Source organism: Diabrotica undecimpunctata, chromosome 2 (genome assembly GCF_040954645.1).
Source record: "Diabrotica undecimpunctata isolate CICGRU chromosome 2, icDiaUnde3, whole genome shotgun sequence".
Lineage (NCBI taxonomy): Eukaryota > Metazoa > Arthropoda > Insecta > Coleoptera > Chrysomelidae > Diabrotica > Diabrotica undecimpunctata.
Genome location: NC_092804.1, coordinates 9,703,561 through 9,819,673, shown reverse-complemented (window position 1 = coordinate 9,819,673; position 116,113 = coordinate 9,703,561). Strand labels below are relative to the sequence as shown.

Sequence of the window (116,113 nt, the reverse complement as noted above, 5' to 3'; positions counted from 1 at the left end):
AAATGCACTTCCTACTTCACAACAATAATAAAGTGTGTATGTTAAGAAGTTTCAAACCAGATGACCTGATAAGAAACTATCTGCATGGGTGGCAATATATGGGCCCAAATATGGTCATGTATTATAAAAATACTATCAAAACCTGGAATATTCATAGTAAATTCTAGACTGTGGTAGTAAAAGCCTATGAAGTCATACATGTCTGCCTTATTTAATTTATTAAGTTGTCACAAATACTTTACAAAAATTAGAAATATTGTCAGAAAGTGGTTGAACAAAATTAATTTTTAAATATTAATCCAAACGATTTTTGATTTTGAAATTAATTAAAATCTGCATATGTCTTTTATGCCAAAACTGTAAATATTTCATTAAAAAAAAGGCAAAACTTAAAGCTCACTGTCCCAATTCAACAAAATCAAACAATATTTTTTATTTAGTGAACTCTCAGCATTTGGTATAATTTCCATGATTATTAAGTAAGTGCATCTTAGCTGATTTGAATTCCAAGTTAAGTCTGTCAGTATGCGTGTGTGGTTGGAAATATGACTGCGGATTACTAGATTGAGACTGTCAGTAATTTACTGTTACCTGCTGTGGCACTATTATGTTATAATAGCAGAAGCCTTAAAAATTCAAACCTTACAATTGTTGTATTCTTCATTCTTAAAATAAACTTTTCTTAGGCAACTGTTTATTTTGTCTTGTCTTAGGCAACAAATTGAGTAGATATTATTAGTAATAGACTGAAATTTCTTCGTAACTACTTTAAATAATTATAGGTATAAAAATATTTTAAAATAAAAAGTACCAATGTCTTGTTACATTATATTATTCCTATTTACAAAAATCCTACGTTCACAACATATCATACACATTTACTTATGCCCATGTCCATGGCCGTGGCCGTGATCACTAGGATTCATTTTATCATAAATAGCTGTTCCAACAATTGTGAGCAGAAAAGCTCCAACTCCAAGTTTAAATCCTCTAAACACCAGTGTATTTAATCTGCTGCTATGTGTTCCAAATTCCTTGGGATCGTATCTCCAAACTTCATTGCGAAGCCAAGGATCTTTTAGACCATGAGCAGCTAAGGCTCTTTCGGTAGCCAACAGTTCGGGTACATCTTTAACCTTATATATCTTGTAATCGGGTATTGTGTATGGGGCACCGTGACCATGTCCATGACCGTGTCCGTCGCCCCCCATACTCTAAAAAATAAAAAGTTAACCTAAAAATTGTTGCATAATCCTTGTATATTTTCTAGCATATTATTTAATTTTCAAAACCTACTTTATTAATATAAATTAATGCACTTACATGTATTTGTAGAAGAAAAATAAATGTTAATCAATAAAGAATATAATTTCAATTTTTACGTGATTTTGACAATCAGTACCCCTCAAATGTTTTTAATTTATCAAAAATTGATTATGTCTGTCAGTCTGTCACAAACAATAGGCAACACTCTTTACAATCGCTAGTTTTAACCATAGAAGTATTATTAATGTTAATAAGTATCAACGATGTAATATACTATAGCTAGTATATAATAATAATAGTATATGACATCGTTAGTTAATATATATTCTGTTGCCATACTTTATTATTTTATTATTCCTGCCCTTTTCTAAAAAATTAGAACACTTAATAATGTCACATACCTAATAAGAAACAAATGTTTTTTTTATGCTGTGCTTAATGTTAATATTATTTTAATTGTTTTCTGTAACTTTATTTGTTGAAAGCGAATATTAGCAAAGAAGTACATAATTCAAGAAAAATTGACTTAATATCCTTTCTTTCAGTTGCATACCCTGTATTTTATGCTTTCTAACCTGACTGACACTCTGCCACAGTTTAAAAAAGAAAATCCCTAGTCTCATTAATAAATAAATGTCGGTAGTATTCAGTAAATCTGTAATTTAAGTTTTTAAATAAATGAAATATAACGTTACCTATTAAAAACGAACAATATGGGAACAGAAATTTTATCCTTTGGAAATCTACAGCATGAACTAGAAGAAGCAAAAAACAGTTTAAAAGGAGTGGACGAAAGTATAAAAAGGTTAATTGGTAGAGATCCTTCACAATTACCTCCACGAAATGTTATGAAAAGACTTGGTGATGACAAAAGCCGAGCTGGTAATAAAACTCCTGTTAAATCACGGATGTTCACAGAAAACGAGGAGCCTCCTGCTAAAAGGAGAAATGCAATTTCTGTTTTTAATAGATTGTCAGATAAGGTTCCAGATGATGATAGTTCAACAAATAAACAACGGGGCTTAATAAGTAAAGTTATAGTGACGCCAAAGAAAGTGCCTAGTCGGGAACAAGCCCTTGAAGCACAAAACAAAGATGAAAAATTTAAAGCTAGGAATAAAAGAATGTTTGGAGCTTTATTGGGAACTCTTCAAAAGTTTCAACAGGAGGAAACAAAACTTAAACAAAGAGTAAGTACTTACTATCTGTGTGTAATTTTTTGTTACTCTGAATTTTCATTATCTTTTAGGAACAGAAACGTGCAGAGGTAGAGAAAAAAATTGAGGAACATGAAATAAAAGAGAAAGAAGAGGTAAGGAAGGAAAGACAAGAATTGTTTCTAAATCGAAAAAAGAAACAAGCTGAAATTAAATTAATAGAAATGAAAATGTTGAGGACAAAAGAATATACTATTTGGGAACAGAATCAGAAACCAAGCATGAACTTTATCAAAACCAAAGCCAAACCTCATATTTACTATTTACCTCGAAAAATGTCAGAGCGTACTAAGAAAATGCTTGAAGATAGTTCTAAAAAAGTTGAAGGTTAGTAGTTTGAGAAAACATTTAAACAATATCTAATAGCTGGCAACCAGGAAGCATAATCTACATACACATTCGTAAATATGATTGTATAGTACAGGAATTATTTTTATTTTTCTAAAAATCCCAATAGATTTATTCACCAACTACTACTTAAGATTTTGAAACTGTTTTCTTGTAGGATGTTAAGTTAAATATTGAACTGATTACAATCAATTGTGGTTTACTCCCTTATACAATATTATGACTCAAATCTGTTGAACATATTAGTCAGTTTTCAATTATATGCATATTAATCTGATCTTAATCCTTAACTGTATCTGGCCTATTATTTAGGCTCTTGTATTAATCATTTTTTACACAAATTTTAGCTAATTGTTGAACTCTAATGTTACATTTATCTGTAATAGCCCCACCCAAACCTTCAATGATTTTATATATAAAACAATACTATTACTCTGTCCACTGCTTCTATCTATGTATTATATTTCGTGTTACCTTAGATATTGTTAAATTTATGACAAGAGCCAGTGTGAAATTCCAAAATATTAGTATTATTTAAAGAGTTTCATTCTAAGAGTAAAATGACTGAGAACGTCAATTTTGGGACCTAAAAAAGATGCATAATCTTTGCCTCTCCTACCCCTGGGCTTTCCCCTCCTCGTAGGGGGAAAGCAAGAACATTGATTTACCAAGAATCTGTACACTATAGAAAAAAAAGTTTCAAACAAAAAATGTAGCTGAGATAATTTTAAATAAAAATGTTCATTAGCACTTTTGTGATAAATTTTATTGATCTCATGAAAATCATAAAAAATGGTAAAAATCATGCAACATTTATTTTTTTAACGCCTTTTTAGATACTGACTTAAGTTGTGACAAAAGTCAAAAATTTCATACGAAAGCTGTACTCTTCACCTTTAAAATGCATTTTGATTTTTGTCAATAGGACACTCTGATCAAAAGATATTGAATTATTACCATAGACTTAATTATACAAATTTTTTTCCGCACATAAAACATTTTGCTGGTTTTGCTTCAAGGGTTGTTTCCAACAGAACAGTTTATTCTACAGGAAAAGTGCAAATAAACATTTTTGTTCAAAATGATTTCAGTTACATTTACTGTTTGAAATATTTTTTTCTACCACTTACAGATTCTTGGTAAATTGCTGATTTCCACCTCTCCCCTTATGAGGAAAGTTTTAGTGGGAAGCCCAAAGGTATGAGTAGCAAATTTTTTACTTCTTTGGGGTCCCACAATTCACATTTTCAGCAAAATTCAGCTTGTTCTTAGGATTTTTAGAGTTCAGTGACATATTCTTCTCTGAATACTGAAGCACAGAATAGTAAACAATCAGAATGCCCACTCTGCTTGAAAAAATAAGTACGCACATCTCATTCACGCAGACGGAATCAGCCATGTTTTAGTCGGAACCAGTGCTGTTCAGTGACATTTTATCTGGTGTGCATAGACAAATTAACCTGGTTTAATTTATTTACGGCAACTACAGACATAATTATGCACTATTTTATTCGTACTTTTAGTTGAAGAATAGATTAAATTATTTCAAATGTACTAAATTATTAATCTCTAAAAATTTAAATTACAATTCTGTCGTAGCTTGTCACAAATTTCTCAATTCGAGTCTATGTTTCTGTCTAAAACATGCCGTTCACATGCTGACAAACTTCAAAGGCGGCATCTGAGAGTAGGCATTCTGATTGTTATTTATTCTGTGACTGAAGTATATACTAAATGGTTTATATTTTATACCAAATGTACAGGTTTTATACTAAATGCAGTACCTTAAGCTAGCTGAAATAGATTTTATTCTTTTTTGTAAGTTTATTAAATTCTATATATTTTTTTAGAAACGATTGAGAAGAAAAAGAAACAAGTAGCTGAAGAACTGGAACAAATGGAACTAAAAATGAAGAAAGGTTTCGATAAGTTTGGAGGCAAAAAAGAAGAAAAAGAAGACTTAGATCAGATGGAACAAGATCAGGAACATGAGATGGACGATCATGAAAATCAGCCTGAACAAGATCCACCTGAAGAACACCAAGATAGTGACCATAATGGCCACGTTGACGATATACCAGTAAGTAACTCTCCAGCTATCAACAAAGAAGAATCTGATGGACAAGTTGAGACTGAAGTAGCAAGTACAGAATTAAGTAATATTGCATTACCAGATGAAAATCACAGAGCACCCGAAGATCCACACACAGAGGAAAATGGAAATTATTCTTTTAACAATGTAGAATCTGATCAGCAAACATCCTTTCATTCAGGATATTATCAACCTGGAGTTGTACAGAATGACAATTTTCAGCCAGAGGGTGGTGAATGATCCTGAAACTTATTTAACATAGATTATAGTGTTATAATATTTTAAATAAAAACTCTTATTTTAATTCAATTGAATAAACATGCTCCACCCATCTTAGAAAATTTTAAATAAAGGAAATGTTTAATAATGCTGTTATACAGTATTCAAACAAACTAATGTACAATGTAAAATACAGTATATGTCAATGTAAAGTATCCTGGACACAAGAAGCTTTTGGATGGTACGAATAAAAATGGTTATATCAAAAAGTCAATACAATATAATTTCTTTTAAAATTTCAAGCATCATATATGTTCTTCAAGAAGTCTGAGCTTGTGTCATTCAAATAACTGGACAATTTTCAGTAAATCATTTGTGTTTTATCTTATAATTATCTAAATATGTTTTATATTTGTGACACAAAAACACAATTTGTAGATTTGCTTTATAAATCTGTTTAGAGATCCCATAAGGTTTTTCATATTCACTAGAATGTGTAACTTTTGAATGTCTAGGTTTAATTTGAGCCTTGGTTTTGGTATCTTTTGCTTTGGCATATATTGTAATTTATTAATCAAAAAGAAAAAATGTATCATCACTATATAATTTTTTGTATATATGCTGCATATTTCTTTAAATTTTTTGTAATAAGAATTAAACATAAATTATGTCAATCAAATCTTACATATTTTATTGAAGTGAAAACTTCTTTAGCGACGTTGTGCACTTTTTGGATGGGGAAGAAGTATTCATCATACAACAAATTTTTGCGACAGTCACTGCTACAGAAATTGGGCGCAAAGTAGCACAACTCGAGAATGGCTCGACAGATTGTGACATATGAGGTCTTGCTGGAAAGGGGAGAGGGTAAATAGTACAATGACGGAAAAATGGAGTAGGTGGTGCAGTAAATGAGAGGGGAGGGGATAACAATTATATTAAGATAGAAAAAACAAACAAGACAACTGCCAAAAGGCACTACACAGCATCTTCGTGCTTAATGAATGTATAGTTACATACTAGATATCAGATGTCACTGGAGTTGTTCCCAGATCAATACTCTGATAGAACTACCAGGACGGTTGGCCTTTACTCATTACCCAGTCCCCGTGGAGTTCCTACTAGATCAGTACTCTGGCGGAATTTCCAGGATGGTTGGTCTTTGGTCAATACCCAAAGACCCAGTGGAGTTTCCACCAGATCAGTACTCTGGCGGAACTGGATTCTCCCTTGCGGCGTACGTTGTTTTATACAGTTGCCGGTCTTCCATTTCCAGCGCTCATTGATGGTGGTGGGAGTGCGTAGGTACAGGGCGCAGGTAAGTCGGCGACGATGCACATCGTTACACATAGCCTGTATAATCCCAAATACATCCATTTCTGCAGCATCCTTTATTTACATTTATCCTCTGCATTACCCCTCATCGTGTCCCATTCCTTCTGCCACATTATAATCGATCTTCCTCTCATTGCCCCCATATACAGGTGCTACTCTCAAGATACTCATCCTAACTGTCGGGTGTCAGGTGAGGTGTCTTCTGTCCGATTTTGTTAGGACCGCTCTACCCCAGATCGGTACCGCGTAAAGGACAGTCCATAGCACCACAGCATGATAAACCCGCCTCTCGGATTGGGGTCCACCGATATTGGACATGATTCCTCCCAGCGCGCCAGATTTCTACTCAGTTGTACTAGTCACCGTCCATGTGCTCTTACCACTGTCCATTTTGACTCAGTCATACCTAATTATCTCACGCATATTTTTGATGTATATGCATGTTTTATTGATGATCGAAAAGCGTTTGACTGCGTTAATCATCAAAAGATGAACGAAATTCTGAGAACAACTGAAATTTACGAAGAAGACTTACGAATTATCTCAGAACTATATTGGTACCAAAGTCAACAATTGAAATAGAGCACGCAACATCCGAAGATATACCATTATTTTGACGACGTTTCGGAAAGGTCGCACTTGTCATTGTCAAGTCAGGTAGTAGCGCTTCTCGCTGATGCTTGAAGTTAACTGACTCTCCTGGTCGCTGCATTTACTTTTTATAGCCGCAAGGCTTCTTGTGATTGGTCCTGTCTGTGTGTAGGTAGGCGGGGTACTACTAGTCGGTCTTGTGGTCTGATGTATTTCAGAGACTTTTTCTTTAATACCGTTTTTCCGCGAAAATTTCAATATACACTCGCGATCATAAAATCCGGGTCACCTTGAAAATCACCGATATTTCATTTTTAACGAGCTTTATCGTAAATAATAATAACACAAATACAAACTAATGCATATTTCTGGGAATTGTTGTCGGCTTAGCGGTTTCCTTTGCAACAAAAAATTTCAATAGTGCCGATTTCGCGGGAAAGCGCACACTTCCCAATATGAGCCGTACCTGTAACTGCCGCTTGTTTTAAATGTCTCATTTGTGCTTCGACTTTCCGTTCAAATGCAACGAACAAACGTTTATTATTGCCACCATTAGTGTTTATTATTGTTTATTTTTTGCCAAAAATACCCTTGACTGTTGTTGAAACTGAACAAATTGTTGCGCTTGTGAAAGACGGTCACACTCAACGGCAAGTCGCAAGAACTGTTGGCGTAAGCCTTTCTACGGTTCAACGAGTGCTTCAACGCTTTCAGGAGAAGGGTTTGCCATCCAGACGACCTGGCTCTGGACGAAGAAGAATGACCACGGTACGAGATGACCGTTTTCTTGTGTTTCAGGCTTTACGAAACCGGACCTCAACTGCGATGATGCATCGAAATCGTTTACAGGAAGTACGAAATCGCAATGTTAGCGTTCCAACAGTCAGGAGAAGATTTCGTTCTTTTGGACTATCTTCTCGAGTAATGGCTACAGGACCGCCACTTCGCCTGGCGCATCGAGTTGCACGACTAGCTTTTGCTCGATAATACGCGCATTGATGAATTAACGATTGGAGCAAAGAGTTATTCTCAGATGAATCCCGTTTCTGCCTAACTGGATCCGATGGACGGGTAAGAGTTTGGAGGAGAACCGGTGAATGATTTTCACAAGCTTGCATTGCTCCAAGAATGCCATTTGGTGGAGGCTCGGTAATGGCTTGGGGAGGTGTATCTTCCGACTTCCGCACAGAATTACCCTTCATCGAAAAAGGGCCCTTAACTGCACGAAGGGACATTACGGAGATTCTGGAAGAACATGTTATGCATACCATGGCAAGGCTTGGAGAAAACTTCGTTTTTATGCAGAACAACGCGCGAACGCACGTTGCCACGATCAGTATGCAATACTTGGACGAGGTTGGAATTACGAGGTTACCCTGGCCAGCTAGGTCACCGGACCTGAATCCCATCTAACATATCTGGGACGATTTGAAAAAACGTATTCAACCCCTAACATCTCCTCCTAACAAAGGACATGAGCTTAAGGATCTGTTAGTGAGAGAGTGGAATAACATACTACACCACAACATGTAATCCGGAGATAAATTGAGAGAATGCCCCGTCGTCTGCAAGAGGTCATTAGAGCAAGTGGAGGCAATACACGATATTAGTCATTGAAATTTCACTGACATTTTACCACGTTCTGTATTTTCCATTTTTTTCGTATGCCTGTTTTATCAACAATTAGGTTTGTTTTCTGCTTTTTCAATAAAAACAATAAATAACCGTTTTTTTTTCTTTCAAAACAAACATTGATGACAAATATTCCAGAAACTTGAAATTTTCAAGGTGACCCGGATTTTATGATCGCGAGTGTATATATAATAAAATTAGACTTCGGATAGATCCTCGACAGCTTTCTGCAGCTCCCGCAATATTATCATTGTCTATTAATTAACTGTGCTGGGTACTCAGGGTGGACTATTCCCACCTTCATTCCGCTAGTTGCAGCTTTGTAATACATCTGCTCGGTTCGCGATCGTTTCTTTTGCGCACTCTTAGGGGTGCTTGTCTCTGACCTGATTTTTTCCTAAAAGTTTTGGTAAAAGAGGGCTTATACCAATCTTTCTTTTTCGGAGGTTTTATTTGTAGTACCTTTTTTAGAGCTTTCTCATAGGGTATTCCTGATTTCAGACGTCAATGTAACTGCTTCCGAGCCGCGCCACTTAGTCTCCTTCTTTCGACCTCTAGTTTATTGTGATACTTGAACATCCATTTTTTTTATTTTTTACTATTGGTTCCATAAGGTTCCCATGAGTAGCTGGGAAATAGATGTCCACTAGCTTAAGTAAGTAAGGGTTCTTACAACCGGAGGTCGCCTGGTATCCGGAGGGAACCGTTCGAGACCACTTGTATGGTTGTGCATTCTTCTGCACAGTATCTCACACTTTGGATTACTGGTTTTTAGTTAGGTGCAGGTTGTCTCCTGAGGATGTAGGTATAGTGGGAAGAAGGATGGATAAACTTTTTTGGTTGAATTTCCACCAGAACCATCTGGTACAACCAGATAGGAATGGGTAAACTGTTTGCTAACAAAGTGACTTTAGTGTAGCAGTTTTCTCACATAAACTTTTCTTATGCGAAGGTCCATTAGTTTCTTTATTGTTTTAGAAAGTTATTTTGTAAGAAAAGGTCCTGGAATTTTTATGATTTGTCAGCCATCAAATTTTTTTCCGAAACAGATTTTCCTGGCCTACTCCAAACAGGCTTTAAACAAATAAAAGGGGAAACATTCCATGATAGAACCAAAAAACAGACTGGGCCATAAGCCTCCTTTTCTGTTTTCCTTGGTAGTTTAGTTCTGAATTATTCAGAATAGATATTTGGGATTTTTACTCTTATATATGACTTTTGACATTGTTATCTTTACCAACTTTATCAGCTTAACAGGAATTCTGAAGTATTGCATTGCTTCATATTATTTTATCATATGCTGCTTTGAAATTTGGAAGGACTCGAGGCAATCTGGTCTACTGTTGACATGTCTGAATCCACTTTTCAGCCAGAATTTCTTCAAATTATGGGCTCAATGTGTATGGATTATGTTATATGATTGTTATATATTGTAATCAAGGCGGTTATCCCTCAGTAATTGTCACATTCAAGGTGATCAATTTTTGCGTTTTCTTTTACCATACTTTTACCTATAATTATGTGGATTTTGTTTCTCCTTCATATTTGCTTTTACTGTCACTACTAAATACTTACTGCATTGGTAATACCACACCACAAATTACTGCAGAAAAACGATAAACTTTAAAAAAAGGTTTTTATTTTAATCCAAACATAAAATAACCTAACAAAACATTTAAGTATGTTTTTGATTTGACAAATTATTCAAAATTGAATATTATTTTACAACAAATGCATAAAATCATTTTCTTATTTATTTATCCTATTTATAGTATATAAACTTACATAGTATAAAAATATTAGCACATTAAAGTAGATAATCTTTGAAACATCAAAACGGTAGTCACAAAATTCTTAATTACATCAAAAATTGCTCAAATCACACATTTTTGCTGTTTAATCATAGCATTTTTAGTTTCCTAGAATTTGAACTACTATAAACATGAAAGCAATAGTTTAATAGAGAATTAATAATAAACCCCATTGATTTTTCTCAATATTCTACAACACCATCTTCTCTGTAACATAACTAATATATTAAAAATAAGTAGAGGTCACTCTGCTGAGAGGTTCCAGCCGTTAGAAAAGGAGAAAATGTGCAAAGATAAACTAATAAAATATTCAAATGATTGTCTATGTACATGAAGAACACTCTACAACAATATATTGAAAATATAAGATCAAAATGGATACAATGACACCAATTCAATACTCCCTTCCATAATGATTATAGCAAATCAAGCATTTATAATTTTTCATAAAATTTTTTAAAATACCTATTATACCTATATACTAAAGGACTTGGATCTCTGATTTGATGTAACAAAGAGTACCTAAATCAATAACTACATAATAAGAACCTACTCATCTTGTTCCTTATTTTTCTTCTTTTTCTTTTTCTTCTTTGGACTCTCTTCACCCTCAACAGTTCCATTCAATTCTGAAGCTTGACTATCATCCAAAGAAATAGACTTCTTCTTTTTCTTCTTTTTAGGTTCCGATGAGTCAACACCATTAGCTTCTGCATCCTCAACTGTTTCATTTGCAGCTTCTGATTTCCTCTTTTTCTTTTTCTTCTTCTTCTCTGACTTCATTTGTGCTACTTGCTGCTCATACTCTTCTATAGCTTCTTTCATTACTTCGATGTTTTTCTTGGGAATATCGCCGCTTTCATAGAACTTTAGTCTATCTTCAACTTGCTGCCGAAGTTTTTCTCCAAACACTTGTGATGGCTGCTCTGAAAAGCAATCTATTCTAGATGCAATTGAGCATTTGTTTGCGAGGTACCTTGAAATGCGACCTTTGTTTTTGGTGCCAGCACGTCCTATGAATGTGGAGTGGAAGATCAAGCCATATTTGGGAGTATTTCCTAAAAAGAAAAAGCAGAATTAAAAAATGATAAGATTAATTATGTTAAAATTACGCTAACTTTCTTTCTTAGTTGATATTGTTGTTTAGTAGGATTATTAGTACTCATTAGTAATAAAACTGTAAAGGATAAGGTATATGAACATATTGGGAAGAGAGATGACATGAAACTTTAAAAACAACATATAAGGACATAGATTTTATAATGGATCAACTCCCTAGATACCCACCTTCAAAATAGTGTCTCTTTAAGGAACCCTAGCCAGGTAGATGGAGTATAGAAAAGAAGAGAAGAGAGCCTTCCTAACATTAATCTACACAAAATCTTAATGTTCCTGAAAGGCTTTCTTTAAGAATGTCCCAAGGTATAACAGACTAAACATCGAAAATAATAAAAATTTTAGGATTTTAACTCTTAAAACATAGTAATATACATAATAGAAGCAAATAGTTTAGTATTTCAGTTGTATTTTTCTACCTATCTTTCTCGCTTTGCAATCTTGGCCTCCATTGAGGGGAGGTCAACACTATGTATGGTCCATCTCCATAGATCTTTATCTCTAAAAAGGCAGCAGGCTTAAGACCTCAAAGAAGATCCCTAACCAGATTGATTTGACTAAATCAATTATACTTATGACACTTATTCAGTTTAGTTATATTCAGTATGTTTTAAAACATGATCTTACCTCTTGTTTTCAGTGCCCTAAATAAAGCCTTCTCAGCACCCAAAATCTGAACTGTAGAAGCTGGATACTTAGCAAGATTAGTAAGGGAACCAGCATGAGCAATCAACCTAGCACCAACTTGATCTCCAATTAGTGTTGCAAGATTTGGAGCTACATCCGACATCTTGGTCCTTAAATATTCTGCTAGCCGTTTTCTATAGTCTGACAAAGACACAACTCTAGTAGCAAACATTTCGATGTTCAATAAATCTATGTCACTTATGTCCATTCCCATACTAGATCTTGAAGCATCTAAGATGGCTTGAGCTTTACCAGAGTCCATTGTGAGTTCTTCTAGGCCTTCCAGAGATTCTTCTGAAAGAAGTTTCCTGTTCTTAATAAACTGGGCTAATCTTGCATATGTGTAGTTTTCTGGAACAATTTTCACCAACTCTGGGAAATGGTAGGAATACCATTCTCTAAAAATACAAGAATCATCAGAATATTTATTACATAAATATATACAAACCACCTACCTGATTCTCATGGAAAAGGTGTTAATATCCTTATCAAGTTGATCCAATAGGGCAATAGATTGAATAATCATATTATCTACTCTGTGGACATTAAACTTTATTTTAGCACGTGAGTATGAATGTCCCAAACCCAACTGAGCAACTCCTGAACTTTTTAAAGTAAAACCTTTTACTAAGTGATGAAAGTGTGCACGTATACCTAAAATAAAAGCAATATATCAATATAACCAGCGTAAAACAATTGATAAAAGCTAGAGGAACATTTTCAGCTTTTAAAAGTAATAACAATTAAAAAGGATCAAGAAAAACTAAAATAAACATAAAGAGTGACTAATTATGAATGATTTAGAGCTAATATTTAATAGTAATTCAATAATCTTCAATATAATATGTAAGATATCATAAATACATGTGTAAACAAAAAGAAAACATAGATCATTCCACACAATAAAAACCCTATGAAAAGTAACAAAATGATGAAAGATATAGGTGAGGATACAAGGAGCCAAGAATTAAAGGTGTAGATCAAAAACAGTGTTAGAGCTTTTTCAGATTAGAAGATATTTAATATACTCTACATAAATTTTCAAAGCTCACCTCTTACAACTTCTGGAACTACACCAATATGGCTACAATTAATACCCAAAGCTTCAGTAATGGCAGCAGATAGTTTTGGGTCACTCACGCCCAAAGTAACTTTGTCTTTTTTGCTTCCCTTGGGAATGGTTACATCTAAATATTGTTGTAGCTCTTCGGGAAGAATACCCTCGGAAACAGCGTTAACATTTTCCAACGCTGTTACAGCTGACCTAAATGGGCAAAATCCAACAAGTTTCACGATACTGTTAAATCGACTTATATCGTAGACTGCGGCTTCCAATTGCGGAAGCAACATTCCAATTTCTTCGAACTCTTCAACTTTGAAGACTCCATACCCCGCAGCATGTTCAAATAAAACATAAAGCTTCGGCTAAAAAAAAAGTTTGCCTTTAAAATGAATTCTTACATTGTGAACTAGTATAAGTTTAATAGTATTCACCGAACAAATAAGAAATATTTACCATTTTGTTTAGTTTCCCATTAATGTTTGGAAATAAAAAATCTTCCACACACGTGCAACACACAAAATAACCTCACAATTTCTGTGTTTCTATCTTCTCATTCTCATACATCAATTCCTGTCATCTGTCAAAACTTTCGTGGCAAACTCACGGATGGCATTAGACAAGGAAAGAGTATACAGCTCTGTCTGTGTTTAACTCATTGTCTTACCACCATAATTTGTTTCTATGCTGTGGGCTTATTTAAATCAGTTTTGTTTCTCAAAAATGAAAGTTTTGCTTTCTAAAGTATCCTTGTCTATTTAATTCACATTTAACGAATATAAAAAACTTTTATATTTCCGAGTAAACCAACGACGAAAAGTAAAATATCTTTATGAGTTTAGGTTTAGTAAACAAACTGTAAATAATTATTTAGACTTTCTCACGGGATACACGAGATCAACAGTTAAATAAATCATAAAGCAGTATTTTCTTATGAGTACTACCACATTATAATAAACAATAGAATGCCCACTCTACTTGAAGAAATAAGTACGCGCATCTCGTTCGCGCAGACGGAATCGGCCATGTTTTAGTCGGAAGCAGTGCTGTTTAGTGACATTTTATCTTGTGTGCATAGAAAAATTAACCAGGTTTAATTTATTTACGGCAACTATATAGACATAATATGCACTATTTTATTCGTACTTTTAGTTGAAGAATAGATTAAATTATTTCAAATGTACTAAATTATTAATCCCTAAAAATTTAAATTACAGTTCTGTCATAGCTTGACACAAATTTCTCAATTCGAGTCTATGTTTCCGTTTAAAATATGGCGATCGTGTGGTGAAAAAACTTCAAAGGCGGCATCTGAGAGTGGTCATTCTGATTGTTATTTATTCTGTGATACTACCGAGACTGTGACCCATCGAGCAAAAAGACAATGTCTTTTTGCTCGATGCTGTGACCATAGCTAAATTTAACCGAGTGGTAGTGTGCTATGACTGTGACCGAGATAAATCAGTGTCCTTGGTGTAAATGTCACAGACAAATAAAAACTTTATAAAACGTGTTGCATAATTTTTTAATTTTAACGTCACAATAATGAAGTAAGTCAGCTCGCCATTAAAACAAACAATGCGTTTTTTGAGACAAAAGTATTTTACAAAAATGAATATTAATTTTGTAAAAAGCAGAGGAATAATACTTTTGTAAGAATCAGTCGTTAATAGTTAATTTACATATATTTTTATTAACTAAACTTGGAACATCTTTATAGAAGCCTCCAGAATATAAATGAAAATGAAATGTTCAAAAGAAAAAGCATTTTGATAAAAATCAAAAAAATTTTGATCAGTAAACTTCAAATCCTACCTAATTTAAATAACTTTTGAAGTTATACTTCTATACGCGCGCTCCACGTTGGAAATTTGTATGGGAGTGAATCTGTGAAATCATTACATATGTAAGATAATGAGTAAAGCTGGATTTATAGTTTGACGGACTGTAGACGTAAACGCACTGCAGGCGTAACAAACGGACTGTAAATATTATTTAAATTTATAAATCGACGGAGTGGAATTTTTTCGCATGAGTAGAAACAGTGGCTAGAGTTGGTGACCATGATACTATAATATTCTTAGGTGTGTGTGAGTACACACTGATAGTAAATTCTGGTTTTCAAATATTGTTCTATTTTAGTGCTTTTCAAGATCCAACTCAGTTTTCCAAATCCTACCCACGCTAACCTTATTCTTCTGGTAATGTTGATTGGTATAGCTTTGGTTTTCGCATTTATTTGTATTTTCATTGTAGCTTTCTTGTAAATATTATGTATGAGCATTCTGTATCGAGAGTCTATCCTGCAGTAGTTCCTAGCTCTCTCTATTGCCCAAAGTTCTATGGAGTCGAATGACTTTTCATAATCAACGAAGTCAATGTATAATGTGATATTCATTGGCTTTCCCTATTAGCGTTCTGACTGTAAAAAGATGATCCCCTGTACTGTAACCCATTCGGAATCCTGCCTGCTCTACCGGTTGATAGCTATCGAGCTTCGACGTTACCCTATTAGTTATTACTCTCATAAACAGTTTGTACATTAGGGACAACAGGGAGATTGGCCTATAGTTCTTCAAATCTTCCCTGTCTCCTTTTTTGAAGAGAAGTATTGTCAAACTTTCATTACAATCATCTGGGACTTCTCTGTGAAGACATTCGTTGAAAAAATTTTCAATTCTTAATTTCACTCCCCTTCTTAAACATTTCTAAAAGTATCCCATCTGGGCTCGGAGCCTCATTGTTCTTTAGTTGTGCCGAACAGAAATATTCCTACTATTTGATAAATATATATAATTTCCATGTGCATGTAAAAATTTAGATTTGCTTATTAATCTTGGTAGGTCCTTATGTAAATTTGCTCCAGTCGCAATTGGATGCTTACAAGAAATTGTTAAAAGTATCGTTATAATCCGTCGTCAATTAGATTTAAATATATAACTAGCTATTCACAAAAGCAGGCGAAGTTGCTCCTGGAAAAATATTAGTTTGGTTCAATAAAAATTATTTGATATTTTCAACTAACAAACTTTTTAATATTAATTAATGTGACTTTTGCTACAAAATAAGCTTCCAAATTAGAGTAATGGCAAATTTAAATTTGATTTTACAGCTCCATCTTTCCTATGGAAATATACTTTAGACCACACGACGATATATTGAAATAATTTATTTATTTCATAAAACATATTCGGCACTAATCAAATAATAAATGATAGTCTAATAACGCTAAAAACAAATAAAATGAATTAAACAATAAATAAGTTTATAATTGTATTTATAGCACCCTTTGCAACACTCGTGCCTCTAGCGGCGATTGCTGAATTAGACGTTGAAAAGTAGGCACTAGGCACACAAACGATGCATTGCAAATGCACAATTTGAACATCGGACAATATTATTGGTTATTTGACATGCCCTTTAAGTATAGCTTTTTTGGAAAGCACTTTTCTTGCACATACTGCATAATATAGCTTTTAATACTGATTTATTGCAATAATCACACAGTAGAGTTGTATTGCACATGTTTAACCTCCAAAATCTTCTTCTCTTCTCCGGATAGAAGGGATTTTTAGGCTATAGGTTCACGAAATAAAACACCGCCTTAATAATACTCTTTTAACATTTATTGGAATTACTTAAAGATCAAAAACGGCCTAAAAATAACATTCAATATAAACTTAACGCCAACGCGGGCACAATTCATCACGCTATAAATATTAATACTAGATTCGTAAGTTAGTTTCATTTCATCGAGCGTATTATCTTGACAAGAAGAACAACTCAACGCTTCCAATTGCACGTGCGGTTTCAAACCGCCCAAAATTGCGTCCGAACTGTCAGCCTCGTTGTTAAACAACTTGCCCTTGAACCTGATATGGTCGGTGGGTTTTAATTTGAGTACGAAATCTTGGAAGTACTCGTTAACGACTAGAGTGAGCTCCGTGGCTTTGGCCCATATGCCTGAGTGCATCTTCAATGTAATTTCAAAGGTGTATTTGTTGTATTTCTGCAAGGTGCATTTATTTACAGAGCTTACGATGTCGTAGAATGCCAGGCAGTTGTCTCTGGCTATTTCTGGTACTCGATCGCAGTCCGATTTGTTTTCTTCGCCGTACATACAATAAAAATACTCGGAGAGACTTTTTGGCAATTTGTCGAATATACTCTTGTATCTATTTGATACTGACCTCAGTTTAATTTCACTGATGTAGCCATTCCACTGTATGGTGACACCTTCTAGATCAACACATTTTATTTGAGACAAGGCGATGTTTTCTTCTTGCCAAACCGGCTGATGACAAAACGTTTGGTATATCTCCCAGCTCATTACCTGTGACGACTTCTCCTCATCGTCGTAGTAGCTTATGTGTTCTTTCGAAGAATTTATTAGTATAAAGAACGCCAAAACCATCAGTACGATCTGTATTATAGCTGTATACTTCTTATATCTTGTCTGGGCACATATGTAGCATATCCCCAGTCCCAAAGTACTCAAAATAACAAATATACAAATAGTGTAAATAAAATTAGAAGTGATTATCCACTTCGTTAAAGCTGCTACCGGTAGAATAACGCTAGTAATGCCTACCAAAGGTAAGAATAGAACTGCGCCGACCAGAGCGAGAGTTCCTCTTAAGAAACCAAACATAGTGGCGCCTTGTGAACTGATGATGCAGATCTGCAACCAACTTAAAGTTACACAATGAGGTATCAGAGTCTTATAAGTGCCTCTCCAGTTTTGCTTGTGAGCTATCTTCAGGAATATGAGAGGTATGCAAGCATAAAGAATGAACCTGAAACTAATGCAGAACTCTATACCGTTTCCGATTATGTAACTGGGAAAAGTTGGGACATTTAGCTCTAGGAATCTCCAGCCCTGAGTTACAACTGGGTCTGTATCATAAGGATACTTCGCTAAGACGTTTATTGCAAAGCTGAACAACACTGACATATCAAACACCATTTTGGATCTTACTTTTGGCATGAAACCCAACAGTGTCATGAAAGTTAGCAGGAATGAAATTATAGTTAACTCAGATTGTAGAATCCACTGCTCAGAAATAAAAGAATAGACAAACAAATTCACTAGAAGGCTTACAAAAAACTGACCGTAAGGCTTCATGTTGTTTCTGATATACTGGTACTCGGTTTCACTGGCGTTCAAGTTACCGCCGGAGTAACAAATGAACAATCCAGACCACAATCGAAAATCAGTGAACTCTTTTTGGTTCTGCAACATTTGAAACGTCGTACAAACCATTACTGCGAACGAAATGTAATACAACAACATCGGTAAAATATACAAAACATTATCGGAACTAAAAAATACGTAAACTATCAATAACAGCAAAATTTGTAGTTCGGATTTGACTAGAGGACCTAAGAGCGGCCAAGTCTTCTGCCCTAGAAATTGAATCAATTTAAAATAGAGTATTTTTAAAACCAACAAAGGATGTAGTATGGACCTATGGACGTACGGAATATGGTCTAAAGCTTTTAGGTCCGGGTTGGACAAACTTAATATGCGATTGACCTCCGGTAACTGACCATGTGAGTAGTCGACAGCGGCTGCTAGTAGATGATCCTCGGTTAGTTTTTCGTTGGTACTATCCGATCTTTGCGACCAGTCTGTTTCTTCTTCAGATTCGCTACTGAACTCCTCATACTCGTTGGTTAATTTACCCAGTCCCCAATTATCTTCGTCTATGTCGTTAGTTTCTGTTGATTTTGAGCACGTTTCCCCACGATCGATAGCTAACATCTTCCTTTTCAATTGGTAGGACGTGATGTACTCTCCTCCATTTGACAGGCTGAAAATAATACAAAGTAAAATGTTTCTGCAAATTAATACGAATATCGAAATATGTAACATACACTGGTTATGTGAGTAAATACAGGGTCAAAAAGGTCATTTTCTCATGTAATCTTCGTAATAAAATCTAAAGTTCATTCCTGAGTCTTTTTCAGATCAAGTGACATTTGACTATTTTTCTACTAATTAGTCTCCTTGATCGTCCTCCCTCCTTTATAACAGAGTTTCAGTTCTTTATACCGTTCAAGCGTGACCTTAAAAAGTATCAGAAATTACTAGAATGAACCTTACATTTTCTTTAGAAATGTACAAGAAAAAATGACCTATTTTTTGATTCTGTAGGCACATGACCTATTTACTTATGTGTGGATTTTAAAAACAGTTTTTCAATATTATAAATTCTATGGATTAATGGAAGATGTTACCGTTTTTCAAGTTTTTACAAGAGTAGTGTGTGACATCAGATGTGAGGTAAATATAGTATGTGTGTTCTCTGTCATATATCTTTAAAACATGGAGAAAATTGAGAAACATTGGGGTTTTATCACATATACTGACCAGAAAAGGTTTAAAGAAGACTGAAAAATGAAAAAGAGACCAATTTGATTTCATTTAAATTATCTGGTGAGATTATTGAATTTAGCAAACTATGTCAATATATATTTAAATTTTAGGAAAATTTCCCTGAGGATAACATAAAAAACATAGTGCACTAGGACCATAACCTAGCCCCTAATCTATAACTATAACTAAATAACTAGTCTTTTATTAAGTATAAAAAAGTATTACCTTGCAAACATTTCTCTAGCAGCTTTTCGGGCCAATTTTTCATCCTGGGTCATATTGATACATGATTTTACATCCATGTAATTGTGCTCTGTAATGCCTTTCCCACTTTGAAGGCATGATTTTAGAAGATTAGTTGCTTCGATGTTGCCTTGTTTGGATGCTTTGATTAGCCAATAAACTCCCAGACAAGCATTTTCTTTTTTATCGGGTTCAACTTCTACAAATCATAAAGGTAGATTAGCAGTGAGCATAGTAGTTATATAAGAGTTTGTTAAAAAGTTTGTCCTTCCAGCAGTGGAAACATTATTCTAAACAGAAACATATAATTTAAATGAGATAATGTTGAATGGTTTGTAATGTTTTTAAATAAATAATTTAAGCAGTAGTACTGGAACTTTTTGAACAGCTCCAGTATATTATTTCATGTTTAATTCTGCATGTAATGATAATAGCTTGAAAATTAAACTAATATTCAAAATTTTTTTATAAATCATGTCCTCTGACCAAACAAATTTTTGTGGCAATCAGCAACATATTCTTACATTAAATTTATTTATAATTTACCAAAATTTTTTTAAATTAAATAAAATTACCTAGTAATCTTTTATTTAAATGAATGGGGTTCCCAAAAGGTAATTCATGTATCATCACTGTTTCAATAAAGAATTCATTTGTAAAAATGATTATACAAATAACGACATATTTTTTCTATAAACTTTTGGTAACTAAAACCGCAAATATTAGAATGTATATCTGGGACAACAACTGAGTCCATTTGATCCTTCAACTGAATGACTAAAACAATAAGCAAGCGGAGAAGTTCTGGTATCTATGTAGTAAATGACAAACAATGAAGAAGCCGATAGAGATGTAGAAAAAGAGTTGCTAAGGCTAATAATGAATTTGCACAAATGAACAGATCAAAATCAAGCTTTAAGTTTTTACAAACATTTGCTTTCTTATATACTTTGAGTATGGTAGCCTAAGAAGATCAGTAATACTAAATTATGGTAGACTAGACTGAAAAAAAACTCAGTCTTCTCAAAAAAATTAATATAGACATCTAAACCTTATACATCATAGGGGTAGGTACATAGGAGGTGAAATCTTATATGATTTCACCACCCTTTGTGTTCATGGTCATACACTTTCCTCAGGTTTAACATTCTTTGGCTTTGACAGCAACATCTATAAGTTCTCATAGTATTTAGATGTAAGCTCACCATTTCAGCTTTTGAATCTGTATACATTCATTATATTCTCTAATTTCATCAATATTCTCCTAAAGATCTTGAATTTTATGATCCTTAGAGCATTTTCGTTCCTATTTGTTATATATGTTACACCCTGTGTAGGTCACAAAATTGTATATTTCTATTTTGCTCTTTCTAATAAGGTCTTTGCCTTTTAGTAACTTTTGACATTTCCAATCCATTCTATCTATATCAGCCTTTATCCTTTCATTTATGACACCCTTCTGTTGTGTAATATTTTAAATGTTATTCCAAATATTCAAATCCTTTTACTGTTTGTCTATCACTTTATACTATGATAACTGTTTCTCGAAACTGTCATCATTAATATAAATAAACTTTTGCTAAAAAAGTATTACTTTTGATTAAACACTTTGTTGTTTAGGACTTATTATACATGGCTATAAATGTTGTTGAATCAATATTTAATCTGTTAAAATAGAACAAGCTAATATTTGTATATTTTGGTTCTTACCACATTCTTCATCCAACAGTTGTTTAGCTAATACAACTTGGGACTCAGGGCAACCATCAGATGCTAGCTGGTTCCTTAATCTTTTAAGGGAATATTGGGAATTATCTGAAAAATGTACTTACTTTAGGCAAATACCTGAAATGTTATTGTGTTATAGGTCAAGGGTTTACACTATCCATCAGACAGTAATACTGTCTTGAACATAACTACCGAATTAAATTACATTTGTTTTATTTGGACCAATTACATTGTAAATCACAAGGTTTCTTCAATGGATAATATATCCCCAAACATGAAATAACAATTATGTACAATTACCACGTAATGTCCATTGTTTTCGACCAGATGCTGATTTTTTCGGTACAACACCGGCCATGATTCTTTCACAATTTTACTTAATATTCATTGTTCAGCGTGTTGTTAAATTTAGCTTAATTATGACCATAACATTCACTCAAGGAAATGTGAAATGTCAATAAAACCAACAGCATAACGAAGACGTATTGATGGTTGCCTACATAACACATCAATCATCCAAAATCAAAATATTTTGGATAAAAATTATGTTTAAACGAGACTACAATATAATTATGTATAATAATATAATGGAAACGTAAACTACTACAAAATTTATTATTCCTGATTGGACACATGAACTAGTTTTAAGTTGAATCAGTCTTGAATTTAATTTCTTTGGACCTGGTAAAATTACCTAAAATTTGAGCAAAATAACAGAATAAGAAATACTTGGTTTTTATTCTGTGGTAATATAAACGTTGATGTTTGTTGAGAAATCCTGTGATTTCCATTTTTATACCACCACTACGTGATAATCAAATGTGATGTTTGATACTATTTCAACATTTTTATACCTGGAATTAAAAAGAAGATTGGGATCAACAAACCAAAGTTATTTTTGCTTGAGGTCTTTTACCTGTATTGGATTTTCTGCTTTTCAATATTCTGCTAGTTTTAATACCCCGAAATAAAATGTCCAGACTTTAGTTACTAAGATAAGGAAAGTCTCCGAGTTTGAATCTTATATTGTGAGAGTCCCAAAGAAACTAAAAGAAATAAAATATACCTACCTACTAAGTATGAAATTTTTGACATTAAAAAAAGAATTAAGTATTCAATGATTTAATGATGTTAAATCTTTTAGATTTACACAATTTAATTCACAGGTAAAACATTTTCCTGACGAACTTCTTTCTTTTCTGCTAAATAACCAGCAAATAGTTTTTGCTGATCACGCTTCGTCCATTTATTATACAGTTATTGGCTTGTTTGCTTCATTTCTTTATCTGTAGTTATTTATCCAATTGCCGAAGTTTATGAGTGTTTTTTTGTTGTATGTCTTGAACTGTTCTTTTGATAAGCACTTTTGTATATTGGCATAGCGTATAATATGATAGATTATACAATTTATTATTTATTTGTTTCAGTTTATGGTAATTTCCAAAACATTTTATGTTTGGTTTGTTTCAAACCTTATTGATATTTAGGCATTATTTAATTCCAGTTCTCGTAAGTCAGTAGTAAATAATTCCATTATGTAATAAATATGACATTACTACGCAAAACAAAAAATGATTCATAAATATCGAAAATATACAATACTCGTTTTTAATTGATGAGTGTTTTTCGTGAAAGGCTCCACTGCACTAAGCAATTCGGGTAATACCGTCGATATAGTAGGTACCTACTTATTAACCTGAATTCAATTTTTAATGATCTACAGCAGCTTATTACAGTGAATATGGTAAAACTTTCACGTTGAATCACACGTTTGTCGTTGTTTATGTAATATTTTAATATTTGAAGCTTCAGAACCGGACTGGCTTAGAATAGATAACTATTGTCGATTAGAATATTGAAGAATTTATGAACAAAAGTACCTTCGTATATTTCGAAGTCAGAAGATCCTGTTTCCTCTAGATTCTCTTCAGCATTTTGATTTTTCTTGCAGTATTAATTTTAATCGAGGCAGTTTATGTCAGAAAGGCATTTAATATGTGATTGTATTAAGGAATATTAGGAATATCGTGTTTTTGACCGTCTCATGCGTTGAGTCCACTCCAGTGGACAGATTTTTTTAACTCAAAAAAATATATTTCAATTCTATTAACTTTGTGCAAAATGCATGAAATCCCCCTTTCAGTGGACTCTAACTACTACCGCCATCTACAATATTTATTTCGAAAGTCAAAGTTAGATACCTGATACTGTGTCACTAATCTACCAGGATTATTACGCAAGAATCTTTCGATCGCTGGGACATCATATGTATTGAAGGGCCCCATGAAAGAAACATCGAGTGGCTGCAGCTTAAGACTGCCGGGGAGGGGGGGGGGAGGTAGGGGGTAATGCAAACTACAGTTGTGTGATTTTCTCTAGCCCTTTCAATGAAATCTAGATTTTTTGTGTGGGGTGGAATGTCCATCATGTATAAGCAAAACGGGGTCGTCTTCGAATGGCTTCGCAAACTTCAAGAAATGGTCAAACCATTGTGTAAAAATCTCAGTTTGCATCTACCCCGAAGGATGACAAACAAAAGCTGTTCCAGGTGGAGCGCCGTCTTGAAGTTCCACTTTTATCCGCTGTCTAGGGAAGATGATAAACAGAGGAATAAAAGCTCCCCCAGCTGACACAGAAATTACAAATATGCTGAGAACACCTCTCTCTGTAGATATAAGAGAATCCGACTTGCCATCTCCCTTTTAGAGCAAAAACATTTCAAGACTTTGACTGGACAGTCATAAGTCCAGTTTCATTAACATTGTAAACCCTTTGAGGAAGATACAAGTAATGTTTTTGAATATCCTCCAAAATGTCAAAAAACTTGGTTACATTCGTTGTGTTAAATGTTTGCGCCCTTACTGCTGAAATCGCCTCTAGTTTTCTTAACACAAGCTCAGGAAGGCACTTTCTGAACCCAGTTACCCAACTTTTTCCTACTAATTTCGTTTCTTTATTGAAAACATGGGGGATGTTATTCCGTTCAGCCATTTGGTAAGCAAGGCTGCGCAAATTAGCTACAGTAATTCCAAAAAAATACGTACCTCCATCACCAAGAGATAATTTACCAACTGCTGTTCTTGTTCTTCGTTGAAAACAGCTCGAAAATGGCCTAATACTTTTTTGTCAGTGGCGTCTTGATTTTTATTTAGTAGGGGAACGACGGGTAATAGCGAACAGCGGGTGATTGCGAACATCACAGAATACATGCGTACGTCATCTGTATCATTCCGTTGTAAACTTCATTTCGTGCTTCCTACTAGTCTGCACGTGGTGGCATAGATACACAGTTGCCCCGTATTTGTGGAATTTTTTACAGCGATTTATTTGTTTTTGGTGCTTGCACTACAATTTTAGCAATTCAGAAAATAAGGTATGTACCTAAACACTTGATGGTTTCATTTAAATTGTTAGAGTTAGTTAACTTACTATTATTTAACCTATAAAATTGTCCTATTACGGAGAAGTTAAATGCATTTATATTATGATTGTTTCGTTTCTTCAAATTCATTTCCAAATCGGGTAATCACGAACAGATGTTCGCGATTACCCGCCAAGTCTTCGCCTTTACTCTTTTAATAATTTGGCTTAGATTCTTTACATTTTTGCTTTTCTTTTGCTTATTTAACAATTTGTATCTTTTTCAGATGCCTTTTAAACGGAAACGAAGTACCAACAAATTTTCATGGACTGATGATCAAATGAAAGCTGCTCTAAAGGCAATTGAAGAAAGACGTTATGGCCTAAGGGAAGCTGCACGCCAATTTAATATACCTGTTACAACATTACAAAACAGAGTCTCTAGAGGCTTTTACAAAGGCAGGCTGGGTGCAAACACTCTCTTTTCAAATGAACAGGAAGAAGAAATGAGACGTCATTTACTAACGTTATCTAAAATATTTTATGGATTAACCCCAATTCAGTTGCGAAAAGAGGCCTTCGCCTATACAGAGAAATTAAACTTAAAACATAGTTTCAACAGAGAAAAATAAGAAGCAGGTAAAGACTGGTTATATGGATTCATGTCAAGGCATCCTGAGTTAAGTTTCCGTAAACCTGAAGCAACAAGTCTTAATCGCATTCAAGGTTTCAATAAGGATCAAGTCTCAAGGTTTTATGACAATTTGGGTAAGCTGTACGATGAATACAAGTTTCCACCTACTCGAATATTTAATGTCGATGAGACTGGCATTACAAACGTAAATAGGCCTAATCGGATCATTGGACCTAGAGGCCAAAAACAAGTTGGAGCCGTTACAAGTGGAGAAAGAGGCAAGAACGTGACGGTATGCTGTTGTATGAGTGCCAGCGGATCTTTTACACCTCCACTATTCATTTATCCAAGACTGAGAAGAAATTCTGCTTTAGAAAAGGATGGGCCTCCAGGTTCTTTGTACTCCTGTTCAAAAAGCGGTTGGATGAACGAAGAAGTGCTCCTGTTTTGGATTCAACATTTTGCGAACACCAATAAACCTACAAGAGATGATCCCATTTTATTGGTGCTGGACAATCACTCCAGTCATTGCTCTATTGCAATTTATAATTTTTGCAAAGAAAATGGTATCATTATGCTGTCAATACCTCCACATATCTCGCATCGTCTGCAACCACTAGACGTTAGCTTTTTCTCACCATTGAAGCGAGCATATGACGTTGAATGTGATTCGTTTTTAAAATCTCAACCCTATGAGAAAATTGAAATGTGCCATATAAGCACTTTATTCTCAAAGGCGTATACTAGAGTTGCAAGCATAGACAAAGCTGCAAACGGTTTTGAGAAGACCGGAATTTATCCATTCAACCGAAATACATTTAATGAAGAAGACATTTTTAAGTTCAAACGATAATCAAACTCAACAAAATAATAGCCAAGAAGGTCTTTCACAAACTATTCAAGAAGATTTACTGGAACCCCAACCAGGCCCTTCCAAAGAAAACCAGATATGTGAAAATACCGAAAATGTTTCATTCAGCGATATCTTGCCTTTACCGAAAGAAAAACAAAAGATATCTGTTCCGAAGAAGGGTGGAAGAAAAAACAAAGATCCGAAATATTAACCTCAACGCCTTTGAAATTAGAACTCGAACAAAAGGAGCTTTGAAGGAAACAAAAAATGGAAAAAGAAATTTAAAAACAAAAATTTTTAAAAAAGAAAAATAAAACTGCAAAGAGAAAAGTACTACAATCTTCAAGCGAAGAGGAAGATTCGACATCATATAAAGATGATGAATCTGATGACAATGACGATATTAATACCGACGATTGTAATGAAGGAGAATCTTGTTTAATTTGTGGTGAGTTCGGGAAAAGCGAACTTTGGTTCCGTTGCATTATATGTGGTAGATGGGTGCATAAATTATGCAGCGGCTCGGACACACCGGACAACTATAAATGAGATTTTTGTTAATAGGTAATACTGTTCGTCATTACCCTTCTCATGTTTATTATTACCCGACATTTCGGGTAACAGCGAACATTTCGTGAAAATTTTTAATTGAGTTTTTTTATTATTAAAATTTTTATTTTTGATTATCCGATAACAAAAATTAATAGCTGTATTACTGTTAGCCACTCTGTAGTGGTTTCCGAGTTTTCAACATTTTTATATTTCAAATAAACAATTAATTTCTTTAAGTGTTCGTAATTACCCGTCGTTCCCCTACGCTACGTTTTAGTGTGTTCCTAGGCACCTGTCACATAAAACAATAGAAATATGGACCAGTTTTGTCCTGGTATAATACCAAAATATAATTTACAAGTAAAAAAAAGCAGTTCATTAGAATTGTAAGAAAAATATTATGCTTAAACTGGAAAAGTATTAAAGAATTATACTGTTTTAAACACGATTTAGAACGAGACAAATTTGGAAAATATCCACCTGCATTACAAAACTTTAAAGTCACAATTAACAGCAATATATTCATATTAAAAATTTTTCAACAGTTACTACAATTATCAGCTTTATCATATGATGTTAAATTCGTATGGGTTAAGGGACAGTCAGACATATTGGGTATATGCGGATTCAGTTCGGTGAAACTACAGGCACTAATTTGTTTAAATTACAACCAACAGTGGCTGCGAACCAATTTTACAAAGTTGTTGCACTAAGTAGAAATAAAATGTCGACCATCCTAAGATTAAAAGTAGAATATGAATGTTTTACGAAACATCTACATAAAATCGGAGTTCTGTATTCATTAAACTTGAATTTAAAAATTTTTAAATTGATTATGGTATTTCTGCAAAAAATTAAATGAAAGGTGTGAATGAAAAATTTGATCGTTTAAATGGATATCTCCTTTGTATGTGTACCTATGTGTTGCCCAACTATCTAACCGTAGTTTTTGTCTTCTATGTTATAATAAAGCCGCTCTGATGAACCCATGAGCGTGAAAGTGTCCTCCCTGTACAATCCTGAATGAATTAATACTAATATTTGTATGTAATTACGTGGCTAAAGTTTCTAAACCAAGGCTGAAATACAAAAAAAAATATATTCTATACAATCAATTAGCGCGGACCGGATAGTGTCTTCTGAAGACTTTTTTCTCCTGCCATTAAAAAACTATAAAACTAAAAAAATAGAACCAAAAATCTCTATAATATATACTATTTGTTTAATTAATGTACTCATTTAAGTTTTGACACAATTATTAAAACTAATTATGAACAGGTACTTTTCTTTGCTAAAACGATTTAAACAAGTATTTTATATTGGTAGAAAGCCAATAACCTAAGTACAGGACTGTCATATTCTTAAACATCTAGATATATATTTAATAATTCATGTGTAAAATAACTTTCTTTCGTTTGTTAATACTTTATTGCATAACCAGTTTAAAATAGCAAACAATACTCTACTAGAGAAGTGTGATGTTCAAATCATCCCTGTGCAACAAAAGTGAAATAATTATTTTATTTAAACAATATTGATAGTAAAAATATACAAACTCTTGTACAAACTTAAGGTATCAGCACATTGACATTCTCTTTGACTTTATCCTTATACGAGGTTGGCCTCCATAAGTTTCTATCTTTGATAATACTAATATCAATGTCCTTAAAAAAAATGTCCTCCCCAAGCGTCTCCCACCAAGTCTTCATTGATGGTCCTCTCCTACTGCTTTTAGGAAGTTGTTAATCAGTTATTCGTATTACGTGCTTATAATTAATCATTCTCATTTTTGCTACATGCATTCGTTGTTCATCTTTCATTTCAATTGGAGCAACTTGGATATTACTAGCTATTCTTTTACAATCATAGACCCTTTCCTTCTTCTTCTTCGTGTGCCTGATCCTTCAACCATATTGGCGATCATCACGACCCATTTTACTCTGTCTGCAGTAGTTCTGAAGAGTTCTATTGTTGTTTTTCCACTCAACTGCTTTAAATTTTTCAACCAGGACGTGCGTCTTCCCGGTCCACTTTTTTCTTCCACTTTCCCTTGTATAATCAATCGCATCAACTTATATTTTTCATTTCTTAGTATGGAACCAAAGTAGCTCATTTTTCTCTCTTTTATTGTGATGAGTATTTCTTTTTCTTCATTAAATAGAGATATAGCAATCAGAAAACTTTTCTTGTGGTCTTTTCTAAGATTCACATTTTTTGGACTTCGGACTAAGTATTCTTTCATTCGAAAACAAAACTTCAAGCATCAGCAGCTAAATTTGTATGAGATACAGCAAAATCCAACTTGTAAGGTTCCTGTTGAGTAATGTCTTTTTTTTTCTTTTAATCGTGTATAAGTCTAAGAAACAAAGCGGACATCTTGAATTACCCACCAATAATTACTATCAACTTTGTATTAATTACTAAACAAAATCATAACAAACCTCCTAACAAATAATGGTCGGATTACACGAGGCTAGTTTTTCAAGCTAGGATAGCAAGCTAGATATTCCGGTATCCTAGCCTGAGTTACTGTCCTGGCTTGGCGCATGCTAGAAAGGTTTACATGTGACTAGTAAATTTTCAACCAGTAACTAGTACTATTGCGAGATCAATAGAGCAACAAATCCACTGAAAATGGTAAATATTTCTAAAAAAAAACAATGTTCGACTGAAACAGTTACTTCAGAAACTGTCAAATTGCATTGGATGAATTAACAGAAGCTTTATTGGAAAAACGCGTTTGAACAAGACCATGGATTTTAAAAAGGAATGAACGTGGATCATCCGCACTGGTTTTAGAAGAACTTCGCAATGAAGACTTAAAAGAGTATATCAGTATTTTACGAATGAATCCAGATGTGTTTGATATCTGTTAAATCTTGTGATGCCAAAAATTCAACGTCAACATACTATTATGAGAGAGGCTTTACCAGCAAGAGTAAAGTTGAAGATTTCTTTAGATTTTCTTTCATCCGGCATTAGTTACAGACGACTGAGTCACTTTTATCGGGTTTCAAGGTGTTCCATATCTAAATTCATACCAGATTTATGTGAAGAAATCTTCAAGGCATTGAAAGAAAATATAAAGGTTAGTAATAATGATAACTTTATATTTGTATTTATTTATCGCAAAATTACAAATAAGATAATAAAAAAAATATGCATTGCGAAATGCTAAAGCAATAGGATTCTCATTGTCCTGGCGTAAAAAATCTAAATTAATCTCGTCGATTGGATCTTGTCGTTGATAATTATTAGCTTCATTTTCTGTAATTATTGTCAAATCCGACTCTCCTAATGTAAGTGGCAATGGTACAGTATTAATTGTTGTGTGTGAATCTAAAGAGCAATGACTACTAGGCCTCTGGTATGTAAATGTGGTGTTTACGTAGTTCAAATCTTCCATGCGAGACTGAGATAATATGGCATTAATTTCGTCCCGAGTCAGAATAGCTCGTGCAGTAGATAACATTTTCAGTTGGCTACTCACAAAAGTTCCAAAAACATCATGCTCATTTTCGTGTGGTGTAGAATGCTCACCCGTAGGTGTACTATTTAAATCATTCTTTATCGACTTTATTTCCCTAACCAAAGATGCCACTTCTGAAATTTTTCTCTTTTTCGGAGTTGGAGCTGACATTTTATCGTTTGATTTACTAACAGTCTTCACTGGTATCACTATTGTCATTGCAGCTGTTGTCAATATTATTTTTTTTGCTATTTTCAATGTTGGCTTGGCTCACTGGGCTGTTAACTTGCTCTTCATATATTGCTGATTCTTGACTGCCCCACAACAAAAAAAGAAACACTTAAGTAATAATTATAATAAATAGGCAAATTATCGCTCCTGGTAATAGTGGAAGTATGTACTTCAATTATAAAAAAGTGTTCAGTATAGTTCTTATGGCGTGAGTAGATGATGGCTATTGCTTTCGTTATGTTGATGTTTGGGCTTGTGGAATGTCATCAGATGGAAGTGTATTTAAAAATTGCTCCATATATAACAAACTGGAGAATAATCTTTTACCAGAGGGTGGAGTGATTGTTGCGGATGCCACATTTCCATTAAAAACCTATATTATGAAACCTTACCCTGGTGACAATTTAACATTGGAAGAGAAAGTTTACAACTACCGACTATCCAGAGCGAGACGAATAGTGGAAAATGCCTTTGGTATATTGGTAAGCAGATTTCATGTATTCCAAAAACCAATTGCAACCAATGTAGAAACAGTCGACAAAATTGTATCGGCAGCATGTGCTCTACATACCTAATTGGTTGAGAAAAGAAAATCGAAATTATTTAATCAGCAGTGATGTCGACCGGGAAGATATTGATGCAGGAAACACCTCCCATGGCTCTTGGAGAACAGAAACTGCAGGATTTGAAGGCTTATGTCAACAAGGGAGTAATCATTTTTCGATCTCAGCAATGGCGAGAAGAGAGACTTTTAAAACCTACTTTAACAATGATGGTGCGGTGCCTTGGCAATTAAAAATGATTTCTTGACTGTTTATTTATGTGCGCGCTACAGAGAAAACACCCTGCTTATCAAAATTTCCCAGTGTCTTGACACCCATTTTCTTTACTATAAGTAAATAAATAATGCACTCTTACTTACCGTTATTTTTCTTTTCATCGGTACACATTTAATAAAACTGTGCATTTCATCGAACCAGTTTAATTTTGACTTATACTCGTCTTTGGAACCTGCTCCAGACCTGGTTGATTTTTTAATTTTTGACAGTTCCTGACAGTAAATTGCTCGTAAATTTTTTATCTTCATTTTTATGTCTTTGATAGACATTTCTATATCGAGTTCTAATAATTTGCCACATATTTTTTGTAGTGCTAAATTACGAATACACTTCCCTTTATATGATGGAATAGTGGCGTTCCATAGACATTCTTTCTCACGATACATTTGTACAAACTTTAAATTAATCTCGGCACTTAATTGTGTCATGTTAGATTTAGAAGCACGTGGTTATCTCTTTAAAAAAATAAAACAGGTCGACACTACTCACTTGCCGTTCGAAATCACTAGCTTTGCCGGCCAGACGAGGGTGGTACACTAGCCAGGATAGTAAAACCAGTAGAGCGGGAAGCAAGTAGTTTAACAAAATAGAACTCCATGCTATTAAACTATCCTAGCTTAAGACACTGGCTTACAGTCTTCCTCACTAGCTTACTAGCCTACACACGAAGCCAATTCTTTATACATGAAGCTAGTAATACTAGCTTGCTAGTTTAAAAGCGTTAGCTTGATATCCTAGCTTGAAAAACTAGCCTCGTGTATTCCGGGCATAAGCTCGACTTCTACTAACCTATCGAGCAAGGAGCAACCTGCATTTGGATCTAAAGGATCTAAAAAAAGATGGGTAGTTGACATAATAGAATGGATTAGATTGATATATTCAGCAGTGCATGAAAAATGGTTGACAAAGGTAGAGAGAGAATTAAGTCTTCTTTCTCCAAACTTTCCATTTGTAAATAATAATCTATAAACGACTATAACATTAAGAAAATAAAGCTCCAAACCTTTGTTTTAATTGAGCAGTTTTATTTTGCTTATAAACTGCATGTGAATATAGGTTTTTACTTTTAAATGTACTTAATATTGGGTATGAGCATGTGTGATTGGTTGTAGAGTAACTTCCAGGCTTTTCCAATCGAAGTCAAAATTTGACCAACATAGTACAAAATTAATTACTAAATGTACTGGATATTTGGGATTGAGTTCAGTGAATAGAATATAGATGAGATAATAAGCTGTTTATTTATAAGTTAAAATTTTGTTAAAACAAAAGCATGGTATTTTACAAAAAAAAAAAATAAAAATTACTGGTAAAAGTGATGAGCTTATTTTGTACTTCCTTATTCGAAATATAGGAACTAACGACTTCATTGATTTCAAAACTGAGATACTGAGTTTGATTAATGTATTCAATTTTAAAATGGCGCAATTTATGTGCTATATGTGTTTTTATAGACCTTCATAGTGCGGTACATATACGGAGTAACTATATTATGTACTATAAAACTTATTTAATTACTTATTGTCCTTTTAGGTTAGTAATATGTTAACAACGAATGACAAGATATAAGAAATGTGTTTTGCCAACTTATTTTTATCAGAGTTTACAGGAAAACATACCGTGTGTTAAAATTTAGTTTAAAAATGAAAGCAGCATGAGAATCCTTAGGCTAGAGTAAAGGTCGTGGCATATTATCATGCACGTTGCGTTTCCAGCACAAAGCGTTTAGTTTCCGCAAAAATATAATTTAAATGATCTAAATATGAACAACGCACACTGTCCGGAACATAGCGTTTCAGACGCTTAACGTTTCCGTTCAGTATATTCGAAAACAATATTTTACTGATGCCGACGGCTACGTAACGAGTCGTAACCGGTTGGTATGGATAATGTGAATTAGATGTCCGTCGTTTTCCCCTTGTTGTTTATTTAGGTATTTGTTTGATTTTGATACAGAGTATTTAAAAAAATAATTTTCGAGGCTATTTGATTTAATTTTGGTTTGATATATATGACTTCGTTAAATGTGGTATTTTGTTTTTTAACTGAAGGTGAAATTAAATTTAAAACATATTTATACTGAATACTATTCATTCTAAAATATCCATAATATTTTTCATCGTCATCAATTAATTCTCTGTATAAAGTCCAGTATTCACATTCCTTCTTCCTTTCTCTTAGCATTGGATGTACTTCAAACCTTCTTTTTAACACAGTTTTTCATTCTTCATCGTTAAGTAGAAGAGCAATTGCACATAATTTTTGTCGAGAAAAGCGAGATCATATCTTCACCGAACCAAACTGAAACGTTCTATGTATGAAGATGTGAACGCGCAGCCCAATTGCTGGAGTGGAAACGCTACGTACCGAAAACTATACGTGCACGATAATATGCCGCGACATTAATACCACCGTAATAAGATACAGAAACAAAAAACAATTATATAAAAAGTATAAAAAAAGATTGAAATTGGAAGCAACAAACAAGGAATTAGGAGTTTTTTCTAGGTCTTCTAGTAGCGAGGACGATCTCAAAATTTTATAACTGTACTAGAAAAGGGTACGCCTTGACGACGAAGTAGATCGATATCTAGCAGAAAAACGAGAAGACAGAAATGTGGACATCTTATCTTAATGAAATTGTACGAGTATTTATAATAGCTCATTTTAAATTTCTCATCACATAAATTAAAAAAAAAAATAGTAGTATTTTTTTCATAAAACCTTTACTTTTTTGATTATTCACTGATGAATTATTTACTTTAAAGTTAATTTGACTAAATCGTCATCTTCGGCAAGCTATAACCCGATTTGTATTACAGCAAAAAAAAAAACAATCGTTTTATTATTGTAAAAGATTTATTTTTGATTGTAATGATCTTTCTGAACGATTTTGGAATAAAATCAAAGACAACAACACTAACACTTATACCCACTACCAAGGGAGAAAAACCGCCGAAAAAAAAGTAGATGATAGATCATATATGGGACTTTTGAAGAAACGCCAGAAAATAAAACACAAACAAAAAGAATATAGAAACTTACAAGAAATAATACAAGAGATCAAAGCTGCTAAAAAATAGTGGATGAAAAGAGAATGTGAAGAACTTTAAGAATTACGCCAAAAACAACTAATTTTATATACCAAAAAATTAAAAGACAACTGGACAAAATATATATGAAACTTTTAAAGATAACAGATCGCAGGATGTATATAATGAAGATAACGTGTCTGCGACACCTTCTCTTCTACAAGTGCCATCTCCGCGGCGGAGGTCGGTAATCATCATAGCTATTCGGACTTTTGAGACGGCTGCACTGAAAAGTCCATTTGAGGTACATCCGTACCACTCTCTCAGGTTGCGCTGCCATGACATTCTACGCCTCCCTATGCTTCTCTTTCCTTGGATCTTTCCCTGCATAATCAGTTGGAGCAATGTATATTTCTCTCCACGTGTAATATGTCCGAGATATTCCGATTTTCTTGTTTTAATTATATTTAAAACTTCTATTTCTTTATTCATCCTTCTCAGAACCTCTTTGTTTGTGATGTGTTCTGTCCACGATATTTTAAGAATTCTTCTATACACCCACAGCTCGAATGATTCCAGTTTTTTCACTGACGTCGCATTCAAGGTCCAAGATTCCATTCCATAAAATAAAGTCGAAAAAACATAGCACCTCGCCAACCTAACTCTTAGTTCCAATTTTAAATCCCTTGTACATAGCACTCTTCTCATTTTGTTGAAATTTGCTCTAGCCTTTTCTATTTTGATTTTGATCTCCTGAGTATAATCATTTGTGGAGTTAATCATTGTTCCCAGTAATGCATATTTGTCCACTTGTTCTACGTTGGTTCCGTTTATTAGAAGATTCTCGTTATTTCTTTGAGTTTTCGATAATCTCATAAATTTCGTCTTCTTGACATTCATTGTTAGACCATACTCTTTTCCATACTCTGCTATTATGGTCACCAGGCTCTGAAGATCTTCAATATTTTCGGCTAAGATCACAGTGTCGTCCGCATCTCTAATGTTGTTAATGGAAACTCCATTTACCTTTATTCCAGCTGTTTCACCCTCAAGAGCGTTTTTCAGGATCTCTTCGGAGTAGGCATTAAAAAGAATTGGCGACAATACGCATCCCTGTCTCACTTCACATCTTATTTCAATTTCTTCTGACAGCTGTTCGTTAACACGTACTTTTGCTCGCTGTTTGTAGTATAAATTTGATATGATCCTGAGGTCGTTGTAGTCAATCTTCTTTGATTTCAGGACATTCATTAATTATTATTGTCGTACTTTATCGAATGCTTTATTATAGTCAATAAAACATGCGTATATATCTTGATTAACATCCAGGCATCTTTGTATCAGTATATTAAGTAAAAAAAGAGCTTCACGTGTTCCTAGTCCTTTGCGAAAACTAAATTGTGTATCATTAACGTCTATGTCCAGTTTGTGATATATTCGGTTATGGATGACTTTTAGTAGTAACTTTAGCACGTGAGCGACACCAGAAATCATCAAATCTGAAATAATACACGCACTTGCAATTGGCAAAAAGTGGAAAGCAGTTGGCACAGACGATATACTAGTTGAAGCTAATAAATGAAGAACATATTCATCTACTTGTCAAGCTATGATTGAGTAATAAGATAATATTACTTGAGACTATGTCTCAAGTAATAATATCTATAACTCTAGACTAATTAACCTTGTGTTCCAAATGTAGTCCATAGAATGTCCATCCAATGTCCAAAAAAATAAAGGATGTCTTTTCTTATTTCATCGATTATAAAAAAGCTTTTGATCGAATCAAGAATTTAAAAACTAAAAGGGTCCTAGATATTTATAAGCTATTACTTGGTCGATGTGATGATGGCTTTCAAATTGAATTTTATTGCTGAATACAAGGTTAGTCATAAATTTTGTATTTGAGTTGCTAATTTTAAAATCAATTGTTTTTGATGCTTCATAGAGCGTTTACAGCAATTTTGTAGCTTTATTAACTCTAACGATGTCATCGTCAAATCTTAGGTGGTTCAGATCCTCTCCATTTATATTAATTTCCATATTATGCTCTTGTTCCATTCGCTTGCACATATACTCGAGTATTGCTATAAACAACTTTAAAGAGATAGTATCACCCCGTCTAATTCCACGTTCTATGCCGAACTTTTGGTATCCTCATGAAGTTGAACACAAGCTGTACCAGTTTCGTAGATATTATTAATTAAAGCAATATATCGGTAGTCAATGCGGTAGTCAGCCAATGCTAATCATTTTATGATGATTTATATTATCAAACGCCTTTTCATAGTCTATGAATATAAGAAAGGTACGTTTGTTGTATTCTGTGCACTTTTCTATTAGTGTTTTAACAAAGAGGTAATAGTAAGAGAAAATTGTTGACCACGATAAAATACAAAAAATGGCGTATATGGGGCAAGTACTGTGAAGTTAAAAAATATCACTTATTATAGCTGAAAGTATTGCAAGATGAAACTTATAAATTGGAAAAAAACAAAAATAAATGAATGGACAGGTATAAGAAGTGGTGAAAACAACATATGACAAAAAATAAAAGTCTTGCTATAGTAATCGCCAACGTCCGGAAGAGCGGACAAGGCACTTGAAAGAAAATGATTTTTCTGTTAAAATGTGTAATCTATCTAGTTATTTTAAAAAAAACTGTTCGAAAACACGCGTTTTAAAAGGCAAAAATTTAACAATTCCTTCCAGGAATAACTCCAAAACTATTGACATTAAGAAAACTCGATTAAACATTTTTTTCTTGAAATTGTTAAGGTAAAAACATATATAGTCACTATAAAATTTTTGTTATTTGACCTATTTCCTATGTATGTGCCAAATTTCACGTCTATTAATCCAGTTGCTTAGAATTCGGAGAAAAAATAATGAATAAATGGCTAATCTTTATCTAAGCCTTCCTATTTGCCTTATATTAACTGAGTAAGAAGCAAAGAAAATTATCCGAAGTACCGTGGATTTTTATTTATTTATTATTTGTTCGTACATCGTTGGCTCATAGTACAAGCATCAGGAAGTAGCTAACGATCATTAAGTGCATTCACTAATCCTAGCACCACTCATTCCTCGCAAAATCGCCCTCCTTCTCTTGCATTAGGTAACAGTTAAGTCAAGGCCAGTTGCAAACTCTCGCAACACAATATTCTCGTAATAATGGTGGGACCCAGTCTTCGCGGTACTCTTGAATTGTTAGCAACCATCTCGTCGGCTGCTATTACCATTTTCCCATTGTTTCGTAAAACACAACAGCCCAATTAAAAGTGCATTCGAATCCTCCTGTGCAATTTGCTTGTTTTCGTTATTAGTTATGTGATATGTTCTAACAGTTTGGCGGAGTACGGCGCATAATTTCACTTTCTTCAAAATCGGTAAGTGTGTTTCACTTTTCCTTTCATCGTTTGTAGGCCAGTAGAAGTGAATTTATCTAGCTGTCACAATCTTATATTAAAAAAAGCGATATTGGCTAATATCCGTAGTAAAAGTTTTGGCGTTTTAAAATTTTTCTACTAGTGGATAAGTAGAACAGAAAAAAACTACATTACAAAAATATAAAAAAAAGTATAAAATATATTTTAAAGTAAACAGTTTTTTAATAATAAATTATTTTGCTAACTTTTCCTCAGTGGAAGAAATATACTCGGGAGGAGAATAGTACCTTTCCTCCCAATTCTGTCGGACTACATGTATTTGAGCTGAAAATTTGGATTTAAGCTTGTATTGGGAGAAGTGTGCTTTTTGTATTAAGGGGTTAAAACTACCCCTAATTGAAAAAAATAGGAAAACACTTATTTAAACATTTCATACAATAAAATCTGATTGAATTATGTAAAATAAACATATTCAATGATAATTTATACTTTAATACAAATTTTCAACCCTTAGAACCCATCGCTATGACGTAAAAAAATATTTTACGATGTACAATGCATAAATTATCAATTAAAATCAATAACAAATCATTCATGGCTTGTGAAATGATGTTTCATCGGTTTTAAGTTTTTAACCCCTAGAAAGCATCCCTTTATGCAAAACATATTTAAATTTATCCAAATCAGGGGGCAGAAAAACTCCATCAACAGAAAACGAATCTTTAGATGTTTGTGTCCTATTTCAATCCTCGTTGGACGCGTGAATACCATACACAGCATCCAGAAAAACTGAATATATGGGCTGCAATAATAGGCGACTAAATCATTGGTCGCTTTTTCATTGAGAGAAACTTAAAAATGGTCTGGCATATTTGAATTTTTAACGTGGTCGGTATAGGATATCTTCAGGATTCGAAGATAAAGCCACACTTTGAAAGCCTCAATTTTCTTGCAGGTAGCGTCTGTGAGAGTCCACGACTCAACTACGTACAACAGTATAGGAAAGATATAACATCGTAGTAACTTGATTTTTAAGGGTACTGATAAATCATGCTGCTGCTGAGAATTATTATGCAAGGAAGGATCCAAGGAAGAAGAAGCATAGGAAGAAGACGCATCACCTGGCTGAAGAACCTTAGAGAATGGTTTAACTGTAGTTCACTACAACTTTTCAGAGCAGCAGCCAACAAAGTGACCATAGCCGTTATGATATCCAACCTCCGATAGGAGATGGAACTTTAAGAAGAAGATAAATCATGGCATTTGAATAGCTTAGCCATTTTTTGAAATGCAGATCTTGCTTTCTCTATCCTACATTTTATTTCTAGGGAATAGTCTCAGTTTTCATTTCGTTCAAGTTGAATTCCGGCTTCAGCATCCTCTATTGCTTCTTGGAAGATTTCCTCAGAGTATATGTTAAACAGCAACGGTGATAGTATACATCCCTGTCGGACCATACGTTTGATTTAGATATCATCGGATTCTTCTGCCTCTGTACGGATAAACGATGTTTGATTCCAATAAAGATTGCTAATACTTCTTAGATCACAGGTGTTTATTTCAATATTTGTTAATATCACCATCAGCTTGTCGTGTTTTAATGCATCGAACGCTTTATGGTAATCAATGAAGCATGCATAAATATCACAACTCACATCTCTGCACATCGTTGAAATAGCACTGGTATGCTAAAGAGAGGCTCTCTCGTACCACCTGCGTTGCGAAAACCAAACAGTATACGGCTGATTTTTTCTAATATAAAAATTTCAATATTCGAAACTTTCTAACAATAACAATATCCCAAACGCCAATATTTGGCTGCAACAATATGGTGCTCCACCTCATTGTGCGGGTGTGGTGAGGCAATACCTAAATAATGCGTTTCCCAGAAGATCTATTGGAAGACGTGGTTTTATTGAATGGCCCCCGCGATCACTCAACATGATTCCTTTAGACTATTTCTTGTGGGATCACTTAAAAACCATAGTTTATTAAACAACACCTGCCATTTTTCACGAATTAAAAGATAGGCTACCCCAGAAAAAAGAATAATTAAGCAGTCAGGGATGTTGCAAAAGGACAACATTTTGAGGATTCGCTGTAATCACCTTTACTGGTTTTTTAAAATTCCTAATTTTTCCTATTTTTCATTACATGAAAAATAATCGATATTTCTTCTTCTATTTGAAATAAGTAAGTTTATTAGATTTCCTGAAAAAGGGAATAAGTGACAACAATGTAAATACCTCCATAATATCGGCCTCGTGAAAAGACTCTAAAGCCGGAATCTCACAGACCGTGTAGAGACGCTCTTCGCCGCGTCGGAGCAGAAATACAAAACAGATAATAGTAAAAAGACAAGAGAACACGGTTGGCACCTCACATTATTGTGAAATTAATAAATAAAGTGATATATGGTTGAATGCTCGAATAAATTAATTTTAATCAAATAAAAGCAGATATCGAGCACAGTTTTTATTAAATTTAAATTTAAAATACGGAAAAGGGAGAATGGCTCCGTTAAGACCGAGAGCCATTCTCTCTGCTGCTATCACCCAAATTGTAGCTTCTTCAATTTTATAATAATTTTTAAACGGTTTGTCCTTTGTCTCGTGTTGTGCAAATGTATTAGTTAATGTTTATGACATTCACCAAATTGTTGGATAGCCTAATTTTGACGAAATGCTCCTGAAGATGCTCTAGGGGCGAAAGTACTTGGGCAAGATTTAATAAAAACTGTGCTCGATATCTGCTTTTATTTGATTAAAATTAATAAATATTTACTTTTTGATAAATTCACTCGAAATTCCGATAGTGCGTGTCCCCTTGAGTATAGAGGGTTTAGTTTAGGTTTTACTTAAGCACTACACTGACCGTACCAGATCCCAGCGTGTCGGAAGGGTAGGGGAGTATGTGCGTGATATGCGTGATCAGCTTACAACCTTCCTTTGAACCACAAGGATTGAGGGGAAAAACAGTATTCCGCATTGAGCTTGTAGCATTTGAAATTTATTGGAATCCCCTCGTATATGTGTTAATTGAAATCCCCTTATATATGCATTAGAATAACGAAGAATTTTTTCAATGTTTCTTAGTTCGTATCCTTTAATTTAAAACCCATATAATCTTTCGTTCTTTCTGTAGGTCGCCGCCGCCGATAATGAATCATTTTATTGTTTATTTATGTCACAGGCGCAAATTCTTCGATGTTTCTTTGTTCAAACCGCCCGATATTGCGTTTTCAAATTAATCTACGTCTTATTTTCCGTTGTGTTTAGTTTATACCATAAGTGCTTTGTTTGTTCTAAGTTTTGTGAGCAATTTTTTTAGATAATTTCGTCACTCTCAGTGGAGCCGCTGTTAGAGGCAGTGGTTTCGGTGTTAGTCCGAATTTTTCTTTTAATTCGTAATGTTTTTTTTGTTTTTTTCGTCTTTTGTCATTCGAAAATGTGCAGTATAGTAGCAGTGTTGAGTTTTAAGTGCAGTTGATGAGGTTGACAGAGATAACGGAAGAATGAAGACGTTTTATAGGTCGGTCAAAAAGAAAACCGACAAATATGTTAGAGAAGTGGTATTTTACTCAAGTAATAGAGATATCAACATTTCCATTGTCCAGTTTTTAAGAAGCGTTTACATGGTGTGTCCAATGTGCCAGTTTCCACCTCAAACCTCAATGTCCTAAACAGCCGTTTAGGGATATTTTTTTCACAGTTTGAAGATGTAGTTTTTTGTTCCAGTTATTGAAAGTTATACAGTGAAACTCAGGTAACCTTTTTTGTGATCAGATTTTAAAAGTGAAGCAGACATTTTTTAAATAAACGTAATAATTGCTTTCATACAAAAAATTGTAATATTTAAAGTTGTAAATTTTATGGTTTGACTTTTATGTTTTTCTAATATGTATTTTCTATCTCTCTTTGCCGATGATGAACGCTGCTATACGGTCAATCAGATCACGGCTTTAGACTGCTATTAAGGGATCTTTTTGTTAAAATAAAAGCCATGTATATTGCATATGACATGTTTGACTCTTTAGTGTGTTATTAAAGATTACGAAACACATTATGTATATATTTTTACATATATATCTAGACATTTAGTAGTTTTTATTGATTTAAACGAAAAACCCAATTTGATAATGTAAAAAAATTGTAATGTGTTTCAACAATGGGTAATTACTGATTAAACGAAAGTGCACTCTGAAATAATACGCGTTCAAAAACCGTTAAACCTTAAATTGCTTTTTATATTTTTATAGCAATTAAGCATACACTAAAAAATATGAAATAAATTATTTTGTACACGAGGTTTGAATTTACTGATCACTGCAATAATGCTTAATCAATTGTTTTTGCAATAAAAGTACTACGTAAAAATTAAAAACAAATTAACTTTTGCTGTTTTTCCATCGAAAGCAGTTTTTATAATTTCGAAACAAGAACTACTTATCAAACAAGTATTCCGATCGATTTGTCGATTTTGTTTCAATTTCTCTTTAGTTGTGGTTTTCCTTTCAAGATATTCCTCTGCTTTACATCCTCCTACACTATTTTTATTATTAGCCCCAATATACAGGGTGTTTCAAAAGGGTATGTTATAAATTAAATCACTCATTCCGGGGACAAAAATAAATTGAGTGAATCCAACTTACCTTAGTACAAAAGTGTACACAAAAAAAGTTACAAGCACTTTGAAGTTACAAAATAAAAATTGTTTTTTTGCATTATCTCCTAAACTACTTGACATTTTGTAATAAAAATGGACACGTTACTTTCTTGTTCTAAAAGCATTTTTCATACAAAAGAAACAACACAATCTAAGCGCACAGAAAGTTTTTAAGTGGGGTGCGCAGCCCTAAATCCCCCCAAACTTTTGAGTACGTTCAAATCAAATGAATTTTGTGGCATCATTAGATTAACACATTATTTTTAAAACATTTTTGCCTCTTATCACTTTTACGAAAAACTAGTTTTTTCCTAGTTAGCCATAAAATTACAATTAGTTTCTACGGATACAATAATTACAAACAGTTCCATCAATAATTTGAAGCTATCATTTATTGTGTGAATAAGATTAATATTAAAAATTTTGATATAACAATGGCCTACACATTTCAGGACATGGTAAATATGCATTTAACTTTGGGTAAGTTGGATCAGATTAAATTATGATTTCAATAAACTATCGGGAATATCGTAGATGAATGTCAAGGAAATACCTTGACATGACCATTGATCGTCGTTTACGGGAAACGGGTACATTCCAACCGCAAGTTGCTGGCAATAGTGATCGTCCAATAATGGATGCAACTGATGAAGACATTTTAGAAATCATTGAAGGAGTCCCTGGAACAAGTACAAGGGTAATAGCTGCTCAACTAAATGTGCCTCACATAAGGGTTTGGAGGCGTTTGAAGGATCAGCTGCTTAAATCCTATCACTTAACAACGGTTCAAGAGTTATTGGTTGAAGATTATCCTAAAAGGATTGGCTTTTGCGATTGGTTGTTAATGGAAAACACTCGAAATGTTAATTTTATTAGAAATATTTTGTTTACCGACGAGGCTACCTTCAGTAGAAATGGAATAACAAACCATCATATCGAGCACATTTGCGCAGACGAAAATCCTCACGCCAAAAAAACGACTCATCACCAAAGGACTTAATCACAGTTAATGTTTGGGCAGGAATTGTGGATAACAATCTAATAGGCCCAGTATTTCTTCCCAACAATTTAAATGGTGATAATTATTTGCAGTTCTTGGCAAACGATTTGCAAGAGTATTTGGAAGAAGTGAATATTGCAATAAGGCAAAATATGTGGTTTCTACAAGATGTCGCTCCACCGCATTACAGTAATGAAGTCCGGGAATATCTTTGCAGTCAGTATCCTGGTCAGTGGATTGGAAGGGTTCGTGACGCACCTATTTCTTGGCCACCAAGAAGTCCAGGTCTTAACCCTATGGACTTTTGCTTTTGGAGGTTTATGAAACAGAAAGTGTATTCTGTACCCAACAACAGCGCATAAGAAAAGAAAAAGAAGTGCTTAATTTAGTGATAGCTTGGTAGCCTTGATGATTGCCAACATCCGAACCGGATAAGGCACTGAAAAAGAAGAATGTAGATACCTACGGTATCAAAAGGATTGAGCTCTGGTGGGACTCTATTTGTGTTATCGAGCCCTAGGTGACTTGATATGTCAGAGTGTCTCTCAAAAATTTTCGTACGCATCTAGAGGTCGCAAGTAGCACATCTTTATGCATAGTCTTATACAGGTGTTTACTAAGACCCAGTTGCTTTATGCTTTCTAGGCGAATTTTCGGAACTTTTTGTTTTCGTTAAGCATTTTATCTGTGTTTAAAATAGGGCAAAGTTTCAAGTAATTGTCAAATCGCTTACATAAATTCCATAATTAAATATGGAAATAAAACCGATTGCAACAAATCTCGATGGATATTATCGTCTCATCTCGACTCTATTCTAGTCTATTGGAAAACTCTACAAAAGGGTCCTAAAAGCAAAAATATAAAGTGAAATTATAGACTACAAGTAGACAATGATTTTGTCTCTCCTTAACTCTATTAAAAATATATGTTGGTAACGCTTTAAAAGTATGAAGAAAAAAGATGCAGCTCTATGGCAATGTAGATAGGGCGTCATTGTATAAAATCATTTTTACAGATCATCAGGTAGTATGGTTTATAAGCAAACCCTGGGGTATATCTTAAACAAAACAATGGAAGAATTCCCACAACATGAAAACTGTGTGGTTCAAAGTAGTAACTTCTCAGAGTCACATTAGACGAAGACGGGAAAAGAAGTACAAACACCTAGAAAAAATATGAATAAAGCGCTCATTAGTATTCAAAAATGTTGCAAGTTCCTCATTATTATCTTTGCCTTTACATATATGCTGGTTGGTTTTACTAATTACATTGTTTTAAAGTTTCTATCTTTAGACATAACAAGATCAATTCCCTTTACTGACATGTACTGCCTAAGCGTCTCCTCAGGTTTTTTTGTTCTTCTTCTCCTACTTCTTCCAGGAACGTACAAATTAGCAAATCTTTATATTGGTTTAAACATGCCCAAACTATCTTAACTTGTGCTACCTCATTTTGGCATGAATTAATGCCACCCCTAGACTTTCTCTAATATACCTGCTCATTATTAATTTTATTTTTTTTGTCGCTCCACTCATCCATCTAGCCGTTTTACAGCTTGCAATTATAGCTGCAAGACGCAAAAAAGTTGCCTAAAGGCATGCGCAATATGTCGTCAGCTGATTATTTCCTACAACTTCTTGCAATTGCGCGATAATCGCTTTGGTGCCAGTTTCTAGTTTTCATGCAAGTCTAGTTTGATTTTTCCACAAGCTCTCTCCTGTAGCTAAGTACCTTAGGGTAATAATTAGTTTGTGTTTAGCCGAAATAGTATCTTGAAATATAGATTTCTTTGGAATTAAATGTTTAATTTTTCCCAAGAGTTTATTAAATGTACCTTCATTCCTTCGTAGAAAATTAGAGTACTTTTCATCATTTACTTGGATAAATTCTTCTGTTAGAAATATATTACTCCTCTTTTTGTTCAACCAAGGTCTTATCCACCATCTCTGTTCTCGGCGTTCTAAATTAGTAATTAAAAGGCTGGCTGCAGCAATAATAATACTTTAGGGTGCTGCTACTGCCTGTTTGCTTTTATATTTGGGTATTTTTAAGTCTTAGCATTTCGAAATTTACTAAATAATGTTAAATAAACAGCAATAAGTAATTAAAAAAAAAAAACAACAAAAGTTTATCAGTTAGGTTAAGCGTAAAAATTTCAACAATAATTGCATTGAAAGCCGAGTTGCAAGCTGTAAAACGGCCTTAAGCATTCTCATTTTGAATACATACATTCATTTATTTTTTTTAACCGTCCAAAAATGGCAGTTTTATACAATTTTCTCTTTCGCTTAATTGGGATTTTTGTGTCACACAACACACTGCTAGCTTCCTTCAACTTTATCCATTCTACCTTAATCCTACTACATGCATCTGCATTTATTTCCCCATTATTTCACATCTTCTCTTCTTAACATGCCATACACCAAAGTGCGTAGGCGACTATCTCATTACTAGAATTCTGTTCTTGGCGGCGTGACACAGCTCGCCTGTATTGTGTATTCCTGTCCATTCTTTAATATTCCTTAACCAGGATAATTGTTTGCGGCCGGCTCCTCTCCTACCTTCGATCTTCCCTTGTAGGATTAACTGTGGTATTTCATATTTTGCTCCTCTCAATATGTGCCCAAGGTAACCAATCTTGCGTTTTTTAATTAATTCAAAGACTTCTCTTTCCACGCCGGCTCTCTTAGGGACGTCATCTTTTCGAACTCTATCCACCCAAGGTATGCGCATCATTCTTCTCAATGACCACATTTCAAATGCTTCAAGTTTGTTGATAGATGTTTTTTTCAAAGTCCACGTTTCCATGCCATAAAGCAAGATGGACCATATGTAGCACTTGACCATTCTGTAGCGTATTTCGAAATTTAGGTTTTGATTACATAGGAGCGGTCTGAATTTCACAAAAGCTTGTCTTGCCATTTGTATTCGGGTTTTTATCTCTTGTTGTGGATCCGATTGGTCATCGATTGTGGTGCCAAGGTATTTAAAAGTTTTCACGCGTTTTATGCGATCGTCATCTATGCGTATTATCGGGTTTTCTGGAGCGTTTCTGCTAATGACCATATATTTCGTTATCAAAATGTTGATTTTGAGGCCATATTTTTTACCTATGCTATTCACCCTATCAAGTAATAACTGCTGATCTTCCAAATTATCAGTTATACTCTGTTATATACACTGTTATCACAGCCTTGGCGGACACCTTTCCGGATTTCAAATTCATCCGTATATTGGTCTTAATCAATCCTCACCTTTGCCATTTGGTTCCAGTATAGATTCTGAATAATTCTGATCTCCTCCTGGTCAATGTTGGCCCTATGTAGTAGTTCCATCATGATATCATGTTTAACATTGTCAAATGCCTTCTCGTAGTCGATGAAGGTGAGGTAGACATCTTTTCGTTGATCTAAACAGTTTTGTATTAAGGTGTTCAAACATAAAATTGCCTCTCTTGTTCCTAGTCCTCCCTTAAAACCGAATTGTGTTGACCCGCTAAGTTCTTCTAGTATCTTGTACATTCTTAAGTGTAATATCCTAAGGAAGAGTTTCACATAAGTAAGTAAAATTATTACTTTTCACCGTTCAAAGTTATTATTTTTTTTTGTAGTAATTCCGTCTTTAAATATTCAAAAATTATAATTAATTAGATTAATATCGGTATTGTTATTTTGTCATTGTATATGTAAAATAATTTAATTTGTTTAAATGTAGAGCTGTATTACACTTTCTTATTTATACATGTAAATATAACAATAACATAAACATAAAAACTCAACGTACCTAGTTTAAATTCAAGGTTAAAACCATTTATACGACGAAAAATAAATCCGTTTCGGGATTAGAACAAATAGAGGGCAAAACGAAATCTGTAAAACCACAGCAATCCGAAAATACCACAAGAAATAAAAATCTACATATGAAAAGACGACTCCACAAAAATCCCAAAATAAAACTCCCAAAAAAATTTTTCGTGGGCATTAATTTATTAATGGTTGAATGCACGTTAGGTAGCCTCATCAAGTATTCGAATAGAGAATGATTTCTTACAGTGTGATCGTATCAATTGGAGGAGTAAAAAATTCCGAAGCAGGTAGATGTTGACCTTGACAGAGAGAAAGAGTTCAACACTAACTATAAGGTGTTGAAAATTAATAGAAAATATTTCAAGGCAACTACAAACCAATGTAGAAGTCTGAAAGGCGACCTATTAACAACAAAGAAAATTATTGAATCGATGGGTGGAATATTTTAAACGGATACTTAATACAGAGGAAGAAGAAAAAAGTCTGGAAGGCGAAAGAGATGAGGTAAACGTAACAAACGAAAGGGAAGAGGAACTACCAACGATTCTTGAAGTTAAAGACGCTGTTAAAAAGCTAGCTTGAAACAAATCAGCCGGAGAGATATTCTCTCAGCTAAACTATATAAACAAGGTGGCCACGATACCATAATGGCAATACAGTAGCTCATAACAGAGATATGGACGCATAAATATTCCAATATTCCATATTCCAATCACCCAGTGATTGGAATATTAAAATACTTTGTACCATAACAAAAAAGAAGATATTGCTCTCACCACAGAGGAACTACGATCGTAAATTCAGCGTATAAAAGACTATAAGGCAGCTTAAGCGTTAACTACAAGGTTAAACGTTCAGGTTTTAGTATTCACAATTTAGTAATAAATAATAAAAAACAATTACCTACACAACCGGGATCGGAGGTTTTACGTGCCCTCCGAATCACGGTGGCAGCTCACTTAAATTAGAAATTGAAAAATTTCTGGTGTCTGTGCCAAAAGCAAACCCCGGGCTGTCCGGTTTGGCAAACAGTACCTAGTCACTGAGCTATGGCCGTCATACATAACAAACCTTTATTCTTAACATTGCCGAAGCGGAAACATCATTTTTTTTTAAACGATGCTTCACCTGTTTAAAACATTTTGAGGCACAAACTAGCACCGTATTGAGTGTTTACATAACGAAGTAACCTTTTTCATAATCAAAATGATCAGACCTATAAATTATTCAAACCACGGTCAGGATTATTTAAATTTATCTTGAGTGTATGTGACATCTGTAGCAATAAAATGGATGTTCCAAAATTCACGTATAATTGTGAAAATTTACATTTTCACGCAGTCGTCAGAGACAAGATGAATTTGCTGAGAATATCACTTTTGGGACCCCAAAAAATATATAAAAAAATTTGCCACTCCTTTTCCTCAACCCTTTTGTGTCTGACGGGACGTATGTATCCCAGTCATGAAATCATCAAGTCTCTTGGACTAAATCTGAACCGTTTTACATGAATTTTTATCGTAACCAATTTTTTAAGAACTTTATAACAATTTTGAGATCTGTAGAATATGTTTATGTAGTTTTGTTGACGATAACCACAGGGACAGTTGTGCGATGTTACTGTTGTTGCGAGTTTTTGTGAATGAAGCTACCTACAAAAAAGGTAAATATATTCAATACAACTAGCATTTTGTTTTATGGGTGAAATATGTCCCCACAGACATTTATAGTCGGTTATATGTGTCCCAACAGTCTTGTTTTGTTCTAGATGAGTAGAAAGATATTGACGCAGAAAGAGCTAGAGGAGGAGGCAGCAGCCATTTTTGCCAGGATACATAATCAGTAGTGGATCCTTTTGAGACTAGTGGCTTCGATGATGAAGACTACAATTCATCAGGATGCGAAGGAGAAGTAGAACGAGAGCGTCACGAAATAGATTCAGTTCCGAGGACAATTATATGTGACAATGCCAGAAAATCATATTACATCGAGGATGTCGGTAATTGTCTAAAACTAAAATTTCCAAAATATCGAACAGAGGCGGCTTTTCAAAGCATTGATGAGTCAATGGCGAAATTTAAAGAAAGATCTTCCCTAAAACAGTTCCTACCCATGGAACATATCAAATGGGGAATAAAGATATAGGTACGAAGTGACTCTGCAACAGGATATGTATACGATTTTAATATATGCGAGGTAAAGGAAACAAGAAATGATACTAGTTTATTATTGGGAGAAAGAGTAGTGACCAAATTAGTTAATACTATAAAAGGAACTATGTAATATTGTGTTTTGACAGATTTTTCTCATCTATTAGACTACTTAATACTCTATTTTATCCAGCGATAGGAACAATAATTGCAACCAGAGTAAATGTACCCAAATTTATTGGGAAGTTGAATCGTGGTGACTCAGAATTCAAAGTAAATAACTACGGCACCATAGTTTGCAAATGGCGAAATACTAAAGACTTGTTAGTAGTAAGCAATTGCTTTGGACATAAGTAAGTAGAAGTGAAACGAAAAATGAAGAATGGCTCCAAAGTAAATGTGCGATGTCCTGAACTTCTCGACATGTACAATAAGAAAATGGGCGGCGTGGACCTAACAGATCATATTTTGGGCATGTATGACTTTGATAGGAAGTCTACCAAATGGTGGAAGAAAGTATTTTTTCGCTTTCTGACAATTCTCATGTACTACACAATGATCAAAAACGGAAAGAAAGAACATCATTTTTGCCTTTTCTAATTAGTGTAGCTGAGGGACTTATTTCATTGAGAAGAAGCCATGCTGCTGTTAAAAGAAAAGCCTCGACTTCACTCGGATGTCCTCCAGCAAAGAAACAAAACAAAAATGAACGTAAGGGATCAATTACCTATCGAAGAAAAGACCTGCAGAAGTTGTCAACGATGTTCTTCTCAGAAAAAAAAAAAAAAAACAAACCACCACACTACGTCAGAGCTGCAATGTACGCTTGTGCAAAATATGTTTCACACCTTTTTATTTACATTAAATATTGATCTTAGTTTTAGTCCTTTTGTTTTCAACATATGAGATTTAATTTGTATTTTCGATTTTTCTTTACCAAAATAAAGTAATAATTTGGTGTCTGTTGGATTGTTACAGTCCCACATATATGTTTCAAAAAAGTGTGGCTGGGACATATATGTCCCGAACAAAATGGCGGATCTCAAGGATAAAATTAATCTCAATCACTTTTATTTTTGCATAATTATATGTTTTAAACAAAAAAAGTTCTAAATTCCATAAAGATTCTGAAAAAAATCCGACTCGAATGGGTTAAAACCCTCCTCGTAAGGGGAGAAAACGAAAAATATCGATTTACTAAGAATTTTTACACTGCGTAAAAAACAATATTTTTATCAAGAAATGAAAGAAATCGGTTTTTGTATTTGTATTTTGAGAACAATTTCCGTTCCGTGAAAATTTGAATTGATAAAATAAACTTAATATTATTCTGAAGCTATTTTCTTGTGGCATCAACATCCAAGTTTATTGGACTCATAATTAAAAAGTGGAAATCGAAATGTCAAATCAACTTAATTTTTAAGTAAAATTGTGGCTTATTCGCAACAAAAATAGTAAATTAAAATAAACTTATTTTAAAGTTGTGGCTTATTCCCAAGAAAAATAGTAAATTATGTAAAATAATGTATACAAAATACTATTTTGTAAAAAAAGTTAATGATAAAATATTTAAACAAATTAATTAGTTAATTTGCAATTTAAATAAAAAAGTTAATTGCTTATTTATATAGTACACGAAAAGCTAATAAAAATTAAAACATCCATTTATGTTAAATAGCTTTCAAGATATTACAAGATAATTAAATTTGAAGTTGTAATTTCACTTTGAATTGTTTTAAATTCCCATTTCCCCGAATATACTACCAGAGATTTGCTCAATAACCCTTTACGTTTATATACTTTTGCAATTTAAGCTAGTAAAACTTAAAATGTTGTTAAAAATTATTAAAAGCATTTTTTTTGTTCCTAAATGTTTATAAATAAAGCGGTGACGAATAAAAAAAAAGTGCTCACTGTTTATGGCGCAGAAAAGCAAACTGTTTTGGACATAAAAAAAACTAAAGCTAAATAAATACATTAATGTATGATAAAGGAGAGAACAGCAATCTCAGAAAACGAATTAAATTGTCTCGTGAACTTCACTAGAAGAAGCAATCTTAAAATGGTACGACCAACAACGTTCTATTGGGGTCCCGGTCAGGGCAGTCGAATTGAAATCTACTGCAATTAAATTAGCAAATCATATGGACATACCATTCAGAGCAAGTGATGGATGGCTCTGGCTCTTTCGCGAAAGGCACGGAATCATAAATAAAAGAATTTATGTTGAAGATTCAAAAGCACCAAAGGAAGAAATGGAACCTTTTAGACAAAAATTATTAGAACATATAAGTAACGAAATGCTGTTAGAATCTCAGATTCACAATGCTGGTGAAACTGGTTTGTTATGGCGTACTTTGCCTGCAGACACACAAGCCTCCAAATATGAAAAGTCGAATTCTGGAAGAAAAATCAGCATGGACAGATAGATAGCTTAACTTAACTCCTGTAATGGTTGGCAAATCTCATAAATTTAGAGTTTTAAAAGATATACTGCATCATCTGCTCGTTTCATATTATAGCTGTAAGAAGGCATGATTCACCTTAGATATTTTCAAAAAATGGTTTTTCAAAGAATTTGTACGTTCAGTGAGAAAATTTCAAGAGAAGAAATTGGGAATACCGCCAAAAGAGGTGAAATGTTTATTGCTTTTAGACAACGCTCCTGCTCACCCCTCTGAAAATATTCTACGTTCAGAAGATGGCAACTTTAGCTGTATGTTTTGTCCAAAAAATACAACATCCCTTATTCAGCCCATGGATCAGGGAATCATTTTGGTAACCAAACGAATATATCGCAGAAAGTTTTAGAATGAAGTAATGGTTGTATTGCACAATGAAGATAATGCAGATAATACAAGAGGGCTGCGTATCTTGCAAAAATAAAGATCTTATAATTTAAAATCAACAATTTTTAATTTTGCTGCAGCATGGAAGAAGGCGAAAGAGCAAACATTAAAAAATGGTTGGAAGAATTTGTTTGATCGCCAAAATGCAGATATAGATTTAAAAGGGTTGGAAGTTACTGATTTCTGTAGTACAATATTTATTAATGCTGGAGAACATTTACAATAGCCAGAAGTAGATGAAGGTAACACTGGGTATAACATCATGACCGAAAGTGAAATAGCAGAAGAAGTTATAAATCTAAAAAATGAAGATGGAAGTAGACGACAAAACAACACTGCCAAAAATGAAGTTTTTGGTATCAGAGGTAAGATCGCATCTCGACGATCTAATAACATTTATTGATTATTAATCAGATAACGAAGTTCAACTGAATTCAACGCAATTTCGTAATTTTAGGAATTCGATTTTAAAATAGAATAAAAAATCCTATTATCCCCTTAAAAAAACAGCAAAAATTGAAAGTGCAAACGAAACTTGACTCCTTTTTCAAAACAGGATTACCGACAGCAAGCGCGTCGATATCAACAGCAACGTCACTTCACAACGAATGTCCGAAGACAATTAAATATAATTTTGTTTGTATTTTGTATTTTTTATTTAAAAAAAGTTTTTTGATTTATTTTAAATATATTTTTATATAACGAACTTTCGGCTTTAATGGACACCCCGTCCCCCAAGTAGTCCGTTATTCGAAGTTTTACTGTACAAACTGCTGACAGATGAGATGGTATGAAATAAAATTAAAACTAAGAATGGGCTGATCTGTCACCCAAAAAAGGATTTTTAAGTCAAAAAAAGTTACAATTTCTATGGAAGTATACAGCTTATGTATGTATGTATTTTATGTAATGTAAAGACAGAAATCCAAAATACCAACAGTAGAAATTGAAGCCAAACTATTGCGAAAGAAAACAAACTGACGGTGACAGAAAAACAAAACAATTAGTTGACAAAATTGTAGTTTTCGGTACCGAAATTTTTTTAACATTCTTGGCATTGTACTTACTGATGTGTAACATGAAGCTTCTTGTACTTATTGTGCTTACTCAGAGACCGTGCTAAATTATTATGTCATATGTTTAAGAAACTGTTGAAAAGAAGGTCAGGCCCCGTCCCGTGTCGGAGAAATTGATTATCTAAATGTTGTTGGGTGTACGTAATAGCTCGTCTAGCTATTAACACAAAGTGGCAATTGAGTTCACGAAATTTTACCATTATAGGAATTCCTTTTTACGTATTTGGGAAATTTTAGGAAAGTGACGTGGAGGACGAAGTTCGACAAAAATGGCAATGGCAATCGATTAGGAGGATGTCTTAATAGTATAATGTAGAGTATCAAGTGTTTTAATCGAGAAATACAGGCAAGAATCTACAAAAAAGAAATATCCATTATATATTGTTTAACACGTTAACTGCCGATCTATTTTGATACATCTTTTTTTGATACATTGACGTTTATAATATTAATAATAACAATATTAATAGAGTTATTTTAATAATAAGTCGATAATAACAAAGTGACCTTTTTAAAACATCTAATGTCAGATTGGGTGATATGAACGCGAAGCTGGGAAAAGAGCCAATATATGCAGAATCCTTTGGTAAGCATAGTTTACATGATATTACCAGCAACAACGGTATAAGAGTGGCACAGTTGGCAATGGCAAACAAACTAAGAGTTGTTAGTACGTGTTTCCCTCATAAAAATATCCACAAAGGAACCTGGATGATACCTGGTACTAATAAATTTAATCAAATTGATCACATCTTAATATCTAAGAGATGGGCAACCTCCGTAACGGATGTTAGAACTTATAGAGGCGCAAATTGCGATTCGGACCATTTCTTGGTTATATCGAAGATAAAACAAAGAATATCAATGGTAAGAAAAGAGAAAGGCGCCAAACAAAGAAAATGGAACACATATATGTTTAAAAATCCTAAAAAGAAGAATGAGTACCAGCAGAAAATAAAAGTAATATTAAATGAAAGAGGAGAACAAAACAACATTGAAGAAGAATGGAATGTTATCCAAACGACAATTACAAATATAGCAAAGGAAACATTAGGTGAAACCTCAAGCAAAAGAAACGAGGAATGGTTTGACCAATATTGCCAACAAGTAACAAATAGCAAAAATATAGCTAGACAGAAATGTCTACAAAGGGATTCCCGATTGAATAGAAGGGCATATGAAGAACTTAGAAAAGATGTAAAGAAAATATGTAGAAGGAAAAAGAGAGAAATGTTGAATAGAAAAATACAACAAATTACAGATTATAATAACAGAAGAGAGACTAGAAAATTTTACAAGGAAACCAAGCAGAACAACTAGTTGAGCAACCAACATTGGCAGAAACGATAAACGTCATAAAATATCTAAAAAATAACAAAGCACCTGGCACAGATGCAGAACTGATAAAGAATGGTGGACATGCGCTATGGAGGTGTATCCATAAACTAATCGACCGCATATGGACACTAGAAGCCATCCCAGAAGATTGGAAAGTAGGAATCATACTTCCTATGTAGAAAGGGGGAGACAAACGAAATTATAGGGTCATAAGAGTTTTAAATGTCGTCTACAAGATATTATCAGGAATTATATACAGCCGCCTGGAATCGTTTTCAGAGGAGATGATTCGTGAATACCATTGTGGCTTCAGACCAAAGAGGTCAACTATAGACCAAATACATATGTTAAGAGGTATACATGAAAAATGTGTTGAATATAACATACCCATTTTCAACTTGTATATCGATTTCAAACAGGCGTTTGATGGAGTAGATCGACAAAAGATATCAAAGCAACTATCTATGTTAGGGATACCCGATAAGTTGGTTAAACTTATACGAATTACTCTGGAGGGTTCTAAAGCTATGGTGAGAATATATGGAGATATCACGCAGGCCTTTGATATTGAAAATGGAGTTAGACAATAACATCAACATCAACAACACTTTTTAATCTAACTTTAGAAGCTGTTGTTAGAAAACTGGATATAAACGGCTGTATTAATACAAGATCAATGCAAATATGCGCATATGCGGATGATATTTCCATAATAAGCCGCAACAAAAGGGTATTAAGCGAAAAAGTTATAGAACTGAAACAAGAAGCTGCTACGTTTGGTCTATATATAAATGAAAGCAAAACAAAATATATGGAGTACACAAAATCTAATCAACATGAGAATCTGAAGGTAGACAATCATACCTACAAATACGCCTCCACTTTTCCCTACCTAGGCTCAACAAGATCAGTCAAGAAATACAAGCACGGATTCTTAGCGGTAATAAGTGCTTTTATGCATACAAAGACATAATGAAAAGTAAGTTACTGAATCGTGAGTCTAAGCTTAGAATCTACAAAATGGTAATTAGACCAGTGGTCACATATGGATGTGAAACGTGGACCCTCTCAACCACTGATGAAAATCAACTGAGAATAGTTGAGCGCAAAATACTAAGGAAGATATTTGGACCAACCCAATGCAGCGATGGTTCGTGGAGAATTAAAATGAACCATGAGCTGGATGAACTAATGCAGAGCGCAGATATTGTTAGATTTGTAAAGTCACTAAGACTAAACTGGCTTGGTCACCTAAAAAGAATGCCAGATAATCGAGCTGTAAAAGTAGTCCAGAGATGGAAGCGCCAAGGAAACAGAACAAGAGGAAGGCCCCGTAAAAGATGGATAGACGACGTAGAGAGGGATCTTAAAACCATGAACATCAGGCAGTGGCGAAGGAAAGTATCCGACAGGGCAGAATGGAAGAACATTGTTAAGCAGGCCAAGACTCATAAAGGGTTGTAGTGCCATTAGAAGAAGAAGAATGTCAGATTGGAAGACAAAAATTCACCTCCAAATACTTGGTGAAAACAATATCGAAACTGAAAATATTACAATCAAACGGGCCTATTTCAAGGAGACTCGTTGAGTTCCTGACTAATATTATTGCAAAAAAGATCTCTGGTATAAACAAATTGAATAACTTTTGAACTAATTGATCGATCGATCTGCAATTTTGAGGGTTTGTTAAAAACCACAAAATGCAACTTTGGACTCAATATCAAGTGTGTAAAAAATATTTATAAGTAATCAACGATTTTACATTGCTAAGTAATTGCAGTTTTCGAATCAAAAAATTAATTGTACAACTTTTAAAAGACACAATTTTAGAAATTTTATTTCAAAGTACCTTTTTAATGGTTAAGTAAAAATTCGAAATAATTGCATTTTTTGTCCTTAATTCCTAATAACTAAAAAACAACATCTAATTTTTAGCAGAAGTCATGGAAATTTTAAGTCTGCAGATATATATTAACTACAAAACTTGTTAGATACCTGTATTAATCAAAATTTCGAGGAAAACTTACTTGCATGGAGAATAATGATATTATTTGTATCATTGTCGATAATCTCAAAGCAGTTAGTGTAAATTATTTCCAAATAAAAGTTAATTTAACGTTTTAAACTCTCTACTAGAGCTACTAATGATGCTAATTATGAAATTACAAACGATAGGATATACCAATTACTTCACTCTGTTACAGCAATTGTTTTGCATTAACCGTCAATTTCAAGCTATACTAGCATTTAATATCAATTTAGCTCTGTCACGATCGGTTTAAACAATAAAATCTATCAACAATTATAAATATAATTATTGTTGCATTTTCTACAGTGATTTTTTTTTAATTCAAGGTTTTCTTCTCACGTCCTTTCAAATGACTTCTTAGCTGCACTTCTTAACAGGTGTATTAAAGACTATTATAATTTAATATGCATTGTCATTATAACTATTATTCATAGTATGATTACACTGATGGGCAATTATATTTATAATGTTATTTGTTAAATAACTTACGAAACTAATTATTTTTTGTAGGAGTTCTAAGATTGGAAACTTTATTTGGTATTGAGAGGGAAAACGCGAGAGAATGAGATAGTAATAAATCATTATAAAGTGGTTAACCTATTTTCTACCCGAATGTCGATAAATATATTTTTTCATAAATATAACTACAAATGAGAATGAAATGAATCTAAATAAACGACAAAATATGATTTTATCAATATTTTTTTATAAACATAAGAAAAAACGCTGTGACTATATGGTCACACTGGGAGCTTACCTATATATACATTATATATTTACTACTGTGTATAAAAAATGTCAAAACATTCAATGCAAAGTCCTAAATCACTTAAATTTCTTACACTTTGTATGTATCACGGATGAACCCCCTTCTCCAGCGCACCTACGTCTTTTACTATTAAAAACTGAAACAACAATATGATAAATTTTGTCATATCGTAGATTGTCGGACACTCTATTCATAGGCAGACTATTCCTGCTTACTGCAAACTTACCAGGACGACTATGTGAAACTCCATATTTCCGCATATTCATCTGTGCTATTTCTGGATGGAAAACTATATTAGCTGTTTTCTTTCTTTCATTTGAGGACTTCTTATAAAGTACCCAGGCGTTATGAAAGCATACGTCTACAAGCCCAGTAAAAAGAGGCCAATACCACTTTTTACTTCTGATGCCAATTCTGTATCGTGCCACATCTTCATCCATTCTATCCGTGCCACCGAATGTATTATATTTTGCAATAATCAAAGGTCTTTGTACTTGAATAATTTTCTTCTGTTGCTTAGAGTATCTATTGACTAAACTTTGAGGACTGATGTCGTAGCAAGTTGATGCAGCAGTAACTACAACATTATCCATCCAATTGACCAAGATAAGTCATCATTTAAGATCATTTTTAGATATAACATAATCAACAGAACCTCTAGGTTTAGTAGCGAATACTTTGTTGTCCGGTAAGGGGCAACACTTAGGAACTCTATTTTGTCTTATTGTTCCAGTACATTCATGTCCCCTTAGTTTTAATTCTGTAAACAAATTGAAATTCGTAAATAAATTGTCGATATAAATATGGTAACGTGGGATCTTATTTGAAAGATCATCAATCATTTGAATTAAAGGAGCTGCTGCACTTCCAAATTTTTCTACATAACTGTTATCAACTGAATTCTGTTTACCTTGATATAACTGAAAATGAATCAAATAACTGTCTTTAGAATTCAAACACCAAGCTTTATAGTCAAAGCGTATTGTCTTACCTTTGATAAATTGTTTACAACTGTGTTTTCCAAAATACTTGATCATTGATTCATGTGCTGAGTTGATTGAAAGTACTCAAGACATTTAATTTGCACCTTTTATATAATAGGGCGTAGTTTCCACATTTTATCAGTTATGTCAATTCTGCTGTAGGTAAATCGAGATGATTGGAGAAGCCTGTTGAAGGAGGCCAAGGCCCGATTTGGGCTGTAGCGCCATTCGATGGATGGATGGATGGATGTCAATTCTGCTGTTATCGGCAAAATGTATACATTTCATGATTTGATCAACATGATTTGATGACACTGCCATATCATCCTGTTGATTCCAAAAATATGTTCTGCCCGGTAAGAGATGGTAGCCGGAAAAAATTAATATTCCAAAAAATCGTTTTAATTCGTCAATGGAGAGATTTGGATCTGGAAAATTCTTGAACGCAGCATATTTTTTTTGTTTCTTTGTTCAAACATGTCTTTATCGAAACATAGTTCAAAGAGTTGTAATGGACTCATATCATAAAATTCATAACTTTCAGATTCATTGACGTTTTTAAATTTTTTTATATGTATCAAATCTTCTTGTACCCATTGCTTGATCTCAGTTCTTTTTAGAAATTCTACTTTTTTTATTTTTTCCTTCATTTATTTGACTCCCCTGTTCATCAGGTTCTTTTGTCTTTATTTCATTCATAGAGGTTTCCCCTCCTTGTTCCATATTTTTGTTACGATTTGTTCGAATTTCAACTGACGCTAATAATTATCTATGAGACAAACTGTCAACTAAATCACCACCGTCTTCGTCGCCGGAATCTTCATCCGTATCCTCATGAACATCTGGAGGACAAAATAAACACCGTTGTTCCACCATTTTCTATATCTCCGTCGTCATATTATAACATAGTCAGCTTCTTCTAACGTAAAACCACGTCTAAAAGGAAAAAACAAAAACCCATTATTTATCAAATATTATCCCTATGTTCACAAATGAGGAGGTCCTCAGAAGAATGAATAAGAATCGAGAAGTACTGACCACCAACAAATCTCGAAAGTTACAGTTCTTCGGACATATTATGCGAAATGAATCCAGATATACTCTCCTTCAAGCCATCCTACAAGGAAAAATATTTGGAAAACGAGATCCAGGAAGAAGAAGAACATCTTGGTTAAAGAACCTCAGAATCTGGTTCAATACAACATCTGTGCAGCTTTTTCGCGCTGCTGCAGATAAGATCAAGATTGCCATGATGATCGCCAACATTCGTAACGGATAGGCACATCAAGAAGAAGATCCCTATGTGACGGTACGGTCACAAACAAATATTACCAGCTCTGCCACATTTGATACAATACTTGTGTGATAAATTGTATAAATATGTCTTAAACAAATTCCTCTAGATCCTTTTTTTTTTCAAAAATATTCTTGATATCTTCAAAAACAAGACTAAAAAATATTACTTACTCAAAGCGAACGTCCATTTTGATGCTTTATAATAACTATAACACGACCTTGCCAGCAAATAGGTCAGGTATTGAGTATGTCATTCGTTAAATAGATGTCTCTAGTCTGCGTGGTCGTATTATCAGTTGCATATGTAGCTGTATGTATTAAATATTGATTATTTAAGACGGGCCATTTATTGTGACCATACGGTTACGCTAGCAGAAAACAGTGTATTAGAGACTATTATAATTTAATATGCATTGTCATTATAACTATTATTTATAGTATGATTACATTGATGAGCAATTATATTTATAATGTTATTTGTTAAACAACTTACGAAACTAATTATTTTTTATAAGAAGCTCTAAGATTGGAAACTTTATTTGGTATTGAAAAAGAGTGAGAGAAAGTGATAGAGAGAGAAAACGAGCGAGAATAAGAGAGTAATAAATCATTATAAAGTGGTTATTGAAAATGATGATCGCAAGTTGAAAAATTGGTATTATCAAATGGAAAATTGTTATTGAATAATTGAAATTATTAAAAAATATTTATTCACAACAAATTCCAATTTAAAACCTACAAAACTTTTATTAAATATTTTATTTAAATAATATCTACCTCTTCTACAATACCCTTTCTATAATTTTCCAACAAACCTTCAGGGTAAATTAATTTAATCCCAACATATTAATGTTTCCTACTGTTATAAGTACCTAATCAAATTTTAACATATTTAATTTATACACAATGTTGGCTATAGTCACATTTAGACACATACTTCCGTTCTACACACACTCAAGTCCTCATACACACTTTGTCTAAGGGCCAGCAACCCTAGCCATGAAATAAATTCCGTTTATAAATTAAACATCCTAGAATAACATCAGCAACAATGTCACTTAAAATGAATTTAACTATGATTAAAGAGTTTTTACCCAGTTATTTAGTGGTTTTAAATATATAAACCTAGAAAGTATTAAACCACATTGAAATGAAAACGTTCTGTCATGTGATCTAGCCCGAAAGGGTTCTTTTATATTATTATACCTTTTATAATTGATTTTTTAAATAAAGTTTTTGATATTTATGGTATACAGCCAACTACGGGAAATTCGTTTTCCTTGTGGAATTTATTAAACAGTCTAGTCTTTTTTCTTCGACCTCATCTATTGTAAATTAGCAGTTCAAAAGAAAATAATTGAACACCAAATAGAAACAGAGTACCTAGAAGGTAAATTACTCAGCCACAAAAAATAGAAGAAGAGATAAAATAAAAAATAACTAAAGCAAACACAATGGCTAAATCCTTATCACCGTAAGTTAAGACCAAAATATATAAACTTGTGGTTAGACCACTAATGGTTATACACTTTTGAAACGCGAGTTGATACGAACCTAACCTAAAGATTTTATGAATATACGAACCTCTGATGTCTTGTTCAGGGCTTCTGAGGCCTCAGTCTCCTGAGCTCAAAGACACTACTACACTAATCACTACACTACTGTTACTAGGGACAGCGGACGGTTCATTTGTACCGTCGATGGTGACGTGGTTTGGGTGGGGGTTGGCGCGAAAATTTCTGACGGCGGGATTTTGATGTTAAAGTCATTCTCCATGTCAAAGGTAACCAGATGCCGTCATCTGTTTTATTAAGACAATTTGGCCTTTTTTCAATCACTATGGCTTCTCCGATAATTCTTGGTTTATAGAAGCGGATGGGGACTATGGTTCTGAAGCTTTCAAAATCAATTTTGTGACCAGTATGAAGATCGTGTTGATCTAGAGCTGAAATTGAATCGACATCAGAAATGGAATGTTCGTAAATCCTTTTTCATTCGAAATGTTGTCTTTGATTGATCGAACAAGAGATTAAAGTTTTTGTTGGGAGGTAAATATTGTCTGTGTATGAAGGTGGATGATGAAAGTATGAGAGTCGGCATGCAAGTGACGATTGGATGGGTTTTCGATAGACAAAGTGTTGAAAACCTTGGGTTTTTTTTTTAAATCGAACACCCTGTATATTAAAGCACTTTCAAATACATTTTTTAAAACTATGAAGCATTTGTATAAGGCGTTTTGTTTTTATACAATTTTTATTTATATTAATTTTTATTAATAGTAATATTTTTTTCAGAAAATGCACGACGACTATGCTGTCTTTGTTGATAGAGTAGTGAAAAGATATGGGCAAAAGGAAGTTTTAACTGGAATATGTATGAAAGTGGAAAGGGGTATTATGTAAGTATTTTCTAAAACGTAAAATTGTGATTATATATATTAAATAAATATACACTTAAATATTGTGAAGCCTTGACCTTTCAACGACTAATAGCAACACAAGCCAACACTGAGCGTATAGTCGTTTCTCGTTGTCCATAAATTTTTTGGAAAAAACTGCTTACAAGATTTATTCGATTAAGTAAGTGAAATGTCAGAACGACGTAGATTGTTTCCTGATATATATATATATATATATATATATATATATATATATATATATATATATATATATATATAAAAGTAGTCCAGTGCTCAGATATTTGATTTCTATATTACATTTGAAAATAATTAATAGCACAAATTATATTGCATGTGAGACAAACCTCAATATAACATAATAAAACAGTGACAGATTTTCTAAAATAAAATATTCAGCATTGTTCTGAAAAAGTTTATGTTTTACCTCAAATTTTTAAACATCCCAATTTATTTTAATTCTTGTCTTAAATTTTGTTGTCATTTTAATCAACAAATGATATAAGTACGTAATACCTACAGGCACAAAATATTTACAATTTCTAAAAAGGAGAGGGTCAATTTATAAGCCCTCAACTTTCTTAGAAATTATTAAAATTTCCAAGTGGCAGAACGTGTTTTGCAGATTGTAAATCATGATAGTTAAGATTAACAGGTTGTGTTTGTAAAGTGATTATAACATGCAGAATTGTTAGTATTTTTATAAAAATTAATGTGGGTACGCAATATTGACATTTTAGTTTTTTTATATTGAAGTGATTTTATGTTTTCCATCACTGAGTTGCTCAGTTATTGCTTAATCTCTTAGGTTTTGCTCATTTTAATTTTATTATGTATTGTATTTGTGGTTTGTCGGGATGGTCATATTAAAGTCGAGTGAAAATTCAGACAAGATGGTATCAATTATTACGTTTTTTCTGCATTGATCAACCTTGTAGTTAAACCTTTGCTATAAAATTCGTGCTATCAATCATTTTCAAATGTACTATAGGGACGTTTTGTTTTCTTTCACACACAGAAAATTTATAAAGCAGTTTACATAATGTTTGAAAGGCGAGAGGTGAAAATAAGACAGTATGATAAATATTTTCTTACTAAGAAAACCTTTTTTAGATATGGTCTTTTGGGAGCTAGTGGATGCGGAAAAACTACATTATTAAGCAGCATAGTAGGGCGAAAGAAAACAGATGGAGGCGAAATTTGGGTTTTGGGTGGAAAACCTGGGGAAGTTGGTAGCGGAGTACCTGGACCCAGGGTTGGATATATGCCACAGGTAACTATATACTATTTACTTTATTGCTATATAATGAAAATTACATTTAAAATAGTGGAATAAATAAAAATGTTAGTATCCAAGATGTTTGAATTTCTTCAGTAGTTACAGTAGTTTTAGAGACAATCATAGTTGTATCTTCAGTTTTAAAATATGGATTCCCTTTTTAGTATACGATGACGTATATAAAAGCGGTCAGTAAAGGCTGGTGTTTGAATCGTTGTTTATATACTTAATTCGAAACTCGTGTAAATTCACCAAATAGACTCTATAGGTTTTAGCCACACAAAGCACATTATGATTATAACCTTCTTATGATCATCTGTGACACAAAAAAATATATAGTGAGGTAGTTGAGATACAAATCCTACCTTTGAGATAACTTTTAACAATATTAGAGAGTTGAGGTTAAAATATACTGCTGAGATATAACAAAAAAATAGTGAAGAAAAAAGTGATAAGATTTTAAATTTAAACTAAAAATTGAAGATTAGGTAAACTTGTTAGCAGATGAAATTTAAAGAACAAAGTGGAGTAAAATAGTAGACGATTTTCAAGCCATGAGACTTTGAAGTTTACGTAAGGCCACGAGATCCAATAAACGACCATGATCTAAATGCATTCCTGAATATAGAGGAGGCGTCCATAATAATAGAAGACCTAAACGCAAGATTCACAAACTGGAGTGATAGAGGTACGAATAGAAATGGAAGACTATTAAACAACTATCTGGTAAACAACGACGATATCATGGTCATAGAACCCACCGAACCAGCCCATTTCCAAGGAGATGCTCAACCCACCCATCTAGACATAGTAGTAGCTAAAAACCTAGGACTACAGACAGATATTCGAACATTAAACGAAGGATCAGCAGACACAAACACCAAGAAATGCCCGAAGAAGCAGACGAGATAATCACACCCACATCTCCACAAGAAATAAACGAACTAATGAAAAATAGTTCACCGAAAAAAGCACCTAGTCTAGATGAAATTTCAAACAGATCTCTAAAATATCTGCCAGCGAAAGCAATTGTATTTTTAACAAATATCACAAATGCGATACTTAGATATAGGCTCTTTCCAAACCGATAGAAGGAAGCCCACGTCATTATAATTCCAAAGCCAGGAAAAAACCTCATGTTTCCGCAAAACTACAGGTCGATAAGCTTACTTCCAGCAGTCAGCAAGATTGTAGAAAGAGTCATACCAAGCAGACTCAAATCAGAAACAGACTGGTTAGGAATAGTCCCAGAAGCTCAGTTTGGATTCCGAGCAGAACACTCCAGCGAACTACAAGTACTCAGACTAAAGTTACGGTTTGTTAGAAAAGTGCGTAGCGCACAGCATACACATACAGCAGAATCTGTTGTACTCGACTCACGGCAGTTTTGGTTGAGTCGGTTTGTTAGATTAATTCACATAGATATTCTGTCGCTCTGAAAACAAGTTTAGAAATTAGTTTCACGTTTATTCTCTCAAAGGTTGTACGTTTAAAAAAATGAATTCTCGCAAACTTAACGCAATAATTTTATTACTCCAAGAAGAGAAGAAAGAAGAAGAGTTGATAACGTTAAATCTAAATAAAACAAATATAAATGTAAACGAAATTTTTTCATGTCTTAATACAGAAGGTGCTTTTAAATTAATAGTCTAAGAAATATTATTTTAAAACGAGGAAAAATTTCGAGAATATTTTAGACTTTCCAGGGATTTATTTGGAACTGTCTTACAATTTGTACTAGATCCACTAGTCTTTTATCTTCCTCGGGAGAAAATTTAGTAGGCATCACTTAATTATTAAAATAATAATAACTATATAAAAATACAATTATAATTTCGGTATAGATATGTACGCTGTGAGCTCAGCTGAACGTTTGCGTCCAAATCAAATAGCAGTTGATTCCAGCGCACACCGTCGACGTACACGGCTATCGCTCTGCAGTGCGCGCAGCTCAGCAGAACCTAACAAATCGTTATCATAGAGGATCATTTCTTTGATTTTGACGAACGTACGCGGCGTTCGACTGACTGTGAGTTATGCGTCGCTCACTGTTCTAACAAACCATAGTTTATCAGAGAACATAACAGCTGGATTCAAAGACAACCAGTATACAGGAGCAGCCTTCCTGGACGTAAGCAAAGCCTTCGATAGTCTGGTATGGAGAACTCACATACAAAATAAGAAGCTCTGGATAGACCGGAGCCATCGATGGATGCACAAAAGACCAAAACAGCAAATCCTGACCAACATATAAAGTCTAGAAAATTGAAGATAGCTCTATCAACAGAAGACAACCTAGCACATAGCACCGGCAATTTTAATAATGACTAATGATATTACTTTTCAGATATCTCAAAAAAAATTACAAAAAATTTAAAAAACGTCTTCGGCAACCAAAAAAAAAAAAAATACAAAACTACTAACAAAAAGGCGAAAGCCGCAAAAAAAATTAACAAAAAACCTCGCACTTTGCTGATAGTTGTGCCCCTATCGCGCATCAGAGTGCTATAGGGGGAAAGGGATGGTCTCTCCGTGGTCTCTTCTGAAAGGAGTCACCATCCCTGAAAGGGATGGTGACTCCTGAATACAAGAGTTAATCCTCTCGTCCCAATGAATTGTAACACCCGAGTGTCATTCTTAAGGGGTGTACAAGTCTCACAGGCCGGGTTAAATTAAATTGCTTGCTCTTTGAAGCTTGTAGCTCTGTACTCTGTATAATTCTGTTTGATTTAAATTAACATAACTTTAAATATTCACGGCATGATATCACACTAACTTGGCGTTTTAAATATTATACTGTGATCCTAATATTTTTTATCCTTTTAATTAAAAATATACTTATTTAAAAGGTTTATTATTGGTATTATATATTCGTTATTGTTACAACTAATTAAAGAACTGTAATTAGCAAATATAAATTAATATAATAAGTAGTTTTAGTAAAAGTAATTTTATGTAATTTTTAAGTACCTAATTAGAGTACGCTATCATTAATTCCACTTAAAATTTATAATATGTAAATAAATATGTATAATTTAGCTAATTTATACATTTTGTGACAGTATAGGTTAGGGTTAGGTTAAAGTTGCCCTTTCGGAACGAATGAGGAGAAACCATATACCAAGTTTCATCATCATCATCATCATCATCAATGATGATGATATTTGAGACATCTAATATTTTAGCGGTTTTTTTATTTCTTTAACAATTCTTTAAAATATTTTGAAAACAGCAAATCGTTTTGTGACATTTGTATTATATTACTATCGTAAATGTTATAAAATTATTTGTGCGTAGTTGTTAATTTATATCATACGACAGATAATGAAAAAAACTGTTATTCTAGTTATTATTTTTAATAGTATTCGAAGTTAACCTTCTATAGGTATAAAAAATTGTATGTATATTATGAATCACCGCATTAAAAAAGATAACGAAGTAATTATTTTAGTTGCAGGTATATATAAATATTTTGTTTTGAACCGATAAATCATCGAGATGGTTTTGGTTATAGTAATAAGCACTATTATTATATTTTTTAGATGATGTAACCAATTATGTTTACGGACATTGATTTCAGTTAACAAATCAATTTCCTTAATAAACCCGTTTTATACAATTGCTAAAAATATTTAGTATCTTCATCCACTGTAAAAGCAATTTTGCTTGTTCATTTTCTGGTTGTTGCCTCTGTGGAAGATTGTCGCTTCATCTCTTACCCGGTCAGTCCATACTTCTACTACTTGGTGATTGCTATTTTAACGACTATTGTGTCAGCCATACTACTGATGTGATTGTTCCATTGTCTTTTTCTATTTAGTGTCCACTCGTTTATACCTTTTCAGCGTGTTTCGTCTAATTCTTCTGAGTAATATTATTTCTGCAGTTTCTAACATTCTTTGTGATTTGGCTGTGTTCTTTGTGACTCAATTTCAATAAGCGATGTAGGAGGTGTAAACAACGATAAAATTGTATTTTAATTGTTAAAGATGATCAAAATTTATCTACTCGTTCCGATACAGTATATTATTAAGATCACTTTATCAATTTTTCTCTTTTCTCGATTATTAGTGTTTATGGCATATTATATAAATTATTGGGATCACTGAATACTGAATCACATAGTTAGTGAAAAATATTCATATTAATTAAATTATTAACGATTATGCAAGTAATGATTGTCCGAGAATATTCAAAAACTAAACGAAATAACCATCTCTAGTTTGCTGGAAAATTGCTACTAGACGTCGTTGGAAACTGATGTAAGTTCGGACTAGATTAACTATTTTGGTATTGAAGTGTATTTTGAATGGATTTATTAGTAATGTTTTTGCCGTTTTAATGGTTAAAGGACAATTTATGTTTATACTGTTAATATTGAACTTCTTCTTCTTCTTCCTTTGCCCTATCCGTTTCGGACGTTGGCTATTAACAAGGCTATTTTGACTTTGTTTACGGCACCTCTGAACAGTTCGGTCGATGTTAGTCCGAACCATTGTCGCAGGTTATGCATCCATGAGTGTCGTCTTCTTCCCGGTCCCCTCCTACTGTCGATTCTTCCTTGGACTATTAATTGTAGTATGCCTCATGACATGTCCGAAGTACTCAAGCTTCCGGTTCTTTACGGTGAAGATTATTTCTTTGCTTTTGCCTATTCTCTGCATTACTTCTACGTTAGTGATGTGGTCTGTCCAGGATATCCGAAGAATACGGCGATATATCCACATCTCAAAGGATTCTAGTTTCTTCAGCGTGGCTTCCGTTGTGGTCCAAGCCTCTGCTCCATAGAACAAGACCGGAAAGACATAACACTTGACCAGTCTTAATTTTAGTTCCATTGAGATTTTGTTTGTGAACCACTTTTTCATATTGTTGAACGCGTTTCGCGCTTTTTCAATTCGTGGTCTTATTTCTTCTCCCAGTGCTTCTCTGAAGATTTGTTCAGAGTATATATTGAACAGGAGCGGCGAGAGGACGCATCCCTGTCGTACAATCTTTTTAATATCTATCTTCCCACTGTGTAAGTTGCCCATCTTTATCTCAGCACTTTGGTTCCAATAGAGACTGGTTATTATGCGCAGATCTTTGCCATCAATATGCATCTTCCTGAGCATGTATCCTGAGCATATTGAACTAGTAATAATTATTTATTATTCGTTTTAAAACTAATATTTACACAATATATTAACACACGGATCCATTTTTTATCAATACACACTTCCTTATTACACGGTACGGTGATCACTGATGCATTTAACAAATTTTATCTGAAAGCGACACGCGACAAATCACGCTGAATAAAAGTTCCATTTTGTTTCATCTACAAATACCTACCACGTTTTTCTTTGTTTTTCTTTACTTATCAAGCTGTTTATTTAAATACAGTAAAACCTCCCTTAACCAAAACCTTTTTAACCGAAACATCGTTTAACCGAAACGGCTGACAGTTTCAACAATTTTGTCAATAAAAAGTAAATGGTTATCGCAAAACGTAAATAATTCCAATAATTTCACTCACCGTTTGATGTCTATGTGTGTTGAGAAATCACAAAAACCAAGAGCTCTAAAAGATATTTCCGAAAAAGCACTTTCAGTTATACAAGCACTTTATTTTTATAATGGTTCGAAAATGAATTCGTCTCAAGTGTAAAATCCTTTTTAAAATCAAAAAACCTTCCCATCAAAGCATTGTTCCTTGTTGACAATGCGCCAACTCATCCTCAAAATCTACAAAATGGTAACAATTGTCAAATTTTTGCCACCGAATGTCACAAGCTTAACTCAGCCGTTAGACCAGGGAGTCATAGAGACATTCAAGAGACATTATAGAGGAGCATTCTAAAGACATCTGTTATTACAGCTGACGAATTAATCCAAAAGTATTCCCGAAATTCTCAAATCTTTAACAATGAAACATGTTTATTGGTAAGCTGAGTCGTGGGCCAAGATCAAATCTTCAACTTTGGAGAAATGCTGGAACAAACTTTTTGATGGGATTTTGATTGACGATCCTGAAGAAGAAAATGGTAAGGAAACGACAGAAGAAATTAAACCTTTTATAAAACATTTGCCGGGATGTGGCAATATTAACCTGGAAGAGATACGTGACTGGTTAGCAGCCGATGACCTAGAAAGTCATCGACTAGGACATCATTGGATCTTTATCTGGATAACCTGAGGATATCAGAGCCGAAGATGACGACCTAAGAGGCAACAGGCAACACGAGACCGCCGACGAGATTTTTAACGACATAGAGCTAAGAATTTTATACAGTAGGCCTAATTAGTTAGGGACACGACTAGGTTCTTAATTTTTGTTGTCACTGCATAAAGTTTTGTCCTTTTCAGATTGCTCTCGTTTCGTCGAACAATCGAATGAGGCAAACTCATGACGTTCTGCAAATGAACGATGGAGAGACAGAAAAACATCGTTGTCAAACGAAAACGCAAAAGAAAATAGAAGATTTCTTTAAAAAAGCATGTTAAACTTGTTAATTTTCCTTAATTTTATTACTTTATTCTGGATTTACTTATTAGAAAACATTACGAAATCAACTCATAGTATTTTTTAATACCAATACTTTGTTCAAGAATATTATAAAAAACAATGTTATTTTTAACCGAAATTCTTGTTATCCGAAACGACCTCCCCCCCCCAATTATTTCGGTTAACGGAGGTTTTACGTATTTATAAATAATTTTTGGTGCCCCAATGAATTAACATAACACATGTGTTGAGTCCATTCAAAGATTACTTTTAAGACTAACAAAACTAAAGACGGCCTAGTATGTAAATTCTGTACTGTTAAAATCTATTTTAAACTAGCAAAATTATACGCCAAAAAATGCGTATAATAGCAAAAAAAGTTAATTATAAATTTTAATGGGATTAATCATAGTGTATTCAAGTTAGCTACTTGAAAATTACATAATATCACTTTTATTAAAACTACCTACTCATTAAATATTCACTAATTTAAAGTTTTTAATTAGTTGTAATAATAACACATATATAATTCATGTAATAAACCTTTTAAATACTTATTTCATTAATTAAAAGACAAATATTAGGATGATAACAGCATATTATTTAAAACGCCAAGTTATTGTCACTTTATACCGTGATTCTTTAAAGTAATGTTCATTCTAAACAAATCGAATTACCTATATAGGTACAGTAAAGCTTGGAATTTGTGTACAGCTTTTCTTCATTTTTCTTCATTTGTTTATATTAAAGTCGTCTGATATTAGGAACTTGGAAGATGGTAGCGGATTTTTAAACTTTAGGTTATTTCTTTCTAACTCGGGAATATCTTGGTGTATAGGCAAAACAAGATTAAGTGCCCTATCCGCTCCCGAAGTTAGCCATTAATAGGTACCGAATACACCAACAGCTCGGTTAAGTTGCTCCAAACCACTTGCGTCGGTTTGCAAGCCAGGAAATACTTCTTCCTTCTGGATCTCCCTTGCCCTTAATCATTCCTTGAAGTATAACGTGGAGTAACCCATATTTTCCGTTGTTTCAAAGCAGGGTCAGCAGGTCAGCTTGATAATTCATTCTTTGAGTAGATAGTCTTCTTCTTCTTCTTTTTCGTGCGACTAGGATTACTCCTGTTTGTCTGCCTCTTATTCTGTTTCAGTCGTTGTTGACTGTATATTATCTTTCCACCTTTTTGGCGGCCTTCCAACGGGTCTTTTGCTATACGGCTTGTTGTTTTTACAGATGTTCGCTAATCTATCTGGTCCCATTCGGTTTACATGTTCGTTCCAGTTTTTTTCTTGTTTTTATCCACCTGTTAATATTTTGAATTTTGCATTGTTCGCGTATACTTCTGTTGCTTTGTCTGTCTCTTAATGATATGTCAGCTATTGATCTTAATACTTTCATTTCCATATTGTTGATTTGTTCTTTCGTCTTTCTTGTATCGGTCCTTATCTCCGCTGCATATGTTAGGATTGGTCTTACTGTTGTCTTGTATACTTTCATTTTGCTTTTGGTGGTCAGATATTTGTTTCTCCATATAGTTTCTCGGAGGCAACCACTTACTCTTGCCGCTTTTGATGCTTGTCTTGTGGTCTCTGTTCTTATATCCCTGTCACTAGTGATCTCTACTCCTAGGTAATTGAATTTCATTACTTGTTCTACAATTTTGCCGTCTATTTCTAGTTTGCATCTACGCAGCTCTTTACTGATCACTATACATTTAGTTTTTTCTACTGATATTCTCATATTAAGTTTGTTTACTGTGATATTGAAGGTGTGGAACTGCCTTTGTAGGTCATCTTCGTTATCCGCAATTAGTACTGCATCATCGGCATAGCATAGTATCGTGTAGATAGTGAACGTTCTTATTCGTTGTAATGTCTGGTTATTCGCTCACATTATTGTGCGTTAGCCCTTCTTCTTCTTACGGTACCTATCTGTTCCAGATGTTGGTGATCAGCATAGCTATCCTAACTTTACTTGCAGCAATTCGGAATAGTCAGGTTGTAGATGTTTTGAACCACTTTCTTAGGTTTTGAAGCCAAGATATTCTGCTTCTCCCTGGTCCTCTCTTTCCAAACACTTTGCCCTGAAGAATGAGTTGCAATAAGCGATATCTGTGTTCATTTCTGATAATATGGCCAAGATATTCTAATTTGCGCTCTTTGATTGTGTTAGTGATCTCGCATTCCTTGCCCAGTAGGACCTCAATATTAGTCACACAATCCATTCATAAAATTTGTAAGATGCGCCCGTAATACTACATCTCGAAGACCTCGAGCTTTCCTAAAGAAGCTTCAGAGAGCGTCCATGCCTCTACTTCGTATAATAATGTAGAAAATACATAGCATCTGATGATAGAGATTTTGGTACTAAATGGTAAATCGTGACTTCATCTTTACGAACGCTGATCTTGCTTTTCCTATGCGTTGTTTTATTTCAGTAGAGTCGTCACATTGACTGCTTATATTAATACCAAGATATGTGTAGCTGTTTACCCTGTCAATTGGCTGTTGGTTTACAAAAATTTGTGTATATAATATTTTGCGCTTACTAACTACAATATACTTTGTTTTGTTCGTATTGAGATCCAGCCCATATTCTTGACTTATATCTGATATGCACGACATTATTGCTTGTAAACCATCTAGGCTATCTGCAAAAACTACTGCGTCGTCAGCATATCTAATGCTGTTTAGACGCACTCCATTAACTAAGACGCATTCCTGTAGTTGTACCAGAGCTTGCTCGAAGATACGCTCCGAGTACATGTTAACTCATTGGGGTTTGGGACCGACAACAGTACTGTTGTGCTACTCGATCCTCCCAGCAGCACCGCAGGCGAAGTTTTATTGTAATTTAATTCTCTAAGATTTTCCTTCCTTTTCGTTGTTGTTTATATTTCATGGGATCCTACCCTTATATGAAGCTAAGTATTTTTTTACTTTCGCCCTATATTATTTTTATTTTATGGTGTTTCTTAACCCTTCCTCTTTAAGTTTTCTTAAATATTCTCTTATATTTTTCACCAATTCCAAGGTCTTACCCTTAGTATTTTGCCAACCACTTTCAACATTTAAATTTATTTTGACGCCACTATCATTTTTCTTTATTTGTAACTATGCTACCCAATCTAGAGTTGTATTTTTGCGTTTAGGAGTCTTGAATCTGGTTTGAAATTCTTTAATGTTTTATGCTATTACTGTCTATATGATGATGTTTTGTTTTAATTTTTAGGATATTGCACTTGTTGGAGAGTTTACAGTAAAAGATGCGATCTACTATTTTGGAAGAATATTTTCGATGGAGGATAGTTTGATAGCAGAACGTTATCGAAATCTTCATACTCTTCTAGAGTTGCCTCCAGATGATCGGTATGTATTACTAAATTGTAATTTTTTTCATCTACATCATCACTTGAGCTAAATTTTGCCGAGAATGTCAATTTTGGGACCACAGAAAAAGATGCAACAAAGGCTTATAAAAAAGGTGAATAGAAAAATCCACAAGGAATCTACGTTCCTGTATTTGGCTGTATACCATATATTAAAAAAATTTATTAAAAATCCTTTGTAAAAGGTATATATTTAAAATATATACCTTTTACAAAGGATTTTTAATAAATTTTTTTTGAATAGAAAAATGTTCTAAGCAATGAAAGAGCTAGGAATACCAAATCAGTTGGTAAATTTAACAAAACCAACTCTTGAAAAAGTTGAATGTAGAGTACGAATTCAGGGAGAACTGTTTGAACCTTTAAAAACAAATAACGGGCTGCGCCAGGGAGACCCTCCCTCCTGTATACCGTTCAATCTGGCTCTGGAAAAAGTAATACGTTTTTGTTATAAATCACAACCACTGGTCAATATATAATAAATCAGTACAAATCCTGGCCTATGCTGATGATATTAATATTTATGGCAGAATGGAAAACGCTGTACGAAAGACGTATGTAGAATTGAAAGAATAAGCTACAAAAATGGGCTTAATAATAAACACCAACAAAAAGAAGTATATCAAAATAAGCACGCAACCACAAACCCTACGACCACTTGTTATAGAAAACGACGTCATCTAGGCAGTAGAGGAATTTGTATACTTGTGAGCGCTCCTTAACACTGAAAATAATACTACCGCAGAGATAAACCGCAGAATTTGCACGGCCCTCAGATGCTAGTTTGGGCTCAATCTCCCCCTTAAATCCACAATTATATCGAGAACTACAAAAATAAAACTATACAAAACAATAATACGCCCAGTCTTAACATTTTAGGTTACAGTAAAAAAAAGTACTAAGGAGAATCTATGGAGCAATGAAAAACAACGGAGTGTCGAGAACTTCGAACTTTATAGAATATACCAGGAACGTGATATTGAAAAACATTAAGATAGAACGTCTGAGGTAGATAGGACATGTAATGCGGATGGAACAAAATGATCCAGCAGAAAAACGCTTCTTGATAGACCCATTGGTCAGAGAAGAAGAGGAAGACCCAGAAGGTTCTTTGATAATATCGATAAAGACATGAGAAATACGTGCTTGGAGGAAAAAAGCGATGGATAGACGACTGGAGAGAAATTCTTGAGGAGGCTAAAGATTGGCCTCTAATAATGAAAATTCCATAGTGACCGATCAATGGAGGGGATAAATATTATTAATCTCATGAGAATCGTAAAAAATAGTTAAGTTGATACAAATTTTATTTAAAATTGATTTCGCGCGCGTACCTGACATTGAAAATCACCGGTCGCTACAAGCGTTGTTTCTGAGAGAATCGTTCATTCTACACAAAAAGTGCTAATAAACATTTTTTTTCAAACGTCTGTTTAAAGTATTATGTATTATGTATTATGACTAGATCTACAAATATTGTCAGTTTTCAATCCAGGGAATGTTCTATTTGGTAGATAATTTATTGTTCCAAGATATGATTATTTCTTTTAGGCCCCTCAATGTAAGTTTACTGTTTTGTTTTAGAAGAACATTAAATTTATTTAAATAAATGTATATTTTTTGTTTATTATATGTATTTTATTATACTATTATGTGTACTACAAATAATTCGATCACTATAAGAATAAATTTATATAATATACTGCTCGAACAAGTCCTAAATTCAATAACTTTGATATAATATTATGAGAATTTTTAGATGATGTGGTACCCCAACTTAATTTTAGCTGGCTAATTATAAATAAATAGTATAAACTGAAATTGAAAATAGTTTTTTTATTCAATTATCGTCATCAACCACGCGAGCTCAATACCGGGGAATATTAAAGTATACAAATAAACAATTTGAGTAACTTGTGTAATTTATTGATTGCCAAAAAGTTTTTCATAGTTTTTGTGGTCCAGCGCATCATATTAGTTCCATATCTTTTCTTTCTACTTAAAAATGGACACATTCTATAGTACACTTACTTACCCTCGGTTTCTTTTCAAAAGGTGTTAATGCGTTATATCAATCTGGTTACATGATCTAGTGTCTTCTACAACCTTTCAGTCTGCAAGCGATTAGCACATTTTGAGTAAAATAGAAGCCAATCTAATAGGTACTATTCATTACATTTTCTACCCTTTTCGATTAAAGGGCACTAGTAATCAGTCAGTCAAGATAAGCATATGACGAATTACGACAGTTTTATTTAAAAAAAATTTGTAATACATTACATCATCATTTTGTAGGTATTTAAAAAATTGTAGTGGAGGTCAACAAAGGAGAGTTTCTCTAGCAGCATCTTTGGTCCATAAACCTGAACTTTTAATAATGGACGAACCCACGGTTGGAGTGGATCCCGTGTTAAGATACAGGTAATATGTAAAAAGAAAGATTTTTTTACTACATATAAGTTTGATATAACTGTAATTACCAAAATAGAATTTTTTTAATTGTATGTATATTTTGTAGGATATGGAACCATCTAGTAGATATTACTAAAAAGGATAACACGTCTGTGATAATTACTACGCACTATATAGAGGAATGTAGACAGGCAAATAAGGTAGGTAGCTCGATGTTTTCAGTTATGTAAGGGAATCTTCAGAATACCCTCTGAAATGTATTCTGTTTTAGTCTTCTTCCAGATAAGTTATAATTGTTAAATAAAAACCTAGGTACACATTTATAACTATATATGCTCCCACAGAAGATTAAACAAACCAGGTGGAAGAAGACTTCTTTGGAACAGCATGAGGAAAGTACAGTAACTGACAACGGTGAAAGATTAAGAAACTTTAATAAAATAAAAGGCAGATATCGAGCATAGTTTTTTTTTCTTGCCCAAGTACTTTCGCTCCTAGAGCATCTTCAGGGCATTCCGTCAAAATTAGGAGCGTCTAGGAGCGAAAATACTTGGACAAGATTTAATAAAAAAACTGTGCTCGATATCTGCCTTTTATTTGATTAAAGTTCATTTATTCGAGCATTAAACCATATATTACTTGAAAGATTAATAGACTTTATAGTATAAGGACACAACCAACCAAGAAATATCGATAACATAGACTACATAATAATGCAGCAGAATGCATCAGTTCAGGCGATGGATGTAAGAGTTTATACAGGGTGGTCCTTAAGTAATTGTACAAAAAGAAACAGTAGATTCTACACTTTAAAATATTACGATTTAAGCCAAATTGCTTTAATAAAATGTTGATATTAAGAAAGATACAGGGTGTTAAAGTGCAAAATTAAAATTATATTTTTCGTTATAACTTTCATTTTTGTAAACATTTATGTATAAAAATTTACATCTAAGTACTTTTTAATATGAGAAATTATAATTTGATGCACACTTTGATGTAACTGATAGAGGGCGCCACTTATGCCACATATGTGATATAAATTTGCACATAACTTTTTTGCTCTTTAAGTTACCTATATTTGGGATAAAAAATATAAAAGATACATTATTTTAACAAAAATAAGGTATACCTGTTAATAACTTCAAATCCCAATAGTTTTCGAGATAATCGCATTTTAAAAATCAGCTGCATAATTCTGTTCTAATGCAATTACTCCAGGCAACGAAGAAAAAATAGACAAAACCATTAATACTTCTGAATTTCTGTATAAAATACCTTTAACTAAAGTTAATAGTTAACGAAATATTAAATAAAATAAATATATCAGCAGGATAATTAATAATAGGATTTGACAAAATAACAGAATAATAGGATTTTACATAAAACATTTTACGTTTGACGTTAAATTAAAGTCAGAATCAAAACATTTTGTTTACAAACCAAATTAAGAAATAGTTAAACTAAATAATATAACTTTTTGTCAAAGTAAGTGTTTGATACGTACACCATTTTCTTTAATTCATTTGTCAATATATTCCATAAAAGATCGTCTCATATTAAATAGCATCATTGGTTCTAAAGAAACTGCAGCAGTATTTATTTCTTCCCATAGTTGGTTGCGAATGTTTATGGGATTTTTATAGACAAGTTGTTTTAATGCGCCCCATACACCAAAATCAAGCGGATTAAATTCGGGGCTATGTGGTGGCTACAATGTATAATGGACGAATATATCGATGACATTACTTATTTATATGATTACGTTACAGCTTACGAGTAACTATAATTACATCTCGAACAAATGGACTATTATGATTTACTAACGAACTAATATCATGCTGAACTAAACTGCCTGTGTGTTTACTATATTTATAACAATATCGGTTATTAGGACAACGATGATGTTTTTGCAAAAATTTCTGAGTCTTTCAGGTTAGATTTGTAGCAAAAGTATTATGAAACAGAATACATATGTGTTATTCAATACCTGTGCTCTAGTTTCTATTTGTCCTAATAACAATGTGTAAAAAATTTACGTAATGAACAATAAGTATTATTTTCGGATTTTTTATAAATTAAATAATTATATCAATATCTCACCACATTGCCAAGGAATATGACTACCACGACCAATCCAATGTTCAGAAAAGTTGTATTTAAGTATGTTCTAACTGCCTTCTCTCTAGAATGTGGTTGTGTATCATCTTGCATAAACCACATATTTTGGGTTTTTAGCATTTTACAATAGAGAAAAAGTAATACAACGCCATTATAGAAACTTAAGAAGCGATAGCAAAGGGAAATTGTAAACATGATGACGGCCAACGTCTGAATACGGACATGGCACCTAAAGAAGAAGATGAAATATCTTTTCTCCAATAAGACATTTAGCCCATATAACAAAGCATTTTGTGATTTTACCTTATCATCTTTAAGTTGTTTTAATAAAAATAAACTATGAATTATGCTTATCTACAAGTATTCAGTGCTTTACCGCACAAATATCAAACTAAAAATTATTGTGCAGCTGACTTATAAAATGCATTTATCTTGAAAACGGTTGAATTTTCAGGTTGCTGACAAGTATACCTTTTCTTTGTAAAAATAATGTGTCTTTAATATTTTTTAACACAAATAGAGCTAACTTAAAGAGCAAAAAAGTTAAGTGCAAATTTATGCCACATATGTGGCATATGTGGCGCCCTCTATTAGTTACAATAAAGTAAGTATAAAATTATAATTTATCCTACTTAGAAGCACCCAACTGTAAATTTTTGTCCAAAAATATTTACAAACGTAAAAGTTATAGCGAAGAATAAAATTTTATATTTCCACTTTAACACCCTGTATCTTTCTTAATATCAACATTTTATTAAAGCAAGTTGGCTTAAATCGTAATATTTTAAAGTGCAGAATCTACGGTTTTTGTTTGTACAATTACTTAAGGACCACCCTGTAGGTGAGCAGAATGTGCATCGGATCATCATTGAATCAAAGCCAAATTATACTTTAATCACCTTAAGAATCAAAAAGAAACAAGGGGAAGATGTAGGAAGACAGGTAAAAATATATAGTGGACGGAGAAAATAGAAGACGTTAGAGAAAAAAAGAGGTTTACTTAAAATGTATACTTACGAAAACCGACGAAAATAGACAGAATTATGTAAGGAAAAGACACTCGGTCTAAAAATTAATATTACGTTGAAAAAGAGAAAGCTTCGATCAAAAGTGTAGTGAATTAAACACATATTTAAGGGGGATCCGGTGCAATAAACTGGAAACTCATAAAAAGCATTAGAAGGGAGAACTAAACATCTGTCCTCAAAATAATAAGAAGAGAACACACTATAAAGAGCTTCTGCAAGAGAATCGAAATGAATATAACAACATAGACAAGATAAAATAAAGAAGGCAGTTGGCGAATTGAAAAATAGAAGAGCCAATATACCAGGAAATTTCTCTGCGGAAACGATAAAATCCGTATCTGAAGAGTTGAGGATGAGGATGAGGATATCAGGTGGCCGATAAAGCAACTGTACAAGAACTACAATAGTATAAAAACAATAGTTAAAGTAGTACGAGCATGTAGTTAGAATGGAGTAGGAAAAAATACCAAAGGCAGCAAGGAATTGGAAACCAGGAGAAAGAAGGAAACGAGGAAAACTGAACACCAATTGGGTAACTAACATTAGAAAGGTAATGAATGCGAGAAACTTGGATGAGGAGATGTGCTGGAATAGACGCACGGACGAGGAGTCTAGAACACGGACCTCGTCGGCGGATCCTATGAAATTGAAAGTGTCTACCTGACACATTTTCACTTTCTTATGGATATTACAGATGTCATAGCTTGACATCAAGTTTTCTTTAGTTTATCTACTCTTTTTGTCTAATGATTTAAAAATCAAATTAATTAACCAATTTTGAAAGTTTCAAGTTTTGCATTAAAGAGAAAATTATTCGAGCTAGATGAAACAAAAATGAACTTATTTTCCAAATGATGAGATAGAAAACGAGATACCTATACAGTCTTCAACCTTTTAATTTATAGAATAATTAAAAGTTTTTTTAAAATCAATTTGGTTCTACATTTCGAAGTTGGAAGTAATAAAATACATCGATTGTGGGGGCGGTACTAATCGACCGTTTTCTTCTAGCGGTGCTAGTGTTTTAATTCGCTAGTGTAAGCAATGTGGAACTTTTTACTTACTAATTGACTTTTAAGAACCTCCTTTTTATTTTACGATTTGTCACAAAGTAAAAGAAATACCCAACTTCATGATTCACCAATAATTTATTGGGTATAAGCGTTCTGGAAGGTTTGGCCTGTATATTTCTACGTTTTGTAACAGGTTTAAGTGATAAGTAATAAACTGGAAAAAGTCGGGCCTCACTTTTTTGCTTCTACTATTATTTGTATTTTTTACAGTTTTAATTTCTGAAATATTAACACACTATTAAATTTTTTTGACGTTTTGAATGTTTTGTGTTAGGTTTATTTTTTATAATTGGTGTTAAGTTCGCATAAATACATATGTTAAATAAAAATAACAATATATATATATATATATATATATATATATAGATATATATATATATATATATATATATATATATATATATATATATATATATATATATATATATATATATATATATATATATATATTGTTCAGAATTTCCCACTACCAGAGGCGTCCGACAAGGAGACGCAATATCACCAAAGCTCTTCACTGCAACTCTAGAAAATATATTTAGCAAAATGAACTGGCAGAACAAAGGAATATCCATTGATGGATAATACCTCACCAATTTAAGATTTGCATACGACATCGTTCTGATTGCTAATAATCCTGCAGAACTACAAGAAATTATAAGCGATCTAAATGTATCTAGCAATGAAGTTGGTCTAAAAATAAACAATACTGCACTAGACGAGTATGTATACCTGGGACAACTAATACATAAATCTGGCTCCTTACTCCCAGAAATCAACAGAAGAATGAAACTGGCTTGGGCATTTTTTGGTAGACATGTAGTTATATTCAAATCGAAAATGCCACTCCATTTGAAGAAAAAAGCATTCGATCAGTGTATACTTCTTCTTCTTCAGCCTTCATTTATCCATTGTTGGACTTTTGCAATTCTCATCCACAGCTTTCAAGCTACAGCTGTTATATCGTGTATCCATCTCTTTTTGGGTCTTCCCACGCTTCTTTTTGTTTCTCGAGGTCTCCAGAATGTCACTTTATGAGACCATCTGTTGGTGTCTTGTCTTGCTACATGTGCTACCCATTGCCATCTCGATGTCGCTATTTTTTCCATGATGTCGGTTACTTTAGTTCTTCGACGTATTTCGGTGTTGGGAATTTTGTCTCTGAGGCTTATATTTAACATGGCCCTCTCCATGACCCGTTGAGTTACTCTTAATTGTTCTGCCATTTTTCTTGTTATTGCCATAGTTTCCAATCCATAAGTTGCAACTGGTAGTATACAAGTGTCATAGGTTTTTCGTTTTAAGTGTATTGGGATTTTTCTGTCTTTTAAAATGAAGCTCAACTTACTAACAGCAGCCCATGACAATTGTGTCCTTCTTTTAATTTCTAGGGTTTGATTTTCCTTTTCGTTTTTAATTGTATGTCCTAGATATATATATATATATATATATATATATATATATATATATATATATATATATATATATTGTTTTTCCTTTTCTATATTGATGTTATATATCGTGATGTTTTCTAGGCTGTTGCTTAATATCTTTGTTTTGTCGAGATTAATTTTTAATCCTATTTGATTCGATTTGTGATTTAAATCTTGCAGTGTATACTACATATCATAAAAAAATTAGGTAATTCTTAAAAGAAAATCAAATCAATCATTGTTTAAAATTTCAAAAATGAAAGGGAGAAATATGGAGATCTCAATTTTCGACCTAAGAAAAGCTTTACTTGATTCGTAATGTTACTTATACGTACTACATTCAACAAAACATGTAACTTCTTAGTAAACAAATTTAAATGAATTATATGCCTTTCATTCTATTATATCATAAAAAATGATACATAACATATAATTAATAATAAAGCTTAACTCTCGATAATACGAAATAGATCATCTACTTTTAATTAGAGTACATAAAAATTTTCAAAAACAAAAACGACACTTATTACTAATAAAAAAAGCACAAATTTCATACTTAATTGGATTATGCAAATGTGTCTCTAATTGACAGTAAAAAAATCGGTTGCCTGTAAAGTCGGTTTTACGGGCGAAGATTTTACGTGACAACGTCTTTTTCTCGGTAGAATATTTATTGATATGAATATTATTAAATTGCACAATAGTTGTTTGCAGTTGAAACGCGCTGTTTCTTCTCAATCGACTGAATTACGATTGATTGCAGAGTGATTTAAACTAATAATTTACTTAACACTATCAACATTTGTCAATAGTATGACATAACCTATAAACTCAGTTTCTCAACTTTTGTGTCAATCTAACAATTAATCAATCAATCATAGTTTACGATAATGAAATATTAGTGTACAATTATTTACCTTTATTGTTGTAGTTGTTGTAAATGACGAATCTAAGCACTCCACATTTTCACTACAGACACAGCTGACGATACTTTAACCACACGTGTGAACTTGTATTATGACGCTTTCTCAGTTTTCCAACGCCAAGAACGCTCGAGAAAGACAGAGACACAAGCACGCACCGATTCAACGCGCCTAATTCTCTAGTGCTGCGCGCGCAGCGGACCGATCATGTTTGAGTGGGAGAGAGACGCAAGGCATTCGCCGGTCCGGCGGGCCTCTCTCTCGTTCGGTGACTCATCGTAACAGACGTGAGCGGGCGTTACACTTTTTCATGAGTGACTCCGAGCCACAACCTAATTTAAGACGTTGTCACGTCAAAAAAGAATCGTCTATTTAAAAATATACACTCACCTTAAAAGGTTGTTGGCCTCGGTAGGTCCATATACGAAAGCCAAAGAAATAGGTAGGCATCCAGATGTCAACGAAAAGAGAAAACACTCTCATATAGGTAGGAAGACTGGACAGTAAGAATTCGTAGTATCTACCAGTTGTCACGGAAAAATTAAAAACTCTTACATAATCACACCCAAAAAATCGATTATAGTGAGTATCTTGAAAAGAGGTCGTAGTAAGAGGCCATAAAACAGTCTACGAAATGTTATTGGATTGGTTCGAGAGAGAGATTTTGAGAAGGAAGAGGAAATGGCAGTTAGTTTGGTTTTATGGAGAAAGAAAAAAAGAGAGGAGTCTCTAAGATAGAACTAAAAGAGAAAAGGTTGTTCCTGTGATAAGAAAAAAGGTGTTTTTACTTTGAGAGATAAAGTAGTGAATTGTGAAAGAAAGTTTGTAAATTTGTTTGTGGTAGCATAAAACCTGAGTGTAAGCAGAGATCTTCAAATCCACAATTTGTAAGTTTTTCTTTTAATTTAAGAATTATTTGAGGCGAGGTCGCATATGTTTGGTATCGAGAGTAAACAAGATCAGGACGGTTGGAGAAGCAGCACAAGGAGAAACAACAAAATTTAGTTTTGTTTTATTGAAAACAAAGATATGTCTAGAGATTCGGAGCGAATTTTTCTTTTGGATATTTGATTGAATAGAGACAGTTTTTTTTATAAATTTATAGGACCGGAGAGAACATTAGGATCATATGATCTACTTTTATTTATATTGATAATTATATGGTATAATCTTGTTTTTTTATGTAAATCTGATTTTAAACAACTGATATATTAGATTTTCTATGGTATAATACATTGATAAAAGGTACATATGGTACTGTTTTGTGTACTTTTTATTCCTTTTTGTCCTCATACTTGATACTGAGCCACCAAAGTGGAGGATGGAACATATATTTCTTTACTCACGCTCTTCTGAAGTTCAGGTCTCGAGTAAAAAAATATATCCTATAAACACCTTTTAGTAAAAGCTTGCTATCGTTGTGATGTATTAAAAGCCAGTGCCGAACCTCATGTGTTCGAATCGATAATCAACAGAGTGTTACGACGCCATTTCGGAAAAAAAAAAGATGTCAACGTTTGCATATTTCATATAGCAAAAGGATAGAAAACGACAGTATTAAATCATTTGTTGACCGTATTTGATTTTGTATACAGCCCGACTGTCCTATAATGCAATGGGATGCCGAAATGACGTCAGAACACTCTGTTCATTATCGATTTGAACACGGGAGGTTAACGAATTTTGCTCATACTCCATATAATGGCTTTTTAAAATATCAAAGCGGTGGTAAGATTTTGCTAAAAGATGTACACTTTTGCAAATAGGTATATATATATATATATATATATATATATATATATATATATATATAGTAAACTCTTAAATATTGGGGAAATCTGCAAGAAATACTCTAATGTGTATCAATTGTTTCGCCGAACGTTTTCGCCAAAGAGAATTAATTTGGCTTCTTCAGGGCTGAAAGAGAATAAATTATAATTAGCTACCATATATTATCTATTAAAACATTATTGATCTTACCGTAACTTAGAATTGTAGAGTTAGAATATTAAAAAACTTTGCTAGTAACATAGTGGTGTTTTTTTGTTACTATGTGCAAAAAAAGTTTTTTTATAAGAATTGAAATGTATGGTAGCTTCGAACTTGACACGTAAAGGCTTACCCAAGGTTAATCGAAAAACCCAAATGTAGTTGCATTGGGTTTTTCGATTAACCTTGGGTAAGCCTTTACGTGTCAAGTTCGAAGCTACCATACATTTCAATTCTTATAAAAAAACTTTTTTTGCACATAGTAACAAAAAAACACCACTATGTTACTAGCAAAGTTTTTTAATATTCTAACTCTACAATTCTAAGTTACGGTAAGATCAATAATGTTTTAATAGATAATATATGGTAGCTAATTATAATTTATTCTCTTTCAGCCCTGAAGAAGCCAAATTAATTCTCTTTGGCGAAAACGTTCGGCGAAACAATTGATACACATTAGAGTATTTCTTGCAGATTTCCCCAATATTTAAGAGTTTACTATTTAACTAATCTGCAAAGATTAAATTTCTTTTCTATATATATATATATATATATATATATATATATATATATATATTTGTATTTTATCTGTATTTCAGATTGGTCTAATGCGAGAGGGAAGACTTTTAGCAGAGGAATCACCTACTAGGTTATTAACATTGTTTAATAGTGAGACTTTGGAAGACGTATTTTTATTGCTCAGCAAAAGGCAAGAAGAAGGGCGATTACAAGAACTAACGTCACAGCGTGTTGTAGATGACCAGAATAATTCTATGTTAGCTAATGACACCACGGGATCCACCACTAGTGTAGCTACGTCGGTTTCTACCTTTGAGATCGGTCATGGTTCCACTGATGTAAGTTTTACGAAAATTTGTGTCTATTTTTCTATAGTAGGTGTATTTATTTTATAAATAAATGCATCCTCCGTTCGACTTGATTGATCCCCTCTACTTTTTCACTTTGTACCCACAGTTTGCTTAATATCATCGCGTATTTGCGGCTTAGTTCTTTATTTTTTGTCTTATATGATTTGCAGTGTGCAATATCTTTTTTGTAATGTGATTTTAAATTAAATTTAAACTAAGATTTATTGTTAGTCTAATTTATTAGACATCCATTACTTTCTTAATCACTATTTTCTTCCTAAAAGTGTTACAATTTTTACAGTTATTATCGACTTGATAATCTGATGCTCTTAATATCGACAGGATTTCTTTTCACTTCCTAAACATATTTCTCCCATTATAACGTCTTTATTTTTGATTTACTTTTTAAAAGATAAAACTTTAAAGTTCGTTTGGTACTTAACTAACAATAACCTATATGTGTACGTAATAAAAACCCCTTTCAAAGTCTAAGTCACTTGATCCTTCATTACATTTAAAAATTTTGGTTTGCAATTGCCAGCAAAGGTTTATCGATTTTTGTCAAAATATTTATTTTACCGGGTTTTGGTGTGTACTAATTTTCGTTGGGACATCGTGTATATGTATAAACTTCTTTATACAATATTATTTCATCACCTTTGTTCCTTTTTATCATCTGTTCCTCGTAATAGAATACTTTGTTATGTTTCTGTAGCTAATTTTTAATTTCTTTTTAGATTTTAGCCAAAAAGAAAATATTGAAGGCAAGAAACGCCTTAAATAAGAGTAGAATGAAAGCATTGCTTGATAAAAATTTAAAACAGTTTTATAGGAACATCACGTAAGTAGTTACTTTAAAAATGTTTTTCCTTTAGATTCTTTTTTCAGCTTCTATCAGAATTGCCAAGCTCTTATATTTTCTAGAAGTAAGTCTTTTACCATATATGACCAAAATATTTGAAACACCCTTTTTGAAAAGACTTAACTTCTATGACATAAACCTAAACACCGATTTATCGTATGTATGACATCATTAACTTCTTTATAAGTTAAAAAACTCTGTTCCTACCAGCTTCTACATACCTTAGTCTTTAAAACATACCTCAGTGATCGATTTTATCAAAATAAGATTACCTTTGAAATATCCCATTTGTGCTAGAACCATTCTAATACCTCATATTCACGACAGACATTCCGATAATACAAAGAAAACAATCATACGCACATTTGCAGACGATACTAGTGTTCTTGCAGTAGATAGTAACCTCCAATTGGCTACTAACAAACAAATAGCTACTAACAGCAACATCTTAACAACCCGAAAGAATGGTTTACAAAATGGCGGATAAACATTAATCCAACCAAATCAACAAACAACTTTTACAACAAGAAGTGTTGAACGCCCTAGTCTTAATAAATGTTAATATTTTAACAACAAAAAATGAAGTTGGGTATCTAGGACTTGCATACAGTTAACAATCAATTTAAAACTAATGTGGAAAACTCATATATAAACAAAACTGACTGGAACTGATAGATGCATGAGCCCATTGATAAGAAATCCAAACTTAAACTGGAAAACAAGGTCTTCATTTACAAATTCAAATCAAAAATACTCCGTAATAAACTCGAACTTCTATGGTACGCATCGAACAAAACTATCCATGTTGACCTGGACATCCTTGAAGTTGAAGATCAGATCCCTTCTTTTAGTACCAGCTACTTCCAAGAACTGCCTAAGCCATCAAAACGCAGAGATATCAGAACGTTAAACAGGAAATGACCAACTGATTTGCAGGCACAAAAATACTCAAATTACAAATACGGAGTAATGTTAGTGGTCATACTCTACCTCGGACTACGATAAATAGCATATTTATTTATTTATTACTTATGTAATTTAAGCAAAATGTACATTTTTTATTATCAATAAAAAATATATTTTTGACGGATACTGTTACGACCACCATTGCTACGCCTATGATCTAACATCAGGTCGACGTTTGATGATCTGCAACTATCTGTATCTATCTGTATCTGTATTGAAAATACTCAACTATAATTATACTCAATTCAAGGATGCAGGTTTGCGTCGATTTGGTTCGAGATTTCAAGTAACGGCACCACAGGGGCACAGAATAAATAACAATCAGAATGCCCACTCTCAGATGCCGCCTTTGAAGTGTGTCAGTACGCGATCGCCATATATAAAACGGAAAACACAGGCTCGGATTGCGAAATTTGTGACAAGCTACGACAGAACCGTAATTTAAATTTTAAGAGGTTAATAATTTAGTAAATTTGAAATAATTTGATCTATTCTTCAACTAAAAGTAAGACACAAAATATTGCATATTATGTCTATGGTTGCCGTAAATAAATTAAACCGGGTTAATTTTTCTATTCCTGGATTAACATATTATACTTGGAAGATACTGAATTAAAACATAGAATAGAAAAAAGAACATTTTCTAAAAGTTATATACAATACTAGAAATAGATACATACATATGATGGAGTAGGATTGCTTCCGTAGTAAACATAGTCCAAATATTTCTGATAGTGTGAAGTGAACATCACCTAAGATGCAAACTTGCGGTTACACGACATAGGACGGTGCTCTTCTGTTAAATATAATTGCACTGACATGCTTTTAAATTGGAAATACAAATATAAGTAATTCTTAGCTGTAAAATCAAACAACTGATTGATAATGAATTTATCAAATGAGTGGGAAATTACTACAAATAAAAAACAAATGTCATTCCTAAATGGTCTATTTGTAATAATAAACAAGTACAAAGAATAATATACTCGTGAGTATTTTGTACATATTGCACGGTTTTTTGACTATTTTAGAAGTAAAAAACACGTGGAAAAGAAGTTGTGAATATATATGTGACGTTAAAAATTGTAAAAACACATGTTAAAAATGAAATGAAAGTTTTTTTACTGTATCCAGGAAGGTGAGAAAACCGGGGCATGTGAAATAAGCCAAGAAACGTTTTTTTTTATCGATTAATCGTTAATCAACTTCTTCATTTAAAAATGCGTTTCTTGGCTTATTTCAGATGCCCCTGAAGATGCTCTAGGAAGCGAAAGTACTCTGGCAAGATTTTATTAATAAAACTGTGCTCGATATCTGCCTTTATTTTATCCAAGTTTATATATATATATATATATATATATATATATATATATATTATCAATAATATATTTACCTTTATATTATTTATATATAACGCAAATCTCAAACAGTGAACACCCTAACATACGCTACCACTGAACTTTCTAACGCACACCAGATAAAATTTCACTGAACAGCACTAATTCCGTTAAAAACATGGTTGATATCGTCTGCGCGAACGAGATGCGCGTACTTATCTCGCCAAGGAGAGTAAGCATTCTGATTGGTTTATTATTCTGTGATAGAATGTCTAGAACGAGTTGATGGAATTTCAGAGCGACGGGGTAAATTATTGTGTTTTTAGTGTTGGTGTTAAAATACTGTAAATAAATGACTAAATTAAATTAAATGTTAGAAGACTATAAATAAATTAAAATAAACATTTGAATAGTATAATACAAAACAAATGGGATAATAAATGTATTTTTTAATGATTTATACTTTTAGCTACAACTTTGACTAAATGCAGCGTTTACACATAATAAAAACTAATACATTTTTAGGGGTATTATATTTTTAATGACATTTCCAATTCTGCAAGTAGGGGTATTTATGGGAGCCGTAGGTGGAGACATTAGAAACATACCCTTAGGAATCGTTAACGACGAAGCGATGAGCGTTACTTGTCCAGGCTTTTCTTTTAACGGCACGGCAACTGCTACGGACGATAGGGCCTGTCAGCTTAGGAATATAAGCTGTCGGTTTTTATCGTATCTGGACCATCCCATGATAGACAAGGTTGGTAAAATATGTTTGTGTTTACATAATACATAAGGCATCGAAGTTATCTTTTTCATAATCTTTTGATTGTTGAAATGTATCTACAGCTTTTTAATAAAAAAATATATTTACATTGGTTATAAATGTAACTAGTTCAAAGTATCAGAAAGCAATTACTAAAACACAGCTGTAGCAAAGAAACGTCTACTTAAATATCAGCATATCGTTCTCTTTGCATTTTTTTCTGACATGTCGGCTTTCCTAACTGCATTGCTCTATTGTATTGCTAAGTTTTTATCTTGGATCATACCTCTACATTCTGTCCTAATATATTATTAAGTATTTTAATTGTCTCTGAAATTTGCATGTATCTGGTCGTACAAAATATGAGTTTGTCTTTTGATTATCGTGCTACATTTGGAGAGAGGAAATCCACGATTGGCTTCTTGAAAGTTAATAAAATATTTTACAATATAATTTCAAATTGCTGTGGCATAACTAGAAAAGACAGGAAAAATTACTGACTTCCATGCCTTTAATTTTGTGAATATTTTCCATACGATATCACTTCAAATGTTTTCAATGCAGAAAAAACTTTTTTTAATTAGATATAATCATTTGTGAATTTTAAAGAGAGTATGCGATGTCATTTTTGCCATAAGCAATAATTTCTACAAAAAAGAACAAAATAAACAGCCCAAATTTGGTATCCTGAGGGTTAAGGATTACAGCAAACCATCTGCGACCAACCAAGCTTGTAGATATATAACACAAGTTTTGAATGGTATCAGGGAAAAACATTCTGTAGCTAGCAGATTCTGCTGATTTATGTCTAACTGAAAACAGATGGCTACATAAAAATTTATGGAAGCGTAAACTTATTGCTGGAACCTATATCTCCTTATTTTTGTCATTCTTTGTAACTAGAAATGATATTGGATATGGTATGCTGGAACTATCAGTAGTACTATTATATATGGCGAGTGTTAACAGATTCTTTTAAAGAGAAAAAGTTGGCATACACAGAAGTGAACCAAATCATTTCCAATACTAACCATAGTACTGCCATACTAACAAGTATGATGTAAGAAGAACGGCTGCATATGATGGAAATGAGAATTAAAGAAGTAAAATTAGGGAAGCCGACCATGCCTAGTAATAAACTAAAATGATTGAATTTAGCAATGTTTGATTTTAAATAGTGTATAATGTATGAAGTGCAAGTAACATAAGTAACCTAAAAAGATATACTCAAATAATATAACTAATCATTTCACTTAGATATGATTTTTTTGTAGGTTCATTTTGAGACTCTCGAGGATGCCAAAGATGCAGTCTTGCACGGCAAGATAGTAGGAGCTATGTACATGTCTTCTAATTTTACATCATTTCTAGAGGAAAGGATCGATAAAGGGAAGGATATCGAGAAAGATATTTTGTCTTTGAGTGAGATTAAAGTTTGGATGGATATGTCAAGTAGGTTAACAATTTTTTTCTTATAAATGATTCCAATGATTTCAAGATCAATTTAAAATTATCATTCAACTTGATAAAGGCTACAGGTTGACTAAGGTTTAAATAAGCTGTGTTTAGAAACTAGCGTGCACGAAATAAGCCACATATTTTCTGTTTTTACAAACCATTATGCATTTTTGACGTGACAACGTCTTAAATTAGGTTGTGGCTCGGAGTCACTCATGAAAAAGTGTAACGCCCGCTCACGTCTGTTACGATGAGTCACCGAACGAGAGAGAGGCCCGCCGGACCGGCGAATGCCTTGCGTCTCTCTCCCACTCAAACATGATCGGTCCGCTGGTGCGATGCTATTTCTCCTATCATCGTCCTATCCTCAACAAAATCACTCAAATAGAAATTAGTTAAGTTTAAGTTTACATGTACATTATGTACAATGTTTTAGTAAACAAAATATATTTCTATAGTTAAAATTTGTGCAATTCTTATTTTCATTCAATTCCTTGTTCCTATTGTGCAATTTAATAATATTCATATCAATAAATATTCTACCGAGAAAAAGACGTTGTCACGTAAAATCTTCGCCCGTAAAACCGACTTTACAGGCAACCGATTTTTTTATTACTTGTTTTGTAGAAGAACTGCGCTATTCGTTGTAGTCTATAATTTCTAAAATTTTTAATCCCTTTTCAATTAATCTGAGTCCTTTAGTGAAGTTTAAAACCGTCATTTAATCCTCTGTTCTAAACTGGATCTAAACAATCAATCTCTTCAATGTCTTGCTCTTGCTCATGCATTCTATGAGTTAATTAATTATTGTCAGCTCTTGATTGTGGAAAGCTAGCAATTCTTGAACGTTATTACTATCACAACTTCTTTAACCGAATTACTAATTTCATCAGGCTCTGGCGTCAATTTGACCTTAGTATCAGTGATAAAAAAATTACAGTTATTTCCAGGAGCCATTTAACGTTTTGCAGCTAAAACGTTCAATTGTTTTCAAAATTCTCTAACAGAGAGCTCGTTTGTTTTTTCTTATAACTTCATGTAGTTTTGCAAATGATGGTCTGATGTAATAAACTTTAAATCTGCATTCGCGTCAACCATCTCTGTTATTAGATCTTTGGCGGATTTAAAACTTGGAAAGATCTCTGCACGTGCGATAAAATTTCTTTTAGGCATCTTCTTTCAGAAGAAACTTGTCTAAATTGTACATATTTGGTGGGTTAGAAAGCTTCATCTATCATAACTTTTAATTTTTCTGGATACCAAGATGCAGTATCTTTATCAGCACTTGCTGCTTGTCCGCTTTCTGCAGTACTATGGCTGAAACAACCGTTACTAGCTTTAAACTCTTCATCTTTAGCGATCTGCCAGCATCCTCTTTCAATTTTCCAAAAATCAGCATAGCTTGAGAGTACATCTTGTTCTGATTAATGATGTTTTCGAATGATGGTTGAATTTAAAGATTGTGCACTTTTCGTAACTTCGAGAATTTTTTTTGCCCTTTATAATTATTCTAAACTCCATTCGCTTAGCTCGGACAAATTTTGACAGATTCATTGTCGGAAACCTACAACACAACAATTCCTACTTCTCAGTATTAATAGCTCAAGTATCCTGCTATTACAGACTTCTTTCTTTAAAAAAAGAAGAATTATTCTAAATAGTCGAAGTGTATACTAAACCCATCAAATTTTGGGTAGTATATATTTAAAAAATATATATTTAGTTGTTATAATTTAACATAACTATTTATTATATGGTGCAGATAAATAAATATTGATTGTCGGAAATTTGCAAAGTTCTATTTTATTTACTATTTAGTTTGTTTACTATTAATATTGGCTATGAGTACGGGTGCTTGGTTGTATAGTAATTTCCAGCCACTTTTAGTCTGTCAAAAAGTAACTAACTTCGCAAAAAAATAATTACTAAATTCACTAGACAGTTCGGACTGGGATTAGCGAACCGAGTTTAACTGTCGATTCCTATAGATCAAAGTTCTTTGTTCATTCATAAATTTTTATTTCTTTATCAAAATCTTTAATTATGTTATGTTTACATTCCAAAGATGATGTTTTTCTTTATGTGTTTGATACAGGAGAACCACTTTTACTTCGTTTGGATGACATTAGTACTCATTCAAGTCTTAGTAAATATAAAATAAAAAATTCCGGTATAAAAATAACAACACGCACTTCTCAGACCCAATCTTGTGACGCTCAAAACAAAAGACGAATAGACGAGATTTGAAAATTGCGTAACTCTGGCTAAGCGTAAGACGGGGTAGCGTAAGTCGAGGTATTACTTTATTCAAACAATTCACCTTCTTCAGCTTTCTTGTTAAAACGGTTTTAAAAAGTTAAAGTTAAAAATTTATTGTTTCAAAGGAAATGGAAGCTTTTAAAATCCTACTAATTTCTTCTGATTTCATCGACAACTGTTTCTAAATTCAGCGAGAAAAGGTACCAAACAACTGCAACGAATCCGCAACACTATGGTTTCATGTACAGTTGCTGGCCAAAACTCAAATTTTCGACCTTGCTAGATGTATTGCTAATGATGTATTCTTGAAAGTATACATTTCGGAATAGTTAAGAGGTTTTTATACCCTTCTTCTTCTTAGGGTGCCTGTCCGTTCCGAACGTTGGCGATCATTCTAGGGTAAGGTCATGGTTCTTGAACGCAGAACTCATAGTCAAGAATGCACTTTTCCGATGCGACATTTAATCTCTTGGGTATTGTCCCACGACTCATTGATTATAGTCCCCAAGTAGTTGTACTGTGAGACACGTTCAATTCTCATTTGGTTCACATACAGATTTGCTCCAGTTATGTTTTCCTTGCTGATTGTCATTGGCTTGGTTTTGCTGGTGTTTATATCCAGTCCATATGTTCTACTTGTTTTCGTTATTTTGTTCATTAAGTTTTGCACCCCTTCTATGGTATTGGAAAACACTATTGTATCATCTGTATACCGCAGGTTATTCCATTTATTGAGATGCCTTCATCAATATATTTTAGAGCTTCTTCAAAAATGTGCTCAAGTACAGATTGAATATCAGTGGTGAAATTATTCACCCCTGTCTCACTCCCCTTAAGATTTCTCCATCTATTCGGAGCACCGCTGATTGATTCCAATACAGGTTAGCTATTATTTTTGGGTCTCTTCCGTCAATCTCTGTCCGCTTCAGCATTTCCATAATTTGTTCATGCCTGACTCTATCAAAAGCCTTCTTGTAGTCAATCAGGCATGCAAAAACATCACAGCTGACATCTCTACCCTCGTATCAACGGCTTTCACAAATCCAAACTGATTGGCGCAATTTGTTCCTCGCCTTTTCGGTAAATTCTTTTGTGGATTACTTTTAAAAACAATTTCAGCAGATGGCTCATTAGACTTATGGTCCTATAGTATTTACAAACTTTTGCTTCTGGTTTTTTGGGCAATACTCCAAACTCCGATTCTCCGATTTCAGCCACTCTATTGGTATTTTCCTGCTTTTTATATTTCATTAAATATTTCAGTTATTATTTTTATTTGTTCTGCATCTAATGGCTTCAGCAGTTCTGCAGGAATTTTATCAAGTCCCGGTGCCTTTCTATCATTCATTTGTCTGAAGGCTGCTGTTATTTTTTCTGGAATTCTTTCGATAGTTGATCTACCTCTGAAGTTTACTAACTAATTGGCTCTGCCAAAGCCATTTTTCAGAAAAAAAAAACACCTCTGAAGTGTTGGTATTCTCTCTCAGTTTAATTTTTATCACTTTTCCCTAGAGTCTACTATCTCCTTTTTATGATTTTTATAATTTTTATAAATGTACTATGTTTTCATTTTTAATAGATCGCCAAATCGGAGCTACCTTAAAATACAAGCTCATTGATTTATACACTAAATTCCAAAACAGCTTATTTGATGATTGTGACTTTGTTCCTGGTTTTGGAGACTTGCCTGTTAACATAAATTTTATTTATGGAGATGGAGATGAGCCATATACAGTGTTTATGATACCGGGAAGTCTTATTACGTAAGTTTTAAAGCTTTTTTTATTAAAAATCATTCTTAAAAGTGTAATATTGTAGTAGATACAAATTGCGAGGAGTTGAATTTCCTCTATTGATTACTACACACATTATTTTATTTTAATATAAATATCTGTAAGAAAAAAAAAATCAAAATTTATCATGTCTTTCATTCATACTCAAAGTGAATGCATTTTCGGTAAATTTCTACCGATTTTTTTGTAAGAAGCTACCGGAAGCTTGCATGAATACATTGTAAATGTTGCCCATATGTGGAGTGATAAGCTGTTCCTATGCATGTAACCTATTATATATGTTTATATATACTAACATATTATGTTTAATAGAATGTCTGGAGTATTTTGCAATACGCTAGTACTTTAGTTGGCCAACCACTTTAATAACATGCTACACATGAACGGGAATTATCTTGTATAAGATGAAAGCTTCCTGCTGTCCTCGATATATTTCCGGATTGTCCCCATTTTTTTATTCGACGTGAATCTTGTCAGTTAATAACACTATAGTCCCATCTTTTTCTTTCCAATCTTGAGATTCTTGATATTCTTGGCACCGCTCTGATCTTGCAGCAGAATTACCTCTAAAAAGTGTTAGGCATCTGAATAGTCATCAACTATAAAGATTTACTACATGGAGACCATTTTTTATAATATCTCGAACTAGCGTTACTTGATGTGTCCGCTGTAAGTCGGTTACCAATTCACATGCTGTTATTATAGGTTGTCTTCTAGCGGTTATAAATAAAATATAGATTCTGAGGTGGAATAGTTCCTGTTCTTGGTAATAATCAGCTTGGCTCTCAGTATCTCAAAAACGCCGCAAACTTATAATACTTTGGAAGATTCCCATATGCTCAGCTACGTCAGTTTGCCGCATGCTATCCTAAAGAATGCCTACAGCCCTATTGATTTCGCCTACAATAAAATTATATTCAGCTAGCGTCATTTTTTTAAGGTTCTTAAGGTCTTTTTTTGAAGGTTGGCGATCGTCATTATTTGAACTCTGTCACTGGTGCCCTAAAAAGCTGGTAAAACAAGCAATTCAACCACTCTCAGACATTGCGCAGCCATGACATTCGCCGACTTTCAACACTATGCTTTCCTAAAATCTTTCACTGCATCATATTCCGCTGCAGAAGCTGGTATTTTGTCTCTCTCATCATGCTCTAGCGTAAAACACTATAATTTTTACGCACCTACTAAACAAAAACTGTATAAAGTGATTAAAATCGAAACTACCTGCTATTTATTAAAGTATAACAATTCTTTCCTGTAAATAAATTGATAAAACTTTTGTTATCAGTGCTGCGTTTTCTGTTAACCTATAAAAATATACAGAATGAGTATTTGTAACTATAAATTACTACAATTAGGACAAATAAGGACAATGATTTGAAAATTTGCACGTGGATTGTAAGAAGCCTTTATCAACCTGGAGCTACAGCTCTACTCATAAAAAAATTCATAAAGTCAAAGCAGACATCATTGCTTTACAGAAGATGAGATGGACTGGCCCAGGAATCCTGGAAATAAAGAACTACAATATCTACTACAGCAAACACCCTACCATCTGCTAATGTGAACACACATCGCAATTGACTTCCCGGCTAATGATCACAGAATATGTCGAATAAGGCTTAAAGAAAAGTTTGCTTATGTAAGCATTATAAGTATTCACGCATCAACCGAAGAGAAAGAACATAATGAAAAAGACATGCTCCATGAGGCACTGGAACGGGGGTAAGACAGGTGCCCAAAAAATGATGTTAAAATATTAGCAGGAAACTATATCCAAAGTCGGAAGGGGAAGTGTCTTTTCTCGTACCATTGGTAAAGAGAGCCTTCATACAACAAATGACAACAGACTGTGACTCATAAACTTTGTTATGATCAAGAATATGATATTAGGTGGGACGCGATTTTCCCACAACAACTTAGAAATCTCCTGATAAAGAAACGATTATCCAAATAGATCATATAGACATTGATGCCTTAGGTATTTCAGAGAAGAAAACATAAGGAGTTTTTACTATTGTGATAAGTCACAGTTTAAAGAAAGAATATCCAATCAAAAAAAGGAGATTGAAAAAAGAAAAGAAAACATAAATATTCACAAACTAAAATATCGAGATGTACCAAATGTATATAGAGAGCCAATAGAAGATAAAATAAGGACTGAAAGCATAGAAGAAGAAGAATATATTTAGATTTAAAAAACCGTGGTCATACTTTGCTATTTTTAAGTGATTTTTTAGGTATGTGACTCTCGTTGATTCTTTGACTTGAACACAAGTTGATATTTTTGAACAAGTTGTAGCGAGAGATTGACTTTATGGAAATGGTTAAGATAACTGTAAAAATCTTTCACTTTCAAGTTTTTTTCTGCATTACACATATCTTTTATAATACTTTTAACTTATTGCTCACAAGGGTGGGGTTATTCATTTATAAATAATATATTGACCAAATCTTGTTCATGTACAATTGCCATTATGTTTCTGTTTTTATTTTTAGCATCATGTTCTTCATGGGTGCGATCATGACATCCCAGATTATCATAACCGATCGACATGACGGTGTATGGGACAGATCCATTGTTGCAGGAGTAACATCTTTAGAGATTACCATTACGCATTTGGTTTTACAGGCTTCGATCTGTATAATTCAAACGGCAGAGCTGTTGATTGTGGTCTATTTGATTTATCAACAAGAATATTTAGGAAGTTTGTGGCTAATGTACTTGATGGTCTACCTTCAAGGTATTTGTGGAATGGCTTATGGTAAGTTTTAGTTGGTATTATTCGGGTGTGTTTCTCAGTGCACTGTTTTGGGATGTTTTGGGTTCCGCAAGCGACTGGGAACGAGAGAGGCATTGTTTGCTTTTAATTTCCTCTCTCAAAGATGCTTAGATATGAACCTAAATATTTATTCCTGTTTCATCGACTTCGAGAAGGCATTCGACAGGGTCCGACATGAAAAACTAATAGAAGTACTGAGAAACAAAGATATAGACAGACGAGACTTACGAATCATTATCAATCTGTATTGGAATCAAAAGGCCAATATAAAGATAGAAGAACAAAAGTCCGAAAATATAGATATAAAGAGAGGAGTAAGACAGGGCTGTGTTCTGTCACCATTACTGTTTAACGTGTACAGTGAAGCCATATTCCAGGAAGCCATAGCGGATCTGGGTGATGGAATCTCTGTAAACGGAAGAATAGTAAATAACATAAGATTCGCTGATGACATCGTTATAATGGCAGACACCCTGGAATCGCTACAAGAATTGGTAAATAGAATTAACGATTATTGCATTAGATACGGACTAAAAATAAATAAGAGAAAAACTAAATTTATGATTGTCTCAAAAACGCAACATGGAAATGAAAGATTAATGATAGAGTAAACCCAAATAGAAAAAGTAGAGACATATAAATATCTGGGAACCTGGGTTGATGACAAAAATGACCAAAGCAGAGAAATCAAAGTCCTAATTAAAACTGCAAGGCAAGCATTTGTGAAAATGAAGACAATGCTTACCAACAGAGACCTTCAGTTGCATCTCAGATTGAGGGCTCTAAGATGTTACATATTTTCTACCTTACTATACGGAATGGAAGCTTGGACATTGAAGAAACAACACATAAGGAAAATAGAAGCGTTCGAAATGTGGTGTTACAGAAGAATATTAAAAATTCAGTGGGTTCAAAGGATTACCGATGCTGAGGTACTACGACGTCTAAATAAGGAGTTAGAAATTATGAACAGCATAAAAAGAAGAAAACTAGAATATTTGGGTCACATAACCAGAGAAGAAAAATATGAGCTGCTGAGAATTATTATGCAAGGAAGGATCCAAGGAAGAAGAAGCATAGGAAGAAGACGCATCTCCTGGCTGAAGAACCTTAGAGAATGGTTTAACTGTAGTTCACTACAACTTTTCAGAGCAGCAGCCAACAAAGTGACCATAGCCGTTATGATATCCAACCTCCGATAGGAGATGGAACTTTAAGAAGAAGATACATTTTAAATTTGATCGTTATAGCGGCGTTATGATCCTAGAAGGCCGTCAGAATTATTTTCTTAAACAGAGGTCGAGTATTCAAGAGGATTATAACACAGTCTTAGACACTCAGAATGACAAACACGTCAGCTTTTAAGAAGGTGAACATCCAATGGCGTTTCTCTAGCTTAATATTTACAAAATTTTTAACCTTTTTGATTTTTGAAGCAAAAAGCAGTAAGGGACGATCAATAAGGTGGACTGACATTTTCTACATTTTTTTTATCATTTTTTAAAATAAATATCCTTTACATTTAATTTTAGGTTTTTGGGTATCTGTTATCAGCACTGATCATTCCATGGCCAATACTGTTCTGACAGGAATATTTCTCCCAATGATGATGTTAAGTGGTAAGAATTATTTAATTATAAAGTTATATAAAGCAATGTGCACTCAAGGTATTACTATCAGGTATTCTTCAAACCATCTTATGTTTCAATGCATATCCTCCTATCACTAAAAATGTTTGGTTTCTAACAAATATTTGGTTCTACTTAGTTTAATTCAATCTAAAATTGACTTAAACAAAAAATAAAAATGAAGAGCTGATAATAAACTTCTGCACAAATAAGAAACTTCGAATAAAACAACATTTTTTGACCACAAAGACCAACACAAATACATTCAATAACATCAGTGGCCATAGGTCCAAGATACATTATGTTATAACTTATAAGCAACCGAGATATAGCTCCATTAAAAATAATCGACGTAAATCCGGAATACTTTTACAGAAAATAAATATCAGAGAAGTTTGCTGAGAATGAATTATTAAAAAAAGCTTGGAAAACGTATAAATAACATAATTAACGTAGTAACAGAAGCACTTGGAGAGACAAAAGTAACAGACACTAACATGTCAAAATTGAAAACCCCATGGTTTAGAGAGGAAGTAAAAAAAAATATGAAAAAAAAGGAAAAGCTTTCTTATAATACAGAACACAGTGTCAACACAAATGTTATTGAAAGTGATAACATTAAAGAAGTCTAAAGAAGTCGATCCTGCTTGACGTCCAAAGTTCCATTCCTCTATTTCTAAAACCCAACCAGACCTTATGGTCTTTTGACAAAGAGTCTTCCGAAATCCTCTCTTAAGCATTTTCACAGGTTTTTATTAAAGAATTAAATGATGGAAATCTACCTCCAATTAAGTGTAATCGTGTCGGCGCATCCTTACACCAAGGTGAATTCACAATGGATCATGTCAGCAACACTTAATTAAACTTCGCACAGTCGCTTCACCTGGTTTAGATGGTTTAACACCAAAACTGTTAAAAAGATGCGCAGACACGCTTGCAATACCTTTAACGTTTATTATGCAGACTTCTTTTGTCCAGAATTCCTCACCCCTTAGTCAGAAATTAGCATCCGTCACCCCTATTTTTAAAAAAGGCAACAATCTGGATCCTAACAATTATTTATATTTCTCTAAAGCCTTTGACTATGTTCCTAAGCGCAGACTTCTACATAAGCTAGAACATTTCGACGATTTCGACGTTATATAGATGATTTCCTGACAGATTGACATTACAAAGTTAGAGTTGGCGAATCTTTCTCACAGGACAGGTTAGTGGAAAGTGGAGTAACTTAGGATTTTCTCCTTGGACCTCTGATTTTTAAGGTTTATACCAGCTACGTTTTTACCTTATTATATTTCAAATAAAATATCGTTTTATCCTGATGACAGAAAAATATATGCCAGTTTAACCACAAATCATCCAACCCTCCAAATGGACTTGGACTCAATTTTACCTTGGTGTTCCCAGTGGCTACTGTTTAACCACAGTTTAGTTTAACCACAAACCATCTTACCCTCCAAATGGACTTGGACTCTATTTTACCTTGGTGTTCATAGTGGCTACTACACTTAAATACGGAAATATGTATAGTGCTTCGAATTGGTAAAAATAGCTCACTTGTGCCGTACTTAACGGGCAACCATTAGATTCTATGTTCTCGTATAATGACCTTGGTGTTCTCGTAAACAGCAGCCTAACGTGGTCCGACCATATTACTTCTATTTGCAAACGTGCGAACTACAGACTATATCTTACTCGGAGGTATTTTTCGAGAGTTTCCATGCAGTCATCCTGTAAACTTTTTACACTATTTAGGTAAGACCTAAGAAAGATTCTTGAATACGCTGGTCCAAGGTGGCATCGTGATTTGGGTCGAGACAAAACTTTGTTGGAAAACGTTCAAAGAAAAGCCACTCAAATTCCTTTGGGACCAAGAATACCTTCTTATGCAGAAATACCTAACCTAAACCAAACCTAACTTCTTTTAAGCTTCGCCGACAACGTGGAGAAATTTAAAATATTAAAATTCAATTTCGGAAATCTTGACGAAATGTTCACCATAAATCAAGATGAACGCCTCAGAGGTCACTAGTTTAAACTTAAAAATGAGAACTTTTCTACAAGATCAAGACAGAACTTGTTACCAAATCGAGTTTTTGAGAGATTGAATAACCTTAGTGACAACAATGTCTCTGCTCCTCTACCAACGCGTTTAAAACAAACTTGACCTTTTCCTATTGTAGTTAAAATTTTATTTTTCGTTTAAAACAAAATTGTAATTGTAATTGTTGTTTTTTATATAAGGTTACTTATATAATTTCTTTGTTTTTGGGCAAAACAGGTACTTATCCTTCTGCTCTTACCTATAATATTAATAATAATAACAATAGTTTAGAAATACGTCACGTGTTTTATTGGCTTTAAAAGAAAACTAAAGCAAATCATTAGCGGGCACAAATAATTCTTTTCTTTACCTCAATATTGTTCTTTTAGGATTGATGTGGCCAACAGAAGGAATGCCTCCAGCTTTAAGAATCTTCTCCAGATGCCTTCCATTTACGATGGCCATAGAATCATTGAGAAACGTGTCTAAAAGAGGTTGGTCGCTGGACAACTTTCAAGTATACAGCGGGATGGGTGTAGGGTTTATGTGGACAGTATTCTTCGGAGTTTTGAGTGTGTATTTGATAAAGAAAAAACGGTAGTTGGTAAAAAACAAAAATAATGTAATAAAGTTTGGCATTACATATTTTACCATGTACCATTTAAAGTTTGGAGTGATTGTAGAAAATAAATTATATACTTGCAGATTAGTAGGTATATTTTCAGCGATAAAGTTATTGAAAAATTACAGAAACGATTGTAGTACTATCGGCAGGTATTTACTAATATGTATAAATACTTATATTAAAAGGAGCAATTACACATTTTATTTAGCAATGAAAAAATATTCACTGATGATTGTTTAGTAAAATATTAAAAATACACTCCCCACAACTATAAATTTGTATAATTTGTAAGAGTATTTGTATTGTTTTAAGTGTAAATAAAGAAATAAAACATTTATTTTCAAATTTATTTCATTAAACGATAATTCTTACTGCTCTGGAAAGTTGCAACAATATTCCAATTCCCAAATCAGGTAAACCAGCAGAAGATGTTAAATTATAGACCTATTAGCTTATTGCCAATAATGTCAAACATTTTAGAGAAGTTGATACTGTCAAGAGAAGCACCACCCCTATCAGATCGTGAACTAATCCCTGCTCACCAGTTTGAGTTCAGACTGGCTGGGTTCAGACTAATGAATAAACTATCAACAACAGAAAGGGCAATGGCAAGAGCAATGTTAGGTATACGACTAACAGATAAAAAGAGGAACAACTGGATTGGATTAAAAGTAAGGGTCGGGGATGTCACAACAAAAATTGCTAAACACAAATGGAGCTTCACTGGCCACTTTGCTAGACAAAAAGACCAACGTTTAAACGCAACAATACAAAATATTGGAGATCTTACAAAGGTAGATGACCAAGAGAAAGACTTGGAAGTATGTTGCTCAGAATAGAGATCCATGGAAGGAGTTGGGAGAGGTCTATGTTCAAAAATAGATGATAGAAGGCTAAGAAGAAGAAGAAGGGATGAGCGCACGTCACTATAACTAGTTGAATCCAATGTTCGCCAGGTAGGGTCAGTGTTATCCTTGTTGTACACAGCGGATTTAGGAACAAATAATTATATCACGACAGCCACCTATGGAGATAACACAGGAGTAATGTCAGTACATCAGGACTCACGAACAGTTTCTCGGCTACTGCAAAATAGTCAACAAAATGCAAATTTGGCTAAAGCGATGGCGTTTTTAAAGAATCGAATCAAAGTCTGTATATATTACTTTTCCAAATTGCAAAGGTCATTGCCCACCAGAATTTTTCAAGAGCCATCAGTTACGGCAGCAAGAAACTGTCAAATACTTTGGAGTTCAACTATATACTTAAAACTATTGGTACAATCCTCATGCTCCCATCGTTGACAAGACTGGCACTTGATCCATTCTTCTTCCTTGATATCCTCCGAAAAAAATCCCAGCAAAACATACATTCTGCGTCATCATCACTAGCATCCATTCCGTCCATAGCATCCATAGTCGTCATCTAGAATAATGTAATCCTCTTCAGAGTCGCTCGTCACGTCCGAGTCTCGATCTTTGTGCTTGACTAACTTGTTATTTCCTAATGTAGCTTTGCCCTTATCTTAAGGTTGCCTTGCACTTTTTTTCCAACCTTGTGTTCTTTTGTAATGTCTCCTTCCTTTCTTTCTCTTTTATGCGAGTTTGTTCTTATATGACGTGCAACTGATTATATAACATGAACCTTGTTTTCCTTTCTTATTACCCAGATCTACATTTCCTGATGTTCCATTTCCTGTTCCACTAGATGATGAAAATGGACTGATCTCTTAAAATCTTACAATCTTAATTATATTTCCTTCATTTGTTGCTTTAGGTGGCCCTCCCTCTTGCAAATTTTCCAAACATGCCGTTTCTCAATTTTTTTCTGCTGTTCTTTTCATGGTTTCCATCAACTCAGCTTTCATGATTTTTTTCGGTAGAGCACGAACAAAAGTGGGACAAATCTAGCAATTGCGCTCATACAAAACACCACAGTGACTAGTGAATCTCTCTCAGCGGCAGTCACGGCGTACATTTACTTCTTACCTTTTAGGGAAATAATGCAAGGGTGTTTCATCTGTTGTTAGTTGCAAAGGCTTTCTGGATTAAACTTTATTTTCTCTAAAGAGGGCTTAAGTAAGCTAAAGAACCTTACGTTTTCTTCTGTGCAGCTCTTTATTCTTGCTTTGGAAAGGCCCTGAAACAAGCGTAGACTTAAGTGAGAATGACGTTTTAAGTATACCTTAAGCCATTTTTTACCCGTTGTCAGATTTTCATTTAAAAACGGATGAGAAATACAATTCTGCAATGCAAGTTGATAAGATTACCGTTTGATATCCGATGTTGTCAAACCATAATACCGCTTATCCATCTCCAAGCAATAGGAAACCGAATTTAAGCTTAATGAAAACACAGGTTTCCGGCCAGGAGAAGCTGGTGAACTGCCATTTTTACATAGTCCTCTAATATTGATTTCGAAACTTTAATCTTCTTTTTTCCATGAATTGAGTACAATTAAGCAGGATATGTTTGACGGTCAGTGGATTAGAGCAGCTGGTGCAAATAGGTAGTGGCTCTTTTGTTATTAAGTATTTAAGTGATGGCTTCGACCGTTCCTCGATGTAAAATTCATTCTATATAAAAATAAAACACTGAAAACTTTGTTCTCAAAACTTTCACAATATTTGTTATAATATTTTATAACTACAGCTGTTTCGGCAGAGTGCCTTTCTCAAGTGATCTATTTTTGAATGTGTTTACAATTTATAGTCTTTAACGAAATAGGTTGAGGATGGGAGGACTCTCCTAGTGATAAGATATTATAATAAATTTTGTAAAAGTTTTGAAAACGAAGTTTTCAGTATTTTATTGTTATATTAAGTATTTGTGTGTTAAGGCACCATGGCCAATTCTTAGACGATTAATAATAACTTGGTTTCTTCTGTTTAAAGGGACTTGATTCTTTTCCAGGACAGCATTTATTTTTGGGCAAATTACATTTAATTTTGTACCTAATATTTCCAATGATTTTGCCCTATATTAGTACAGTGGATTTTAACCAGGTTCTTTAGATCGGTGTACGATGTTTTCAATTTTGCAGTATGGTTTGAGCTCATTCGACCTTTGTTAGCCAGTTGATTTGATTTTTCATTTCCGTAAATACCTGTATGTGAAGGTACCCAAATAAACCGTTTCCTTTCCTAACGATCGAAAAGTTTCTAGTTCGTTTTTTATAGTCTGTATAATAAGTTTGTTGGTACATATTTGTTTCAATTCCATTAATGCATTTAATGAGTCTGTTACGATAATGCACCTCATCGTTCTACTCTTTTTGAAGAAGATTACACAATCGAATTACACAATCTATACTGGCTGATTGGCCTCAAATTATCACTTTCGTTAAATAATAAAGTATTTGTCTACAAAGCAAACCTAATCTATCTGGAGTTACGGAATAAAACTGTGGGAAACTGCATCAAACTCCAACATGAAATCATGGAAATATTCCAGTCAAAAGTTCTTCGGACTATGCCTCACATAATTGTCCCTTAGTTATGTAACAAATAATATTATCAGACACGACTTACAAATAACAACTTCTAAATATAAAGACAGATTAACAGAAGATCGCAACATATTAGCGAGAAATCTGATAAGACAACCAGAAAGGCGCAGGTTTAGACGGAATACACCCAGTGACCTATAAACAAGATTTTAAATAATGTGCCCTAGTTCCTAGAGACAATTTAGTTACTGCAACCTTTACAAATAATTGTAAATACTTAGACTTGGAAGTAAAAATAAAAAATATATAAGATAAAATAAATCTTCGGATTAATCAACCAATAGTAGAAAAACGAGAAGAAGAAATATATACGAATAAAAAATATATTTTGCAAAATAAAAGAGATAATTGAAAAAGCCAGGATACTATAAATAGTTCTAAAACACTTAAAACGGGGTAGTTTAAAATCTATTCTAAAATTTTATTTTTATTTTAATTGGTTTTCTTGTTCTCCTGATAATTAATCTGACAGATTAGTAAAAGTCGTCGATATTTTTAAAATACGATTTCGTATGCCTAAATTTAAATAAGTTTACTTACAAACCGTTTAACAAAAGAATTACAGACTATTTTATTTGCTCTCATTCAAAGGAGATGGTGCTACATATTGTAGACAGCTTAGTTATAATAATATTCCTGTCTTTTTCTTTTCGTCTCTTTTAGGTTTCACCACTTCGCAACGAGTAAGTAATGAGGCCCAACTAGATCTAAATATGTCATAGTGTAAAAAGACAGACTTTTAGTTAGAGCTAGAGATATTTTTCAAAATAAGTCTTATTTTTGTTTTTCTGGCTTTAATATGGTCGATTTTCTAGAAAAAAAATTCAAAAATTATTATTTCAGTTTTCAAGGTGTATGACGGATGTTCGATTTTAATGCTGATTAAGAATTAATATGAGGAGAGCAGAAAAATAAAGATGCAATAAATAGTCCATTGAAAAGGCATGTGAAATTTTCTTTAAAATCGACGATTATGAGATTCAGTATTAGGAGAGCAAAAAAAGCCAAGAGGTTAGGCATTCAAAAACCTTTTAATATTGTTTCAAAAGGGAGAAAGTTCTTTTTACATACACACAAAATCACTCCCAAACTTGAACGCAAGAACAAGGTAATAGAAACCAAAATATCGAAGATTTCCACAAAAACACAAGTGGCAGATATTAAAAGATTCGCGGCAAAAATTCCTCCTGCGGCTCTGTTTGCTATATTCATTTATCTTCCACTTCTGTTTCGAGCTTTCCGTAGCTAGACTAGATAGTAGATATTTATTAAACTCCAATTTATATCTCCAATATGTTCCAATACATTCATTGTTACAACCAATACATTTTATTTATTTTTTTGCGAAATTATCATGTTGAATTTTCTGGCGTTTATATCAAATTGGTGCAGCATACGTTGTAAATCATCTTCACTTTGAGAGAGTAGTATTGCGTCGTCTGCATAGCAGATTATTTTAAGTTGTTTTTCTCCGTTTTGGTATCATTTTTTCCTTCATACTAGTTTTATTATTTCATCCATGATCAGGTTAAACAATAGAGGGCTTAGAGAATGTCATTGTCAGCCTCAATTCGGTAAGTCAGTTCGACTTCTAAAATACTGAAAGAGATTTAGAATAAAAGCAGGAACAGTGGCGTTAAGCTCTTAAGGAAAAATATTTAAAGTGGGACAAAAACAGAGTATTTTAGTAGGACAAAAACAGAATATTTGTAATGTTCACTTTAAAATGGAGGTAATACAAATGAAATGATAGCTTTAATGGTAAAAAATAATAGTTTTAAGGATCTATGAGAGTTAATACAGAATAATAGGGAATTAGGTGGAGATACATGCAGTAAATAGTGGAGCACCAGCGGCCTAAAATAATTTCTTGGGAAATTCTTACAGAAATTAAACCCATATACCGAGTATTTTCGAAAAAAGTTTAATAAGGCAAACGAATATTAGACAAAATATAACAAACGGATTTTTGACACGTTACAACACTAAGGAAATATGCCCGGGTCAAAAACATGTCAAAATGTATATTGGACGAATATGTTCTAATAGAGCTGAAATATTGAGAAAAACAAGCAGTAATTATAATAGACTCAACCTCAGAGTCATAATAGACCTTCTAGACATGTGCCAGTAAACGAAGACCTGCATACAATGGGACTGTTTCATGGAGACTTGAGACTAACAAGTAACTCAAATGGTAGTGACAAAACAAATGGTACCCATCCTCCTTCTTCTTCTTCTTCTAATGGCGCTACAACCCTTTGTGAGTCTTGGCCTGCTTAACAATGTTCTTCCATTCTGCCCTGTCGGATACTTTCCTTCGCCACTGCCTGATGTTCATGGTTTTAAGATCCCTCTCTACGTCGTCTATCCATCTTTTACGGGGCCTTCCTCTTGTTCTGTTTCCTTGGGGCTTCCATCTCTGGACTACTTTTACAGCTCGATTATCTGGCATTCTTTCTAGGTGACCAAGCTAGTTTAGTCTTTGTGACTTTACAAATCTGACAATATCTGCGCTCTGCATTAGTTCATCCAGCTCGTGATTCATTTTAATTCTCCACGAACCATCGCTGCATTGGGTTGGTCCAAATATCTTCCTTAGTATTTTGCGCTCAAATATTCTCAGTTGATTTTCATCAGTGGTTGAGAGGGTCCACGTTTCACATCCATATGTGACCACTGGTCTAATTACTGTTTTGTAGATTCTCAGCTTAGACTCACGATTCAGTAACTCACTTTTCATTAAGTCTTTGTATGCATAAAAGCACTTATTACCGCTAAGAATCCGTGCTTGTATTTCTTGACTGATGTTGTTGTTGTCATTTATTATTGAGCCTAGGTAGGGAAAAGTGGAGGCATATTTGTAGGTATGGTTGTCTACCTTCAGATTCTCATGTTCATTCGATTTTGTGCACTCCATATATTTTGTTTTGCTTTCATTTATATATAGACCAAACGTAGCAGCTTCTCGTTTCAGTTCTATAACTTTTTCGCTTAATACACTTTTGTTGCGGCTTATTATGGCAACATCATCCGCATATGCGCATATTTGCATAGATCTTGTATTAATACAGCCGTTTATATCCAGTTTTCTAACAACAGCTTCTAAAGTTAGATTAAAAAGTGTTGTTGATAAGGCATCCCCTTGTCTAACTCCATTTTCAATATCAAAGACCTGCGTCATATCTCCATCTATTCTCACCATAGCTTTGGAACCCTCCAGAGTCATTCATATAAGTTTAACCAACTTATTGGGTATCCCTAACATAGATAGTTACTTTAACATCTTTTGTCGATCTACTCCATCAAACGCCTGTTTGAAATCGATATACAAGTTGTAAATAGGTATGTTATATTCAACACATTTTTCATGTATACCTCTTAACATATGTATTTGGTCTATAGTTGACCTCTTTGGTCTGAAGCCACATTGGTATTCACCAATAATCTCCTCCGAAAACGATTCCAGGCGGCTATATATAATTCCTGATAATATCTTGTAGATGACATTTAAAACTGTTATGCCCCTATAATTTTTGCAGAGTCGTTTGTCTCCCCCTTTGTACATAGGAAGTATGATTCCCACTTTCCAATCTTCTGGGATGACTTCTAGTGTCCATATGCGGTCGATTAGTTTATGGATACGCCTCCATAGCGCATGTCCACCATTCTTTATCAGTTCTGCAGTTATTCCATCTGTGCCAGGTGCTTTGTTATTTTTTAGATGTTTTATGACGTTTATCGATTCTTCCAATGTTGGTTGCTCAACTAGTTGTTCTGCTGTGTGGTGAATTATCTCTTCATCTTCGTTTTGTTCTTTTTCTGGGTTTAACAGCTCTTGAAAATGCTCCTTCCACCTTTTCATTATTTCCTCTTTCTCGCTGATAATTGCCCCATTTTTGTCCTTGCAAACTGTTGATCTTGTTATGTATCCTTGGGTGCATTGCTTGATTTCCTTGTAAAATTTTCTAGCCTCTCTTCTGTTATTATAATCTGTAATTTGTTGTATTTTTCTATTCAACATTTCTCTCTTTTTCCTTCTGCATATTTTCTTTGCATCTTTTCTGAGTTCTTCATATGCCTTTCTATTCGATCGGGAATCCCTTTGTAGACATTTCTGTCTAGCTATATTTTTGCTATTTATTACTTGTTGGCAATCTTGGTCAAACCATTCCTCGTTTCTTTGGCTTGAGGTTTCACCTAATGTTTCCTTTGCCATATTTGTAATTGTCGTTTTGATGATATTCCATTCTTCTTCAATGTTGTTTTGTTCTCCTCTTTCATTTAATATTACTTTTATTTTCTGCTGGTACTCATTCTTCTTTTTAGGATTTTTAAACATATATGTATTCCATTTTCTTTGTTTGGCGCCTTTCTCTTTTCTTACCATTGATATTCTTTGTTTTATCTTTGATATAACCAAGAAATGGTCCGAATCGCAATTTGCGCCTCTATATGTTCTAACATCTGTTACGGAGGTTGCCCACCGCTTAGATATTAATATGTGATCAATTTGATTAAATTTATTAGTACCAGGTATCATCCAGGTTCCTTTATGAATATTTTTATGAGGAAAACACGTACTAACAACTCTTAGTTTGTTTGCCATTGCCAACTGTGCCACTCTCATACCGTTGTTGCTGGTAATATCATGTAAACTATGCTTACCAAAGGATTCTGCATATATTTTCTCTTTTCCCAGCTTCGCGTTCATATCACCCAGGACTATAACTGCATCTCTCTTCTGTGTGTTTTCACATTCTACTTGTAGTTGGTCATAGAATTGGTCGGTTACTAGTTCATCTGCTGCTTCTGTTGGGGCATGGATATTAATAATTGTAACATTATGAAATTTTCCCCTTAGACGTATTTTGCATATTCTTTCATTAACTGGAGTAAAACCCAATACTGACCTGCGGCATTTATGGTTTACGATAAAACCCACTCCAAAGTCTCCATGGTACCCATCCACTAGAACTGTATCTACCGGGTTCCATAATCCTGTAATGGAATCAAAATACATAGAACGTTCAATGAAAATATTGCAGCATTAAAACCATTTTTAATAAATAACCCCTCACAAAGAAGAAAACGGAATGATCACATCAACTTTAAGCTTTCCATTTATGTGCAGTCTTTATATATAGAGAAACCGTGGCAAATTCGGACCCGCGCTGATAATTCGGACCCCTAATGCAGTTTCGTACGGAGGTGCTGCTGCCAATGGGAAAACAGTGTAAACCTTTCCTTGAGATTGCCGGATGTCGAGGTTCTGTCGCTGTTCAGTTAGTGACTGAGTTCAGACAGTGAGTGTTTTTTATTTTTGTAACTCCTGGAATATTTGCAGTGTTCCTGTTTGTCATTTCCTACGATAGTTCTCGTGTCGTGAAGGTAAGAATTTAATATTAACGTAGTAAGTAGTAGGTCAAGGAGGAGTGGCTTTCATGGTCAACCGAAGAATAGAACACCAGATTGTAAAATACTCAGCAGTGTCGGAAAGAGTGATATATCTTGTATTAGAACTGAATAAACGATATAGCTTACAAATAATACACTGCTATGCTCCAACTTCCACTGCGGATGACGAGTCAAGAGAACAACTCTACGAAGATATAACGCGAGCTAAAGACCTAGAAAAAACACATTATCACACATCAAAAATAGTGCGGCGAATACCAAGCGACTCAGACTACATAGGAAACTTCGGTCTAGGCAACAGAAACACCAGAGGAGAGACATTAGCAAATTTCATAAGAACCGAAAAAATGTTTTGCCTGAACACGTTCTATAAAAAACAAATACAAAGAAAGTGGATATGGCGTAGCCCGAACGGCCAGGTTAAGAATGAAATAGATTGTATCCTTTCCAGTGATAGATCAATATGTAAAAACATCGAGGTGCTGAACAAATTTAATACTGGCAGTGACCATAGACTAGTTCGTGCCGATATACATATTAACGTAAAGAGAGAAAGACGAAAACTATTAACAACAAACCCTTTACCGACGGCAGACATCCTAGCCAGTAATAAAGAGAAATATCAAGAGGAATTAGCATGGAAACTAGTAGCAAATACCTTTGAGCACAAGAATATAGATGAACTAGCTGAGAAAATAACTAAAGACATACAAACAGTCACTAAGAAACTTTGTTGCAGAATAAGAAAACAAAAAGAAGCTAAACTAAAACCCGAGACTCTAGAACAGATAGAGAAAAGAAGAAGAACGAACAGAGATAACCCGGACTATAAAGCGCTCAACAGAAGCGTTAAGAAAAATATTCGAAAAGACCTCAGAGCTTATAGAACAAACCAGATTCTTGAAACCATAGAGAACAATAAGAACATGAAAGTACTAAAAACATGTAAATCCGCTGGCAGGAATAAAGTCATAAAGATAAAAGACGACCGTGGAACATTGTGCTCGCATAAGGAAGAGATCGTTAGAGAAATCCGAAAATTTTACGAGAAGCTGTATACTTCTACTATTCCGAACCCCGGTATACCAACAAAACATATCTTAAATGTGGGCTCAGAGGATCTCCCTAAAATAATAACATCAGAAATTAGAGCCGCCCTAAAACAAATGAAAAATGGGAAAACACCAGGAGAAGATAAAATTACTTCAGAGATGCTAAAAATGGGAGGCACTGCATTAGAAGAGGCAATGAGAGCATTACTGAATAAATGCCTATTGGAAGGACAAATACCAAAAGCATGGAAAAATGCGGAAGTCATTCTACTCCATAAAAAAGGAGACGCCGCAAATATAGAAAACTACCGACCAATAAGCTTGTTGTCACACCTTTACAAACTACTAACCCGAATAATAACAAATAGATTGACAGCTAAGCTAGATGCATACCAACCGGTGGAGCAAGCAGGCTTTCGTAAGGGTTTTAGCACTATCGATCACTTGCAAACAATCCGGACAGTTATTGAAAAAACAATAGAGTACAACATACCACAACATCTGGCATTTGTCGATTATCACAAAGCATTCGACAGTATCGAGAAATGGGCTTTCTTAACAGCATTGGACGACGCCAGAGTAGATTCAAGATATGCTGCCCTCCTTAAGAATATATACGATGATGCTACTTTTCACGTAAAAATAGATGATGATCTGGAAACTATGAAAATAGACCTTGGCAAAGGCGTGAGACAGGGTGACACCATCTCACCCAAGTTATTTACTTTGGCATTAGAAAATGTCTTCAAAAAACTAAATTGGGTCGAAAAGGGATTAAAAATAGATGGAGTATATCTTAACCATTTGCGTTTCGCAGACGACATAGTACTAATAAGCACAGATATCCATGAACTAAAATCAATGCTACAAGATTTAAATCACAAATCAAATCAAATAGGATTAAAAATGAATCTCGACAAAACAAAGATATTAAGCAACAGCCTAGAAAACATCACGATAGATAACATCAATGTAGAAAAGGTAGAACAATATATATATCTAGGACATGCAATTAAAAACGAAAAGGAAAATCAAACCCTAGAAATTAAAAGAAGGACACAATTATCATGGGCTGCTTTTGGTAAGTTGAGCTTCATTTTAAAAGACAGAAAAATCCCAATACACTTAAAACGAAAAACCTATGACACTTGTATACTACCAGTTGCAACTTATGGATTGGAAACTATGACAATAACAAGAAAAATGGCAGAACAATTAAGAGTAACTCAACGGGCCATGGAGAGGGCCATGTTAAATATAAGCCTCAGAGACAAAATCCCGAACACCGAAATACGTCGAAGAACTAAAGTAACCGACATCATGGAAAAAATAGCGACATTGAGATGGCAATGGGTAGCACATGTAGCAAGACAAGACACCAACAGATGGTCTCATAAAGTGACATTCTGGAGACCTCGAGAAACAAAAAGAAGCGTGGGAAGACCCAAAAAGAGATGGATAGACGATATAACAGCTGTAGCTGGAAAGCAATGGATGAGAATTGCAAAAGATAGGGAAGCGTGGAAACAATTGGAGGAGGCCTATGTCCAACAATGGATGAATGAAGGCTGAAGAAGAAGAAGAAGTAGTAAATAGGTTAGTGTAGTGTTTAAAAGACAGAAAAACAATTTTACCACTAAGTTTTTGAGTAAGGTTAGTTTTGATTTGCACGTCTTATTTCCTAATACGGACCTCTTGGAGTTTTTAATTCGGACCCCCTTTATTTCTAATTCGGACCTTCAGTAAAACGTTCCGTTATTAAAAACTAATTCCGAATGTTATATTTGCAGATTAAAAAACCGTGCCGAAGACTACTAAAGAAAAGGGGAAGATGTTGTGGTCGGAGGAAAATATGACAAAGGCTATAGAAGCCACTAGGGGGAAAAGAATGTGATGGAAGAAGGCTAACAAGACTTTTGAAGTACCCAAGACCACGCTGATACGTTCGTTAATAGAAAAATATGAAGAACCAGCAAAAGCAGCTTCTGTTAGCCTACTGTCTTGCCTCCCGAACTGGAGGAACAGTTGGTTACGTATTGTTTGGTCATGGAATCTATATTTTTTGGTTTAACTAGGCAAGACCTTCGGAGGATGGCCTATGAACTGGCTGAAAGGAATGTAACGCACCCTTTTGTTAAACAAACATGGCAGGTAAAGCGTGGCTAGACTTATTCATGCAAAGACATAATGGTCGACTTTCAATTCGTAAGCCAACAGAAACCTCATTTACAAGAGCTGTAGGCTTCAACAAAGAAAATGTGTCAATGTTTCTTGACAACATTGAATATGCGTTTGAAAAACACAGCTATCCAGCAAACAGAATTTTCAACGTTGATAAAAGTGGACAGTAGTTCAGAGTAAAGTAGAACCAGTCATTGCTCTCCGAGGAAAAAGGCAGGTAGGCTCTCTTACATCAGCAGAAAGATGTGCCTTGATAACAATTAAAGTCTGTATGAGTGCTGGTGGCGACTATGTGCCACCTATGGTGATATTTCCTCGGAAATACATGAATGCTTTTGTATTTGCAAAACGGAGCTCCTTTAGGTGCTGTCTTTCACGTGTAGCCATCAGGATGGATTACAACAGAACTGTTTACAAAATGGTTCGACCATTTTTTAAGCACTACAAAACTTACAACTTAATTACCTGTTCTCCTAGTCTTTGACGGGCATTCAAGCCACAGCACAAATATTAACATTATCGAGAAAGCTAGACAGAACCATGTTGTAATCATCTCCTTACCACCTCATTTAACTCATAAGTTGCAGCCCTTAAATAAGTCTTTTTTGTTTCCTTTAAAGGCTTACATAGTCAGGAGAATAGGCAAAGGTTGTCAATAAATCAACGCCCTCTAACAGTATTTCACGTAATGGAACTGTTTGGCAAGACCTACATAAAGTGTCAAACAATAGAAATAGCCATCAATCACTGGATAGAAACAAGTTTTCTGATGCCTAGTTAATCGCAGAAGCCAAAAAAACAGAAGCCTATTGATCTAGATGATAACGACTGTACATCTGATGATCCTGTTGAAACTTCTTCGAACAACACACTTGATGAGGAAAATCCTGAATCTTTGCACTTGGTTACACATTCTCCTTCATGGGTTGCGCACGAACAAGCGTCCACCTCAACTCAGTTTGTAGAACCTCCTCCCCTACCTCTGCTATTTCCTCATCAAGTTCTCTTTTAAATCCTTCTCCAGTTTACACAAGCTCCTTTCAAATCTTGCCTGTGCCCAAACTAATAAAAAATCATTTGGAAGAGGTTGCAAGCCGTGCAAGTCGGCCATAATCACTTCGTCTCCTTATAAAGCAGAATTCGAGGCAGAATTTTCTAAAAAGTTTCTGTCAGGAAAAAAGATCAAACACATAAAGACGCCAAAGGAAAATGGAAGAAGACTGAAACAGAAAAGAAGATGTTAGAGGCTGAAAATAAAGAAAACTTACAGAAAGAGTGTTAAAAGCATAAACCTATCTCTCAGGTCAAGAGACAATTAGATTTTGACATACAAGGGAATAAGGGATCTTCATCTGAGGAAGAAAATCATTTTTCTCTGAAATCAGTCTCTTCAATCGGATTCGTTGTAGGACCAGGATAAACACCGGATGGATCGGATGTGACGCACATAGTCAGCGTCTGCAACGAACAATGGTCCAAGACGGTGACGGGTAAACAGTGGATCAAATGCCTAATGTGTCAATGTTGGGCACATGTTGATTGTACCAGTGCGGAACAAGATGATTACAATATGCGACTTCTTCCAGTAAACTAGATTCAAACTTAAAACATTCATAGGCCTACGCCTTTTATGAAAAAGCTAATTTATGTATTTTGATATTTTTATATTTAAGTCACTTAAAAGTCAAATTTGTACACAGTTTGTTAATCAATCTATTTTAAAAATGAAATAAATTTATATATTTATTTAACTGTGAATTATTCTACACCAGTCATAATCCAATAGATTTCTAGGGGGTTCGAAATACGAGGAAAAAAGGGGTCCGAATTTACAGCACTTTTTTTAATTAGGATAACATCAAAGGAATTTAAAGTCCGGACAGAAAAAAATGTTTATGGTTCAAAAATGTGAGAGACTTGACTGGTTTAAATTCACAATCATTTTTAAGGATCTCTCAAAACCGGGAATGAT

At 33.7% G+C, this 116,113-nt stretch overlaps 6 protein-coding genes and 1 pseudogene across 7 annotated transcripts; 3 read left to right on the top strand and 4 right to left on the bottom strand.

Moving 5' to 3' along the window:
* Positions 1–814: 814 nt before the first annotated feature.
* Positions 815–1,484, bottom strand: ND-B12 (NADH dehydrogenase [ubiquinone] 1 beta subcomplex subunit 3). Its single transcript, XM_072521218.1, has 2 exons — positions 1,324–1,484; positions 815–1,214 (listed from the first exon to the last, which is right to left on the bottom strand). The coding sequence occupies exon 2, from the start codon at positions 1,209–1,211 to the stop codon at positions 879–881; it is 333 nt and encodes a 110-aa protein (XP_072377319.1). The 5' UTR covers positions 1,212–1,214; positions 1,324–1,484; the 3' UTR covers positions 815–878.
* Positions 1,485–1,850: 366 nt separating this feature from the next.
* Positions 1,851–5,819, top strand: LOC140434160 (pinin-like). Its single transcript, XM_072522226.1, has 3 exons — positions 1,851–2,456; positions 2,516–2,810; positions 4,682–5,819. Exons 1-3 carry the CDS (start codon positions 1,980–1,982, stop codon positions 5,161–5,163), a joined length of 1,254 nt encoding a protein of 417 aa, XP_072378327.1. The 5' UTR covers positions 1,851–1,979; the 3' UTR covers positions 5,164–5,819.
* A 5,178-nt stretch (positions 5,820–10,997) lies between these two features.
* Nop56 (Nop56 ribonucleoprotein) lies at positions 10,998–13,919 on the bottom strand. The gene is made up of 5 exons (XM_072522225.1): positions 13,831–13,919; positions 13,367–13,739; positions 12,770–12,968; positions 12,255–12,712; positions 10,998–11,569 (listed from the first exon to the last, which is right to left on the bottom strand). The coding sequence occupies exons 1-5, from the start codon at positions 13,831–13,833 to the stop codon at positions 11,061–11,063; spliced, it is 1,542 nt and encodes a 513-aa protein (XP_072378326.1). The 5' UTR covers positions 13,834–13,919; the 3' UTR covers positions 10,998–11,060.
* Positions 13,920–16,978: 3,059 nt separating this feature from the next.
* On the bottom strand, positions 16,979–22,195 carry wfs1 (wolframin ER transmembrane glycoprotein wfs1). Its single transcript, XM_072522224.1, has 4 exons — positions 22,025–22,195; positions 21,707–21,811; positions 19,979–20,195; positions 16,979–19,187 (listed from the first exon to the last, which is right to left on the bottom strand). Exons 1-4 carry the CDS (start codon positions 22,080–22,082, stop codon positions 17,009–17,011), a joined length of 2,559 nt encoding a protein of 852 aa, XP_072378325.1. The 5' UTR covers positions 22,083–22,195; the 3' UTR covers positions 16,979–17,008.
* Positions 22,196–25,746: 3,551 nt separating this feature from the next.
* Positions 25,747–26,571, top strand: LOC140433607 (uncharacterized). Its single transcript, XM_072521589.1, has one exon. It carries the CDS (start codon positions 25,747–25,749, stop codon positions 26,569–26,571), a length of 825 nt encoding a protein of 274 aa, XP_072377690.1.
* Positions 26,572–30,169: 3,598 nt separating this feature from the next.
* Positions 30,170–32,090, bottom strand: LOC140433606 (uncharacterized; annotated as a pseudogene).
* A 5,772-nt stretch (positions 32,091–37,862) lies between these two features.
* On the top strand, positions 37,863–102,328 carry LOC140434157 (ABC transporter G family member 23-like). Of its 2 annotated transcripts, none has more exons than XM_072522222.1 (14): positions 37,863–38,083; positions 62,339–62,442; positions 63,574–63,733; positions 73,461–73,597; positions 75,913–76,038; positions 76,136–76,229; positions 85,193–85,450; positions 86,200–86,303; positions 89,153–89,387; positions 90,668–90,845; positions 94,690–94,873; positions 97,403–97,668; positions 99,219–99,305; positions 101,748–102,328. In XM_072522222.1, exons 2-14 carry the CDS (start codon positions 62,342–62,344, stop codon positions 101,957–101,959), a joined length of 2,142 nt encoding a protein of 713 aa, XP_072378323.1. In that variant the 5' UTR covers positions 37,863–38,083; positions 62,339–62,341; the 3' UTR covers positions 101,960–102,328. The 2 variants fall into 2 exon arrangements, with proteins under 2 accessions (XP_072378323.1, XP_072378324.1); XM_072522223.1 differs by lacking the exon at positions 37,863–38,083 and adding an exon at positions 41,403–41,848.
* The last annotated feature ends 13,785 nt before the right edge of the window (positions 102,329–116,113 follow it).

Coding starts and splice junctions, on each gene's coding strand:
- ND-B12 (XM_072521218.1), bottom strand. CDS start 1,211: ATGGGGGGCGACGGACACGGTCATGGACATGGTCACGGTGCCCCATAC.
- LOC140434160 (XM_072522226.1), top strand. CDS start 1,980: ATGGGAACAGAAATTTTATCCTTTGGAAATCTACAGCATGAACTAGAA. Junction 2,457..2,515: donor AAACAAAACTTAAACAAAGA/GTAAGTACTTAC, acceptor ATTATCTTTTAG/GAACAGAAACGTGCAGAGGT. Junction 2,811..4,681: donor TAGTTCTAAAAAAGTTGAAG/GTTAGTAGTTTG, acceptor ATATTTTTTTAG/AAACGATTGAGAAGAAAAAG.
- Nop56 (XM_072522225.1), bottom strand. Junction 12,969..13,366: donor AGTTCCAGAAGTTGTAAGAG/GTGAGCTTTGAA, acceptor CTTTTATTTTAG/GTATACGTGCACACTTTCAT. Junction 12,713..12,769: donor ACCTTTTCCATGAGAATCAG/GTAGGTGGTTTG, acceptor TTGTATTTTTAG/AGAATGGTATTCCTACCATT.
- wfs1 (XM_072522224.1), bottom strand. CDS start 22,082: ATGGCCGGTGTTGTACCGAAAAAATCAGCATCTGGTCGAAAACAATGG. Junction 21,812..22,024: donor AAAACAATGGACATTACGTG/GTAATTGTACAT, acceptor TACATTTTTCAG/ATAATTCCCAATATTCCCTT. Junction 19,188..19,978: donor GCTAGAGAAATGTTTGCAAG/GTAATACTTTTT, acceptor TATTATTTTCAG/CCTGTCAAATGGAGGAGAGT.
- LOC140433607 (XM_072521589.1), top strand. CDS start 25,747: ATGTCAAGGCATCCTGAGTTAAGTTTCCGTAAACCTGAAGCAACAAGT.
- LOC140434157 (XM_072522222.1), top strand. CDS start 62,342: ATGCACGACGACTATGCTGTCTTTGTTGATAGAGTAGTGAAAAGATAT. Junction 76,230..85,192: donor AATGTAGACAGGCAAATAAG/GTAGGTAGCTCG, acceptor TCTGTATTTCAG/ATTGGTCTAATGCGAGAGGG. Junction 86,304..89,152: donor CAGTTTTATAGGAACATCAC/GTAAGTAGTTAC, acceptor ATACATTTTTAG/GGGTATTATATTTTTAATGA.